General features: G+C 27.0%; 1 protein-coding gene across 2 annotated transcripts; it reads right to left on the bottom strand.

Moving 5' to 3' along the window:
• Positions 1-32735: 32735 nt before the first annotated feature.
• Positions 32736-136077, bottom strand: LOC136976539 (uncharacterized). Of its 2 annotated transcripts, XM_067271848.1 has the most exons (15): positions 135974-136077; positions 132456-132834; positions 112425-112572; positions 67248-67315; positions 64863-64943; positions 53263-53433; positions 52356-52474; positions 50667-50781; positions 50381-50597; positions 41371-41435; positions 37689-37766; positions 36947-37132; positions 36779-36864; positions 34654-34765; positions 32736-33434 (listed from the first exon to the last, which is right to left on the bottom strand). In XM_067271848.1, the coding sequence occupies exons 2-15, from the start codon at positions 132538-132540 to the stop codon at positions 33340-33342; spliced, it is 1626 nt and encodes a 541-aa protein (XP_067127949.1). In that variant the 5' UTR covers positions 132541-132834; positions 135974-136077; the 3' UTR covers positions 32736-33339. The 2 variants fall into 2 exon arrangements, with proteins under 2 accessions (XP_067127949.1, XP_067127950.1); XM_067271849.1 differs by lacking the exons at positions 132456-132834; positions 135974-136077 and adding an exon at positions 121441-121616.
• Between the last annotated feature and the right edge of the window lie 8102 nt (positions 136078-144179).

Raw genomic sequence — 144179 nt, 5'->3', positions numbered from 1 at the left:
AAAGAAAAATAAAATAAAATCAAAATAAAAGTAGTAACTCGATTTGTTTTGACCATTAAAGAAACTGATTTATTGAAGAAGATTATCAATTTTAATTATCTTTTACCAATAAATAAATTTTTCATACTTTTTTCCACTCGATTATCGATTATTCTCTTGGCGATAAATGATTCGGATTTTTAGAAAAGATAATGGAGTGGTCATTAATTTTATCATTTTCATTTACTTTCTTTCGTTAACCAATATCTTTTCCATTATCGTTTATACAGTTGGGTTGTTGTGGGTTTTTCCTTTGATGTTTTTCTCTCTTCTAACCGCATTTTTTTTTTAATTTTTATTTTTAGCTTTACTTTTAGCGTAACGAATTGACGTCGTTATGAAGTAAAGCAATCAACAAAATTACTGTTATTTATTTCCACATTTTTGTACTTTTCTTCTATATTTTTGAATCATTGTTAACAGGTGGAGTATGTTAGAAAATTCACACATTAACGGTGAAGTTTTTGATACGAATATGTTGAAAATTTTATTGTTAAATCCTAAAGTAGAAGCGAGAAAAAAAGAAAAAAAAACATAAGTATAATGAGCTATTAAATTTCATAAAATTATAATATAACTGCTATGTAAGTTCAATTAGAACAAATATTCATAAAATGGTAAAGTTAATATTTATTAAAAATATCAATTTATTCCTAAATTTCCATATCTTTTCATCTGCTTAAAAGCTCTTTACAAGACGTAAATCTGCATTTAAAAATACGTTTAATGCATCTATTCATCTAAGTAAATAGCACTATTCAAGTGGGAGCAGTTATGAAAAAGTACAAATAAAAGTCTTTTCACTAGTTTTAGGTCGGATATCCTTTTAAATTATAATAAAAAATTATATATTTTTCCTTAGTTACGAAATATAGAATGGTGGTTTGCTTTACTTTGAAAATGAATAACGTCTACTCCGCCTCTTGTTATATTTTTCTTTAATTTCTGCTTTGTTTAATGGTTAAATATAGCTACATTATTTAAATTATTCATTATTTAACGTTGTAAATTACTTTTATTTAATGTAATTTTAGTAATTATGTTATAAATTTTCGAATTTGTTTCCTTCTTCGGTACGTTTCCATGCTTTAAACATAAGAAAATTGTTAAATTTAATATATATATATATATATATATGTGTGTGTGTGTGTGTGTGTGTGTGTGTGTGAATTATTTAATTTTATTTCATGTCAATAATTAACTTAGAAGAATTCTTATTTAAAATATCCATAAAAGCGTTTCTAATTTAATTTCCTGGATTTATTTTTAAAGAAAATAACATTAAAAATATATTTTATTACGTTTAAAAATTTGAAACCCTTATTCATTTTAATAAATAAAAATGAATGAATTTATAAAAAATTTACATTGTTTAACAAACTAAATTCTTGTACTCTTGACTGAAAATCCGAAAAAAAATATTTAAAATTTATATAAATAAATAAATATTATAAATCAAATAAAAGTTGAGTGTGTCATAAAAATGCAAAAAAGTATATTTTTTATGTATAAATATATTTATAAAATCACTTGACAGATTTAAGAAATATCTTACATCATGCGTATGATAGGGCATCTTCAAACACTTTTTATCTCGTAAAAAGATAACCCCCATCCGACTTAAAGGACTCGCGTGCTTTTGGTCTCGGTTACTAAAGTAGAGTAAGAAGATGGAAGTAGATTTGCTTCTCTCTCACTCATGTCAGTAGTAGGCAGGTGTGTGTAGAAAATTGCATTCATTCGTCAAGTATGTCATGTGCATAATGGATAATCAGAAATTCGCCACTTGCAACCACCAAAGACAGGTGCCATTTTCCCGTCTTTTCCGCCACAACTTACGATGTGAGGGAGAGTAAAAGAGCAATCGTTCCGTTAAAAATAAAGAAAGAAAGAAAAAAAAGGATGTAAGACTTGGATATACAAGAGATCACTCTCCACCTGTTTCCTCACAGATAAAACTGCTACTATTTACCGATTCATCCCTCTTTTCCTCGTTATATTTCACAGTAATGGTCTTTCGTGCGTGGCTTCTGAAGCGAATCGTCGTTTGTGACTGAAAAATTGAACTAAAACTTCGCGATTTCAAACCTACTTCACGTTTCCTTATTGAAAGATCTCTTTTGATTTTTCCCCTTCTCTCTCTGCCATCCTTAATTTTTAAAATTGAAGGATACACGTTCGCGATAACTCTTCGTTGTAAGGAAAAGAAAGAAAGAAAGAAGAAAAAAAAAAGACTTCTGTGGCACGTATAATTTACTTGATGCTACATAAATGGACAGTTTAGCCCCATGACTAGCTTTTTTTCTTCATATATGGAGGAGTAAAATCAATAGTCAATTCAAAGTAGGTGAAAGGAGATGAAAAGAATAGTGTTCCTCTCACGTGCAATATTTTCCCATTGAGAGCGCATAAATGAGAAATTGGTACTCTGGGATCGGTAATTTTACGCATAGCAAATAAATAGTTGTTCCCAGTGTGCAATTTTTCCCAATTATCAAGGAAATGAATCAATGGATGAATCCCCAAGTGCACTTTTTCCTCACTACACAGGAGCAAAAAGTGAATATTATCCCCAACGTGCAACTTTTCCTCAATATAAACGATAAAATTCTCAAGTCGTACATTTAAGATGGCGTAACAACGATGAAAATATCTATTTAAAAAAAAAGCCAAAAAATTATCTTCAAATATATATATATTTTTTAAAATAGAAAATAAGCAAACATTATCAAAAGATTAATATTTAGAAATGTAATTAGAAACACAAAATAAAAGAGAAAATGTTCTTTATATTTTTCTATCTTGAGTGCTGCGGTGCGTAATTGATGCACTACCTTAAGGTTATTGCATTCGTTAGTTGATTCTTTTTCTCTAATCAATGGCTCGAAGGAGAAGTAGAAAAAAAAAGTTAAAATAAAGAAAAAAAATATATTATATATATATTTTTTTTAAAAAAAATTACCGAGACATGTTGTATAGTTTAATCTTTATGTAATAAGATTCAATATCGACATATGCATTAATATATCGATCAGATGAGAAAGAAAATATCGACATGCTGTTGGACAATACCGATCAATTTTTTTTCCTGTTTTTTTTATTTTTATGTTCTTTTTTTAGTGTGATGCTAAGATGCACGTGGCCTTCATCTTCATTGATGTTCATTTACCCCAAATGCCATTGTCGAGACTCGATTTGCTATTTGGATCATTTGGAACCTTACTTGAAGGAAGTTTCGATGTCTGAAGAGTTCAATTAACGAACTTTTTCCTCAAATAATTCTCTTGTTTATTATTATTATTATTATTTTGTTTTCTAAAGGAGGGAAAAAAAAGTAAATTTACAATTCTTTTCTTTTCCTAAATCAATTTTCGTATTTTTCTTGGTGTTTAGATGAAACTTTCATCTTCAATCAATTCATATTTTATTATTTATTTACATTAAAAATGTAGTAAATAATAAATAAATAATGCATAATTTAATCGTTATTTTATATAAAAAAGTAAATAAAATAATGGTTAAATTAACGGTAAAAATACTTAAATATTAATAAATAAATGATTAAATGAATTATATATTATTTTATTAACCGTTTATACGTGTTTTTAGGATTAATGTAATGATAAATTTTTTATTTTTCGATGATATTATATATATAAAAATTTGATAAAAATAACCCTTTTATTATTTAAAAATTTATTTCGTTTAAATTCACGTAATAAATAAAATATTTTAACATAATTTACAAAAATTATAATTCGATCAAAAATTGCACGCAAAATTATAAAGGAAAGTTGTAAATAAAAGCGAAGAAAGACTTTAAAATTTCGCTTTAATAACTAGTTTAAGCATGATTTTTTTTTTTTTGGAATTTAAAGCTTATTTGCAGATAAGAAAAGGTTTTATCAACAAACATTTCTTTAGCATCGACCTAGACAATTAAAAGTAATGTCAGGGTCTTCCTTTGACACGAAAGAGGGGAGATTTGATGAATGACTTGTCACGGATCGATTGTTAGAGGCCAACAAAACGGATCTTTCCTTCTGTCAATCAAACTACGAAACCTCTCTCTTACATTTGGGTCACGGTCGAAGGGATTCGGCAAAGCTCCGATCGTGACACGTGTCACGTTTATCGATAACATCCGACTTTATCTCGAATTAGAATTCATTTGAATGAAATACCGATCATAAACCGTGACTCCTCACGTGTCGACAGGTAAAATGAATACTAATTAACGATCTGTTTTCAAAAATCCGATATTTTTATATATAATTCAATTATTAAAATTACTCACGATTCTCTAAAATCCTTCCTGCAATCAGTCAAAATTTTCATTGTTTTCCGGTAGAAGCAATGCTTTAAACAAATTATAATTTACCAAATAAAATTATATATTTCAAAGCAAATTTTAATCGTTTTAAACCGAATTTATTGATATTTTCGTCCTTTTAAATTCGTAAATAAAACGATTAATATTGAAATTAATTTAATATATTTTTTAAATTAATTAATAAGTTATAAAGTTTTTATAAATTAGTTTAAAACTTTTTTTAATATAATTTTCAATATATATATATATTTTTTAATTAATTTAAGTTTACGAATTTAAATAATTAAACTTTTAAACAAATTCTTATTTTTATTTCAGAAAATTTAATCAGAAAGAATTTAAAATAATTAAAATTACGTTAAAAAAATGGAAACTGTTTTTAATTAAATTTAAATTTAATTCTAATAAAAGTTAAAGAATTATTCTTGAAATAAAACAGACTTTTATTATTGTTTTACTTTTTTATATAACCATTTTAATATTTTAAAGAATTTTATATTTTAAAGGGGCATCATATGCATATATATATATATAAACTTATATTTGATCCTATTTTACTATTCTGAAACATATAAAAGCGATATTATACTAGTTATTTGTATTTTATTCATAATTTTACTACTAAAATGCAGTAAAATAAATTCTAGAATACACTTAAAAGTTTTTTAAATACGATAAAATATTAATATAGAGGAATTCTTTCTAGTCTTATTTCCTATAAAATCAAATAGTTTTAAAATAAAAATATCGACACGAACAACTTTAAAACATAAAGTTACTGTTTGAATATGATAAGCTTCAGGTTTAGTTTCAATATAGTATCCTCTATATTCCCATACGATTCTCTTGAATGTCTCTCTATACCTCGGACATCTCCATCCACCTGATGCTCGGCCATGTATTGAACCGTATGATCTTATCTAACTATAACAAAACTTTACCCATTTTAGACAATTCAATTTCAATTTTAAACTAAACTAGCATTAAATATACTTTATTGGGCTGCAATTTGAAAAAATTGTAGACCTATAAATCAGTTATTAATGTGTTAAGCATGCGGCTGTTCGATATTATGTTAAAAAAACTTCTATTTTTATATATGGAAACGATTTTATATGCACACGAATTTCATGATTTCTAGAATCATATTAACGTTTATGGATAAAGAAATATTTTTAAAAAAGCAATTTATAGTTGTAATATATATCAGCAATCGATCAAAGAAATGCTTGATCGATTGCTGATATGCCTAGTATAAATTTCAAAAGAAAAAATATATATATATTGATGCCAATTACTGAATTATATGAATGATCCACTTTGTATAAATTAAATAAATAATTAATATAACTAATATATATATATATACGGTCTAAAAATTAATTTATGTAGTTTATATAAATATTGTTGTATTTTACTGGTTAAAGTATCAACAATTGGTATTTTTTTCTATATAAACTTCATTCATGGAATGCACATAAATCATCGCTAAATATATGTTATTCGCAGTAAATTACGTCAGATTATTTCGGAAAATAAATATATTGTATTTAGAGTTTTTCTTCGAGGAATCTCGTGTGTTTCTTTAAACGATTTCGTGTTATTTTCTACGTAAAAATATACATTCACACGCACACTTTCTCCTCTTTTCTTTGTATAGGTGTGGATATTTACTCATTAGTTGAATGTAATTTAGAGAATGCCCCAAAAATCATTGAACTGAAAATATTAGCAGATTCATAGACGTATTTTAGAAAATTTAAATTCTGTATTCTGCATTAGAACATTGTGATTTCTGTATTATTTTGTTGTTTATTGACAGACAAATACCAAGTAAATTGGTTTTTTAGTCACGTTCCTGAGTTTTAGTAAACTAAAACTATGCTTTTATCAAGGTATAGATGGAAAAATCTCATCTTGAACAATTTTTATAAGCTTTGCTAGAATAATAGAAATTATAATACTGTCTTCAAAACAGATTTTTGGGTCACCCTACATATAAACTGAATTTACAGGTAATGAGTAAGAATTTATTCATCAATAAATATAAATAATTGTTAAATACTAAATTTAAATAATGAATTATTTTATATAATTATATCTACTATTAAAATATTACCTTGTTAAAATAAAACCATTAATATTTAATGTAAAAATATTATAACACTAAGCTCTATTATTCTAAACCAAAACAATAATAAAGGTAAAAATAATTACACTTATAAATATAAATAGAATATATCAATTTTAGATTAGTCAATATATTATAATTTTATATGATTATTTAATAGCTAATATGCAAATCGAAGTTATTTTTACATCTAACGATTCTACTAAATTGCTTTTACTTTAACGAATTATTACACGAGTAGTAATGTAATTTAGCAAGGTAATTAATGCCTAGTTAGGTAAGTAAATAAAGAATTAGTTCGTTATGACTTATTACTCGAGCAATTTCTACTTGCAATTCTCAGGTTACTTTATTCATTTTAACAAAATTGCTTGGTCAAACTGATAATTGAAATGATAGTTTGTTTCCAGTGAATCAAATGAGTCACAGGGCATTATTGATATCTGACTCATGTATGATATACCTAAGATGATTGATATTATGTTATGACACGCAGAACCTCAATTATAACCTGTGTTATAAACCTTAACAACAGATGTGATTCTTATTATAAACATAATAACTCGATGAGTGATGATATAATGTTTGTATTTCTTCATTTTAATTTAATAAAATTCGTAATTTTAACACAAAAATTCAATTTTTTTTGTAACTATAGATAAAAATTAATATTTGCTTTAATAATCCAGTTAAGTATATTTTAATTATATACTGTTATAAAGTGTAATAATGAATGTGATTCTAATTATAGTCATGAAGATACGATAAATTACTATGTATTAATATAATTATTATTAAGTTTTAAGTAATAAATTTACACTTTTTATTTATAAAAATAATAAATTAATATTTATTTAACTGATTATTAATTTAATGTCATTTAAGTAAACAATAATTTAAAATTTTAATAAAAAAATTCAAGTATAATTATTTAATTTTTATTTCAAATATTATTGTTTATTTTAATGTCTGACCCAGTAAACACAAAATGTACACCTTTTAAATTGTATTTAACTTATAAATAAAATAATTTAAATATTTTTAAATCTTTACTTCTATTATTTACATTATTACATTATTAATTTAATATGAAAATATAAAGAATTCTTCGATAAAAATATTATTTTAAAAATTTTTTTATGATGATGTAGAACTATAGATATGATGCGGAGTAAAAAGAATCGATGTTTTTTCATTTCCCTTGAGAGTAAGAGGAGAAGTGACCCACAAAATCAGAAAAAAAGCCAAGCGCAAGCCTCAGAAAAAATAAAATCGTACACAAAAACAATTTTTTTTAAAGATTTTTATATTAAAATAAAATTATATAATATTTAAATTTATTCTTAAAAAAGTAACAGAAACAAATATATTTACATCTTCTTTCCACAAGTGTACAGAGGTAAGTGTTTCATTAATTCTAAAGGTTTTATCCAATTTAAAATGGAAAAGTCATCATCATCACTATCTTTAAGAGGATAGAAGAGGAGAGGAAAAAAATTTGCACAAATGAAAAGAAACAAAGTTCATTTAATTTAAATCTTTACCAATAATTGCGCAAAGAATTACTTCGCTACTTATTGTTGAAATTAAATTAGAAAAATTTTATAAAAAAAAAAAAGAAGAAAAAAAATTTTTTTTTCTCTTCTAAAATGTCATTTGTAGTAGAAGTCTTTGCACGTTTCTAGTAATTCCACCTTTACTCATTCAAAAGAAGGAAAAAGTCGACTTGACTTATCTGCTGGACAATAAATCGTCTTTCTCTAATTTCCTGTAGTCAACATTGAGAAGATTTCTTCAAAACTTCCTTCAGGAAAAAGTGAATTGCTTTGGAATGAAAAAGTGCTGATATAAACCGAATAAATTCTAAAATATCTCTATTATTTTATTTTCACAAATTAATACTAAGAGACTTTAAAACATGATTTTTTACGACCATTTTATAAATTTAAAAACGTCGTTTTTTTAAAGTTAAAACTATAATTTATTTAAATTAAAATTTAGATTAAAAGCGTAATAACGTAATTTACAAAATTATAATTTTATTTATTCTATAATTAAAAATATTTTCTTTGATGTTTTTAAATAAATAAATAATTTAAAATTATTTTAATTAACTTCTTAAAACTTTTTAAAGAAAAATCAATTATTTTTTTTTATTAAAATAATAAGTTTTATCGCATATTTTCTGAAAAATAAATTATTTAAAAATTATCCCAATATTTTATTACAAACGTTAATATTATAAAAATAAGATGTTTGTTTCAGTTCACAAAATAAATCTATAATTTAATAAATAAGGCGAAAACAAATATTTTTGAAGAATTTTGGAAATAAATTCAAATCAAAGCTTAAAATTCTTTTTAAAAATAAATTTTATAAAGTATTATTTTACAAAATAACAAGAAATGTTGTTAGTATTGTAAAAGAATTTCAACAGTTAGAAAATTAATTACTGTATCCTGAAATATATCGATTATTCTTAAACAATGATATATTTTAAAAATCTTTATAAATGTAATATCTAATATATCATTAAAAAAGAAACAAAGGAGGGGAGGAAAATCTCGTCTGAAAGTTGGACTCACAGAAAATGTAGAAAGTTCTGACGTAATGTGTATCAACAATACCACCTGGAGAGGAATTGGATTTTGAGATCAACCACTGCACTTTTCCATAATTCATGTGAAACAAAATGTTGTCTACTGGTTACTATATACTCGCAGCTACAGGAGCGTGAATAACATGAGGAATGGGTTAATCCTACAACAACGAAACTTGTCTTTTTCCTTTTTTTTATTTTACTGTTTACTAATTTATTCTTTCAATAAATTTTTTAAAAAATACTATAGAAAAACTACTTATAAATCCTTGCTGACTCTAGAGTCTATAAATTTGGGAAGTTTTGTCGTTTTTTTATTTTTATTTTAAATATAATATACAATATCTATTGTTTTTTTAAAGGGTGCCTTCTTTTTTTATACGCGATGCGCGTATTTCTTGAATTTTTTAGGTTCTATTTTTAAATTTTTTTTCAGAAAATATTAAAAAAACGGTATTTGTTTTTGTGTATACTCAATGAGATGAATAGCTTCTGATTTATTATATTGCACTTTGACGTGGCCATAAAGTTATTTTGGATAAATTAAGATTGGCAGAAAATACAATATAGAGTATCTACGACATATAAAAAGTCATATAAAAGCGAAGCAATCTGATTGCAGACATACTAATATCAAATGCTTCTGCAGCAATCTGTTGGGTTTCCCAATAATGGTGTTGAAATCCTTAGAGAAGAGCCAACATCCCCCGCAGACCTACCCTAATGGACTGTTCGTTTCTCATTCACTTACCTTCACCTATACACAATCCCTCCTCTGCTTCTCATATTCCAAATTCCTCTGTGTTTCGCTAAAATACGATTGGTATCTCCAAAAGTTTTCCGAAGGAGATATGAAAATAGTTTCTGATTTTGTCATTTTTTATTATATCCATTATACTGACTCTAAATGCATAAAGTCGAAAGCCTGACTACTATATATAGAATTATTTTAAACTCTTAATGATTATTTAACGATCATAAGAATGATAGAAAAATTCAGAATAGATATTATTTTAAAAGGTTTTTAAATCACTTATAAGCAATTTTATATAGTTTTTAAATGGTGAATGAATGGATTTAAATCAAAAAAGGAGAAATTTTACGATAAAACGTAACTTTTTCCAAAGTAATTTTGTCATATGATTGATTGTAATTTCATTTGCATTCATTTGCACTCGTGTATTTAACCATTTTAGAGCAATTTCTCAAAACTTCACAGACAGTTGGAGAGAATCCAGAGAAACTGAAGCATTTTCTATAGAGATCCACCCGTTGTTATTCATTTCGTCTTTTCATAACCCAAGACATCCATCATCTGCACAGAATAGCTATCCAGCCAAACCAATGTGCTTCAAATGGATCTTCAATTCCCAAACGGTTTCAAAAACATTATTCGCTTATTTTCACCTATTTTTTCCGCTTCTTTGTTTTCTTCGTAATTTTATTTATCTCCTAAACACATGTTACTTGATTCCTCTAGTTATAAACTCTGGAATATAAAATAATGTGTTTTTTTTAGGGATCAAAATAGTTATTTTAATAAATTGCAGGAAGAAAAATTATAATATATATATATTCTTCCTATATTACTCAAGAGAATATAAGCTTAAATATAGACAGATATATAGGTATACTGTATATATTTTTCCTATATATTTAGATTGTATTTTTTAAATAAATGAGAAAATAAGGCTTTAAACTATAAAAATTTGAGTTTAAACTTCATCTTTCTATCTATAAAAAATGCATATAATTATATTTAAAACAATCAGGAAGTTTGCAAATTTTGGGAAATTAATATCTACAAACTTAAACAAATTTCTAAGAAAAATGAATAAAATATTTGGTATAGAAATTTTTATTTTTTGAATAAAAATATTAGATATTTCGAGAAATTTTAAATTAGTTAAATTATATAAAATAATAAGTTCTTAATGTTCAAGTCTACATATAATAAACATTTATTAAATTTTTTCAATTCTTAAGGATAAAAATGTACGAAGTAAATGTTTACTTGTAATGCATGTAAAGCGTAAAAAATAAAGAGGTCCAAGCTAAACATAAGAAATAAAATATTGGTAATAAATAAAAAGTATTCAAGTAAATCAGTCTGTTAAGTCATAAAAGAAATCATTTACTTCTTAAATAAGCTTAGAAGAGACTTCTGAAGCCCTGAGAGAATTAAAGTGTTATGACGTAAAAGAGAAGCAAAAGATTTAGAGCAGGCTATGAAGAACAGAAATATTACAAGAAAAGGAGACAACAACTTATAAATCTTGTCGTCTCAACAATCTCTAGCCAATAAAACAACGAAAATAGCGTAAACAAAACACATTTCTTTGTTTTCATTCAACGTTATGGGATTTACGTTACTTTACTTTTCGCAAAAAATGCAAATGCTATCCATTAATTTCTTCCAAATTTATTTAAGGATTATTATTATACAAAAATTTGATATCTGAAGATTTAATTTCTTTTTTTTCCTTTTTCCTTTTTTTTAAATTGAATCTCATAAAATATTTTTCGGGTTTTTTTTCTTTAATTGAAATAGAATGTATGCTTAAAAGGTTTACACGGGTTTTAATGTATGTATATATTTATATATATATATTAAATTAGCTTAAAATAGAAGAAAATTTAATATAAATATTTTAAGTATTAAAAATTGTTTTAAAATTAAAAAATATTTATGATTTTCTCGATATTTATTTCGATTTGTATACTTTTTTCCTGGTTTATCTTTGATATAAAAACTCGCATCACACGAGCTTTCAAAGTACATTGATTTCCTTATATCCTTTCATCTTAACAAATAATCGATGAGAAGCAATCAATCAGGGGAATCATCAACGCATCTTCTATAGTCTTATGAATGGAAGGTAAAGAAAACTAATCTTCTCTTACAAACAGGGTCTTTGTCATAAGGAGGCTTTGGCCATCTTAATAACGTTGCTGCTATGCCATTCGATAGCCGCTTAGTCCTATCACTATCTATCATCATCATCATTCCTGCTGATGAATGGTAGATGCTCTTTCCTCGATACCACTACAAAATCATCAATGAAATGTCCTCGGAGAGAAGTAAGATACTGTGATCGAACCCAATTTAGTTATTAGCATGGAGTGCAACTATTACAGGCTGCCATAGAAGAAGGAAATGACACATCTAATGGAAACCTCGAACCGTGATCAACTTGTCAGCAACCAGTCGTTACCACAAAACTGATGGAAATAGTGGCTTTTGTGCACCACCCACAGTTTTCTTCTCCCTTAAGAGATAAAAAATAAGCTGAGATAAGATATGTTTCGGCCGTTTCCTTCTTTTGTGTGAATTTATATTTGTCATAAGTTTAACTTCCTCCTTTTCATAAGCTTCTTATACCTCTCCGGGGTAGTTGTGAGTCATAATTAAAATCATTATAAATTTTACCTCAGAATACATTTTTTATACAGGGGAAAAAAGACCGCAATGACTCATTCTTTAGTAAAAAGGGCTTTGATTAAAACACATAAGATTAATTTTATAAATTAAATTTTTATTAAATATTCAAATAAAATCTAGAGATGTATTTGATCTGAGTTTTTTTCCTCCTTAGGTTTAATTATAATAAGAGCAATTTGTGTGTACAGTTTGATGAATAAACGAAACAAGACCGTTCAAGAAACACTTAAGTTTTTATTTGAAATGTTTTTGAGACTGCGTGTTTGTTTTCCTGCAAAAAATATAGAAAAATACTAATTTGAAAAAAAAATATGTTTTTCAAGCCGTTAAAATTTTCTTATTTTAAATATTTGTTAAATTACTTTATTAATTAAAAAATATAAATAATATTTCATTAATTAAATATAAAAAATGCATAAACACCACAATTCTGTCAGGTTAAATTAGATTAAAATTCGTTAAAAACAATTGGAAAAGTAATCAATATACAAAAATAAATTCACATAAACTAATAATTACTTGAACCATAAAAGAATAAATTGATTAATTTATGTTTAGATGATTTTATCTGTGATGTTCCTCTCCTCTCTCTACTCTACTTTTAGAAGGGAGACGTTTCAATCAAAGAGGCAATTGAAGAACATTTTGCTTTTCGAAGATATTCGTTTGACTTTTAGCATGATACATATTCAGGAATTTTATCAGAAAAAGAAATGAAAGATAAAGAGGGAGAGTGGGAGGGAGCGAAAAAGAAGAGTCAATATAACAGTTGGTATGAGACGATGAAGTTTGGAAACAAGTCAATGCACTGTATTCTCCGTCTGCAGCACGCTCTACGAAGATATCCATCTGCAAACCTTTAAGGGAAGTGCCACTGTAGCTTATATCGGCTTATTGGTCGTCATTATGTGAATGGAATGTGCGATACGTGATTCAACTACTTTCGCTTCAACACTTTTCGTAAACACAAAGCTGGAGATAGCGCACAGATTGGAAGTTGCTTATCTTCCTGATATATACAAACAGTAAGTCGATAGAGGTATTTCTCAGAACTTTTCAGAATTGAATTTATTTTCTTATTGCTTATAAAAAGTATGTAAGTTTTGAAAATTTTCAAATACGTTATTTTCTTTCATATCTTTCTTTTTCTTCTTTTTTTATATTAATTTTATTTATTGAAGTTACGAATTTCCAAAGATTTTGTTGGAAAAATTCTCAAACTTCAAACCTGGTGAGTTTCAATTAAGAAAATTTGTTCCTGGAAAGTTTTATGTTCTTTCCTGAAAGATTTTTGTAAATATTTTTAAATACTTCATGCTCTTGAATAAATATTCACCCTCCTGAATCATCTAATTCACGAGAGTTGCCCATCGTCACAAGTGTAAGATTAGATTTCTTCGATACTGTTGAGGAAACATACGATTTATACAATCAGATAATTGTCTCAATCATCGCCAGCATCATCATTAACCTTGTTTCTCTTCCTTTCAAATACAATTTGGGTAAAGTAAGGACTATCTAAACTTCATTTCCAGCGGTTATGTCGGTATAGTACGTTCACTACGAATTTAAAGATGCATTTTTTCCTTTAAATCTCCATGGATGCGTGTTATACACGTAGCCTGTAGCCTATATATTCTACATTCTAAGATAAGAAGTATGAACAGAATTTTAGCCTTTCAAAGCTGAGAACAGTAAAATTTCTCCATAAAATTCAGAAAATTAAACATACTTTTACATGGAAATTTAACTAATTTTAACTCATAAAAGTAATTTATTCATTCACTTGACTCCTGAAAACAAGCAATAATTTTGCTGAAATTATAAAGGAAAATGAATTTCTCTTAAAAGTTATTTCTTATACAATTAGTTGCTTATATTTATTAATAACTTTAAAAAAAAAATTCAAAAGGAATTTCATGAGTATAAAGATTTCTAACATAGACATTAGAGTCTCTAATCGAAAATAAAACTTTTCACATACATGATTGTCTTCTTTATAAAAGAGGGGGAAAACCTGATAATGTTACTACACGAAAATACTATTCTACTTGATATAGATTTTATTTTAAAGAGTTTTTGGGAGGAGAATAACTCATCTTTCAAGTATAATAGGAATTTTACGTGTTCGAGTTGTAACGCTATAAAAATATTTCCTGGAAAAATTTATGCATTATAATATAATTTTAAAAATAAGAACGTTAGCGTGTCTGTACTTCATGTTTGCAAAAATGTGTAAAAGCTTATTTTTATAATGTAATTAGGATTATTTTATTATTATTATTATTGTTATTATTATTATATTTAAACTGTGACTTTTAAACGTATATGATGTATGAAAGTCGAAACTCTTTAAACGTATTTAAGTGTTAATTTAAAAATAATTTATTTAATTTTTAAAATAACATTTAGTTAATATTAAATAAGAGATAATTAAAATAAAGCATAATGTATTCCGTTATTAAATAAATTTTATATAAAATATTATATATAAATATATAATTTTTTAAAATCTTGAAACATTTTTAATATAATCTATACCATTTTATGCAAGTATTTTTATTATTTTATAAAGGAATTTTTAAGAGAAAAATCCATTAATAGTTGCAATAATGAGGAAAATCGATTATTTTCGTTTGTTTGCGGCACTTCAATCCAATCTATTCAATTTAATTGTTTGGGCATGTGAAAAATCATTACCAACATATTTATTAGATAAAAATCTATAATAATTACACAGAAATTATACGAAATTGTTTATCACGAAATTAGATAAAAGTTTATTTTGTTAAATAGTAAAATCAATTTCGTTTCGTTTTCTAGAAATCATTTGAAACAAAATACGATTTTGTCCTCTGTCTTGAAATTATTTTTCTTCTATAAAATAAAGTATTAAAGGACAAATCTTATAAATTTTAAAGAGATAATTGAAATAAGAAACTAATTAATGAAATGAATTATCTTAAAACTCAAATGTTGACTTTTAAATTCGGATTTTTCCTATTATTGTGCCTAGTTTTGGCATATTTACAGCTCAACTTTACAATAAATTGTTACACACTTATGTTATTATTTTCACAAATTAAATAATTAAGTTACAAAATCGTTTTTATTTTATTTATTTATACTTTATAAACTATTTATATAAATAAATAAATAAATATATAAGTAGAATATATTTATTTTAACAATTAAATCAATACTGTTAGAGAGAAAATAAATAAAAAACATTACACAAGAAAAATAAAATAAAATATAGATATAAAAAAATATAAAAAAATATTTTTAAGTAAAATTTAATATTAAAAGCGTTGTAAATTAATTATAAAGCTTGTAAATATCTAACTGCAGAAAAAATATATAAATATAAAAATTAAATTTAATATGAAAACTTTTTATTATCTTTAGAAAATAAAGATAATAATAAAAACATTTTTATATTAAATTGTCTATGGTCCATGGATCCTTTCAGCCTGTGGTTCGCAGGCTCTGAGAGTTCTCAATGTTATAAGAAAACTTTCAAGATTGGTTTCGACAATTACTCATATTTTAACTAATTTAATAAAATAAAATTTAAAAAATATATATCAATAATCGCTATGTATAACTGAGAATAAGATACAAGTAAAAATATATAAATAACAGTTTAATTATTCTACATTAGTTTATGGGATAAAATCACGTTCGTTATCTTAAGGAATTATTGAAAACGTTTATTAATTTCAAGATTAAAATATTATCGAATTATAAACGCGTGAAAAATACAGATTTAATTATCAAAAAAAACTCGAAAAATAAACGAAAGTAAGATTTATCTTTAATTATCCAACGTATATCTTTTCACTTACAAATTTTTCTACGTATAATAAACGTTTGCAGTTTTTATTCTTCTATAAAAGACGAAGAATTGAAAAAGTTTGCTTACTTACAAGCCTTTAAATCTGTATTTTCTTAAAGGAAACAATATAAAAACTTATATAATTCTTCTATCTCTTGCTATTAACTCTTATAGCTTTATTTATTATGTTTACTGGCTTTAGACTTTATTATTCTTTTTATCGTGTTCTTAATTCTCGATCTCTTATTTTCTTTTCTTCTCATTAATCCTTCTGTTGTTCGCTTTTTTTAACATTTAATTGATCTTACTTATTTACTCAACATTCACACTTAATTTTTCTTTTTTTTTATTCCGAATTAATTGTATTTTCTTACACTTTAATTTTTTCTGGTATCGATTTTTTTTCCTTTTTTTTCTGTATTAATTATCTTTATAAGGTTAAGAAGAAGAAATATATATATAAGTTTTCATTTCTAGACGATAAAAAATAAAATTTATATAAAAGGCCAATATGACCCATATACTAACTATAAGAAAAGTCTGTTCCTCCTTATCTGTCAAAAACAGAACTCAATCATAAATAACTAAAGAGAATTTAAACTTTTTCCAGTTACTTGACATTGACAGAAGGGGGAATTTATATATTTCGACCCCATTTAATAGAAACTTACGTTTTAATAACTAAAGACAAGCCATGTATTATTTAAAGACCTAAAAAAAAGAGAATTTTGAGTTAACCATTTGATTCGATCATTTAAAAACAAATAAGAAAAAAAAATGTAAAAAAATACTAACATTCAATTTCTGCGTCAGTAAATAATGGTTTATATATATTTTTTTCCTTATTTTTTGAGGAAGTTATGACGTATTTTTGACTAGTTCCGAAATAAAGTTTTGATGGCTAAGACAGCAGATATGGTGTATTTTTTAGTCGATATTTTCATATAAAGAAACAGGTCGTGCATGTTACAATACATAGAGTCTACTCGGTTCGATTTTACCTCAGTCTTGTAATAAAACAAGACTTTTTACGGTTATTGTTCTAGAGTTCTTGGCCGTCACTTGGATATAACGATCGATCGACTATTGATTACTGTTTAGTCAGCTGGCTTTGCTTCTCACTCTTAAATTATTCATTATATTAACTTATGAATGTGCAGTCCTCTTTGAAAATTATCTTAAATAGTGTCTGATTTTTTTTCCTACCCATTGGATTCATACTTTCGAGCATCGTACAGAATCTAGTTTCTGTAAAAATCTTTAGAAATACGTTTAAAAATGACGACAAGTGAGAAAATAAAATTCTCTCAGTGAACGGTAATGTTTTTTTATGAAGAAACTATTCATATCAAGACATTTTTAGTAAAAAATTAAAAAGGTTTTTAGAGATAAGAAGGATCAGTGATGATAGAGGATGATGCAAATATCAATAGGAAAAAATAAAAATTAAAACGAGCAAATATTTATTGTGACTTCGTCATAATGTCGGACTGAGATTTGAATTATATTTTTTAAATTTATTTAATTTAAAATATATGCTATCCGCCTTCAAATTAGTAATGTTTTGCCCCTGTACATCATACTTTTCCTTTCACAATCGAGTCGTGCTGGTCATCAGAGGAAATTTTTGAATCGTCTGTCCTTAAGCTGTTCATATCCGGTCTCAGATTTCATCTATCTAACTTTGTTTTTGAGATTAAAGAAGGACAGACATACGGACAGACGGTAACAGTGAGAATTTATTTTTTCAAATTGCAACCTAAGAAGGTAAGCAGAATGAATGATATATAATAAACACGTATGCAAACAACAAATAAGTGAGTCAGAATTTGCATTTATACATTAATAAATGATAAAAATAGCAAAAATATTTTATTAGAAAATAATTTCGTCCAGAAATTAATTAATAACAGTTGTAAATTTGACTTCACCGCTTCTTTAAACCCTAAGATTTCGATAAACTTGAAAAAAGTTCACATTTTTGACGAAATTAGTTCCACAAGTGACGAAATACACATATTCAGAGTGATGTTAAAATGCAGAATTTTGAATTCTTAAAATTAAAACCAATTTTATAATCTTTTATAATATGTAAATCACTTTACTATTATCTAAATATAGTTATATCGCAATAGTTTCGACGAAGTTTATCTATAGAGAATTAATATATTAACTGGCTATAGTTAACTCTGCTGTAAGCAAAGGTGCTGATCTCAATACCAAGGGTAATGATAATAATATTCTCTTGCACTCTACGTATACAGAGTTGGGAATTAATGATAATCAAAATTTAATTTATTACATCTAAATTCATATATTAAATTTAGCAACACAAATTTAATTAATTATTTTAAAAAATTATACGTATTAAATCGACTTTTAAAATAATATTTTAAACAATATACGATGTGTTTTAATGGTTCTGAATATTTAAAATTGCCATTTTTAACTTTATTTATACCAATTACATCAGCAATTTTTTCCTTATAATTAAAGAAAATTTAAAAATTTCCCAGCTACTTAATTAACTCGCTATTAAATAAAAACAACATTTTAAAAATACTTTATAAAAAAGTTTTCTCAATATTTTGATTAAAAATAATCAAAACTTAATTCTTTTTATCGAATATTTGATTATAAAAATCGATATTAACAAAATAAAATAACAACGAAACGATAAAAATCTATTAAAATAACATTATTCATCGATATTTTAATCTAACTTACAATCTTTCGATTCCTTATTAAGAACAGATTGCTCCCGAATAAAAAATTTAAAAAAAGAATTAAAAAAAATAGAATTTTGTAAAACATATCACACGAGATTAACTTTTACAAAAATCATAAATAATTATTCAAATAATAGTAAAAAAAAAAAAAAATTATATTTTCTAGCGAGAAATCTTTTGAAGAAAAATATATAAAGAATAAAGAAACGAATGATGAAAGCAGAAAGGCAATTTTTCCAAGAGAAATTGAGGAAGGGGAGGAAAAAAGAAAAGAAAAGCGATACCTGTAGTAATTAGCCTTGTATGAGTTTTAAAAATGAGTTTTTTGCCCCTTTCTTTCTAATAAAAAGAAAAGAAAAATCGGCTTTGGCTGATAAAGGGCTGGTTAATTTTCATCATCTTTTACTACAAGACCGATGGAATAGAAAAACCAATAAAAACAAGACCAAATCGAAGTTAATGGTTGCTAAATTAAGTATCAAACACAGTAGTTGGTCTTTACTCTTTAAACAAGATATTCTATGCTGTTTCTACCACTCTTCCAACTTCCTTACTCTTAAAAAAAAAAATAAATAAAAAAAATGTTAAAAATATTTTTAGACTAAAAATTCTTATTTATTTTATACGAAACATTAATCTTAAAGTAGCAAAACATGGCTCCTTTTCTTAAAGTAAATCGAAGAAAACTGTGCATTTAATAATAGAAAGTTCGAAATTATATTATAAAAATTTGAAATAGAAACATATAAAAAATTATATTTAGAGATTTCTAAAGTTATGTTTTATTTAAGAAATTCGCTTCTATGTTTCATGAATTTTGTCGTATATAATAAATTGCATTTAACGTAGTGAACTGTGAGTGAATAATTGAGAGAAACAAATGGTGGAAATGTAAAAATGAAATGAGTATTTTGTAAGGTCTTGTAGTGATTCATAGTCGAATACGGTGTCCGTACCAGATGGACAGAAATCATGCAAACACACTATTATAGAAAATTTGCGGTTTTCATACCGGTTTGGGGGTGGGGATTGAAAATTGGAGGAGTGAGTCATCTTTTTGTCTCTCTCTTCTCTCTCTCTTTCTCTCACTCGCTGCTGACGAAATTTATAAAGTAGAGCATTTATCCAACACTTTGCTGTGATTGGAGTGTAAATGCGTCACTTGTACTATACTTTTCTTTCCTCCTCATTACTAAAACATGTTAAAATGTATGCGTCAGAATTTGGGGTGTGTTCGATTTGTAACTATTTATGGGAGAATTCACGTGACCGATTAAAATGCTTTAGCATTGGGACGATGCAGGTGATCGTGCATTATTTTCTGCACAACTATTAACTGTTTAAAAGCATGCTGCTAGGGTAATAAAAACGTGTAAAGCGTCTAGCGTGATCGATGTTATCAGAGAAGCAAATCATGTAACTCGGCAGAAACATGCCGAAGCACTATTATAGCAAACATTATGACGTTATCAGAATAGTATAACAGCATGATTAACAAGTCTTTATTTTCATATACAGTAAAAATTGTATTTGATAATACCATATTTTTAAAAATATAACTTAAAATTGAAAGTAGAGATAATATATTCAACGTATTAAATTGATAAACAATTGTTAAAATTATATAAAAATAAATTGAAAATTTTAACTCAAAACATAAATATTCCAGTAAAATACATGTTTCTTTTCATTATTCTGAAAAATCAAGAAATTTTAAAATCTCAATCATGAAGAAAAGAGATTTAAGAATAAGACCACTAAGCAGGCATCCATCTTCCCCCAGTAATAGCAATACTAAAGGAATTTAGTGGAGAAGAAAGAAAAATGTTTGGAGGATATAACCTTTCCATGTGATTTAAGTGAGCGAACATCCAAAGAAAAAAAAAGAAAGGTCCTTAGATTCGGCCCATTTCTTCCATTTCACGTAGAATAGAAGGTTAAGTTTCATTATGATCAGCACAAGTCGTGTTCCACTTGGGAAATGAAGTGATGACACGTCTTGACAATGACGGGAACAATGACTGCGGGTCAGATAGACGTTACTTCTCTGATTGCGCCTTTTTCTGCCAAATATATCTCCCGAGATTAACGAACCATTTTGTATTTTGCCCTTTCCTACCTCCAATATTTCCTTCCGCTAGATTAATCGATGTAGTAAGCCTCTTTCTCCTTTGCTCTTCTCTCTTCTTTATCTTTTTCTTAAAGGATGCTGAATATTTCTAGGGATACATATATTTCTCATTCGTTTCTCTCTTACGTGATAAGAAGCTCTTAGTTATCTAACATTCATATGATGGTTTAGCATATCTATACGCCACCAAATGACTCAAAACATTGGATATCACGCAGCCACATGCAAAACTATCTGGTTACTACATATTCTCATAAATATACTTTTATATAGTATGACAGGATTAATAGTTAGGATCATTCGTCAAACTCGAAACTTACTTTGATAGTTTAATAGACCATTTAAAAGATTATACTAAATTTATTATGCATTCATAACAAAATTTACATAGTTTCTTATAAACATTTAATAATTCTTGTTTATGTAAAAGTTAAATTAAACATTAATTTATTATATAGAAAATATTTTTCAATTTCCTAAAATGACTTTCGGCCTATGATTAATGTCTTAATTTACTTTACCTTTTAACATTCGTTCTGTAGAAAATACTTTAGAATAAACATGAACATGGAAAAATACTTCTAAAAAAATGATAAAAATTTCTACTTGAAAAAATATTTTATAAATGTTTTATTGCGCTGTTGCTGCTTCAAAATCATTTCCTCTCAATTGATTAAAGCAATATTTTATAAAATATCGATTAAATAAGCTTTAAAAATTAAATTTTATATAAATTTATGAGTAAAATATCTCATTTCTATAATTATTTTTAAAAATTAGTTTAGTAATTAACCAATGGAAACTCATAAACAATGTGTTCTATGCTTGACTAATAGCATATGAAGGCGTATTCGCCCGCAACAATTAGCGAATCTTGTAAGAGTTTGACAAAAAAAGAAATGATGGTTATCTGTTTTCTCACCACATTATCTGGAGCAGTAAACATTTCACAGTAGACGAGTCACATTATTCTTTCTACCCTTTACTTGGACCATCCGATTTTTATTCATCCGTTGGATATGGTCGTTATACTTTTATGGCCTACTTAACCCCCTTTCTGTGAAATTTTACGGTGTTTGAAAAGCGCTCTACTTCTTCCTATGCAGGAATTAGTCGCTTCCGTGCTTGCAGATGAAGTGTAGTCTTCATTCGATACCGATTAGAGGAGCGAACTTCCTTCTTTCAGAAGAGAACAACATTAAAATATAGCTTATTTTGATTATTAAATGTATTGGTGTGTGTAATTTATAAATATCTTTACCGTAAGTAAAAATTCGATTGTTTAAAGTAATTTTTTATATAACTCCTCTTCAGTTTAACAGTTAAATTCAATAATTTCTCACTTATCAAGATTTATTTTTACAATTACACAAGTTTCCAATAGAACCGACTTTTTACTTAATCTTTCACTTACAACAGATGAATTTTTCACAAAGAAAAAGGTAAAGAAAATATAAATTTATAAATTAGACAATTTAAAAAATATATATGTAGATAAAATATCAAAAATAACAGCAGTTGATGATATTAAATGATTAATTTTACATAGATAATACCAATTCGATAATCGATGCTCTTCCTTTTTTGCCAACATCAGAATTGATTTTTGTTTTCCTTCGCTTCCAGTAAACAATGTGAACTTAAGAAGCAAAAGGAAAATCAGATTAGTATCACCTGCTAGATAAATTTTACACACCTGTCTGAGTCGTGTAAAGCTCTAATGCTTCAGACTTAAATTCATTTAACAATCTGCAGTACAAATATGATTTAAATGTTAAATATCAGACACAAAACTAAGCAATTTCAACTGTAACTTCGTAATCTTATATATAAAAAACTCCATTCGAAAAGTCGAAAAAAATCTTTTCTGTATTCATTAATTGCAAACGGATAAACTTGCAGACGTTTTTTTAAATATAAAAATCATTTCTTCTTTGGTATTCAACTCGTTTGCTAGCGACGGTGCACCAACTGAAGATTGCTTATTGTAGGTGTAATGAGGTTGTGCGTGAAGAGAACTTTTCCCAGTTCCCTCGGAAACAACGGACGTCTATTACTAAAAGCTACAACAAGAGGAGAGGAAACAGTTTCTTTCTTACAAGAATCACTTTTAGTTGGAAAGGAAATTCACAGCACGGGTGCAGCAACCTAGACGTTGGATCGATGAGTGAAGTGGGTGAAAGGTTAGAAAAATAGAAGCTCTAATGGGAGACTGGGAGATAGGACACTCCAACAACCTTGTCTGTCTTTGATGTGCAAATGAGGTCTTGACGGCCCTGATGCTGTCTAATTGCCTGTTCTATTATATGATTCCATTATTGGATGCACCAACAAACTCTTTTATTGGTGGTTCCATCAGGTTTCGATATGAAATAACTAAATGTGTTTTTACAAGATGAAAGTGGAGAGGTATCTTTTTGATTAACTTACCGTTATTTATATGATTTTATCGAATATTTTTACTCGATATTTTCTTTAGAAAGCCTTAAATAATCATTTTAGCTCGAGTTTTAAATATAAAAAAAAAACTTTTTGAGCATTATAAACATTTTTTAAATTCCGAAAAGAATATTTCTTTTTAAATTTTCAATTATTTTGCTTTTCGGCAATATTTGCAGATACATTATCTCTATAGTCGAAAAACATCATCTTTTCATAATTGTACAGAAGAGGAGGACATCAAATTTAGAGTTTCTCTTCCGAGAACAGATATGTGCTATTTGTTCAATAAACAATAACAGTAAGCTCTTCACTTATCGTTGATAGCAAAGTCGTAAAGACTATTTATGATTTTCGTTTCGAACTGTTTTAATACAAAAAACACCATCTCATTTCTGTTTACCTGCTTCATAAAATTGCTTCTATACGAAGGTAAAAAAAGAAGAAAAACAAATTTTTCAAAAGTCATTTATTAATATTGACTGGAAACATCTCAATTTAATACAAGCGAGATATTAAGTCTAAAAAAAATGAAAAAAGAAAATTTTCTATCGGGAGGATTTAATTTCTTTTCTCTTTCTTATCATTTAAAAATAAAACAATAAAATAATATATATATTTCGATCTGAACGTTTGTTAAATGAAATATTTTTAAAATAATTATCTACATTTTAATATTTCTTCGTTTTTAACAATGTAAAAGTAACAGGAACGGTATGACGGATTTAGGAATTTTATGAAGGAGCCATCCACATAACTGATAATTAATAAGGCCCAGATACATAAATTTAATAATAAAAACAATTATTTATTGTGACATCGTCACAATTCCAGGCTGCAATTTTAAATAATATTCTTAATTTATTTAATTCAAAATATATGCTCTCCATCTCAAATTAGTAGTGGCTTGCGCCTGTACATCATACTTTTCCTGTTAGCAACAGAGTCATGCCGGTCATCTATGTAACTCCATTGAGGGAAAAATGTTTGAATTCACGTGACTTCCGTTCTAGACCGGAAGTTCCTATATAGTTATTCGAGGCCTCCTACCCTTAAGCTTTCCACATCTGTTCTTGACTTTCATCTATCAAACTTCATTCTTAAGAGTACTGAAGGACAGACAGTGGGAATTTATAAGTCTATAATTTTTTCAAATTGCAGCCAAATAAGTATATCGGTCAGTATAAATGTTTATAAAATAATTTAAAACTGAAAAATGCGTATTAAAAACAAATTTATTTTCCTTTATTTTAATAGGATAGGAGCAATCCTCGTTTAGATTCATCATTGAAATAGAGCTACAAAGTTTTTTGAAGAGGAAAAGAAAGACATTTGCGATTTTGTTAATTTTAATGAAAAATACGATATAAATTTTTGAAATTTTATTGGATTTTATAATACAGTACTGAACATCGTAAATCATGTAGTGCAAAGTAAACTGACGAGGAGTTTATTTTACATTTTTACAGCATTACGACAATAGAAGTAATCGATAAATAAAGATCTTCTCACAGTTTTCCTTTTCATTTAGTAAGAACTTCTTTAAAAATTAGGAGATAAACTATTCCAAAGAATTATTTAATTTTAAAATAATAAATTAGTAAGTTAATTTACGTTTAAAAATCAATATATAATTTCATGTTAGATTTAATCAAAATTAGATTTATGTTACTTAAAGTTCGTATATAAAATTTAAAGAAAAATTTGATTTTGAATATTAATAAACTATTTTATTTTTTGAATCATTTGTAAATTTTTTAATAATAAACTTCATAAACTGGAGTATAAATTAATAAAATATTACTGCTGGAAAAAGCATTTGTAATTTTTTAATCAAGCAAAATCAACATTGTTTTTAATCAATTAGATGCGCTGAATTATTTTAATGAACTTTTTAATTCTTAATTTATCAAAATTAAATATTAGACGTATCATATCAAATATCTTATGTAATATTTAATAAATTTCCTATGAATCCATAAGAAATTTCTTTCTAATGGACTCATTATTCGGGTCAGTATCCTGCTTCTTGCTTGTTCTCTTCGTGGAGCTGAAGTATATTTAGACATGGTTTCGTTTAGGTGATGGAAAACTTCCTTTAAGCAAAAACTAATGAAAACACTTTCAATATTTAAAAAAGGCGTACCAATCTTTAAGCACTTAAATAAAGCAATTGGCTAATTACTCGGTTGCTAAGTAAATTTTGATTTCCTTTGAGAATTGCACTTTCAATTGAACTATTTTTACACTCCACTTGAACGAAATTGTAATCAGCAATTGTTTTATTTGAATTTACGATTCTACGAAGTTCAGTATAAAGTTAATAGTCGTAGAAAAGAGGAATTTAAAGAAGGAATTAAATAAAAATAATCCATCTGCATCTATTCAATTGTTTTCTCTTTTCAATTAATATTTTATTTTCGTGAGGTGAAGTTTGAAGAATGATGCAAAAGTACGTCAATCACGTTATATTCTCAATAATTCCATTTCTGTCCGCGGTAGAGGAGTAACTATCAATCATCATCACTCAGCCACATGGTGAGTAAGACTAGCCTTAGTTTACATATCAATTCTTCATATATGACAAGCAGGAAATCGAATCTATCAACATAACTTTTTTTAATAACCCCCCTTCAATTTTGGCAACTTCTTACAGGGTATAAATAACCGTTTTTTTATTATTATTTTTTCAATTTTCCACTGATAATTTCGCTGGAAATTTTACATTAATATTTCATTATAAGGATCCAAAGTTACGCTGTAAAAATTCATTTTTTAACTTACATTTCAAAAATATTACATCATATCTCAATTATTTTAATTTCAATATAATTCGTGGACTAAAATTCATAAGTTCTTTTTTCAAATGCTTAAAAATCAGATTATGAGAAGTTGAACATTTAGGGGTTTTTCTTAATTCTTTCTCAAGTCTTACAATAAAAATATAATTTAAAAAAGAATTGCGCTTCATTATCAGTTGATCATTCGGTTACGATGACACAAGTAATGATTGCTTTCACTTTATCACTTAGTTGTAAATTTATTTCCAGTCTAGGAAGCATTGAAACGAAATTTCGTTAGGTGATGCACACGTAAGAGTGTCTCTTATCCCTGGATGTCACCCCTTCTACAGGGATGAAAGGAGTCTGTCACATTTAATATCGTGCTGTCACTTTGTTGAATACTTGTGATTGGTCCATTTACTTCAATTGTCTTCGGTAATGTCTCTACATGAAAAGCCTTTTCTGTTAGTTGTAAGCTAAGCCAATCTAACAAACGTACTCTTTGTCGCCTTGTAATTATGTAAAGCACAAGAGACATTGGAAAACCTCTCCCTTGACAAAACCAGATTTATCAAAAGAAAAATTTATCTATCATCTTTAAATCAACTAAATTCAATAAAATTCTTAAGAATTTTTGCATTAATTATTAATTAATTCTATAAAAATAAATATGGAAAAACTTGAGAATAAATTTCCAATTAGATAATTTGAAATTTGAATTCATTTTAAATATAATTTTTTGTTTATTTGTTTTAATTTATTGTAACATTATTTATGTATTATTAATTAAGTTCAAAACTTTAATTCGTGTTTGATAGTTATATTTAATATCAAACTTTGCAACATATAATGGAATACGTAATAAAAATATTATAAATATTTTAAGAAAATTAAATTAAAATTAAAATATAAGCGAATAAAACTTTATATTGTAGACAATGCCCTAAGAAAGAATAAGTACTTAAACCCTACAGTTACAAACTTTGAATAGCTATAGGAAAATACATTCCCTAACGAAAAAATAATAGGAACTTTTAGCATTGTAAAATAATCCTTCTTTTACCAAAAAGGAAATTTATGTGGTATATTATGCATAAAAGCAGCAAAGATACTTATCTTTATCCTACCTGTTACCTTAGTAGAAGTTTTAGCTTCTGACGGCGGGGACCAGTCGTGCTTTTGTAACATAAAGTAATAGGTAGACTTTAATGCGAAATTTTGAAGAACTACTGTATTCTGATATCCACTAAGATCATGTAAATTTACCACATTTCAAGTGTAGGAATTTCAAGTGCAAGATGAGCTACATATCCAAAGCTGTGCCTAAAGCATTATTGCCATAATAAAATAACGAAAAGATGGAAAATTATGATATTCTACGTTTCCCAAGTGTCCAATTATAACATGTGTGCGAGGGTCAGATAAAAGGACCGAGACTGAAGAAAGCACACTTGAGACTCATAAGAACCCTTCTTCTTCCTGACTTCGCAATGAAGGCTAAATTCTAAACCCCTAATGTTTTTTTTTTCCTTTAGAGTATACACATAAATAAGCAGAAAAAGTATATATATATAAGAATAATACCTAGCCACAGAGAGAAAAAAAGAGAAAATGTTTAAAAAGCATTTATTCCCTTCCGAAACATCTCAAACTGTTCTTTATTTTCTTTACCAGATGCTACACTTTTTCTTTCTTTTTCTCTTCAAATTTTCCTGTAATTTTTTTCTTTTCTAACTATTTTAGTATTAGTTCTAACACGGAGTTGGATAACGTGAGATTATAAAGATATTAAGATAATTATTGTATATTAGATCAAAAATTACCCAAAAAATGCAAAAATTTTACCTTCGTTTTACTTTTTAATTGAAGTTTTTAATACGAGATATTACGTTTATTTTTTAAAAATATATTTCAAAAATTTTATAATATTAATTAATTTTTAAAAAGAATAAAACTCTTCAAAATAACACGAAAAAATACTTTTAAATTAAAGAAAACTTTATGCATAAATTAAGGAAAGTAATCCTTAAAAAGTAATTTTCAAAAATTATATATATATATATATTTAAATTAAGATATATTTTAAAAGATTAAAATGTTTAATAAATATTTATTTTAAAATTTTAAAATGACTAATTTAGTAATGAAATGGCAATTTATAGCGACACTATTGAAATTTTTCGTAAAAAAAAAATTACTTAAAAAATTTAAAGAAATAAAATAAATATGTGAGAATATTTTTAATAAAATTCACTAATTTCTTCTTCAATAACGTTAACAATATAAAAAAAATATAATTGTGTAATTCATAAAAGTTTCAGTAGATGCTATTTTAAATCAACGATTCTGATAAAATATAAAGATTAAAAAATTTTGAATATTTATATAAATAATGTTTAAAACTGTAAATTATTAATATTTAACTTTATACGTGTCAATTTTTTTTATTATTTTTAATGATATTAACTATTTCCTGATTGAGGTAATTTAAGTAACTGAAAAAAAAATATTTTTTCACAGTTGAAATCTTAATTATAGAAGAAAATTTTAATAAATGAAATGAAATAATTTAAAAAAAGAATGAATTTTTAATTTTAATGTTTATAAATAAAAGAATCCGAATTTTGTTGGTATATATTCGTTCTATTATCTTGATGTCTTCCTGTTAAGTAGGAAATTTAAAATTTTGGAAACATTAATTGATCTATAAACAAATCTGTTATGCTATTTTGGTATTTTGACCTTTGACATTTAAAGGTCAAGACTGTTGTGACTACTCTAAAAGAATTTTTCTCGATCTGGTAGAGAAGGTTATTCCGGTATAACTTCTAAATGATTCATTTTATCTTAAATCTAATTACACCGTTGGATTTAATATTAAAAATGGAATTAAACGACGTATCACTAAATATACGTTCCTATTTAAATTCTTAAAATTACGATGGCTTTGACCTTTAAAGATCAAAGGTTAAAATATCAAAATGTTCTGAAAGATTGAAATTTTTTTAATTGCTAGAATTAGAGATGTAAGTCCGAAACTGTCTTAATTATTATTATTATTATTATTATACAATAGTTGCAGTATTTAGTTTATTCGAATATTTATAATTGTACAAATACTTATATTTAGAAAAGTCAAAGGAAGAAGTAATAGATTCATCTAAAAAAGCAAATTAAAAATGTACATATTTGTCTTTTATTTATAAATATAATGTATAGTATCTCAGAAAATTTAAAACTTTATGAAAAAACATCAAGTATGCTTCTAAAATTACGAAGATAGACGAGGAAAATATTGATGAAGACAAATTTTTACAGCTAAAAGATGGTTGTTTATCCTTTATTTTACGTATATAATATGTAAAATAAAAGATGAGGATGAAAAATTCTGTTGTTCACACTGAAGTAGATATACAAATAATATTGTTTATTTACTTTTTATCATGTTCCTGTGTTGTGTTCGATTAAAATTTATGATTTTTTTTATTTTAAGGAACCGAAAAGTTCCTTAAAATGTCATTTATTTATCTATTTACAAGTAAGGAAGGATATATAATGACAAAGCTCATTAATGGGCTGTTTATGTTCATCCCATAAACAAACAAACGTAAGAGACACCCCTAAAATGATACACGAAATACACGAGGGATATACGTAATTATTAATATTTCATTAAGTATTCATTGATTTTAGTTGAAACATAAAATGTAAGCTGAAAAAATCAATTATTTTGCACATTCTGTATTGAACACGTTTCTAAATTGACCTTAAAGTGTATCCGGGCTGTATAATTATATCAGAACCAGATTTCGTCTGTAATTATATATAAAAAATATCAATTTTTACCAATTCACAATGCTGTTATTTTCAGAAGCATGAGAAATATTTAGTTTTTTAAAACATTATTACGCTATTCTTATTTATTCATATTAAGAAGATGCACATACAAGTAATATTTCCTTTCAAATACATTATTAACTTCTAGCATAAAGATAATTCTGATATTACAAGAGCATAACATAGGATTATTGTTTAAGCTATTATCAATTTAAGCGAATTGCTATTATTAAGCAGCAATTTAACTAATAAGCGAATAATATGCAAAGCGTTAGCCTAATATAGCCATATATCTACCCAATAGTACACACTGATTACAATTGGGTAGTAGTGTGGTTAACCATAATATAAACGGTAAACAGATTTCTGACAATGGAATGGAATCCAAGTACAAATTCTTCAGCAAAACACCGAGCCCACGAGCACGTCAATGATTATACGATCTTCAACGTCACAATTAACTATATCTTTGAAATTTAATGGTTAAAATATTCATAATTTTATCGTAGAATACATTTTTTTAATATCAAAATCTTGGTATTTTCTTGAATACACAAGCAGTTTATATCCTGTTTACACGTTGAGTGTTGTTTGCTTATTAAAGAAATTATTTAAAATGTTCACGAGCAATTCACCAATGTCTTACACGAATTAATTAAATATCAGGAATTTTTACAAGTTATTTGTCATTTAAATTTTTACATCATAATAGGTAATGTACGAAATTAATTAATTTCCTAATAGGAATTTTTGTGTAATTCTCAAGGCAATTGCGTAAGAAATAAAGATTCTAATCATCACTTCATAAAAATAAATGAGGAAAAAAAAATTATTTCATTGAAGAAATATTATTATAATTCTCTCAAAAATTCATCTTTAATTAACTACTATCTCATGTACTGTACTAGTTAATTATCTAACGCATACTAATATAACGTGATATATAAACAATATACAAGGCGTTAAATGAAGCAGTGTTATTAACAATGAGATTATACACACGCATAGAGAGTGGATCAAAATGAGATCTTTTTAAAAGTTTGAAAACGGTTTGGCCTAACTTATTATTCGTGATACGGTTGCTTCAGTGGAAGCCACCGAATCACAAATTACTGAATCACGATAACAAGGAGCTATTCCAAATTGATACCTCGTTTAAGTGACCTTTGCGCCACTTTGTATACTGACAAATTGCAAATTAAAGTACTTGTCAATGCCTACTTATATTAAAAACAGTACAATGTAGGTGCACGCGACTTTTGGTCACCCTGCAAAAAAAAAAAAATCATACGTAAATATCCCTAATTAGATTTACATATTATTTACAAACTTTATTAATTGTGTAAATATTTTCTAAATTTTAAAAAAATTATTAAAATTACCAAGAAAATAATTCACGAATAAACAGCAAATTTTCATCTCATTTCAGAGTTTTTTTTAAATTTAATTTAATTTTCAAGTTAATCGTAATCGTTTCGATTTTCAATTGAATATTTCGTAACTTCAATAAGATCAGAAAGTATTAAAAGCGTTACAAGTAAATCCAGATTTTCCATTTTAAGCAAAATTAATAATAACAATAATCAAATTTCTAAATCAAAGATTAAATTTTGTGAACATTTATTATTAAAATGAATTTTAAATCGTTTAAATATATATATATATATATATATAAAGTGAAAAGTTTAGAAAAGTTTTATTTCTTTATCAAAAGCAGCCTTAGGATATAATGTTAAAGTTTACTAAGTACAAAAGACTAAATTAATCAAGAGTCGGTTTCTTTCTTTTGTTGATGAAAATCTCTTTTTTTTTCTTCTTTGTTCGCAGGAAATTAACAAAATTCAAAGTCAACAAAAATTTTCCTTCATATAAACTTTCATTTTGTATCTTTTAAAATATAAATCTTTTATGTATTTATTTATTAAAAATCTCATTTAACAACACAACAAAACTTCACATTATAGAACATATTCGGGTATTAAAACATGTTAAATTGTCTTCATGTATTTGGCTTTGATTTTTTTTTAAATTATATAATTCTTTAAGAAATATAATTAAAATATTTAAAAATTAATTTAAATTATATTTATATTAATAATTAAATATTTAAAGTTTTCATTTAAAGATTTATCACTTGATTAATGATATTTTCCAATCAAGTGATATTTCTCAATCGAATGGAAATTGATAAATGTTTATATTTAATATTTAATTTAAAATAAAATTTAATTTTCACGTTCTGTTAATTTAATTTATATTTTAATTAATTTAATATCGTAACCTTTGTTATAATTCTCATAATGAAATATACAAATTATATAATTTTATAAGCATCGCTCTCTTTACACGTTCGGGAAACAATAATAATAATAATTATTATTTTATATAAGAATTTTTTAAAATGGTGTTTATAATTCATTTATAAAAGACAAAATAAACACAAAATCTCTTTATTAGTATCATTAATAAGTACCATTTATCTGTTTTTTTTTTCTTGAGTATTCTTTACATGAACAACGAACAGGCTGCGGACAGACCAAGGACGAAGAAATAATGGAATAATTCTGTTGATAGTCTGATCCAATGTTTTCTAAAATACAATTGCGTAACTCGCTGGCCGAGTTACTCTATATCTGGAATTAATCTTTTTTTTTTTATTTTAATTTTTTCGGCATTGTCTTTCCTACAGGAGTACTCACATATCATTCAATCGGTCCAATCACAGTGGTTCTTCACGCACATCACAAGAATTTTATTTATCATTTACTTTTTATTTTTATTTATTTATTTATTTTCTTATTTTAGTCACTTGTCCCGATCACACGCACACACACGCACATTTAAAGTATTGCCCACTTCACCGCAGATATCGTTGTTAAGCGGCTTTTTCTCTTTGACTTTAGGGAAACAGTCCATCTTGAAGATCCGATATCTTTTATTATTATGTGTTTTTTTTTTATTAGGCACTGGGTTTTTCCCGTCTCTTTTCTCGTGTAGGACGAGGAATTTTAAGATTCGGGGAGTGTGATAGATTCCTGTCACCGGACGAAATATAGTAATAGGGCGAGGAACATGACGTCAAGGGAGAGCCACCTCACTTGTGCCCCACCTTTTAACAGGTAGTCGCAGTCACCTTTAAGAGAAAAAGAAAAAAAAACAAGCAAAAAGATCGTTATAAAAATTTCATTATATATACATATTCCGCATATTATTCCCTAAAGTATCGTGTTTAACAATGTCTGAAGGCCATAATCTACTATCTTATTCTCTACAGACTCAATTATTTATGGTTTAAAATATGTCCGTTCTTTAATAAGAAATTATTATTTTGTAAAAATCTGATTTGTATTCTGCTCAGATTACTACGAAATATAAAAATTTATGTTTGTTATTCTATATTTTACGAAATTACACGCTAAAGTTATTAAACTGAAAAGGTAGTAAAGAGGTTTTTTTTTGTTTTTTTTTTGAATAAAACGACAAAATTCTTAGAGAAATAAAGAAAATTAATTTCTAAAAAGTTATAAAATCAAAGTTGCATTTGTAAATGAGAAATCTGCACGAGTCAGTGAAGCGAAAATTGCGATAGTAAAGCAGTTTCACACCTAGTGATCACGTGGTTTCGGGAATGCAAGATTAAGCATGCGAAACACAACCTATGTGTCACCAGATCGTGTTATGGTCATCCATCAAAGTAAAGCAGTGATCTTCCGAGTAGAGTGATAGCTAACATAAACTAACACAACCAACTAATTAATAGCTGAAAGCCGAAAGCAACCGAACATCAGCATCAATTAATCCTCCAGATAATCTGCTACATCATCTTTAAATTGTTTCTACTAAATCTCAATCTCAAATCTTGTTCATTTAAATATTTATTCTTTAAAAATAATATTATTATTTAATAGATATTTTAAACAGAATATTTGAATTTCTTTTTAATTTTTTTAAAAATTAATATGAATTTATTTTCTTCATCAAATCCTCGCACTTAAACTTATGATATAAATAATTCAACATTTTCATTCTAAAGTAAGTTCTTGTATTTTACTTTTTAACAATTGAGTTGTCAAATGTTTAAAAGTAAGAAGTTGTCTCGTTGTTTAGAAAATGTCAACTTATTTTTCTTTGAACAATAAAAAAAAGGCAACAAAGTCTTAATTGTCTCACTTGAAAATTGTAGAAGTAATCAAGTATCCAGCTGCACTTGACAATGTCAAGAAACTCTTTACGATTTGTGTCATTGTAATAAATCGGAACATTAATTTTATTAGTTTTAAAAGTATAAAATCTGATTTATAAAAATCACATAACAATAAAAATTTACTTGAAAAGAAAAATTTCCAATTTACCTGCGGCTGATATATTAAAGGTTAAATTCCCCGTGACACCGGGTGACACTGTTCTGTGGCATGTGTCATGAAGGCCGGATAAATGTGTCACCTTGTCGTTTGTCGAGTATACCTGAAACGATAGTGACCAAAAATTCGCATTATAAGAAACTCTAACTGACAGTCTTATTCTTACTATTTCAATTGTGTTAAATTGTACTGTCAATACCATCTGACTTCTTACTTGACAAAGAGAAAGAATTGGTTGTGGGAATTTCTTCTTAGTTCAGTAATATCAGCTGTTATATTGAGATCAATATCTTTTTTTTTTCCTGCCCCCCTCGTCCCTTTTATCTTACTGAAAACCATTCCTTTTCCGAACTCAATTAATAACTGTTTGAGATCTCTTTCGTTATTGATAGTTGATTGATAAATGTTAAGAGACTTATTTTTCTTTTTCTCTTGATAATTTTTACTTATATAGCATCTATATTAAGTTTATAAAAGTTTTTTTTTACTTAAAAACTATACAAATTTCAATAAAGTGGCCAAAAGTTTAATATATAAGAAGCCAAACGGTAAATTTTTTAAAAAATATTTACGGTATTAAATCTATTACTGTCCATTCAAAAACATCGTTTTATAAATCTATATAAATTCCATTAAAAATATTTAAATATTAAAATTAAATTTAAATATTTATGTAAAAATATATACTTTAATTATAATTAAAAACATAATTTTTATACATTTTCCTTTATTAAAATTATTTTAAAAAATAATGAAAAAATTAAAATAAAAAAAACAAAAATTTTATTTTTATATTAAAAAAAATATATATATATTTTAAAATTTAATATTTTAGTACTTAATATAACTATAAAAATTTTAAAATAAAATTTCACACATGTTACTTTTCTCACATCAAATTAAATAAACAAATTATTAAAATTTTCGTAATAAAAATTATCATTAATTAATCTTTAATATCGAAAAGTAATTTATTTTTATGAAAATTAATATTTTAAGGTAAACTATAACCTCATTAAATAAGAAAAAAAAGTAATAAAGATAAAGAGAAAATTAAACAACTAATTGGCATTTTAATTAGAAGTAAATTTAAGCTTAGAGTAACACAAAAAAAATTTATGTTTAATTGTATAAATCTATACTTATTAAAAATTTTAAACATTTTCTAAACGTTCTAAAAAAAATCAAATAAAATTTAAAAAAAAAATAAGATTCGTCCAAGACAATTTACATAGATATAAAGAAAAGAATATGGATTATTGCACTATTAAAAAGTAAATCTAAAAATAGATTTTGTTCCATTCGATAGATTTCTCTCTCCTGTTTAATTAGAAGTAGATTTTCGACAAATTAGTATTGAACGGAGTCAAAAGAAAAAGAATTGTTGTTCGGCAATAGCTTCATTTGCTTCAATTCCCATAAGTCTCAATGGGGTCACATTGGGAACACTAAACTCAACTTCTAACTAACTGGTCTTTAGAGAATGTTGAAACTAATTGCTACTCGATTACAAACGAGAATAATAGTCAAGAACATTTTAAATTATTATTGGCTTATCTTTATAAATAAATATAATTAAAAAAAGAAGTCATTGGTCAATATCAATTACCTTAAAATATCCATTATTTTAATATTTTAAAAATACTTTAATAATAAAAATATTCTTTTATATTTCGATTAAATTAAGGAATTTTAACAATTTTTAATGTATATTATATAGAAATAACTAATACTGTATATATATATATATATTTATTTATATTTAATTAATTTTTAAAATTTAAAGTTACTAATTAAAATTATTTTTTAATTCAGTTTTTGTTATTTTAAGGTGTTTTTATACGTTAAAATATGTTATACAATGTAATTAGCTGCCATATATTTCATGTTTGCACAGTTTAAAAAATTAAAACTGGATTCGAAAAATAGTATTTAAGTCTATATAATTGTATATTGTTATATATAATATAGTAGAATGTATATAAATAATTAAAATTGAAGCATCTGAAGCATCTTATAATTAAAAATAATAGTAAAAAACGATTCGTATTATATTTAAGGCATAAATTTAAATATTTAATCGTAAAATAATTAGATAAATGATAAATTTACTCACAAAGCAATATTTCGCCCTGGAATTTTTCAATCCAGTAATCAAGTAACTTCTTCCATTTTCTTCCCAATTACCATGGCAATGAAATGCTAAATGAAAGATTTGCAAATAATTTTAAATATGTAAAGAATATTTTTCTTAAATTAGAAATAAAAAACTCATATTTCTTACTTTGAACATCTTTAAAAGAAGCGCACATGGTTAGAAATTCGAGTGTGTCGTGTGCCCGACATCCGACAACAACTGCAGTTGTTTCACGACACAAATCAGCCTTGACAATACTTGTTCGACCAGCTTGGACCCTCAGTCCGTTTGTCTCTACAATTCTTGGACATTTGCGGGCTGTCGGAGATCTCGCTGAAGAAAGAAAACAAAAATATACGTAAATAATCCTGTAACTTATATGTAAGAAGCACCATGTTTGATAACTTTTCTTTATACACGTATCCTATAAATTGTAAAGCAAAATGATAAATTAAGTAAAAATTTCTATTGTAAATAAATAAAAAAATATGAGTAAAATTTTATAAAATTCTATTTTTTTTTGTATTCTTTTAGAAGTATGACATTTCAATGCAATTTTCCGAGCACAAATGCAAAAATCGCAATTTCTTTAAATCTTATCAAGGAAAGAAATTTTTTTTTATTCTTTTCCCATCTCTCCCTGAACTTATTTCCTCCTTTTATGCACGTCTATTATGCTTTCTATAGCCTAGAGATTTTTTTCCATTATTTGAAGAATTTTGAAGTTTTGAAAAATTTAATTTTGGAATGTATTAGTTTTTTCCCCCTTCTTCTTCTTAAGTAATAGCATTTTGCTTATAATGTTTGCATTTTTGAATTTATAAAATGCAAAATTATTCTTTTAACACTATATATTTAATAATTTCCTTAGAAGTATAATGCTACTTACTGATTAATGTGACGAATTCTGTGGACATGTCAGGGAGAGTTGGAGCACAAGCATCTTGCGGACGTCTTGAGAATCCTCCTAACAGAAAATTCACAAAAAGATGGAAATTATTGAATGATACTTAAATTAGTTGATATAACTTATGAATAAAGTGTCTTCAAATGCAGTAATAATGTTTTATTCTCTCTTTCTCTCTTTCTTTTTTTAATGCCTCATTTTGTCGCTTCCAACCTTTTAAGCCCAAACTTCTTTCGTGATGATGGTTCTGATGATGAAGACAAGTCCTTAATTGGCTTGCCAAGTCAAGAACACAAAGAATTTCTCTCTAACAAGGGAATCAAATAGCTTTTGGTAGTACCAAACGGCCAACATCCTCGTCTCTTAACTTCACCATTAAAGGGGAAGCGTAATTTATAGAGAATGCAGTTTTTTTATTAATTGTTTATAGTTTTTTTCTTTTATTTTTTAATTCTATTACTTTTAAGAATTTATTCTTATACTTATCTTAAGAATTACTTGTATTAAAAATATACAATTTTATAGGAAGACCATACTCTTAGGTTTTATGTTGTCCAAACTTTAAAGGTATTGAATAAGGGAATATAAACAAAAATTAAGTGAGTTGTATAGAAGAAAAAATAAAGAAAATTTGAAAATAATTCACGAAATCAAGTTACAGAAACAAGGAAAAAAAATTATGTGGTATGGAATAGGTTAAAGTTAGCGCAATATGAAAAGAACATGAGGCATACCTAATATAATATGCAGGGAAATAGACTTTGTCTCGAGACAATATGAAAAGAGAACATGACATGCACTTAGACGAAATGAAAGAAAATGTAAATCGAAGCCAAGATGAACCGAAACATGAAATGGAGTTAGCGCGGTATGAATAGAAATAGGATATGCAGATAACACAATAGTAAAGTATAACTTATATATGAAAGTAACAAGAAAGGAAATGTAAAGTGAACTAAAGCATCACGAAAGTAAACAAGACGAAACATAAATAAAATGACAACACTTCCAAACAAAATCAATTAATTTTTAATAAAAAAAAATAATTATATTAATTCGATATGCTTTGTAACCGAGGAAAGATTATGGTGGCACCTCTGCAAACAATCCTTTCATTTTAACTTCACAGATCGAAGGAGGCCCCCAAAACGATTCGTCGTTACCAAGTTCTGGCGACTTGGCTGTATCAATCCTGCTATCACTCCTGGCAGTAATGACTGGAAGCGTGCTAGGAAACGTCGATGGACAGTATTGACCAGGGAAACTTATCGATCTGTCCTTACTGTGCAGTTTTAAGATGGCATTAGACAGACGAGCAGAAAAAGGAAAACTTTGGTTTCTACTGTAACCTGACTTTAATTGGAGATGTTACATTACTTGCATCGTTACATCTTTTACATTTCTAAACATCTTCTTTCTATAGTTTTATTTAATTTCAAGTCATTTTTTATGATTTTGTTTTATGGTTTTCTAAAGGGTAATAATATATTTATTATTATATAAAAGTTTAATTTATATTTTACATAAAATTCCTCATTTAAAAGGAAAAGCAACCGCAGATATCTAACTAAGATGATTACCTTTAAAATGGCAGTAAAAATGGCATTTTATTATGGAAAATTAGCTTAAAAACTTTGCAAAACTACAAAATACTCTTCAACTAAACTTGATTTTTAGTGCTTTAACCTATATATATATAGACATTTTAAAACAGTTTTCGATATTTATGTTCAATGTATAATAAAAAAATATTTAATATAATTTACATATTAATACTCAAAAAATATAAAGTTAAGGAAAAGTTTTAAAAAAAAAATTTCTGTTACAAAGTAAGCTGATAGAAAAAGCATTAATTTTTGTTGCTCAATATATATTGAGCAACAAAAAGGCTAAACTTTATTATTATAATTTATTAAAGTATAAAGATATTACACTATAATTTAATTCAATTAGAGAATAGAAATTAAAAATTTTTCGAAAGACTAAAGCTGAAATCACCTTTGCTCTACTAGATAATTAACAATGTCCGAATATGTATTAAAAGAGAAATTAAAGCAATAAGATAAGTAAAAGGTAGATTACAGTTTCATAAAGTATGTTCAGGGACATGAAAATCGAACTGATAAAGACCTAGAATCGCAGCAGGGAGCAGATTCTTTTGAAGTAGAATGATTAAATCACCTTCTATTGGCACGTTAATTACGAGATAGGACCAGATAAAATTTCAGAATGTCGTAAAGTTGATTTATAAGTCTCGAGACAATTATGTCATTAATTATCAATTTAACATAATTAACTGGAAATATTTATTATAAATTCTTCTTAATTTTTTATTATTATTATTATAATTATCAACCACAGATAATTTAATGATCAATTGCATTTCTGTTGTATCGAAGATCAAATATTTTCGAGATATAAAATTTAAAGGAAATTTTATATTGGAAATATATTTTCAAAGAGTTGACACGAGAATTTAGTGATTTAGATAAAGATAAGTTCAGTTTATCGAACGGTAAACATGGTCGTAAGCTCATTTAAACTGACTTCATATACAAATTTGACAGATCCACAGCTTAGTTTTTCATAAATTGATAGAATATAATTATATTAGTTAAAAATTATCCTCGAATTATATGAATATTATTACAAAAAGAAAGTTTGTTATAAAAAAATACAGTTAGGTGACATTTGGGCAATCCTATATATATATATATATATATTTTTTTTTTATTTTACAAAAATAAATGAATAATAATTTAACTTGTAATTGCTGTAATAAGAATGATGCTTAAATATTAAGTTGTCACATTAAAGAATTACTAGAACTATTCGAGGATTATTAATAGACCAATACTACTAAAAAATTTTGGAATAGTCCTGGCATTTCTTTAATACGACAGCAGTTCAACACAATAATTAAATTTTGGAAAAATATTTTTATCGTGTTTTATTCAGAGTTTCCTTTGCAATGCACTGAAAGATAGAGACATTACTCAGGAAATGGAAGAGAGAGAGAGAGAGAGAGAGAGACCCATTGGTTAGGAAACGTTACTTAATATATAAATTGAGCGTTCAAACAAAGAAAGAAACCAAAAATCAGACCAAAAAAAAACATAATCTAACTGGCTTGATAAGAATCCCCGTCTATAAGGTTCGATTATACATGTTGTTTAGGGGTTCTGTTCTCTCCCATGTTTGCAGTCGATTTGTTAATTAACTGGTCGATAATTTCATGAAATTTGGGAGGTGGATAACAAGATCTATACTATTTCTTTTAACTCAAAAATAATAAACCATAAGCTCATATTTAAGAATTTAGTAAAATAAACTATTAAATAAAGTAAATAATCCTTGAAATAAATTGAAAAAATCTTTATTTTTATAAAACACTTTTGTAATAGAACTGTAAACTTAATTTTTAAAAATAAAATAAAAAATAATTAAACTTTTATGTGAAAAATAGAAAAATTCAATTAAATTTATTTGATATATGAAAGAATTCTATTAATAATAAACACAGATCTATCCATGTTTATAATAAACTTATAGTTTTTACATAAGATTATTTTTAAATATTAAAAATTGTTAACAGAAAATATGATCATTAAATTTAATTTTTGTATTACTTTTAATAAATAAACGAAAGGAAAATTTTTCTTACCAATCTGTATTTCTATTACATGTTTACTTCGACGATGAAAGGTAATACACACATATCCATTATTACTGAAGGAAAAAGAAAAATTAATTTTATTTATATTTATTAAAGTTCTGAATAAATTAATATATTATAAATTTTAAAAATATTCCATTTATAATTGCAGCAATAACTTGAATCAATCTTTACTTTCTTTTGCAAGCATTAACTTATACTGTGTGTGTGTGCTATACAAAGAGAACATCTTCCTTAACCACTCATCCCTACCCCAAAATTTCTGGTGCAAGAGCTCTTGCACCAGAATTTCTGTGATTTCTTCGTACTTTTTACAGAGTTATAAGAATGTTCTTGGTACTCAAGAGTACCAAGAACCAAGTAATATCACCAAGTACCAAAAAATATCACCAAACTACCCAACCAAATATATCCTCATATCTATTGTTATGATTCGAATATATGAAAGAATCAATATTGTTTCGCTTTATTATTGTCTTTTTTAAATTTATCTATTTATTATTTTGTAATCTTTGACCGTTATTTAGAATTATTCGAAGAAGAAAATTTGCTATTTAGAAAAATATATAAAAGGCATAATTATTAATTATAGATTACCTGTAATATTTATTCTAATTAATGGAAGAGTTAAAATTACTAATTACAAGCCCAGTTTTAAAAGTTTATTCGTATTTTTACTATTAAATACATTGTAATAGAAACAATCATGGCACTATGTAGTTACATTAATTAATCATGTAATTAATGTAACTATCCAAAGCATCGTTATAGAATATGCTTTGCATATTTATCATCATTTAATGATGATGAACATCTAAAACATTTTATAATCTTTCTATAAACTTTCTGTGTATAACAATAATAATCAATGCCCTGGTTTAATCTAATACTTTGTAAAATTTTTTTTTCAAAATTAATGCATTAAAAACTCACTGTAATCCTTTAAAAGCTCATTGTTCTTTTAATTTTAAAATAATATCGAGTAAATTCTTTAAACTAATATTTTTTTTCAATTATTTTTTTAATTTTTAACGTGTCATTTTACGGAAATTTCCACATTAGGTACAGAACGTTCTCGTTCTTCTCGTATTTATTCGGGTTCTAATCTAATATTTAAATTTAAATCTTTCACTTTTGATTCATTTGAAATACGATTCATTTCTGAAATACGATATAAAATTGTAAACTTTTTTATTTCCTCTAACAAAATTTCCTTTTTTTCATCTTTATTCATCCGATTTCTAAAAATATCTTTTACATCATTCCATTTTTATATTATGATGAAAAGATTCTTCCTCAAATTTAATATTTTCAGATCTTTCCTACAATATTACATACGTTTTAAAAACCAATTTATAGAGTAATATAACTGGATAATTGATTATTTTATTAAAAATTCCACAATACTGCCTTATAAACTTGATTTGCTTAAGATGTCTTACTTAATTCGAAGAAGTCCACGACTTTGACTTCGCTTAATACTGAAATTAAACTTATTGCATCCGAAAAGTAGCTTAAAAATGGATCCTTCTGTAATATAATTTTTCATAAGAACGTGTTTATGAGAAATAAATAAATAAAAATAAACGTTAAAACCTGAAAGAATATTCAGCAATATATTTAGTGTTCAGAGCCTTTCATAGTTTATCAAACTTGTTGGATAACTCGTACATAAAGAAAAATACCATAAAAAGAAGCTGTAGACGTACCAACATTCCGATTTCAATCTAAACACCCCCTATTTTGCCCGCAAAATCTTGTCCATCTGTATGAGAGGACAGCCTTGCTTTTCTCCTGTTTGATATTCCATCCTTCCAACAAAGGCTGCTTTCTTATGTCAAATAAACTACCCTCCATGCAAAATTCAACGGATCATCACAGATATGAAGTCTATGGCCATCTTCCAACACGAAGGTATAGCGAGAATCGTACCGGTTTTACAAACATCAGAGTTTTTATTTTCGGAAGGACCGTAGAAGCGCAACTAGAAAATTTGAACCGTGCAATCGATCACGTGTTAAACTTTTCTCCACCCTATAGTGGTTCGGAAAGAAGCCTGGTGGGCAAAGATGAGCCTTTGCTTTACCGCAGGCGGAATATAATATAAGTCTTTGCACTAACTGATCAATAGGATGACGTTACTCATCTGTTTTTTGCTTCTGGCGCATTGGAAGTAAAGTAAAAGCAACTTTTTGTAAAAGATTCTCTACTCCACCTTAGGATATATTTGTATGTGGACAGTGGGAAATTAAAATCAAGAAACAAATAATTTAATGTAATGATACAATTTCCTATCTGTCACTGCGCTTCCTTCGCTTCATCAACTCTGGAGATTGCTCTTTGTTTGTAGGATCATTTACTTCCTTTCTCCTCTTTCTTTCTATTTATTCTCATTTACAAACATTAATTAAATATAATTAGTTTAGGAAATAAATATCAATCGAATGAAAAGTTTTAATTTTAAACATTTTAACCAAACCATCATAAACAGGCATTTTTTCTTAAATAGCGTAAATTAAAATCTAATCATCCCCAATTAAGAAAATTAAATTTTCTAAAATATTTAAATAAGTTTTTAAAATATATACGTATAATTTAAGTGATTTATTAACTTTTTTTCTACCGAGGAAAAAAGTTCGAGAAGATAATGTTAATGGCTATAATCTGGCTAAATTGTGGTCTCAATTAATTCCAGATAGAATATTATCAAGCTGAATAATGCAAGATTGTATATTCAATTTAAATTTATGTATTCATCCGAAATCACGTTCGCAAGGCGAAAACGCAATCATGAGAATGGATAAGTAAATTTCAATTCTCCACTTAACACATAATCGCTGCTTCACTTACACGATTTTCAGATAAACAGAGTAATAAAGTTTCAAAAATAGCTTAGGATAAACGAAAGTATGTTTTCTTTAGATTTTAATTAACTTTGCTATATTTTCATAAGAAGATGTTTTACTTTAAAATTCCTGCCATTACTAAAAACGATATCAATCTTTCATATTTCTTTTCTTTTTAATTTTATTTTTCTTGTATAAAAACAGATTAAAAACTTCCATTTATTAAAATATGACGCAAATCTATCAAAAATGCAATGTAAAATTTTCCATTCATATAATACGATCCATTATTTATTAAACCAAATCCATCATTTATTAAAATAAATTATAAATTTATTATATATTTTTTAATAAAAAGTTTTATTTTTTAAAATAAAGGAAATCGTATCAAGTTTTTTTTAAAAAAAAAACATTTAGAAAAATATTTTTTTATTAATATTATGGGAAAATTCTGTAATGAAGCATGCACGGAATCTCGAGCATCTTTGTATTTAACTCGAGATAATTAATATAAATTTTACAAATAAAAATTCATTTATTATCTTTAACTGATATTTACCAAAATAGAGAAAAGTATTAAAACAATTTTCTACTTATTAAATTAAAATATGCTCGTTTAACTAACTAAAAACCAGTATTTGTATGAAGACAAGTTGTAAATAATGCAACATCAAAGTTATCTCTTCCTATTTTTTTTTGTGTGTTACTTCACTTTTTTAAGGAACATTTGCTTCATTTTAGATCATTTCAACACCCTTCTTCTTCTCCTCACCATTTATTAACATTTATTATTAACTAAAATATTTAATTCTTAATAAAAGGTTTCATTTAAAAAATACTAAAATTTCCTCTACGAAAGGCTTCCACTCTGTATTGAGATTTACACGAGATAATAATAAGAAAATTTAATTTTATATTTTCAAGAACTGGTAATCAAGAAAACGGAGAAAAATATTGAAAAATCTTCCGCTTATTAAACCAAAAATACTGTTTATTACTAACTCAAAACCAATATTTGTATTAACACAAACAACTTCTTTTTTTTATGTTACTTCAACTATTTTTTGTAAAGAACATTTACTTCATTTTTAGATTATTCCAATAACCTATTCTCCTTCTCTCATTATGTCCTCACTTTGTCATTATGTTCCCTTCCGAAAATATATATATATATATATATTTTTTTTCTTACAACTTCATCCTTCGTTAAGATTTAGCGATGCTTCTCAATCGTTACCTCATGATGTAGTTCCAGTATTTTTTTTTTCCTTTCTTTCTTAGTAACTCTGTGGCGTTTTCCCTGCAGATTTACACTAATGATTTGGTAGCACAGAGTTCGTTATATTTCGACAAGAAATGGCAATTTTCGAAAGAAATATTTTCTTTCATTTTAATGAGTTTTAACTGTTTTCTTTTGTATAATGTGTCTCGATCTATTATACTTTTCTTTACCTTTAAAAAATATACATGTATTATTTCTTTGACGTATATAAATTAAACGAATTAGATTTAATAAATTCAATCTTATACTCTTGAAAATTTCAAATATAATATTAATATTAAGGACAAAAAGGGAGGTTTCTCGGGGGTTTTGTCAAGATGATTTTGTCGTGTTTATATTGTTAACTCCTTATGAACGATTAATGAGGTGAAATTATTATTATAAAGTCTGTTTTGTTTGTCTATCTGCCATCAATTAATGATGTTCTGATTGGGATATGTTTGTTAAAGTAATTGTAAGATATTTCTAGACACTGCTTTTAATAAATAATTCTGTTAATATATATATATATAAATCTATATCTTTCTGTTTTAAAAATTTATATTGTTGCAACAATAAGTTAATTAAAGTACTTTACTTTCGAGAAAACAAATGAAAAGAATATCACTTGGAGCAAAAGAGCAAGGGAATATCACTGTCTAAACAAGAAAAATATATATATAATTTAAGTTTTATGAGGTTTTAAATAATTGAGTTTATTTTATTTTATTTACAAGTTATATATTTTATCAAATTTTATTTAAAATTATTAACTTAATGTAAGATTGTAGATTAAATCGAAACCTGTGTAAAGCGGAATCGCAAGGTACAGAATTATTTTTCCGTTTAGACAGGTCTCTGTTTCATTCAGGTTCCGTTTTACGCAGGTTTTACCGTCTCTAAAAATTAATATTAGGGTAGTAATTTCAAAAATAAATAAATAAAAATTTAATTTACGCTATTTTCTGCGCTAATATATTTAAATTAAATTAAGAAAAATTTATATAAAATCAGATAATTTTATACATTTGTAACGTATCCTTCTATTTATAACAGGAAATCGTCAATTATTCTACATACAACTCCATAAGTTAGCATAAAACTCCAGGACCAAATTGATTATTCATAGGAGTAACATGAGCTGTAGAAGTATACTTGACAATTCTTGAAACTTTTATTCAGAATGAAAATACGAAAGGTTTTATTTTGTATAATTAATCATTATTTTACGATACTTCTTCAAGGAATATTGGAAAATCACGACGTTATTCAAGAATGTTTGACGATTCTTATGTAAGTCGCGATCTACTGGTTGCGAAATTAATTATTAAATAGCTTACTACGTCTTCAATGCCGTTAAATAAGTGACATTTCTAGTTAAATTGCACACAGTTTTCTGTGAAAAACGTTGTAAAGGTTATTAGGAAATAAATTCTTTCGTAAATTTTGTATAAAATGTTAATCTTTTAAAATAAAGTTTCTCGAGAATTATTTAAAAAAATTGACTTATTTATTATTAAAATTATTATAATTAAACTATTTACAAATAATTAAGTTTCTTATTACATTAAATTTTCTATTATTTTTAGCTGAATTTAAAAAAAAAATTAGTTTATAAATAGAAAATTTTATTGTAAATCATTAAAACTGCTATCAAATATCATATAAAAATAATTACAGTTAAATATTAATTTATGTAAGGTTTATTTTTGTGTTAAATATTCTAAAATTTATTATTATCGATTTCTTCCCCTTTATAATCAATGTAAAGTTCGTTATAAAGTAAGAAAGATTTAAACAGAATTAATAATATTTGAAAAATTATTTAAAGAAAAATAAAATAAACAAAAGATAACGAATGGAGAAAGAAAGAAAAGTCGAAAAATTTAAGGTTTTAATCCATAAAAGGGGCTTAAATTACATAAACAACGGAATTAATTCCGATTATCATACAAAGTTGCAAAGAATAAACAAATCATGTAATATGAATGGATCGTTGGTTGCAAGTTTTAAATCTAGGAATTATCGAATTCTAAAATGATTGATATAATTTTAAAGTTTAAGTACTTTATCTGAAATTTTAATACGTTGTTACCCCAAGAAATCAATATTAACTTGGATTATGTATGAGTAGCCCCGTTAACGTTCTCTAACTGGGATTAAACTTGATAATTGTTCATTAATTTCATTATGCTTCGAGACGACTAATCATCTGTTTTATTTTTCCTATAACCATTTTAAAACATTAAAAATAAATAAGGAAATAATTCGAGATAAAACATCTTACACAAATCTTTACACAAGAATGGCTTTTTTCGAGATTCCAGAGATTCTTCTCAAAGAAACTCAAAATTCTAAGAAGATTTTAGGGAAAATCATTGCGGTATAAGCGAGTATCATCCGCGTAATGCATATGCAAAGCGTTGTAGCGCATAAAAGAAATCAATAATGATATCCGGATCGTATTCCAGCACCATTGATGCAGCGTTGAAGCGCTCATCATGGTATATCATAATGAAGCCAATGGGAGCGAAAATCTTTAACCGCTAAAAGAAAAGTGATAATTATAGGTGAGGAAATGCACCTTTTTGAGAAGAATTGTTTAAATGTTTCGGAAGACAAGCATTTACGCTACAAAGAATCCGATTTTTACGCCCCGTCGACTATCAAGCTCAAATCACCAGTTTTACGCGGGATCAAACATCGGGAATGTTTTCCCAGATCTTATTTCCTCTACTGTGTATATTGGAGATAACCCCCTTTTCTCGCAACTCTCTAAAGAACTAATTGGTGAAAAGTTTCTATTAAGTTTCCGTTTGCAATCACTTTAATTGGTTTTTCTCGGATTGCTTTTTCTTCCCCCCTCCCTCTCTCCTTTGCCGTGCACTTTCTTTTAAAATTCGTAATCTTTTGCGCTCAGATAAATTTTGTTTACTTGATTATTTATGATTATTTTCCTGTCTACAAAAGAATTTTTTGTGCTTTATATGTTAATGGTTCGCTTCAAGCGTACAAAATTGCTATAAAACTTTTAGTCGTTCGCTACCGAATCTTAGAAAGATTTCTCTCATAAAATCATTTATAAGATCCGCTAAAACTGTGTTTTTTTTGGGGAGAATTGCTTGAATTTTTACCCAAAAAACAAAACAGTTTATACAAATAAAGGGTGGCCCCAAGTCAGTTGACCGTGTAGAGAGTAAATTGCTGTCTTGTTCAAATACTATATCAATGGAACCTTTCTTGTTTAATACACAAATTACAACGCTTTGACACATTTTTATAAATTGCACGGCACGATTAACTGACTTCTGAGCTAACCTTTATGTATCGTATTTTAACGACAATTAGCCTATTTAAACTAATTTTTTCCACTTTATCAATATTAAAGCACAGACATTTTAAGATTATTTTGATCTTCATCTCGTTTTAGACTTAAAAACACTCAAAATATTTAAATACGTTCAATTTATAGCAGATTAAACTTTTTAAATCAAATTGATTTAATAGATAATTTCATAATAAGCGATACGCGATTTACAACTTAAAAAAGTATTATTTTTTCGCGTGTCTCACAAGAAATCCATTATAAAGAATATAAAAATTAAAAAAATGAATAGAAACGAAATGATTAAAGATAAAAAATATATATATTTAAAAAAGAACATGAAGTTATTACAATTATCAAACAAATTTTCACTTTGAGAGAAGAGAGAGAGAGAGAGAGGATGAAGGAGAAAAATCTCATAATTCAAATAGTGTCAAAAGACATTCAAATATTCAAGCTATTAAAAGGCATACCAAAGAAATATTCAAAGGAAACTATAACTCTCGAAAGAAAAGGTATTAAATTACACATTTTGTCAAAGTTTTTCATTAATGTCAGCATTGAGCTGATGAGTCCAACGCTCCACTCCCATTAACCGATGCTGTGCTTGATTGTTACCATAGAAACGGGAAGTAGAGCGGAGTCGTTTTGTCTCGGATCTGTTTTAATGGAACCACACCATCTAAATTGCCAGTCAGACAGCGTCTTTCCTTTACTTACTTATTTGAGGTCCATATGAAGGTGATAACCTTAATGAATAGATAACGTCTTTGCAGCGAGTCTCGATAATCATTTTCTTCTCTTTTCTTATACTTAGAAACCAGAGAAAAAAATCCCTCTAACCGAATTTATACTTTAATGATTATCTCGTACGACATATATTATCTCCATTCTTAAAAACGATCCCCGAAAATTGCAAGCTTTTCCTTTGATTTATGCACCTCGTGATCAGGATCTAATCAGAATTATTTACTTCAAAACTCGTGAATAAATTTTTAAATAAGTTTCCTAGAATATTAATAATACAAAAATGAAGAATTTCATGGAGGGAAACTATCGTATAACGGGTTATTAATTCTTTTCTTATATTAATTTGATCCCGTATTTAGCGTTTTTATAATGATATATTAAAACTTTAATGTCTAAAAATATAATTTAATTAGAATATTTTAAGAAATTTTTTTACATTTTTCTAACTGGAAAACTTACAAAAATGGCGTTACATCCAGTCGAAGCTTAAGATATTTATTGTTTAATAATATTTTTATATTACTTTAACTAATGAAGCATGGTTATTGATAAAATTTCTAAGTTAAATTGTAAAAATTACATTAACATATTACATATTAATTTAACACACTTAACATGAAAATCTTGCCTTGCTCAATTATTAAATTCAACAAACGTTTAATACTTGTTCCTTGATTATAAACTTTTAAAATAATTAAATCTTAACATCTTTTAACTTAAAACTTTCACCGTGTTTGAAATTTACGAATAAAGATACTTTAATAATAATAATAATTATTATTTTTTAAAATTAAAAGTATATCGATCGATTCTTACCAACCAGACATGCTGTACGCTACTACACTAGTATAATTATTAGATATCGACGATTCTTCGGTACATGTAACTTTAGTATCGGGTTGGTCCGCTTGCCTGATGAGAAAAGTGGTATTCTTATGATTGAAAATGTAAGATTTTTTGCCATCCAGAGTGTGCCAGTGATGAGGTAACGTTACCCATGAAGGAAACTGGCATCCAGCAGTGGGATGTTTACCTATCGGTACATATATTCATTAGGATGCAGATAGGGGGATATAAATTGAAGGTAATTCTTAATACTCACTCCTGGTGAGCCTCATGATGCGGGATCCTTCCCTTGGCGATACCAATCCATCACAAGTAGCATCAGCCGACTGTGATACTTGATATCCTGCACGATCTATCAGATGATCGAATACCTGACACGGGAAATTCTTCATTAAAATGCGAAATATTTTTACATATTTATTTATATACTTAAATATTCTAATGAACAGAAAATTATTTTCTTTATAATAAACAAATTTAAATATATTTTAACTTAATTTACATTAAAAATTTCCACCTTTAAGGCAAGAAGTAATGTGTAAATTGCTGCATTTAAACACTCATTTTTTTGTTATATTATCTAAGAAAATATATAAAATACATTGTAAAATATACATAAATTAATAATATTATAATTAATTATCTTTAGCTATATTATTGATGGGAAAAAGTATAATATTACTTAATTTGAAGCGAATTTATTGTTATATTAATTTAAAAATTATAAGTTATTTATAATAAAAACATGTATTTAAGAAAATTTAACATAATTATTAAAAATATAAAATTATTTGGTAAATTTAACGAAGAAATTGCTTTAATGTTAGAAAAAATTTACGGTATTATTCGTAATCTTTGATATAATTAAAGAGAAAATTACAGAACGTGATAAAAGGGGAAAAAAATAATTATTGAAGAAATTTATGAAGAAAAATTGTATTTTTATTTCTCCGGCGAAGATTTTAAAAATTGAGTTAATAAAAATAACTGTAATATTTAAGTAAGTTGATTAAAATATATCAAAAAATAAAAATGGCGACAATCATTAACGATAAGAACGAAGAGAAGTAATGAAAAATCATAATTTTAATAGAAATAAAAATAGATAAAAATGTGATAATAACCATAAAAGTATTTAAGAAGATAAATTTAATGAAAATGATCCGTTTTATACATTTACATCTCATTTTTACTTAATACGAAACTTTTAATTAAATTTTCAAATATAGATATTTCAATCCATAAAGAAGTGTGTAACAGTGCCAGGTTTTTTTCTCCCCTATAAGAATAATACTTATATAAGATGGCTTTACGTGTTCAAGCACCGAGATTGTAGCTTTTGTTATCGCACATCAGGTAGAAATTATGGAGTGCTTTACTGAGTTTAATAGCATTCTTATCAGATGCAATACCCACTGTAACAGGACACACACACACACTTCAACCCATCAGAGTTCAAAGACGTAGGACTAGTTTACCGAATTCAAAGCATATTCTATTAATTATACAGACAATATGAAATTACATTAATTAGTATGCATAATTAAAGATAGGTCTTCGTATGACCTCCCGAATTCGATTAAAGCAAAATGAGAGAGAGAGAGCAAATGGAACAAAGAGCAATTTTCCATTGTTACTTTTCTTATTTTAATGTTATTTCTCGTACGGTTTACGATGATAAACATCATTAAAGTTTGGTAGACGAAGATGCAATTTACTTATTCCCATCTTTGACGAAATTCGTTTTATCTCCAGTAAAATGCATATTAAAATTTATATTTGAAAATTTTAAAATTCTATGAATATTTATCGTGTGTTCATTATCAGTTTGAAAATTTAATTTGCGTATTTTAGATATGAATCCTATCCTAGGAAAGTTTATAATTCAAGGATTAGTCTTATAAAGTGCCGTATATATATATAAATGGAAGAAATCTGTACTTACGAAACATCTGTAATTGTTATGGTCGCTGTATAATCCGTATGGTAACCTCTGCTTCATTTTTCCTACCAAGTAGTGATAAGAGCCTTCTTTCCAAGAGGCTAGACACGTCAATTCCTCCACTGAGAACAGAAAAGAGCACATGAGAAAAGCTGTAGATAGGAGAAGAAAGAAGAAACAAGACGTTTTCGAAGTTAACAGATAGAGGTGATCAGTCAACCGCACGCGTTCTTCTCTTCTTAAAACTTCATCCGTTTGTCATCATTAGGACCGAGATGTCCCTAAGAGTGTCCAATGACAGTTCGCTGTCATCATTCAGTATTACTCGAGAAGAAAGAAGGCAAAAAACTGGCTATTTTATTAAATAACTGTCCACTCTTTGGATAACACGCGACTAATTATTCGATTAATAAAGCAGAACGTAAAGCCATTCTCACTCTTAAAAATTGTAAATATTTTTATTTAAAATATTCAGTTTTAAATTTAAATTTCTCTCTACCTTTTAAAATTTTAAATTCGAGTATTAAATTTCTAAAATATGCTCTTCATCTTCCTGATTCCGTGTCAATAATATTTATAAAAATTTCGTAAATTTCCAACGTCGAAAGATAAATTTGATCATTTTATTTAATAAAATAATAGAAGAATAAATATATTTTTTTTAACTTTTAAATATTTTATAATGCTTTCAATGAAGCAAAAACATTATAAATTTACATTTACGCGCTTATGAATCACTCGTAAATATTTATTTATAATTGAGATCAATAAACTCTAAAAACGTTGCTGCACAAATTTAAAATGCAATTTCAAGGAAACTCTCGATAAATATTTGTTAACGGACTTCAAATAAGCAAAGTTTGAAGAGGGAAAGAGAAGAAGAAGACGGAAAAAAAAAATAGATTCGTACCACTACTTTCGGTCCCTTTGACATCAGCACATGCTTGGAAACGGAAGAGGATATGGGTATCATCAGTACACGTATCTATAGTAGAAATAGGATGTTTACATTCTCCATGACCTCTACTGTAAGTAAAGATGAAGGGTCCATGAAGAGGACAAGGAACCGCAGATGCATTCACTGAAAAGAAAAAAAAACTTCATTAGATACAAGAATAATGAATGCTTTTTCAGATAATTTATAAAGTTCTGTAATGAGTTATGTAAAAGGTGGGAAGCAGAATAATCAAAAACATGAATTTTTTCTCTTCATACAATGATATTTCAATCGATCAAACATCTTTCTTCTCCCCCATTTTTTATACAGATAAGGATCATTATTGTTGATGGATTTTAAATATGTTCTTCTTTAACCATAAATTCTGATAGAAGTGATACTTTATAAGGAAGAATAGGAAGATATTTTATTTTAAAATCGGATCAAATTAATTTAAAAAAATATATTTTAATAATTATTTTTCAAGTTATCGAACGAGGAGACTTTATGTAGTTTAATATTGGCAATTTTTCTACTTAAAAGTTCAATAATTTTCAATGAATCTATTTTGGAATGAAGATGAAGTTAACTTCTTTATTACATTTTATCAGTTTTGAGTGTTTATAAGAGGTAAAGTAATTAAAAATAACTTTCTAAATGGGATTAATAATTGTAATTTATATAGTAATTTTAAAGAATCGAATGAAAACTTTAGTATTGAATCGAGATGAGAGAGAGAGAGAGAGAGAAGAGAATACATCAAATAGATACTTTTTCCTTCCACTTTAAAAGCACAAAGAGCCATTATCTTCTCTTGTATAGTAGCACGAGAGGATGGACAATTACTTGGAATTTCTCGTCTTGTACATCACTTCAGCAGGTGTCTCTTCTCCTCTCAAAACAGAAATGGAACGAGTTAATGCATTTCTTCATCCCCTAACTTTATATAATTGAGTTGGATCCGCTTTTCTTCTACTCGGTTGAACTCTAGGATAGAAATGCCAAATACAAAGGAGACAAGAGCGGGATGGAAAATTTGGTAAAATCGGAATTTTCGGGGAAGTCATAGTTATGAAATACCAACAACGAGATGGGTCGGGAGAAGAAATGTTGACACTAGTCATGTGAGCGAACAGTTGTCCTGGCAACGAAACCCGGTCGATTGAAATTCGGTAAGTATTATTCTTTTGGCATAATTTTGTTACTATAACACATAGAAAGGATACTTTATAAGCAAACAGATAAATCAACACGCCCTTCTATCATTACCTGATATCTATAAAGTTAACAGATTTATACATAAGCTACGTAGCATTATGACGAAGTATTTGTGAGTGTGGTCGGTACACGAAATGGGAATTTCCTCATCCGATACTATTTACAAATTAATGCCCGGAGAATAACTCAGCCGTATTTACATTTAAAACAGGATGCATGAACAAAAGTTACAGTTTAATTACCAAATTAATACATTAGAATGGTTATAGGTAATCCATACTTTGCCTAATCGAATTGGATGCTTCATCGAGTTAGTGCAGCGTATCTTCGATCCTGCACTTCGCATTTCATAAGCATATTGGAAGTAATCGTCTTAAGATTGTCTCTCGGATGCGAACAGCTGTGTAATGACTCACCATCTGATATCATTTCTATTTGCTTTCGTTCTCTTTGTTGCTAGGAATAAGTAATGGGGTTTACTACCACAGCAACACTACTATAGTAGATCGGAATGAGAAATGTAGTCGAGTGCTTTCTCTCGTCGCTTCTCTCCCTCCTCCTCTCTCTCTTTGCACAAATCTCTTAACTGAAATGTGTAAATCGCTCAAATATTCCATTTTCTAAAAGATAAAAGACAACTTTAAACAATTAAATTAAAATTTTCGACGTTATTTGCCTACCTAATACCTTTCTAATATCTCGTATTTATGCTATAAGTTCGTATCTCTTATGTTATTAAGTTAATAGGTAAGAATGTAAATTTTTTTACTAATTATCTTCATCGTATTAACGAATTACATATTAAATTTTATGATAATGACTTCGCAGTTTTAACTATTAGGGTCAACAATTTCCATAAGTTGTCGAATAATTGATGTTGGAAATCTATAAATTATGCACGAATCTTCACCTTTATGGACGAAACTCGATTACTTTACCATTGATTCTTTTTTTAATCATCTGCTTAGTGAGATGCTGTCAAATTATTAAGCATTTTCGGTTTAATTGTAATTTTAATACATAATACATCACTTTGTAGCCAACTTTACGGCTTTAGTGAAACCAACTGTTATGCGACTTCTCCTAATTACGTAATCATGTCCAGTAACAAACACCCCAAAATGAAGAGGATAAGTTTCAAATTTAATTATGAAACTAGAAGTTGTTTAAGGGAAAATTTTCAGTGATTCATTTTACCTTCGCTTCTGTGTTTAAACGTCATTAAAATTTACTTGATCGAGTTTACACTTGAATTTTCTGTAACTCCCAAAATAAATTTAGTAAATTTATCAGGAAAAAAAATAATGCTAAATTATTAAGAAAATAAGTTCTTGTAATTGAGCTGCAATTTGAAAAAAATTGTAGACCTATAAATTCCCATTGTGGTCCGTTTATTTTGTCTGTCTCTCCTTCCTTAATTTCGAGAACAGTGTTAGATAGATAAAAGTAGAGACCAGATTTGGAAAGCTTAGGGGCAGGAAGTCCCGATTAACTGTATACGAACTTCCGGTTTGAACTGGAAGTCAAGTTATTTCAATTCAAAAATTTTTCCCAGAATGGAGTTACATAGATGACCAGCATTATTCTGTTGTTATCAGGAAAAGTATGATGTACAGGGGCAAGACACTACCGATTTGAGATGGAGAGCATATATTTTAAATTAAATAAATTAAAAATATGATTAAAAATTGCATTGTGACGATGGAATAATAATTTTTGCTCGTATAAAAGAACAGTCAAAAAGATTTACAGCGAAAACGTATGTTGGAATTTACAAGCTACTTAATTTAAATTTAAATTAAATAGTTTTATTTATGAAATTTTAATATTTATATCAAATTTTTGATGTTTTGTATATTCAAAGTTTGATCAAAAAATATTGATTGCGAGGAACATAAACCATTTAAAGAGATTTCTCCGTATAGTGGAAAAGCTTTTGTAGCCACAGGGTGAGAAGTTATGTCAAAACTGCATCGAATATTCGTAAGGCAGTAAGAGGACCTTTGGGAAATATAGATCCAGTAATAAATTCAAACCATGCACGAGTTGGAAGATATTCTTATAAGTAAGATCGTACCGAATTGTAAAACTTCCTCCTTCTGTACAGTTTGGTTTAGTTTAAACTGATTAAAAGAAGAAGGGGTAAAAAAAAGGCGGAAGTATGTGAAGAAGAAAACCATATACCTTATTCATGCACGAGAAAGATTAAAAATAATGCATAATTCAGTTTCTACTGTTCGATTTTGCATAATTTTGAATTGCAATTTATAAAGAATCTGGTATTTTTTTTTTCGTGAGTTTTAAAAAGAAAAAATGTTGAAGCGAATGTATAGCAGAGAGTAGATGAAACCTGTACATCTAGCTTATAGCTTATGTAGGCATTGCTAATGTCGAAATTCTCTTGTATTATTCTATACTTTTCTTTACAAGAAAGATTTTTAAAGTTTAAATTTATATTTTTAACATATTTGAATTTTTTCGAATTATGAGAAGGTATCATTAAGAATTAAAATTATTTTTGATTAATCTTTGAGGGTTTTTTGTGAAATTAACATCGAAAATCGATTCTATAAAGTAAAAAAATTGTTTAAAATTTTTTATAAGCTTTTTAAACGTTAGAGAAGCGCAAGATGAAGATGCTTGAAATAGCAATTTTATTAAAAAATAAAGCTTTGTATAAACTTATTAACGATACGAATTAATTAAATTAAATTGAAATCAGATACACAAATTAATTAAAAGATGAAATATTAGAAACATTATTTAATTTATTTGTACTTTTTATATTTATAAATCTACTTCTCTAGTTACAATTGCTCAAAGCCATTCTTTAAAAAAATGTGAAATTTTGAATCGAAGTCTTGTTATATATTATAGGAAATTTCCGATAAAAAGGAATTTTATAAAAATAATTCAACAACAAATTTTAGGAAAACAATACTTATTTTTAATTTTTAAATGCTTTAAAATATATAAAGGTGAATAACTTAAACATTTATTCAGAAAATTCAGAAAATTTATGTAAAACTTAAAAGAATTAAGCCTTTAGCAATTATGCAAAGTAATTGTTATAATTAATCAAAAATTATAAATTTAAAAATCACTTCTTGTACTTCGAAAACTTTTATACAAGTCTGTGTATAGATATATACTTTAATAAGGAAATTTAACTTTAATAAGTTTACATTGGACCTTTGATGCCAAAAGTGTAATGATTTTCAAATTAAATTAGTAATTCTGGTCGAACGAGAGATTTTGACATTTACATAAGCATTTTCAATAATTAAAATGCTTTCTTGCTGGAAGATAGTGGTCATCAAGCGTCTTACTTTGCAGATTCCAAAGTGATGAAAAGCTCCAACAAAACTCAAGCGATGAATAGCTGCAGGCGGATGTCTGTGACCTGTTTACTAAAAGGCTTGACTGTGCACAGCCTAAGGGATAAAAAGAAATTGGTTTTCAACATTTTCCTATTTGTCTTTTGCTTATTTCATATTTCGAAATTGCATATTCTACTTTTATGTTATTGCTTGTTTCTTAACAGGGGATGAGATCGCTGTTTATTGTTTTTGATCTTTTTTTCCTTCCTCTTTTATTTCTTCTCTCTTCTTCCCCCCTCTCTCTGTGTATATGTGTGTATATATGATTGAGTTGAAAGACCATCGTGTATAGAAGAGAGAGATACAACTTTATTCTGATGCTTTCAGGTGTCCTGCGATCATCTTTCGCTTTTACTTAAATATAAATTTGATAGATCTTTTCGTTTAAAGTCTGTAGTTAAATATCTCGGGAGACGATTGATTTTTTTATCCCTTTTTTTTATGTTTTTCTCCTCGCATTTGGTGGTTTGGCGGATGAAAACAATCCTCTACTAAGCACGCGATAATGCTTTTGTTATGCAATATAAATTGTAGCAATTCAATTTGTGCAGTGATCAAAAGTTACTAATCACCTAACTCGGCTTTAAAATCAATTAGTAGAGCAATAATGACGTACTAATGACGGGTATTTTTTGTTTTTTTCGTTTTTAAAAAAAGATCTCTTTCGTATCCCTTTGTAGACGAGTGGGCATTTATGTATAGGAGACCATAGCCATGGGTGTCGCCCGGGGAAATTATACAGGAAAGTAATGTCAGTATGCGGATTCTAATATTAATGATACTCCCGCACGTAACCTCCACATTAGAGAGAGTGGGAAAAAATACCCAACGAGGAACAAAGGTACTGCCTACGAATCACGTGATTCGTCCCCACCTATGATGTTTGTGCACGCATGTGGTCAAAATAATCATTCTATCCCAAACGGGATTATTTAGCTCTCTTAATATGGCATAAATGCTCTCCAATCGAATGCACAATGCGCAACAAATGCGTTTTATTGCTATATTTAAAATAAATTAATCCTCGCGAGATTAATTTGTTTTAGAAAATTAATCAATTTTATTTTTATTATAAAACAACGCTCTTTTTTTATATCTAATTGTTATTTAACGTCGTATCAATCGTATAATTAATTTTATACTCCTCTATCGTTAAGACAATACACAGTTATAACATTTATAACTGTTGATTGTACGTGGTTTCAGACAGTAAATTTTTTATAATTAACGTCACCGTAATTTAAGTCAATGTCCTAAATGTTGTAACCGTTTCATGACACTAACATCTACATTTCTCTTCTCACCTATCCATCGATCATTGATCTATAATGCATACACGTATGTATCCATTCTCTATATTGCATAACCTAACTTATATGACCAGAATACATGCAATAGGAATATATATATATGTAAATATATAAACGTACTTATCTACTTATCTAAGTTTTCTATTGCATAAAAAACATAGATGCATTAGCATACACTGTTCATGAGTATAGATACGAAAAATCGGTATAAAAATGTGTTATATTCCTGTATAAAATTTAAGATAACTTAATTATTATTTTAAAAATTTCAACAAAAAGTTGGCTAATTAATAAGTTTATTTATCAAAAGGACTGTAAAAACCGGGATTAAAGTCTAATGTGAAATGAATACATTCTGTATTCAAGTTTCGTATATCAAATTTATCTAATTTCAAAATATAATTTTAATTAAGTTTATTTCAATTTATAGCTAATTTCTCTCTTATATGATACATTGATCCGTAAATCTAACAGGAAGGAGGAAGAGAAAGGTAAATTGATCTTCCCCCTGACATTGACCATCGCTGAGTAATCTCGGAGGTAATATCAATCGATTCCAACTATATGTAAGGTAAAACTTTACAATATCAAATTAGATATAATTTAAAAATTACTGATTGCATCATCAATCAATTCTTCGCTCGCTTACACCTTTGAAGATTTTAATAACTTTTATGAAGTTTTAAGTTAAAATGTTTTAGGTACAGTACATTATTTTAAATTATGTGGAATAATTGATAAAATAATAGAATAAATAATATTTTAAATATGAATTTAAGATAAGAAAAATGTAAGTAAGTAAAGTATAAATGGGTTTTCATACTGAAAAAAAATGCGAATAAAATTCAAGTAAAGTGGTTTTTAATAAGAAAAACCGAAAAGAAAAATTCAAATAAAATGGTTTTCAACCAAGAAAAATGTAAAGTTGCTTTAAATAAAATGGTTTTCCGTGAAAAAATATATATGGAAAGGTCAAGTAAAATGGTTTATATAAAGCAAAATTCATATAAAATGGCTTTCAGTGGCTAAAAATGCAAAGTACAAATAAAATGGCTTTACAACGAAAACAAAATATTTAAATAAAATACATATAAAATTATTTTGCAATAAAAAACAAAATATTTTGTTTTAATTTCGTTGCAAAAAAGACAAAAAAGAAATAGCTTAATATATATTATTTTTTTCTGTGGAGAGAAAGAAAATGAAGCAATATTTCAGTTTCATAAAACTCGAAAGCAATCGAAAGAAACGAAGGGGGGGGAGAAAGGAAAACTGCACGTTACCATCCTCATTATCTAAAGATTTAAATAAAGGAACATTAACTAGAATGATACTCGTTTCGAATTGAATTCAAATAAGGGAAAAATTGTCACGAAATAAAATCGTGACGATAATAATGATGCGTGAGCATCACGAATACAATAGATATGAAATATGGAGCCAATAACAAAGAGATTACCGTATTGACGTAGATAATGATAATCATTTTTATTCTTCTACCACGTGTCATTTTTTAGTTAAATATTTCAACCGCATAAGAACAATCCTCCATCTTTTTTTTTAACTTTCAAAATATTTTAAATTTTATTAATGGTTATTACATTAATTAATGCTAATTTTCTATAAAATCGTCATTATTTATCATTACTTTTATTATGGTGTGTAGCCCAAATTCGGTAAACCCGGATATTCTCATATAAGAAGGTTGAAATGTGTGATTTTGTCGGATTTTTCAGATCGATTTTTTAATTAAAGGTGCAAATAAAATAATTTTTTATTGAGAGAAATAATAAAGAAATCTCAAATAGATCTCGTGATAAGAAAAAGAAATTTTAATAAGGAGGAAAAAAAAAGGTTAATTTCGAGAAGTTATAGAAATAACAAAAGAAAAAATTTCTCGAGCCAATATCGTTTGTTCCTAAGAGATTAAAACCATAAGAAGTTTTTATTAAATCGAACTTTAAAGCAATAAAACGTTGCTCTAAATCCACCATAGATTTTGGGCGGAGCTGTAGACCGATAAAAATCCAGAAAAAAACAGCATTAATCCTTTATTTCCAGCTTAGGGAACCGACACAAATCTTGACAATCCCCAAGAGAAAGAAGTGAAAAATGGCTAAACTTACGCAAGAAGAAGAAAAGAGTAAAAGCAGAAAAAGATATCACCTTCTGAAATATCGTATCCAGAGATCTATCATTCCTAAACTTCAACGACAGCTTTCACTATTACTTTCCTTATATTTTAAAGAGTAAAAAAATACCTTTTACCTACCAAACACTTTAGAAAGAAGCTATTGATAAGTCCTTTCTTTTCTCACTACCAATCTGGATATGTTTCTAAATAAGATGATATATTCTAATAGATATATCCTTTCTCCCTCTTCTCTCTTATTTATTACTTCGTTTCTTTTATATGCGAATCTCCGAGAAGTCATTCATAATCTTACTTTAAAATTCCGAAGATTATTATTCATATAAATGGAATTTTCGTGTTATATGTTATGTAAGTTAATTTCCTGATGTTGTTTTTATCTTTATTTCTATTTTTATCTGATTTTTTTTTCAGTTTTTATTGAATGTTGTTGTCATTTTTTATTACTTTAATTCCGTGTCGAGAATGTGATTTTTTTATATAAAATTTCCTGCTTTTTTTATATATTTTGGGAGGGTTTAAAATTTTCTCTAGGAATATTTATAAAGTATTATCCAAACAGTACTATTGTTGAATTTATCTAGTAATATTTAAATTAATTTTCTAAACAATTCACAGAATTTTTTAAATTTCTCCATTCTCGGCGATTTATTTTAAAATTTATTTTTATGAAATTTCTCGTTTTATTGTGGTAATATTTAAATTAATTTTATAAACAATTTAAGCAATTTCCCACTTCTACACAGGCTAAGATATTGTTGTATTGCTTTGAAAAGTTATCGCTTCGTACCTTTATTCATTTCTCATTTAATGAAACTTTAATAATTTTTTTTTAAATATTTTCTGAGCTTCTTTTCTTACAATTTTTTTTAATCATCTTTAAGTCTTCTGCATCTATCTTGACTTAATTTACCTTACTCTTTAATTGTATTATAATTCACAATGCTTCTTTAAGTTTTCTTTTCTGTTAAATACAACATCTGTCTTAACACTTGAATATTCTTTGAGTATAAAAATAAATTTAGTAACTTATTTTCCTTTCTTTAAAACTCTCCCTCCCCCTTTTTTTTCCTTTCCTTCATCAAATTTCTGACCTTCTATTACTCACGTCTAATTATTTATGCTAGCCTCATATATTACAGTCCTCTTCTTTAATATGAAAAATTCTCTTCCATTTTTTAATATTCTTTGCTTAATTATTAAAAATAATGTCTTATTAAAAACATAAAATACATTCTCAACTCTTAAAAAATTTAAATTAAAAACGAAAGATGTAACATAAATAAACTTCCCTTTTTTTTTCATTAAATTGTTTCATTATCACATCATAGAGTGAAGATAAGTAATATGCTAAAATCTCAGCTTATTTATTACATTATATCTTATGAAAGAAAACTCATTGTTTGAAATTTATAATAAATTTAAAAATTCATTAAGAAGGAAAAAATATGAATTAAAAATAATTTATGATTATGAAATTTTTAGAAAAATCTTTACAAAAATATAAGAAAATTAATTAATTAATTAATTCGTATATTTTATATGATAAAATATTTTCTAAAAATGTTTTTTTCACATATAAATTGTAACGTAACTTTTCAACTAGTCGATCGCATCCCCCGGAAATAGTTAATGAGTATTTAAGAAATTAAGACAGATTTTTTTAAGTTAGAAAGATTGGGAATTGTTAATTCAGATGAATTTATAGAAATTTAACTTGTTTTGATGATAAAAATCTACGTTATGTAAAGACTTCATCAATTTTTCCTTATAAAAAAACATATATAAGAGTAGTTCATAATACTTTAAAAACTTATGTAAGATGGCCGCTATTTAGAGGTATCCGTTATTGAAGATTTGACTGTATACGCAGTGTATATATATATATATATATATATTTTTTCATATAAAAAAACACGTGTACAAAATATTTATATTCACTTTTACATAAGGAACTATTTGAATTATTTATTTATTTTTTATTAATATATATACAGCGGTCTATTTATAAAGCGTAGTATCTGACTTATTTAAATATTTATGACTTAGTTTTTTCTTCGATAAAATATGGAAGAATAAACGTATATATTATAATATTTACCATTATAGCGAGCAAATAACGTAAGCTGCTTCAATATCCTATAGTTTGATACTGTATATGATGGGTCAAATTGCTTTATTTAGCTAATTATTGGTCATGTTTCATTAGTGATGCGGAAAATTACTAAAGCCTGCCGTTAGATATTATTCTCTTCCAATAAAAGATTGATTTAATTGCCTTAATAAATAGTTTATATTTAAAAAAAAATAAATTTTTAATTATTAATTTGTCGCTGGCAAGAGAGAATGATGTAAAGATGTGAAATATAAGTTGACAATTAGATGATTTATAAGTTATGTTATAGATTCTCAACCGAAGGACCGCGATCCCCGAGGATTTATTAAATTTAAAATTAACTGATTTATAAGCTATGATAGCAACCTCGTAAGATTTATTAAGTTAAAATTAGCTAATTTATAACGTACTGTACATGTTACCTTCCTAACCGGTGAATCGCGAGGTCTGAATTTTATGTTGAAAATTAACTGGTTTATAAATTATTTCATAATTTTCAACCAGTAGATCGCGATCTCCAAACTTGTCTAATTAATGTTTAGGTTTTCACAGCAAATTAAAAGAAATTATTTAACGTGTAAAGTTTGAAAATTATTAATCTAGGCGAGTTTAACGCACTTTTAAGGATAAAAATCGTTAGATTTTTTTAAAAAAGTATAATAAAAACTTTATTAGTATTGGTCTTAATTCAATAGAAAACGTGTCTTGTGGCTACTCGATTAATGCATTAAATTTATTCCAACGAAATAATAAAAATACATGCTAATTTATGGAAGATTTAAATATATTTTTAAAAGATTTATTTGTATGTTAAAAAGAATAAGACAAGTTTAGTGAAAAAGTAGTAGCTACATTGTACCCATTACGTCATATCAAATATATAACAATGTATATCCAAGAAAAGATCATCGAACAGAAGAAATTGAAAATTCGTCTTGGACAAATTCCAAGCAAGACGTGTTCCAACTGGAATCAATCCAAATTCTAAAACATGTAATTGAATATGTTGAAGTAAAGGACCGGATTATGATAGAAAATGGGGATGGAGACAAGTTAATGGAGATTCAAGACGCCGTTGTAAATAACTTAATCCATGGAGGATTGGGTGAGTTACAAGATCCTCTGGCGTCTCTAATAGTTTTTCTATTGAGTTAATATAGTGACAGGAAGGTGAGCTTCTCACTGGGAAAAGGGAAGAATGTGTGCTTCTTATTCACTCTTCCTCGCATTAATAATACCTTATTTCTCTTTCACAATCGAATTCGAGTTAATCCTTATCTCTTGTGAGATGGAGGATGAAGGCCAAGAAATGGGTTTATAAAGATCTTCGCGTATTGTAAAAGATAGAATCAATTATAACACGATATTATTATTAAAATTTAAAAAGAAACTCTTACCTCTGAACATGGAGTAGAGATGGGCATCGACGTTTAACCGCGAACACGCTTGCTTCAGTGTTCGATATTCATCGCAGTAAGCTAAAAAAATAAATAAAAAAAAGGAAAGTCATTCTCTTATTCATCTTTTTTTGTCGTTGGGGTAGAACGACAGCTATCATGTTTCGTTATCCTCAAAATGGCTAACATTTTTACGAGGTTATAAAGCTAGTACCAACAAGTAGAGTACGACACCGTCGTGTAAACTACTCAACATCACTTGCCCGAAGGAAGAGGGAGAGAAGTAGAAGAAAACTTTCACGAGTCAAGTATCGTTTTCCACATCACATCAATGACTTTATAAGACAATTTCTAAAACTCTGATGTTGCTCAAAGCCGGTTAGTTTTTCTTTCAAACAGTCTCATTTCTTCTTTCTTTAAAACTTTCACTTGATATCTCTCATTTTTTTACGCTTTCTTTCTTACCCGGAGTCAATTGTTACATTGATGATATCTTTTTGGATGTTTGGTCGGAAGACCCGTCTATACAAGATTGTACGACAATCGTTGTTGTGTTAAGATACAATCATCGAAAGGAATCTTTTTTTCTTCTTTTTTAGAGAAATGAGAACACTTTTCGAGTGCTATTCTGGAAAATGGTCTTCTTCGATTCGATAAAAGATCACCTTTTGTTATATGTGCAGCCGTTTCGTGTGCAATTGGACGCGAATGTGCCATAGTGTAATATTTTTACCCTTTGTCTTTCTGTTGTTTTCTTTTTTGAATTAAGATTCTGAGTTCAGATTTTCAAGCTTACACATGATACTCCCTGACTTTATGCATAGGAAAAAAATCTTAATTTTCCTTTTTATTTATGAAATTTCTGAAATATTTAAGTTTAAAGCTATAGAAAGTCGAGAAAATTTAACAATTATTTCAGTACATTTACAATTTCAAGAAATGATTTATCCATATTATAATTAAAATTCCTACTAAAAGTCGAAACGTATACTTTAATTTTTCTCAGAATATAGTAAACTATTATATATTTTTAATACATTTGTACAAGATGTACTAATGACTTCAATTTAACAATTGACGTCATTAGTACACTTTCTCGTAATAAAAAGCAGTGTAAAAACGTACACCAATCTAACAAAACGGGTGCGGGTGTAACACAGAGAAATAATTTTTCTTAAGCAAACTTTACATTAAAAAATTCTTAAAAATATATAAATTACATTTAAAATTAAAGGCAATGAATATATTTAACACTTAAATGCTTAATAATCCTATTATTTGCGATTTAGAAGCAAAGCTAAATCCGTTGAATTAAATCAGGACGATTTACTTTTATTGGAACTTCCTCTTAAGCGTTTATTAAAAATAATCGTTCCAGAGAAGTTAAAAAAAGTGTGAACAAGTAGTGAAGCTAATTATCGATGGGAGTAATCGTTAGAAACAACTCTGATTAACGTTTCGCCAGCTGTGACCATTGTTTTAGTTTAAACTCTAAATTAACCACAATTAGTCAAGAGCATTAATCAAGTTAAAAATCTTCAATCTTCAACGTTTCTAAATGATCCTAATCAATTTTAAAGGATTAATATTTAAGAAAAAATTATATAAATTTTTTAAAAATAATTACCGAAACACAAATCTAACAACGACTCTCTTTTTATTATTATTTAATCCATAAAAAAACTAGAAGATTATAAATTTATCAACCTTTTCCTTACTCTACGGGCGAGAAAAAAAATAATGGATAAATTTTTAATAAATTCTTTAAAGAATAATGATTTTTTTCTTATAGTTGATCACTTTTTCAAAGAATGGACGTTTCTTAACACAAAAACTCTGAAGTTTCATTGATATTGTCAGAATTACCAGCTTCTTCAGATTTGTTGCTTTGGTGGTACATTGTTGATGAGTATCCTGGTACACAGCAGTTTTTCCTTTTTCCATCTCTATTCTGACAGAGTCAATTATTAAAGAATCAGAAGCAAAAACTGTTTTCTTTTGTACGGATGTGTGTTGTCAATAGTAAAAGTGAAATGTCTTGGCCATGAGAGAATTCTTATATGATTTTTTCCATCTTCTCTGCACTTATACGGATCTTTCTTCCTCTTTTTCTTTTGATGTCTTTGTTATGAAAGGTGCTTTTACAAGATGAGAAGCTGTCATGTGTGATTCGTTTCTCGCTATGACTAAATATAAGTTGAAGCGGCTCTTCTGAAGAGAGACAACCTCTTACGTGTCATATTCGTGTACAAACTGCTGCTTCAAGTCATTTCCACATGATTTTGTGCGAGTAAAACTTTTCTCGATTATTTCTTTTTATAGATTTCTTAAATAAACATTTTAAAATCGGTAAACTTAACTTTAGTATAATAAAAATGTACTTACTTTCTCTGTATTGAAGGACATTGTGGTGCTTTTCGTATATTCCAACACAACGATAACATCGTTCCCGGCTAGAAAATAGAAATTTGATATTATAATTAGGAAAATATTCTTTAATTTAATGATTTTGTTTGTTTAAAACATTAAATCACGCTATTGTTTCATTGAAAAATCAGATTTATATTAATTAAGAATAGGCAACTAGTTATACAAATTTTACACTCTTGAAATAATTAATTTAACTGGAATATTATTTAAATTTACTTATAAAATTTAATTAAATTTTTAATTTATATATTTATAAATTGATTTTTATACTTAAAAGTTAAAATTTTATTTAAAATAAACAAAAATGTAATGCGAAGAGATAAAGAAAAGTGTACAGAAGTAATTCACAATTTCACATTTTGTTATTCATTTAATGCTTATTTTTTCTCTTCTGGTTTATAAATTTATCTTCTCATTATAAAAAGTAAACATATAAACGTCTCAATAAATCCTTTTTCTTTAAAATAAATGTAAATAAATTTTATTTACCAGAAATGTATTTAATCCGCAAACAGGAAGCTAGAACACGACATTTGAGGAAGTTAGAAAGGGGAAAAAACCTTTCAGTTTTTAGGTAATTTTCACGTAAACGATAAAAGTAACATCATCATCATCAGTTGTTTTAATTTAATCAGCAAGATTTAAGGAAACAAAGTGAGCCGACATCACGGATAAATCATTCCATCCTTTCACAATACAAATGGATACAATAAACAATCAACACAATCAAAATTTCGGTATAGTACACACATCATCAAATTTCCTTCATTATCGCGTGCGATATGTTGAAAATATCGATATGATGTACAATGCATCCCAAACTTTCCTAATTGCTAGCCATTATAGAAAAGGTCATTTAAAAGGCGGATAAAATCCGAATGTTCGCTCTAACGACTTGAGGTCAATAGAGACTGGTGAGAAATTGCGCTGTTCGCTAGATTAAACGGGGGTTCAAGCTACACTTGAGGTAAGAGCAGCACTCCACATTGCTATTTACAATACCTGTCATTTATTGGACTTTTAGAGGAAAGTTCATTAAGATAATTAATGTCGTAACTCATGCGGTAAAGCCAGTTTAGTTCTTTTTCTTCGGGATGTGCAGCATCCACTTTTCTAATCCTAGTCGATTCTAACATGCACGCTGCTGCACGCTTCATTAAAGAGTATCCCATGTCTACTTTATATAACGTATACTGTTTGTACTTAAAGTTTATTTAAATGCTTTCGAGGTATTTAAAGTAAGAGTTGGAGCTTTTAGAGAAAAAGTATCGCTCGATCCGTTTTCTTGATTGGTTTGCCTCTTTTGCATCATTTTTCTTAGGCCGGGATTAAAATGATGCACATTCGTCTCTTAATGCTGCTATTTTTATTTTTTGAAAGCAGTTGCCGCATTGTTTTAAGTAGTAAAATCCGTTAAAATTAAACAGCGGGTTTATGAAGGAAACAACACAATTTTATTTTCTAAAACTTCAATATTTAAACAAACGTCATTTTGATTTATGACTTCCTTTACAAATCTCTCGCTTTTATACTTCAGATAAATGCTTTATTATATACAAAACAATTCATAAAGTCTTCCGAAATGATTTTTACCCGGAAAATTAATTGTATTACATAAATTAATCGTTTAAATTCCTAAATATTAAGAAGAAAATCTGTAAATAGTAATTGATCCTTTAAATATCACTTGCCGAATAAACCATATATTTCTGTAAAAAAGTATGGTTATCATTAAAAAGTATTTTAACAGTTATTTTATTGCTTTGAACTACATAATAAATTTTTATCGCGTTGTGGCAGAAAATCCAGATAAATAGAAAGAAGCAAGGAGAATGATGATAAACCGCATCTTTGGAGTGGCACGATGTAGCAATTCTCTGGTCAACAAATATGAGAGATCAATCATTTATGAAATGGTCATTCTATCAAAAATGAATAGAAACGAATACCTTAATAAATAGTTTGTTTGCTTTCTTCGATAACTAATGTTGTTGATCAACTCTTTACTAAATGCTTATTTTTTACGTTAAAGTTTATTTTTATTTTTATTTAATATAATGTAAAACTACTCACGCAAATTACTCTGTTCAATTTCGCAGAATTTATACCTTTAACTTCATTTTTTTTCCATTTAATTTTGCGAATATTTTAAAATAACTTTCAAATAAATTAACAACTTGATACGTGTCACATTTATTAAATCAGAAACAGTAAAATTTTTAAAATTAATAAGAAAATTAAATTGTTTATGATCTATTTTCTGATAATATTTCGCTTAATTAATTTGCTTTAAGATGAAAATATTTGATTAATCTTATTATTTTCTAACGAAATTGGCTAAGAGAATCAATTCTTTCTGATCTCTTATACAAGGTTGGATTTGAATTTGTTAAGGTTTCAAGATAAACTAAGAGGACCTTTCTTCCGAATAATAATAAATTTAAAATATCTAAACTGCTGCTTACTCATCTTACATATAAATTTAGACTTGCTCTTATATAATCGTAAGATAAAATAAAATAAAAATGATCTATTAATCACTATTTCCTAAACGAATTTCGGCTAAAAATTTAATTCTTCTTGATCTCTTGTGAAAGATCAGATTTAAACCTTTTGAACTCTTAAGCTGTAATATACGAGGCCCTTTCCTCTATTAAATAATAATAAATTTAAAGCCTTAAGCTGTAGCTAAAAACATCCATATTGTTATTACTCATAAGATAAAAAAAATGTTTTAATTATTTTATTTTTTTCATAAAATTAAGTAAAAGATTTAATTCTTCCTGACTCTTTCTATATAAGTCTATACACACCTATACATTTCTGGATGAGAAAATAAATTGTAACCTTTATTTAATAAAATAAATTCTAAAAATAAAAATATTTTACTTAAAAAAAAACAACATTTTAAATAAATAAATATTAAAGTAAATATATTTTTATATAAAGTTTGATTTATTTTTGTTTTCTTAATTAAAGATTCTGTTTGATTCATAATAAATAAATACATTGAATTATTTACCATTTTTTTTTTAAATAGAATTAAATAACAATTTTTTATGCAAATTATTAATCGTTTTATTCTAAACATTAAAGTAAAATTATTCAAATTATCTGAATAATTATTTTAATAAAGTATTACAAAATATATAAAACAGATAGTAGATGTATTATACTTTATATATATATATATAATTTTCTTAAGAAAATAATATAAAATTTTTTATTAAAAATAATATATCTTTTGAATATAAAATTGTTTCATAACTCAGTTTTAAATTTTATTTTATTTTTTAAGAAAAAAATTATTTGTAAAAACTTCATAAAATTGTAAAAGGAAAGAAAAAAACTTTATATCAAAAATAAAATATTAAAAAAAATACAGAAATTTAATAAGAAAGAATAAAATACATTTTTCTATAAAGTACACGCAAGAAAATAAAAATAAGAAAAATATTGAGTTTTTTTTATTATTTTTATTTTTATTTTTTTATATTCTTAAATCTCGAATTTTAAAAATAATCATTTTTTTTTTCTTTCTTTCTTTCTTTTTATTTTTACAATATCCGGAATAAATAAAGATTGGTTTATTTGTAAACATAATTTATTAAAAATTAATTATTCAGCATTCTTTCTTTATTATTTTTCTCTATTTCTAAAGAAAATAATTGGATAGAAAATTCTATTCTACATCGTTAAAATTCATAAACAATTCCTACAAGTTTAGAACTTCTCCTTTTTATGTGTGTGTATGCATATGTATAAAATTTCTAATAATAAATCAATCTTTTCAATTTAAAAAAATGTGTGTTTACGTTTAATAATTTTTTCGTATAAGAAATGTAAATTTTTTTATTAATAAAAAAAATTGATTTATTATTAAATTAAAAAAGAAATTATAAAATTAATTTTTTTTAAATTTTAAATAATTATAAGTATTTCTCGAATTTTGTCTACAGGGTGGCCAAAAAATTCGATTAACTGAGCTCCGTTTTAGGCGTGTTTTTCGAGTAAAGTTGTGAATATAAGTCGTAAATTTAATTTAGAAAAATGTATTTTTCTATTTAAAAATTGATAAAAACAAGAAAATATGTTTAAGTATTCAAGCAACATCAATTATCAATTTAATCTTTCGAATGATTAACTGATTTTTAAACCACCCTATATAATGTATATATATACACATAAACACAATAAACTCGTAAATTAAATTTAGAACTACGTGCCTTTTAACAAAATACAGCAAGAAAAACTAAATTTTGTAAAGTTTGCAAGCATAAGAAACAATTTACAATTGTTTAAGTGACTTTTTGGCTGTCAAAGGTTTAAATTAAAATGTCTGTTATTTATCTTTGAATAATTTAGCGTAAGGAAATAAAACGATAAATAACTATAATAATTAACAATATTATTTAAAAATTGTTTATTTTGTTGAGTTGCATATAAAATATCAACTAATTAGTTAATGTAAGTTCATATTTTGTATTTTTATCTCATGAAAAATGATCGAAAAAAGCTCTTGTTAAGGGTGTTCTGTTACTTTTCCTTTAAACAAGGAAAGTAAATACTGTAATAATAAACTGAATATTAGAAAAATTGTCAATCTCTCATTTTCTTGAGTATTCTATATAAAAACTCAATTTTACATAAAATATTTTTTAAAAAATTAGATGAAATTTTTATTAATTTATAAAATATTCTTTCGTTAATTAATTAATTAATTATTATCATTATTATTTAGTATAAAATACACATCCTCTATATAAAGTACAGCAAAAATAATTAACATTTTAAAATGACTAAAAACTTATTTTAAAATTTAATAATTAAAATAATTAATTTATTAACTGAATTATCAGTTTTTTTAAAAAAATTTTTATATTTAAATGATTTTTTTTAAATAAGTCTTTATTATAATAAAATAATTTAAAGAACTATTAAATATTATTAAAAGTTATTTAAATTTTCTTTAAAATATATAAATTATATGCTCATATTTATCTAATTATTAGAAAATCATTTATTTTATGCTCAATTTTCATTAGAAAATGATTATTATTATATAAACTAATGCTTAAATTTAATTAATAAATAAAAGAATTGAATAATCTATAATACAATTAATTGAAATTTAAAAAAATAAAAATAAAAGGATAATTTAACATTTATCGTTTTATTTTCCGCTACTTTAAAAAATAAAATTAATTCTTGAGTTATAAAATAGAATAAAATAAAGGATAAACGTAAGAGATTTATTTCGATTAATAATAAATATAAATTAAAAAATTGTTTAATGAAAAACCGATTAATCTTAATACTTTAATATTCTGTCGTAAATTTTTACGAATAAATTTTAATTTCCTATCAACAACAACTATATTAAAATGAATGTTGCTAAGTATGAGAAAATAATTAAATATAAGTTTAAGGAGGTTTAAGTTATCGATGGAAGGGGGAAAAAACAGAAGTTACAACAAATTATTAATTACAAATCCGATTAATTGCATTTAATTAAGATTTGAGAAACGAAGAATTAAAAATGTGTAAACGAAAGAAAGAAAGAAGAAAGCAATTTCTAATCAGAGTGAAGCGAAACAAAGGATCATCATATCTCAACTAATCAATATGATTGTAAGACTAAACATAATCCGTTTAATCTGGGAATTATCTCTAGATCCTACTATACATCTACACACATGCCATGTCACACTCGACTAATTAATTTCTAACCTTATTCTCCACCCATTTTCCCTCACGATTATTAGAAAGGTAGTTGACTTTTATAAAGAGAAATATAGGACAGAGGACACTCAATAGATTCTTTCTCTCTTTTCTACCCTTCGTTTTTTTTTCTTCTATTCATTCATGTTCCGTTTTATGTCACGGAGAGATCATAGAAGCAAAAAAAGGGGGAAAAAAGATTGAAAACAGCTGGTGTGTATCACGCACGATAACTTACGATCGACTGTTTCCTTCTGACCTGATTATTGATAGCAGGCTTTATCACCATTGTAGAATAGTTTTAAATTTGATAGATGGATCTTTTTAAAATTATTAGCTTTATTTTTTTTTTATTTTTATTTTTTATTTTCTAAAGGTTAACGCATGAGGCAACTACTCCTGCTCCTGTAAATGACACTTCATCCAGTAGTTTTCTGTCGAGAGGAAAAACACCCGCGCAGGGGTAAATGTATTTTTTTCCCGACTACCATATTTCCCTCCCTCAAAATATTTTCCGAGCGAAGTGATAGAAAAAATACAAAGCCTCTTCTCCTCTTTTTGCGGTTGTAACAGGAAACTATCTGCAGCTTTTTTTCTTAAGAGGGAGGGAGAAAGAGGGAAAAAGCATTAAAGAAAATATCATATATCTAATAATATATAAATGGTGAATGAATGAATAATAAAAATTATAAGGGGAGAGTTGAGAAAGCAATGAAAAGTCTTTTTTGCTTATAATAAATGTTGCTGTGTAGAAGATAATTCAAGAAATTTAAGATCTTTAGAAACGTTTTCCACTGTTCTAAGCTTCAATAAGACAATTAACACATTTATATATATATATATATATTCAATTCTTAATGATTTGTTATCTCTGACTCATTTTTACCATAAAATTAAATTAATTTTCTATTGTAATTTATACATGAATTAAACATGAATATAATTAAGCGTGAAAATATTTCAAAATTTATTATTTAGAATTAATTTTGAATGGAAGAGACGGAATTTTATATTGAATAATTTCGCAAGTTAAATCACTTTCGTTCTGCCTGAAACTATTTTCTTTGACTGTTTTCTCGAAAGAAAATATAGAAGTTGGATAGACAAAGTAAAGACATTTATTTACTACACGTAGTCTCTTGGGATTTTTTTTTCTTATGTACCAAGGGTTTAAATGTCAAAAGGTGTCAAGTGGAATTAACATCATTGTAAAGAAAAATAAACGATCGAATTCGAACCCGTTGTTTATTATTCTCTAAAGATTTTTTTTTACTCCAAACGCAAAATTAAGCAATAAAATGTTACTTTTAATTATAAAGTGCCAGAGTGCACTTAAATAATCACTGGAAGCTAAAATTGTAGAGTGATTTTTGTTAGTAGAAGAAGGACTAGAGTCTACAGTTAAAGACAAATATGCCCAGAGCAATAACAAAGTGCAGCATTTCTCTCTCTGGCTCTCTTGTGATTCGACTCTAACGCCTTCAATTAGGTACAAACCTCTCATGACACATCATTCAATATTACAACAGCATTTATTGGCCATGGTGTAGTAGCATTTTATAAATAACTTGCCAAATTCCCTTTGGCGCAGAGATCATTGACTTTTGAATTTTATTAAAAATAATATTTTTAACTTAAAATATGACCTTAACAATTATATTTAAACTATTTATATATAAATAAAGTTGTTAAACTTAACATTTCGGAATGGAAACGATAGAATTCTTTCTTCTACAGTTACAATATCATTAAAAGAGAGGAACGATCTATCTAGAGATGCGATGAGAAAGATAAGTCATTCGTATATAACGATGCGTATGTACAGTACATAATACATGATAAATTATTAAATATATTATGAAAATTAAAGAAAAATATTGATCAAAGAGGCAACTCCCAATTTGCCTCATTAGAGAACGTGTTTCCACACCACGTGACCATAACTAAACCTTATTAGTATTCAATTCTGAAGGAAGTAAATTCAATAGACGTCTAGACAGTCTCTTCGGAAGCATAAACTTATTCTATTTACTTTTCCCGATATGATTTTTTAGCGAAGAAAATAATAATATATTTTCCTCGTAATAAACTTCGTTTGACATTGCATAATTTATATCTGTTTTGAAAACCAAGTTCCTTTTTTTTCGATTCTCTTTAACAAATTATATTTTATGATTTTGTAGAGATGAAATAAAGATAAGGGAAACATAGTCGTAAAATTTCTCCGAGTTAATTTACGTAAAAAATATGAAAAATGTATTTGTTTAAAGCGTAGAAAGTGCCTAATTTATAAATTAAAATGTTTATAGTCCAAAGATATGAAGAAAAATTATAATATATAGTCAAGAACAGGGTTTGATTTACATATAATTTAGTGCCTTAAGCTACAATGATCTAGTTTAAGACTTCGAATTTAAATTTATTATTATCTAGTAGAGAGAGGGCCTCTTATATACAGTAGAGCGTCGGTAAGTGGAATGGCCGGAAAGTGGAACGATTTTCAGTCGGACTGTGTCGTGCTGAATCGAATGTTTTTGATACTAAATTTACTTCTAAAGTATAATTTTCATGTTTTTTATATTCTTTAATATATTTATTTTGTTTGTACAAAATGCAGAAATAATTTTTAACGATACGATAGCCTCGATGATTATTATAAAAATTTTCGTTAGGCTTAAAATCGACGAAAATTCAACACGAAAGCGACACCGCAACGGAGAAAAATTTGAACATCGGACGAGGTTAATGTATTTTTTCGTACAAAGTCGGAAACTGGAACAAATCATTAACTGGAAGGACCCCAGTCTCCAATTGGTTCCACTTATCGACGCTCTACTGTATTACAACTTAAGGCCTCAACCAGTATAAATCCAGCTCTAACCAAATTAATGAAGTAATTTATGTGTTGCAGAGAAGTGAATGTAATTAACTGATATCAATATCGTATATTAGTTATAAAGTATCACAGTGTTAAAGACAATAGTTACGTGATAGAAAATATGGTTTATCACTAGAATGATCGTTTTTAATGTTATAGAAATAGATAAAAATCTGGAAAAAAGTCTAAATTTCTGACAAACGCCCATTATAGTTTATTTATCTACAAAATTCGGATGCTAATTAATCATGAATCATTACAACATTTATTATAAATGAAGCCGTCCTATAATTCTGTTTCCTGATTGTAAATCAATACAATACAAGAGGGTTGGTGACATGCACAATGGACATCGTCCATAAGGCCTTTTACAGTTAGTGCTGTTGTGTAAGCATAATAAATCCAACATTGTCCTATTAGAGGAACACAAACAATGGAAAACTTTCATCAAAAGCATATAGTTTGCCATTACAACTTATTATGTCATCGGTTCTGCAAGTCGCATGCATTTTATCTATGATATATTGTGCGTAATATCCTTGATATATCATATAAATTGTATCATGCTTACTATCTTTTAATAATTAATAAACGAAAATCAAATAAAGAGATAACTGAGATTTAGTAAACATTTGCATGTCAAAATCTGATTTTAATATAATATTAAAAGAAAATGAAGAATTTAAAATAATTTTACTTATTTAAAACAACAAACTAGTCTCTATAATTGCTAAAAATGACCCAAATATGGCAAAAAATTACCCCAAAATTCCCCCCCAAAAAAGAAACAAAATAAAATTACTCCAGAAACTGTAAGAAAGAAAGTATTTTTCTATAAACTAATTTGTAAATTTTCATATAAATTAGCAATTCTGTGGACTACTTAAACTTTTATTATCAAAAATACAACTTTAAGTAATAAAATTTTAGTACATCCATTTAAGTTTACACTTAATTTAAAAAAAAAAAAAAATTCGGATAATAATAACTATTATTATCATCTAAAATAAGACTATTTATTATAGAAGAATTTATATACTTTTTTCTTTTTTTTCTCTGGAAATTGTTAAACAAAAGTGTGGCAATTAAATTTTCGGTTATGATCCCATTGAGTCTCTTCATTATAATGCAAGAAAATTGACTCTTTTAGTTAAAAAAAAAGAAAAGAAAAGAAAGAGCATGCAAATTAGCATCCCCTTTTCTCTCATAAACCTTGTTTGCAATATGTTTTTAGCGATGCTACAAAGAATTGGTTATATTTTTCAGAGAAAAGGGCGTTTCCTCTCTCTCTTTCTCTGGGTTACAAGGAATAAAGGAAATTGTTATGTAAATGTTATACGGATGACAAAACTGATATAAACAGTCACTTCTATACTTTTTCTTCACTTCTTTCTTTCTTTTTTTTAAACTTAGGAGTCATTAGCAGTTTCTCTTTTAGTTTTAATGTTGTCGTAATCGCTTGCAGCATCAAAGAAGAGAGTAAACGGGATTTGCTTTTGTATTATCTTCTTTAGAATATTTTTAAATTGTTGTAGGATATTAATTAGCATAATACTTTCTTTATTCTAAAGTTCTTCGAGTAATTGCAATTCTCTTCAATATTCATAATTGCTCACTTGAAGAAGTGTAAAAATGTCATTCGCTTTGACGCCAAATTTTACGCTCTTAAAGTCTCAATAGAGATTGAAACAGACTTACGTCTTGTATATTTTTGAAAAAAAACATGCTTTTGTTTCTATTAAAAATTATTTGAAACCACTTTAAATTGGTTTTTTTCAAAAAATAAATTGTCCGCGTGGGTAGAGGATATAAATCAACTTGTTTTTTTTAAATATTTACATTACTTAAGCACTTGGAAGCTTTTATGGAGACTTCTCCATTAATAAGATTATCCTTTAATCTTTCTATATGCCTTACATAATAGGCAACTGTCAATATCTGTATCTAGATATAATATTCTTCTTTATTCCATTAGTTTCTCTTTTGCTTATTTCTTTCTTAATGCAACAATCAAAATTATTCGTGTTTTTTTTTTGTTTTTAATAGATTTAATATTGTCTCTATTGTAACACATATAAATAATTAATTTTTTAATATAATGAAAAATTAATTTATTATAAGACAAATAAACATTGGCGTTTTCACAATTGTTCTTTTCATACCAAAAAAAAATGCAAGATTATACAGCGAAGTTGACCTTTTTCTTCAGGGTTTTCCTCCTAAACGTGTAAAAAATATTATATATATATATATATAAGTGTATACATAAACATATATTTTATATATTTAGGTGAAAGAGAAGATCGACTTCAATGAGTAATCTTGTATTTATATGGTGTGAGGAGGACAATTGTGATTTGTGTCGTCTAATTATTTGAATATTTTTGTCAATCTTTATCCCGAATTTTATTTTATACAAATAAATAATCAACTTTAAAACTTTTTATATAATTTTATGTTTCAATTAGCAATTTAAAACGAAACTATCCTGCTAAATTCGTCGATTGTCGGTCCGTAAAATACTTCAGAAACTAAGAGTGTTGTCTGTAGTATTCATTTTTTTTCGTTTGTATATCTATTCAATAACCTTTCTTCAAGATTTCTTCAAAATTAGTGTGTTATAAATGTTATAATAGCAAAAAAATAATTCGTATTATTAAGTCTTACATACATTAAACGGAAAACATATGTGATAATTGATTTACTTATTATTCATGTAACATAGAGACCTTATATATATATATATTTGTTTAAGAGTCATATATACTTAATAATCCTTAATAAAATATTAATATTCTTAAATAACTAAAGCTCAATTTTGTTAATTGCTTCAATGCTTTGTTAACTACTAAGATATATAAGTATCTAATTACTCTTCAATTAATAATTTTTTTTGCATAAATAACGTAAATATAATCTACAAATATTCGTATTATGATAATTGAACTGATCAGTATTTCAATATATCTAACTCAAACTATATTAATTATTAATTCACGCGATAATAAACTGACTAAATTTAAGCCAATTAGTAACTAAAACACGTCAGTTAGAGTCATTACTATAAATATATATAACATAGTTATATATAGTAGATTTGCTATTTAGATAAATTATCTTTTCTATCGACCAAAGCAAACAACAGCATCAGATAAATGGAGTTACTTACTCTTCAAAATTAATCTCTAAGGAAAGGAAAAAAACAACATTACTCATTTATTTTTTTCCCTAAAGAGATATTTCTTATTAAATTATGACTTTAAATTATGTATTTTTTAAAGGAAAAAAATGTTTATAAAGTAATATAAAACTGAAAATTTGAAGATTCCATTCATACGACGACGCTTCTGGAAAGGAAGAAGAAGAAGGAGAAGAAAGAGAATCGAACTTTACTTCTACTTCACAAAAGCTGACGATGTCGATTTTGAAAGAAATATATGACAGCAATAAAAATTCGCTTCTGGACCTGGATACGAATTCATATCTTCCAAAAGTTGTATAATCTTTTTGCCATGTGATTCGCTTATAAAATCATTGGTGATGAGAGAAGAGTGATGCGGATGCTGTGGAAAAACTACGTTCCTACGACGTTACGAATTAATTTAAATACTGATAAAGGAAAGAAAAACTTATAAATATAACACAGATTTAAATATAAAAATATTTACTGAACGGGTATAAATAGCAAATTATTTACAGATGCTTCTATGGGAGGAACATTTAAGTAAATTTATTCGCTAATTTAGAAGTGTGAGAGACGATTTCAATATGTTCCTTCCATCTTAAGTAATCAAGGAAAGGTCGCCTAATTGACTATATAAACCTAATCAACTTTATTACTTCATTAAAATTCATAACTTCTATCGTTCTTTAGTATTACTCTAAGGCAAAAACTTAACTAAGTTGAAGTGATCAGGTGCAATTTCTTAAACTTGGGTGGAGTTTTTATAAACGTAAAAGTAATAAAAATAATGATTTAAATTTTGAAAAATCTTTCTTTATATATATATAATTTTTTAAAAAAATGTATTCAGTCATTTCAAATGGTGAAAACTTCTTCAATAATGAATGAGAAATGTGTTGGTCAGAGTTTTGCTCTTTTCTTCTTCTTCTTCTTTCTTGACTGAATTGCGATGAAGGACTAATAGAGGAATGTAAGGTGGAAGGACGTGTTTGGAATCGAAATTGCTTTACGTTTGTATAGTAGCAAAAGTATTTTTGCTTCCTTACTTTATTTACTAAACGAAAATTGTATGTTTATACTTTCTTAAACGACCCATGATTGAACGTTACTTCGGTTATTATATATAAAAGAAACTGTTTCCATTCTCTTTTTTTATAATAAAATTATTTTATTTTAAAATCTTTAAGCTTTTTTCATAAATTTTTATTCTATTTTTTAAATATATTTAATAACTGTTTATATATTATATTTTTATGATATTTAAGCTCTAAAATTACTATTTAAACTTTTAAAGACTGGCTCATTGAATTCCCCCAAGTAGTAAGCCTATTAATAATGCAAGCCTATTCTCTAAGCTGTTCTATAGAGTAAAAGACAGTAAATATCAATAATTAAATATATAAAATTAATAATTAGGAGTACTTTTTTATTATTTGTAAAGATTTATTTAAAGATATTTTACGCAACAGTATGATTATTTAAACTTTAAATATTGAATAGATTGATTAATGGACATAAAGAAATAGTATAAAGTTGATTAAACACGATAAATATTTGATTGTGTTGTGTAGCATTATTATGATTCATTTAAAATTTATCATAAAGAGAGAATGTAAGACAGAAAATGCACGGTAGAAGCAATATAAAATGCAGAAAAAAATTGTTTTTTAAACATGAAAAACGTTATTCATTAACGGTTATTTACTTTCTAGAACAGTTGCTTTTCTTTTTTTTTGTTTTTTAGTTTCCATTACAAAATTTACGAACCTTTTCCCCATTTGAAAACTAAAACTTTGAGTAACGTCACTCAAGCGATGATCATTAAAAGTATTTTTTCTTAGTCTTTTTGATAAAAATTCCTATACTTTTTCCTTCTACCGCAACAATTTCTTTCTCTCATAGTAATTACTTTTTTGGTTTGTGCTACTGTAGTAATAGCCGAATGGTGGGCTTAAGACTATTAATGACAGTCATTAGAATTCTCCCCAAAGGATTTGCTTCTACTGGGTGATGTAATGAAGATGTGACGCCGAATCGTAGAGCGCGTGCTCGTCGACCTCCCCCGGGGATGGACACAGAGTTTTAATTTACTTGTCAAGGTTGACGCGACCAAATCCCCCCACTAGAAACGTGGCTCGTGTGTAATCTGTTGCACACGGACCCAGACACACAGTCAACCTTACGTATTGTTCTACCTTATAACTGTAAAAAAGTTCGATCGGGTCGAATCCGGAGAGGCTTCTTTGCTTACTCTTCTTTTGAGTGTTTATCTAGAATGTATTTTCAATTTCAACGCGCCACTGACCGAAATGGGTTCGAGAGCTTCTCTCTTTCTTCCTGACAGTTGCCTGAATGGTGTCCACTGTTTTTCTACCTGTTTTTTAGGCGAAAATCCGACAAATCTGAATTTTTTCAACTCATTTTCCGGTGCCAGTTCCTTGGCAGAAGAAAAGGAAAAAAAAATGCACAAGTTTCTTTCTCCTCTTTTCTTTTTTACTTTTTTTGCCGATGCTGTAATAAACCGGTTTCTTGTTTCTTTCTTCTTCTAAAGAAATTCGTTTTTTAAATTCCGCGAGAAAAAAGAAAAATCGGATTTTTGAAATAATATAAACGTGGTTAAACACGAGAAATATTCGATTTTATGTACCGTACGACTCGTTTAAAATTTATCGTTAACAAAGATTATAAAACAAACGAGCAATTATTTATTGTGACATCGTCACAATGCCGCGCTGCAATTTTTAATTATATTTTTAATTTATTTAATTTAAAATATATGCTCTCTACTTCAAATTAGTAGTCTTGCCTCCTATACAACATACTTTTCCTGATAGAAACAGAGTCGTGGGGATCATCTATGTAATTCCATTATAGGAGAAATTTTTGAATTAAAATTATGTGACTTTCAATCTAGACCAGAAGTTCGTATATGATTAATCGGAGTCCCCTGCCCCTAATCTTTCCATATATGGTCTCCACTTTTATCTATCTAATATCATTCTCGAGATTAAGGAAGGACAGACCCTAGACGGACGACAGCGGGAATTTATAATCTACAATTTTTTCAAAAAATGCCTTGCAGAAACAATAGAAAATGACGAAAAAACGTATTTTAAATATCAAAAACGTTACAAATTAACTGCAATTTAATCCTAGAACTTTTTTTTTTCATTTTTACTACAATCCGTTTCCCTATTTGAGAAGATAATTTTACTCGGAATATTTCAATATTCTTCTAGAAAATTTGTTTTCTGGAAGAATACGTAAACATCTCGTTTTAATTTCGAACATTTAATTTATTTTCTAAAATCATTTACAATGATTTATTGCATAGACTTTATATTATGTTCTAAACTGGAGTTATCTCCTTCCTTAATATTTATCGCTTCCTTAAACATTTTTTATTATTATTTTTTTTACTTGGAAAGCATAAACTATTTTGAAAAACGTTATTTTCTACTTTCTATTTCCTTAGTAGTATCAGTCAATTTCCTGAATTATGTCCTCAAGCTGCCGAGTTACTTTTATAATATTTATCATACTTACAACCTCTGACATTATTATTTTAAAAGTTTTCTCGAGCTCAACTTTCATTTATTTATTTAAAAAATATATTTAATTTTTCATTAATTAATTATTACATAAACTTATATTTAATCTTGTCTATAATTAATTATAAATTTTTATTAATTATTTGAATGCTTAATAATGATTGTTTATACAGTTTTTTATAAAAACACTGTAATTATTAGCTTAATAATAGATCTTAATACTGTTTGATCGCATTTATTATATCACTAACTTCGATTTATTGAACTAATTTCGTTCCTTACATCTAAATATAGCTCTTGTCTGCTAGAGTACATATAGATTATCTTATAACTCTAATATCATTGTAGGCAGGTTATTTTATTGTTATACGTAGCAAATTGTGTGATTATTTAAATACAGACAAAAGTATTCTATTAATCCGTCTCTTTAATTTTGTATAGATGAAGTTGTGCCAAATATAGAATAATAATAATAGAGAAATTTTGTATTTGTAACCTAAAGCAAACTTATAAATTGAGAGAATAAATTCTTCTCATAATTCGAAGTTAAAGAATGAAAGAATTAATTAAACTAGATACAATTAATGAAAGAAGAGTGCCGATGATGATAAATGCTAATAATAAAGAATGGCTACCAAAAATTTGTCAAAGTTTTAAAAATTTGAGGTGTGTCCGAAGAGTAGAGGCAATTTGCTTTGCAGACGAAATATTAAAGACAAGTTAGCAATGAATGAAGGTAATTTGAGATAACGACTGTAATTTCCGTAGGGTGGTGCTTGCGATTTGTGTGTTCTAATGATAAATTAACAAATAAAAAAAAGTGTTAATGTTGCCCAAATGAGAATTTTTCGCATCATCGGTTTACCCACCTGATTAATTTGACAATTGAAATATGTTGTAGCTTTACTTATTTAATTCCTCCTCTTACGTATCTTTGCCTTTTCATCCGTCTTGCTTTATATTATCGAATAGAAAAATACGAATATCTTTTAAACAGAAGATAAACGAGAACGAGATGCGTATAAATATTCATTTATAATGCATAATTTTATTATTATTTTCGGTATCTGACATTAAAAATTGAACAAAAATGAATGTCAGTGCTTTATCTCTGCCTAAGAAGAGTCATTTTAGTTTTAAACTATCTTTCTTCTACGTTTTCTAAGAAGAAAAAAGCGGAGTAAATCGAATTTCGGGAGTATACGCTATCTCCACGAAGCACAATTGCAAAGATCTTAAACCACTTGTGGAAGATAAATTAAAAGATGGTTTGTAAACCCCCTTGTATTCTGCTATATCATCATTCATGAAAGATGCTAGTAACCGTATAAGCTTATGTATTTAAGTACAAAGCAGAGGAAACGCTCTTTATCATTCATCGGACTTAGCCCAACCGATTGATTGGGCCACTTTAATCCTAGAATGCGAGTGAATAGATAGAGAGAAGCCAGGATGGATGTCGAGACGTTGTAGACAAATGCGCACACCTGCCATTGCTGATCTTCTTCTTTTTTGAAGGTAAGAAAAGCAGGCAGAAGAGCCTCATCAATGTATAATAACAACGAGAGACAGCAGTGTCGAGAGAGAATGGTGTTGTCGCGGCAAATGAGTGTGTGGAATGTGACGGGATCAGAGACTGTCATGGGATGTCCCCATCTGCCAAAATGGATCAATACCCTACATTCACTCAAAGGCATCGGGAGCCTGTGCTTCCTTAAAGAGTAGAGTAATTCTGCGTGACGTCACGAGATAGATTACAAGGTAATGAAGTTGGGCAGCAACGAATTTTGGCAATATGACGTCAGAGGGTGGCGAAATAACGAGCGGTGTAAGCGGAGTTGACACGAGCCAAGGCTCGAGAAGAGGTGATTATCTTAAACGTGATAGAGTAGCTAAGTTACATTCCTAAATATGATGCGAGGGGAACGAATGCGGTGACGTCACAATGCCATGTAGGAGGAAGCGTTAATGAGTAACGGGAAGACAATGAATAAAATATTAATTATCGCAGGTTAAACAGAGGAAAAAAGCTAGAAATGTGAAGCTATGCGTTACACTACTTCTTTATAATAAATTTTATGTACAATCACTAGAAGAACATCATAGAAAAAGGAATTACATACATTTTGCCATGAACTAATTAACATTGTCATAAGCGCTACAGTAATTATTTCAATCAGCGTTAGAAAATTCCAACTTATTTATAAAGAAATATATTATAAAAGTCATTTTTTTAAGTTAAACATCATCAGATTTTCGAAATTAATTTTATAATCAGTTATAATCTTAGATGATGCACGGCAGTCGTAAATATCCGACTCTATTCAAAGCATTATCCTCATAGATAAAAAAGTTATACAATTCAATGACAGCTACTATATTTTACTGCGTGAATGGTATAAAAAGAGCTGGTTATCACTTGAATTTTATGTAAATGAGATTCTATTTCAGAATTTATAGAACGTTCTTTGATAGTTATGATACTTAAAGAAGAAGGAAGAGTCGAAAATTGAACAGAGGAAAGAAAATATCCATTTCGATCTATAATAAATATTCAAGAGTTAATCTTAAAATTGAATTATCGTTTCTAAAGTGTTCATTCTTACTTAAAACACGCTACGATTCCTAGATTTTGCAAATATATCTTTAAGTTTGCAATATATTTTAAGTTATAGCGTGTAAATCATGTGATTATACTTAAATAAAATCAATTAAATTGCCTATATTTTTAAATGGAAAGGTTTTATGAATGTCACTTGGTTTATTTAAGAGATTAGAATGGGTAAGTTGTTTAATGGATAAAGGGATTACGAAGAAGAATCCTTGATTCCCTTCCATTTACAGGGAGCGGGAAGAGGAGGAGCAGAAAGAAATGAAGGATCAATTTAAAAGTGGAGAAGGGTCTTTGTAGAACGAAGGATCACATTTAAAGAGAAGGATAGGAAGAATTCGTTGTTGTGAAGATTCTTTTAAAAAAGAGATAAGGATCTCTGAAAAATAAGTTTAAAAGTGGAAGAGAAATTCTTGAGAAAGAGGGGAAAGAGAGTGGATTCATTAAAAGAAAAGAAAATTACTCCAAAAGAGAGAGGTAGATCTATTTAAAGAAAAGAGAATAGAACATGGACCTTCACCATTTATAAAGAACTTCAGAGAACCCAAAAGAGGTAATTTCCAGGAGCCTTTTACGTTAATTTACTCTACGATTGAAGGACTTCATCTACTTGCTAGTGCTGTGCTGTTCTGTACTGCCCCATTCTTAATTTGAAGTGAGAGAATTAAGTTTAAGGTTGTGTTGATTCATGTCACTTAAGAAACTTTTATAACTAGTTATGTAAATACATAGAAATTTAATCTCGAGGATATATTAGCCACCACGTGGAAAGTTTAAAATCTAATAATTTTGTTGAATAAAAAGAATAAAAATAAATATTTGTTTCATTTTCGATGTTAATATATTGTTTTTCTTGTAAATAATTATAACAGAAAATGTACAGTAAGTAAAATATAGAAGATTTTTGATAGAAAGTAAAGATTTTAGAGATAAATTACCGGAAGAATTGAAATTTTGCATTGAGGATTTATGGAAGGAAATGGCAATAAAGGGGTTACTGCTATGGAAAGATATGATAGTGAAGAGGATAAAGCTAGAAAGATTTGTGAAAAGAAATGGTAGAGAAGGAAATGATACTATAGGGATATGGTCAGAGGAATGGTAGTGAATGCGATTGTTAGGTAGGGATTTGTGGAAATGATAGCACCGTAGGGACTTCAGAAAATGCAAAAGAAAAGTAGTTCTCTGCTATGATGTAAGTAACGTTAAATTAATGATGATAAGGTAGATCAATGAATCAAAACTATACATGAAAAAAACACTCGAAAGCATTTTAACTACTGAAACAAAATCAAAAACGTGAAACACTTACTTATTTGCTTATTAATTGTTTTTTTTTAATTTATATAATATTGGACTTTATAAAAAAAATCAGGAGTATACTTCATAATCCTTCCTATTTTTTTCTTTTATTCCTTCTTTTATAAATTAAAAACAAAGCATTATTCATGTTAACAGCGAAAAAAATAATATAAATTCATATTACATAGTTATAAATCTTCTGTAAATACATTGATTTACCATTTGTAAAGAAGTTTCGATTCAATTATTTACAAACTCGGATCTTTTTTAGTTACGTTGACACGATCCGAGTTATAGAATACACGCAAACTTCCTACCATCGGTCTAATTATATTTATGAAGAGTCAAAACAATAAATAATATAATTTTATCTGTAATAAAATATCTCGTGAAAGATAACGAATAAGGTTTTTACTACTGAAATAATATGATATTTCCTTAGGTGAATATTTGAAAATATCAGCAAATTTCTTCCTCTTAAAAACCCATTTCTAGACATTTTTTTGCGGTGGTTTTTTGTTTCTGCAGATTGGTGCGAAATTTCTTTGTAGTTTTTATTTAATTTTTAAAGAAACTTTGATTTCAAAAATTGCAAAAATTATTTAATTTTAATTTTTTTTAATAAACTAAAATTTGCATTATATCACTATAAAACTGTCTCTCTACTTATATAATAAGATTAAATTTATAGGATTAATTGAATTAATCACTCGTAAAATGAATTTAAAATGTTATTTTAGATATTAAAAAGGATTTTTAGCAATAATTCATTTTTATTTTAGTAAAACAAAAATACTTTTTAAAGATTTTCAAACAGTTTTATATTTATATCATCTTAAATATCTCCATGTGCAGTACTGTAAAGACCATATTTAACATTAATATTTAAGGTAAACTGAATAATTCATTAATAAAATTGAATGAAAATATTCATTTTACAGTTTTAAAGTACTTTTTTTATCAGAAATTTTACTTAATTTTAAGAAAATAACCTTTATTTAAAGTTTATAAATGGCTTTATAACTTATCATTTTAAACGTATCTACGTGTATATTTAACATTAAGGAAAATCCAATGTTTCCTTAGTAATATTGAATAAAAAAAAAATTACAAATTTTAAATTTTAAAAAGCTTTTATTTATCATAAATAATTCTATTTAATTTCTAAAAACAGAGTTAAATATTATGATTAACTATAATTAAGGTATTAAACTTGTCAAAATATCAAGAGGTTCTCGCGTGTTATAACTATTCATATAAAAAGAATGAAAAAAAATCAATAATATCTCAATTGAGAAATGTAATATACCACTTTATAATCATTTTTAAAGTGGAAAATCTTGTAAATTATAAATTTAAAATCGACATTTTACTGGAATAAAAACAAAAATCATTCCCTTTATATTTATTTTATCATTGATCATACTTGAAACAATTAAAAAATAATAGAGTAGATATCGAGAAACATAGAAATTACATTGTTTAAAAAATAAACTAAAATAACATCATCTACTCTTTCAATACTTTATTCGTGGATAGAGAAGAAACGAAATTATTGTACAATCCTACTCAATTTAAGTAAATATCATGTAAGAATGTGATTCCTATCAATTCTTTCCTTTCTCATTTACTAAAATATATATTTTTCTTCTTTAATAATAACAAAACTCAATGATTTATAAAGAAAAAAAATAAAGGAATGTGTAATTTTTCTGCAGCAAATAAATGATCCACATTTATCTGATATATTTTTTTTCACTTTATAAATATAGAATTTAATTTATGAGGCTTTACGATTTAATATATGATTCATAAATGATCTTTTTGTTAACATGTTAATGAGAAATTAGATAATATTCGATTTTAATGAGTGGAAAAATAAAGAATTATGTAAATCATCAGTAATCCTGACAGGAAAGTATCATTAGATCACGACTAGAAGTAAATCATTTCTTTCTTATGTTAATTATATAAAAATTACTTTATTAAATTTATCAAATTCTTTCATTCTTTTCTAAATTAAAAATTGTAAAAATTTTTAATTTAAAATGTTAATATTTTGTCAAAAATGAGGAAGAAAATTACTTTGAAAGTAGGGAACATGATTGATCTTATCATTTGAAAAATGTTAATTATTAATAATTTTATATTAAAATCTTTATGAAGAAACGATAAAATACGCTTTTTAAAATGTATTTTTAAAAGTAAATTGTAAATTTTTATGGAGAAGAATTTTTCCTCTCTTCATCCTTTCGAAACTCTTCCCGCATCTTCATCTTCTTTTTAAGATTAGATTTTGAAAAGATGCGAAAATATAAATAATGAAAAAGTAAATATATATAATTTCTCGAGATGATTAATAGTAATAGCTTAAATTATTTGTATTATTAATGAATTATTAGTTAATAAATATTTTATTCAATTAATTAACTGATTCAAAACTGCGATGTTATTGAAATCGTTAAAATTCTTCTGTATTATTCGAGTAAAATTTATAAATAACTTCGTTGATTTATATGGAAATTTATATAAATATCTCGAATTCAAAGTAGTATAGTGTTATTATTATTTTAGAATAGTTATATCAAGAATATAAAGAAGCATTTTTGAAAAATAAATTGTCATATTAGTTAAATACTTCGAAAATTTGATCAAAAATACTCGCAAACTTTACGATTTAAATCACAAATATTAGTTTAATACTGTTAAGTGAAACGTTTTTAGGATTGAAAACAACTTTATAAAGTGGAGAACGACATTTATTAATTGAAAATTATCAAACGAAGCGAAGAGAAATTCTCATATATTCGTACGATGATACTAAGATATCGAACTATTATCTAGATACACGTAGCGGAAGTGACGTCCCAGTCACGTATATCGAAACCGGAAGTACAACAACAAAGTCCCGGATGAAAAGCAGTTACCACAAACGACAGGATGTCATCAATCTTGTCAGAACGATAACTAATGTGCCCTCCTTTCGTCTCCCCCCTCTTCATTGATGGTGTCGGCGAATTAAGTAAATAACTTTGGTTTCCGAAGTCGCGGCTTCACTCAATTACTGGACCTCATCAGCGATGCTGGACTTCTAAACGGTTCTGGTCATCTCTTTGCATCTCTCGCTCTCCTGGATACACTTATCTGTAACTGCTTAATTACTCTAAGCCCGCCACATTAGTTTACCTGTGTAATGTCGTACCATTACCATAACAATGGTTGGTGTACACTACTTGGATTTATGTATGATTTAATTTGCTAACTATACCAGGTTTTATTTTAATTTTAACCACAGCAGTAGCCACTAAGAATGTAGGAATTTATTTACAGATTTGTTACATTTCCTCTTCTCTATTAAGAGAAATGGCATCGAGTTGTTCAGTTGTAAATTACAACCCGTGATGCTAACAAAGTAATCTTGTTCTTAAGCATAGAATTCAAGTTGTAAAGAATACACAAAGAAAAAAAAGGAAACGTCAGAAAGAAGAGAGCTTTGTATTCCTTTGTGTTTTTGGATTTGCTTTATATAGAAAAGTAGAGACAGAGTAGAAGAGTTTCCACAAATTCTAAAGCAAATATATACAGCACATGGCGATAAGTAAAAGTAAAAAAAAGAAGAAAGGCTCTTTTCGTATCGAAGAAAAGAATCAATTTGAAAGCAAATCTGTGATTGGTGAAAATAAGTAAAAATCTCGATTTAACTACGCTTTTTTGGGCAAAATCCCGAGATTTTTTTAAAGAAAAAAATATATCTACGACTTAGAATAGATTATCGATGAAATTTAATGCGGTTCTATAGAATGTATAGAAGGATAATGATTTTGGGATAAAATAGAAATCCATTTTTGTGAAAAGCTATTTAAAATGGATCGATATTTTTTATTTTTGGACGTAAAATATGATCCATATTACTTTTCCAGAAGTATATATATATATAATTCCTAATACGGATAATATAACTCAGTTCTTGAGAAATATTTCGTAGGTTTCGTGTATATATTTCATCAATCTATTATAAGAAATAAGTGTAATGACACGTTACAGTATGGGATAAATCTAGCAAGAGTTAATGTCCTTAATAACAATTAATATAAAGTAAACAATATTAAAGTAGAAAACTTTCTTTCAATCAGTCTACGTCTTTGGCAAACGTTTCTATTCAAGAAATATAGATTTATATATATGTTGTGATTACTTTTTACATTGGCGACCATTTTTCTAGAATTGGAAATAGAAGGAACAGTTGGAGATAGACGGTTGATGTATTGAACTGTAACTTATATTACCTGCATGCAATAGTATAGGTTCACATCGCTCAATTGCTAGGAAAATAGCGAATTTAAGTAGAAACTACCATTATATATATCATTTTTCATCAGATCTATTTGAGGAATGGTATTTTTAAAGAAGGGAAAGGAAAAAAAAATAAAAAATAAAAATGAAAGTAAAATTTGTGTTAGATGCAAACTTCTCTCTCCCTTCTTTTTTACAGGTGATAAGGTTTAATTCTGTTTTCTAGACGATACTTTACTCGTCGTGTTATCGTTAACATCCATACTGATCCATCAAGTCCCGGAGGTGTAGGTAAAGCGGGCCATTTGGTGTCCGACATCTGTCACAGAAGCAACTGACTCATGCCAACCACGTGATATATCCGGCCATGTATCATGTCGTCTACAAATGTGCCACTAAATTGGACATGGTGATTTAGACACGGTAGTCGATTTCTATGCCTCTTATCTACTCTACATGTCCACTTTACTCACTCTTCATGAAGATCGAAGTTTGTTTGGCAATGGCTTTTGCTCTATTAAATGTAGCACGGATGATTTACTCGAGCTTACTTTAATTTAATTTCATACTTTATGGAATTTTTTCTTCGAATTTTGTTATTCAAAATGACTTATAAATTATTCTTTTTCTCTTCCTTTATATCTATAAAGCATAATTTAGAAGTTACCTCGTTTCAAATTCCACTAGAAACCATTGAGATGATCCCTAAAATTCTTAGAAAATTATATTTAAAAACTTAAAATATTTTCTACTTTCTAACATAATTTTTAAGACACAGAAATTTTTAGAGACTAGTTGAAAAATTATGAAATTTTTCATTAGAAAATAATACTTAAATAGAAATCATGAAATTTTCAAAGATTCCTTAGAAAAACTTTGGAAAATTTTTTCATTATGTGTTGAATTTGCCATATCCTGTGATAGCTGACTGAACTAAAGGTATTCGTTCTGCTTGTCATCGAAGGGAGTCTGGAATCTTCACACTTTTCCACGTCACTAGGCCTTCTGGTGTTAGGCCTGACCAGCCGATGCTTGTCCATAAATTCAAAGAGGGAAAGCAATGAAGCAACCCATTAACCAGAACATTCCTACAATTCAAAAAGGGGTGGGTGGTAAGAATATTTCTAATGAAGTTTTATAATTGCCATTTACAGTTTACGATTGAAACTTTTTTCTAAAAAAATGTCTTTGTCCTTTCTAGTCAGATAACGTTGTAAATTTACCCAAAACAAAAGTGGCCAAATGCCAATTCTGTGGCATCGTTCATACAAATCACTACGAGGATCCACGATCGATTCCCCTCGAGTCCAATTCTTCTACTCAACGTTCGACTCCATGACGATTCGGTCATCCGATAGTGTTCCTTTTTTTCCCTTTATTTTCTTAGAATATCCCGAAACCAATTTAAAATTTCAAATCAGTGTAAAGTTTTTAAACTATTCGAAAGTTTAGTATAGAAACAATAAGTTTCTACCACTCAAAACCACGTTTATTGTTGTTTTTACCCTCAAAATCGTGTTTTAAAATCAAAATTTATGTTTCCGAGAATTGATCAAACTTTCAAAATTCATTTTACAACAAAATCTTACGCAAAAATTTGCTTATTTTTTTACTAGAAAGCCGTTAATGTAAGCATTTATAACATAAAACTCTCCTCATCTTATCGCGTATATGTGCATAAAAAATACAAAATATATATACCGCGGCTTATAATACATAAAAAATGAATGAATAATTTGATAAAATAGTAATGCATTCTATATAATTAAAATTTATTTCAAAATATTTTCATAATTTAATTTAATTAACAAAAGAGTTGAAAAAAATTTCGATATGTTATTAAAGTATAACACATTTAACTAAATCATCCCAGGACAATCGACGAATTTTATTCGATTAAAAATTCAAAAGAGAAACCCATCTAATTTTACTGGGATCCTATCTCATACAAGAACATCAAATATTTATTCTGCTGTGAATTCTTTCTCCCAAAAATGCTGTAAAGTACAAATAGATAATTAGGATTAGTACAAACCTTAATAATCTATCTCTACTGTATTGCTAAAGAGATAATGCATTTTCTGCATTTCATTTTGTTCCTTTTTACATGAATAAACCATGAGTTTACTCTTTAAGAAAAGTTCTCACGAATTACTAATGGATTGAAAACCAAAAACATGCACAATTGTTGCTGTCATAAATGGCAATTTTATGTTTTCATCTAATAACATATTTATTTCTTATACCGAAAAATAAAAAATAAAAAAATTCTGAAAATTTTAATAAGAATAAAACACAGCTTTCATCTTCTTTCTCTCTGTTTTCTTCTTATTATTTCTATTTTTAGTAGAACTAACTTAAAATAAAAATGAAAAAAAAAACATCAAAATCTTTAAATAAATCTTGGAAAAAATATGTTGTTGAAGCGTGAATGTGTTTTGCATTGAAAAAAATAATTTAAAAAAAAAATTACTTATAATAAAAATTTAATTAATTTATTACTATATTTTTATAATTAGAGTAATTAAAAATAAGGAAAAAAACAATAATTATAATAATAATAAATCATGGAAAAATATATTGTTGTAACCTGAATATATTTTGCTTTATTAGAAAAATAATTGTTTATAACTGTTTATAATGAAAATTTATTATATTTTCATAATTAAGCAATTAAAAATAACGGTAACTTTTAAAGAAACGTTAAATTTTGCTTTAGGAAAAAAAATAATAATCGTTTATAATAAAAAATTTGATCCTATTTTTAATTAATCTAATTAATTTTTATACGTATTTTTCATTTAAAAATGATAATTAAAGTAAAAAATAATAATTATTATTATAAAATTCTTTTTATTTTCGTTATAATTTTTCTCTGATTTAAACATTTTTTAAATATATAATATTTATTAAAATTACTGTTTTTAAAATAAAATTAATCTTTTTAAAAACTGAATTTTAAACATTAAAAATTCATAATGTATTCAAGAAGATTTTTATATTTAAAGATAAATAAATTTTTAAACAATATTAAATAAATATATATATATATTTATATAACAAAGAAATATTTTGCAAAAATATAGAATAAAATGTAATAGTAACAAAATAATTCGACATTTTTAACGACAGAAAGAGTAAAAGCATCTTTCAGTAGGCAAACTTTAAGAAAAAGAAGAAGGGGAAAAAAAAGAAGAAGAAAAAAAAATTCAAATTCAGAATAAAATCTGGACGTGATACACGACAGAAACATGAAAATAAGCTTCTTATAAAGATCTGAGTATAATCTTCTTAAAATAAACCGGAAGGTTCTAAGTTTTTTAAACATCAAAACATAACATTATTTATCTATATCTTTATTTGAAATCCAAAGAGAAGAGAGAAATAATCATGGGTTTTGCTAGTGCAAAATTTCACGAAATCGTTTCAAATTTAATAACGCTTCCGATCACGTGATATCCCCAGGGTGAAAAGATGAACGAGATTAGAATCTGCTGACAATATTACCCGAGAGACGAGATGATATTAAGACACAAACTGCTCTATAACGCCGATCACGTTCTTCCATGTCAAGCGTTACGGATAACAACAAATTCTGTTACGTAGCGCGCGAGTATAACGTTACCACGAAGAGATTTATGAATTGTAATTTTATCTTTACTAAAATGAATAATTAATTTATACCGCTCTTCATTTAATTCTTGAGAGTTTTTTTTTTTTTAATTTATATTTTTACTCTCTTCACTAATTGATTTCTTCAACTTTAAATGTAATTACAAGGCGTATACAGTTCAAATGTTATGTATAAATCTATGGATTTTGTGAAGTTAACTCGGCATATTATTAATGCAAGAATTGTGAATTAACACTACGAATTAAGTGCATTCGCATAAATTGAAGAGTTAACACCGTGATACAATATCTATCTTCAATTATGGACACTAATTCCTGTTATGGTTATCGATATTCAAATATCGAGGTATATAACTCCTGTTATACTAAAATACATAATTATAAATATTGGGAGATGGACCTTAATTGTTTGTAAGCGTGGAAATGTATTTTATAATAAAATAAATTACACAAATATCTGAAACACGTTCTGAGAATTACATACTTAAGCAAGCGTGTTTCATATAATTACATCAATTTGCTTCGTATAGTAAATATATGAAACATGTTCGTAAATGCTAAATTACATTTAAAACATTAAATAAAATATCGTGAAGATTTTAATGTAATCAATTCACTTTATTCTATATAAATATGCGAGTTTATATAGATATGTGTAGTTTCTGTGTATAGCTATTTGAAAGATTTTTAAGCTTACAGAGATATTCTTGTATACAAGAATATATAGATTTATAAATACATTTATTCATATTATTATTAAAGCTTACTATGGGTCTAGACTGAAGAAAAGGAAAGAGTAAGAGGATGAGAAAGAAGATAAGGAAGAGAAGATCCCAATAAGATACTAAAGAGATATGGTGAATGAGAAAGTATGGAAAAATATATATATATTAGGAGTTTATAAATATAAAAACATACATAGTTATACAAATTATATAAATAAATATATATAAATTAAATAAAAATGGCTGCAGATAAATTACATAAATATGTAGACTTACTCAGTTTATCTGTATTATGTAACTTAATAAAAGTACATTTAAAAGTGTATAAAATTCTCAGCATATGAAATTTTTGTATACAACTTATAAGCTTGCATACGTACTATAATATACTTATAAATGTTATAAGTATATTTACATTCTAAAGTACTGTACAGTACATACTGTAATAGATTATGGAAGTAAATCATAACTTATGCAAGCACGTCATATACACGAAATTTACGTGTATTAAACTCACATTGATAAATGTACGATTCACATATATTATATACAAGGTTACATAATTATATATTAATTTTTATATATAGAATATTTTACAGAACATAGATGCAATTAGGTAGCATAAAATTTAAGCATAGTTTAGCCCTACTAAATATAAAATATAATTGAAAATATAGTATTTTTCACGTTATTATCTTTATTTACGTAACAAGTTTAATATAAACTTGGAAATTATCAAAAGTTTCTTTAATAAAAACACTTTAATAAAGGAATATCTTTTAGTTTTCAAGTCATTTCCAACAATCACAAATAAGTACGTCGGTATAAAGATTTTACATTCATGTAATGAGCTAGAAATAATTAAAAAACAGAACATGGAAAACATAACAGAAATTAATTTCAACAGAACAAAACTAAAAAAAATGAACTAAATTTAAATTTTCTTTCTTTAATTATATAAAATCTTAGTGAATTAAAGAATGAAAAGACGATTTTTCTCTTTAGAATATTTATTAAATTTGTTACAGATTTTCAGGATTAAATAACAATAATAACAAATGAATAAAACTGGAAAAAGTTCGATATTTAATTGGATATAAAAGAAAATAATGCAATTTAATTATTAATAAACTTTTTATAAAATTGCTTATAGATATTTATTTAAAATATGAAGAAAAATTGCTTTATAAATTGATATTAATGAATAAAAAATAATTGGAAATTTCTTGAAAATCTCTCAAAAATGACCACAATTACATAAAAATAACAAGGACAATTCTGTTGTTATTTAATCAATCAAGATTTATTTTTTTCTTTAAAAGTAAGTTAAAACAAAATGATAAGGAAAATCCTACAGGATAAGAGAAGAAAATCCTATTTATACAAAAGAAATAAGGATAAAAATATTTTTTAAAATAGGAAAAGAGATCGTCCAGTCTCTAGAGATCATCTCGTAATTATAAATAACGAAGATATAAAAAAAATCCTTATACAAACATCAAAACATAATGAGAATAAACCTATTGAATATTACAAAGTTTCTTTAAGATATAAATAATTGAATAAAAGTTAAGAAAGAAGAATAAAAAAAAATATGATTTAAATTATTAATAAATTTAAATATATTCAGAAGTTTTTAAAAAAATTAATAAATAAAAATATAATAAAATTACAAAGTAATTCCTTAGTTTTACATTCTTAGATACAACGAGATAATGAGGAAATTATTAAAATATTAGTAGTAGTTAATTAATATTTATGAATGCCAAACAATTATTACATCCTTTTTAAAATGTTCCTGCTATTCATTTCTCTTAAAATATACGCTTAAATTATATAAAAGGCATCGAACTTCACTAAGGTTATTGTTCTTTTTGGAACTGCTAACGTTCGATCGATAGTATTGATTATCTAAGGTAGTTTTCGCGGACTAAGTTTTAACAAATCGATCTATATTCTTGTTTTCTGTTTCAATTGATAATGTTTAGCGTGCTTACAAACGTTTCTTTACTTTGACTTTTTGGAGAACCATAAACGCCTCCAGGGTTTATAAAACATTTTTACTCCTACTTAAACAGAAAAGTGAAGTTTATATTAGTGTGAACTGCTGATAGCTATCTCTACGACTCAAATTTAGAAAAAAGAAATTAAGATACAAGAGTTTCTCTTCGACACAATTTCTATTTTCCCATTTATCTTTGTTAATGTCCAGTTTGAAAACTCATTAAGGAAAAGTATCTTAAGATTTATAGAGATCTTATGATATCGAATCTTATAGCTTACTTTTTATTAATTGTATATGTTGAAAATTGATGTATTCTTTTAAAAATATTGAATGTTTAACATAGAAAGTTTTGCTTTTGTTGATAAATCTTAATGAAGAAATGTTACAAGGGTCATAGGTTATTCAAGAGGGATAACGTGGACACGTGTCGTGATCTGGGGAGACCTCGATGGAGACCTCTAATGGTGCCTCTATTTAACAATATTTTGATCCCATAGTGCACCTATGGGATTCAAAATTTGTCAAGAGGCACATAATTCTTACGGGTGGTCCTAACAGGGATTTATATTAGAGATAAACTAATTTATATATTAAAATTAACGCATTATAATTGTACAATATTATAAAGTAGCATCGTTTTTGAATAAAGAATTTTTAAAATTTACTATATTTAGTTCTGTCTAAATTAGAATAAAGATAAATTGATAAAATATAAAATTTATATTAGAAAATAATAATTCTAATTATATTAATAATAAATTTTATTACATTTTACAATAAAATTTGTATTTTTAGAGTTTTTTTTTTGTATACCATTAAGACAGTAAGTAACATTATATTGATTTTATGCATTATAATAATTTATAAATAATAAAATTTAACTTTAAATTAGAAAATTCAATTTAATGTAAACATTTTCAATTTAATCAAAGATAAAATAAAAATCGATTTAATCAAAAAAATGAATATTTAAAAATCGATGTTCATTTGAACATAGTGTAAATAGCTTTACGATGTTAAAATAAACGCTCTTTTATTAGAAATTAAATATATAATATAATTAAATTAAAGTCGAGAGGGCAAAGAATGAAAGTTGATGCACCTCACTTGAGAAATGAAACATCTTTGGTATTGAGAATGATTGGGAATGAGATATTCCACTCATTCCCAATTAGGTACGAGAGGCAGATCATTATACCTTCCAGCAACGGGACTTAAATAATGTGGTAAAGGTTTATAAATTATCGTGTACCCGTTATAAATATTCATCCCTATTAGTATTATTCACTATAATTAAGTTGTGTGATATGATAATCATTCAGAGCTACCTAGATATCATCGGGATCTTATTCAACAGATAATTACATGAGGAATCTGTACATATCGCGTGTTACAAGCTTTATCCTATTTGCTTGAGATAACAAGTATTTGTACACGCACACAGAATGATGTTAACTATTCAATCACAAATGCCAATTTCCTTCTTTGTAAGCTTAACAAAGCAGACAGACTCGGATAACAAGGTAAACCATTCACTTTCCTTCCAAATAGTATGATCCTCTCGATAATAGTCTTGATTGGTTTCTATAGTAACATTTATACACTTTCTTTCTGGTACTATTACATATAATTATATATAAATTTATAAGGTATAAAATAAAATATAATTAAGTAAAACTGATTGTATCTTCCATGTTTACACTTACAAAAAGTGATGAGATTACGTTCAAGCACAGTAAACGTAGAACAAATTGAAGCATTACTACTTGAATTTACGGTAATTTAGTTAAATTTTCTCTCTAAAAATCAGAAAATAACTCCTTCCTGTGCTTATATTTAATTATTCTTACAATTTATAAAAGGTGTAAGCCTATCATTAAAAATGGAAAGAATCAATTGTAAGTTATACAGTCATAAAATGTGTCGTTTCTCACGTAAAGGCATTTTAGATCACTTCTTTTAAAGTGAAGGATATATCAAAATTCGTGTAGCATCTGTGTAAAATTATTATAAAAATAATCAATGGGCAATTGGGGAGGCGTTTATCTGAAAATGAAATGTGATCTGTACGGCCAAACAACATTTATAACGAGTGAATAATAGTCCTGTGACTAAAGTAGAACCCCGGAGCGGAGGATAGAAAAGCCAAATAACACAACATAAATATTATCACTTTAATTAAAGTTTCAACTCCTGCAGGCTACTAAACTTAATACACTGATTACTGAGCTTTAACTCTATTCTTTAGAACTCAAAGATGCTAATTTAGTACATTTTGGATGTCGTTTTAATTAGGACTTCTGTCATTTTCATTTTTACTGAATATTACTAAATATTAAAATTATAGAATCTGCTATTAATTAACGATTCTTAAATTTATTAAGATTATTATTATTATTATTTGCGAAGAGACGACAAATGAATTATGTTTAGAAAAGCGTAATGACCTTTCGCTTTTCTACCAATTTTTATTGATTTTTTTAAAATTAAAAACAATTATAGAATTTATTTCAATCTTTTAACAATTACTCTTAGATTTTCTTTAAATATTTAAAGAATTAAATTAATTTTTAAACTCAACTTTAGCATCTTTTGCTCTCTACAAGTTCTACCCGAAGGATGCGAGAGAGTTGCTTAAAAATTAAAAATATATATATATATAAATTAGAAATTACGATTAAATAATAAATTTATGTTAAGAATAACCTTCAGTCGTAGTAAAATTACTCGTTTAAAAATTTAAAAACGTAATTTTTCGATGGGTAACAACTTGGTAGATCTCATTTAAATCACTAAATTTCTTAAACGGCTTTATACGATGTATAAAAAACAGATTATGTGGAAATATAGCAGATGTTTTTTTAAAAAATATATATAAAATGATAGCTGTATTTTCTTGTACGATCATCTATTTTACATTTTATGCAATCGTCGTAAGATTTTATGTTTTACGGTGTCGTAAACGCCAATTAAGAAAGGTAGACCAAGTGAAGGAATGTGCTGTAAAATGTTAACCGTTGTAGTAAATGTTCAAAGTTGTTGGAGTATAACGGTAAAAGATACGATAGAATGAGTTTTTATACTACTACTTAATTTTATTTAGCTGTCTGCTTTGAACGACAATAAAACAACTCCCGCTTCTAAACGGTGTGAGTAAGACTTGACTGGATGAGTGCGATAAGGGAGAATTTAATGCACCATTATCTGTACTTACATGACGTATCTTTTTCACCCCTTTAAAGAATGAATTATGTCAACAAGTTTAAGACTGTTTCTGGTCAAAAGTATATCCAGTTAATTTCAAGAAGAACTAAGAAGATTGAATAAGACAAAGAAGATGTAAAGTTTATTTTCTGTGAAGTTTAGGGAACAAAAAAGTATGAAAATTATTTACATAAATACTTTAAAATGCAGGGAAAAGTAGTGTATTTTGTAGATAATTTTATAAAAAGAGACAGTGTTTTGTTCGAGGATGAATGCTCAAGGATGAATGATGCTAAAAATGTACTCATAGATGCAAGAGAATTTCGTGAAAATTTATTTACAACAAATAAATAATAGTAATGTAATAAAAATTATATTATAGATATACAATTTATTATGTATTATTATAAAATAAACTTATGTAAGGTATATTTAATAAACCATAACCTATTTTAAAGCGTATAAAATAAATTATAGTATTTTACAGAAAATTATATTAAGTTTGTAAGAGTTTAATACAGTTTCTCTTAAGTAGCTTTAACCCGAACTCCTTTTTTCATACGTTCTTTTAGTGTGACATTATCCATAAATACGGTTTACTATCCCTTAGGGGTTACGACCTACTGGTTGGAAGAATTTGATTTATTACGTTTCTTTACAATTTCTTTTATGAGTTGGAGTTCCACTTCTTAACTTTAATTCATAATCCGATTATTTGTAAAAATAAATTTCAAGTTTTGTCGAAGTAAACAGTATCGTCTTCTTACAACATAAACATTTCGGTAACGTTCCACTTTATAGTAAAATAACTATTCTTATGATAAATAATTATAATGAATGTATAGAAATTTAATTTAGAAACATTTAAAATGTATTTTTTAAAATATAATTTAATATCACTGCGTATAGAAAGCGTTTTATAACGCTATAAAGTTCATTTGGAACAAATTCGATTTTACAAAATTAAAATGGTCTACGAGCTCTTTAATTACATTATAACAATCGATATTAAAATAAGAAATTCGTTGTTAAAATCGAAATTAATTTATCTACATTTCCACGACTTGGAGAAAAGTAAAGTGGACTTGAGAATTCCAGAGACGGTCGATGAACGTCTTAGTCCTCTATTCGTTTTGGTCGTGCATCATGGAGTAAGGACGTTTAGTGTGCTATAAAGACAGACATTTTCGACTAGAGCAATGCGCAACATGGAAGGAGAAGGCTCAGTCGATTTTTTTTTACTGTAATGATGACTGCAAGAGCGACAGTGAAGTGCCAATCGTGGCATTAGCAATGCAGACAGTCCACTCGGTCCCACTCCAAAGAGGTCTTTATCCAAGGGAAGTTCTTTATTCCAACTACCAGTTAGAAAGGGAATTGTGAAAAGTCACGTTCTGCTTTGCGTGTTCACGAATGCTTGATTTTTTTTCTTCTCTACTGACTTTTATTCGACATCCGGGTTACCTCTTTTTTTATATGGTAACAAGGTGCATGAGAAAAATAACTTATCTTCCAATCATAACATCTATGCATGTAAAATAAAGTTACATATGTTTACAAAATGTTACTGATGCCGTTTTATTATTGTATGTCATTTCATCTTTCTTATTTAACGTAAATATTCATTCATAGAGAGTCCTCGATACGTAGAGATTTATACATAATTAAGTCGCTTGTATGCTTTATCAATCCAGTTTTTCGGCTTCGAATACTCCATTTTTCTTTAAAAACTTATCAAAAAAACTCCTTCCTATATTATATAATTTAAATTTAATAAAAATAATCTCTAAGTTTTTAACTCAAATTTCCTACAATTCTTGTAAACATTTCCAAATTTACTTTCTTAAAGACAACGTTTACTTTAATATAAATGTTTAAATACACAGAACAAACGGAATTTTTTTCTAATTTTAAACACGTTAAGAATTTATAGAACAAATTTTTTTTATTAGTTCGTCTGAATAGCCTTTGATAGTACCGAACTAATGGACATGCAAATGATGCATCAACAGCAAAGCCTCTTCATGACAAAGACTTTATTTCTCAATCTGTAATGTCAGAAGACTTCAGCACTTTAACAATTTTTAGCATATGTAAATCAAAGTTTTCATTCTTACTGCGTACAGTTTGATAGATATAATTTACTTTAAGTAAGGATAATATATCATTCTTTGTTGCAGTTCACTATTTACTCATTAAATAACTTACAAGAGAGTGAAGGTATTTAGCTTGTCATGTGAATGGCAGTTATTTGATAAAAATATCCGCAGATGATTGATCGCGAGCGATATAAATAGAAATAATGTGCAAAAAAATTGAAGCAAATGATGCACAATTAATGTTCATAAATTGGATTAATAGAGTGGAAACGTTATATCAAAATGCAGAAATTAGAAAAAAAATTTCTATGAAATACATTACGAATTTATATAAAGGGAAATTTGATATAAAGAAATGTTTAAAAATAATAAAATTAAATGGTTTTTATTACAACATAAGTAAAGAAAATGGATCTATATTTCTTTCATGGCATGTAAGTAAATAGGAGAAACTTACACAAAATTAGTTTTAAAAATAGTAAATTCAGTATAAATAAAATATTTAAGATTTAAAAGAATAAAACTTAAATATTTTTCTAAATAAATCCAATGTTAAAAGTATGAAAAGTAATTTATAACTTCTAAAAATATCGTAATGAAATTTGATATATGAATATACATAAATGACATACAGATACATCAAATATAATATATTAATGTAAATGATAAGTAACTATATATGTCGTATAAAGTAATCTAACGTTTCCATAAAGCATTCTAAGTTTATGCAGCGATTATTGAAACGTAGATTTGGCAAAGATATCGAGCAAGTTGGATCTGGTCCAGATCTCTAACTCTCTTTATCCGAAGAGAAATGACAATTCTCTACAAAATTCTGTAGATTTGTCTGGCTCTAATTATTATAGATAGTTAAATAGGTCATCACAATTTGTCACCGATATTTGGAAGTAGTACAGGTCAACTCGGTTCGTTTAGAGTTATTCGTCCAAGTTCGCCAACGGGGCGCCTTCCAGACATAAAAACGAAAGCGCACGACGAATATCTTAGTAAAGAATGCCATTTCTTAATATAAAACTAAGAGAAATCTGTAGAAACTTTTGGCATTCGACACAATCTCTGACGTATTAATATTTTCCACTGTTTTTTTTTCTTTTTATTTTTTGCTCGTCTTCTAAATTAACACACTTTACTGAACGAGTGACTAGAAATACTTCAGAAAAATTTTTCGAATTAAAAATTCATTTTAAATATTTACTTTATATACATTTCCTCATTTTAAATTAAAATTCTATTAAATTCGTCGATATATATACGTTAAAAATCCTTCGTTTTCTAATTCTCATCCATGTTCATAACCTTCACTGCTGGCCAGTCCATTTATAAAAGATGTAATGAAAATTTGATATGTGAGTCATAAATGCCAAAAAATTTCATAAATAAACTCGACTGACCTTTTAAATCAAGCGAAATTTAAGTGGAATCAAAAATAAATTGAATCCTATTGAATATATATTAGCTTTATATCAATTAAGAAAATGATAGAATGAATTTCAAAATATACTTAAAATTAATACTTTTCAGTATTTAAATACAATTTAATATGATTTTTGAATCAAAATATCTGTTTTAATTTAATTAATACACATCAAAAACTAACCAGAAAAAAGTTTTTAAAATACTGTACTCTTTGAAATTATCCAAAGTTCATTCAACTTGAAGAAGCGACATATATTTGAATTAAACTGTAGAAAGTGACAGACTTATGCTTTAGTAAGCGAATAAAACGATATTTTCTAGTATAACCATTCGTATAAATTCTTTAAAAGTAAATGACTATTTATAAGCTTTAGAAGAATCTCTTCTAACTTCAAAAATATTTCAATTAAACAAAGAATTATTCATAGGAAAAAAAAAATCCTTTATATCTATCAGTAGTCGGAAAAGTCCAGAATCGATTCCCGTTCATACTCATTCTTTTCCTCCCCAAACGAATCCTGTGCGATGGATTTGGCCAGTCGATATAGAAGTTCCATCAGGGCCTTCGCAATATAGGCCATTGTGTTGCTCAAGAGCAGTGTGAAACGTTAAGACAACCATCAAAAAGCTTGAAAAAATAAGCTAATAAAAACAGAATGATTCACGGAATTAGAATAACAATGGTAATTTCGAAATTAGAAAGAAATTCTCAAAACTTTTTAATAAAAATTACTCGCATTTATGAAAAATTCGAAGGGGAGTTTTAGGAAATTTAACTTAAAAATCATATTATACAATGAGTTATCTTTAATAGAATGAATAAGGATACATGATACTTTTACAATAAAAATAACAAGTTTTGATTATAAATTTGAATAAAATTAATAAATAACTTCAAAAATATTTTATTGATGGACGGATGGGAGAGGTGATTAAGGAGTCAGCTTAACGCTTTGATCGAATCCGGGGAGCAACCCCAAACATTTTCATGGGCGATAAGTCTCGGATATGTAAGAGTCTGTCCCTTACCAGCCGCTCGTACCCATTGTATTGTGTATGTCTGGTCGAAACCACGATGTCTACGCAAGAAAAGACCGTCTTAGTTCCCACATTAAGAGACAAAAAGAGCATTAAAAAATGTATTATTTTAAATCAAATTTATACAAAATTTCAAGATAAAATCATCACATTTGTAATTTTCATGTAACTTTAATAAAATAAAATTTAATTTGCATATTATAATAATGAGAAAGATTACAAATTCACTTTAAAAAAAAAAAACTTTAAATATTCATAATATTTGACAAACATATTTGATCTCATTACTTGATAAATCATTAATTTTAAGCATATTTCTTAATTACAATTTAATTACTAAGTTAACAAGTAAAAATTCTTTATTCGGTTTTTTAAATAATAATAATAATAATAATTATTATTATTATTTTAGAATTCTAAAGCTAATGCATTTAATGAAAACGTTAATTAATTTCATTCAAACAAATAGATCAAAGTAAAATACATTAAAAACTATTATTTGTAAATCTCTCTCGCTTCAAAGAATTACTAAGAGTTTGCTTTTTACTTCTTTTTCTTATTATTCTATTTTATTTCTTGCTTTCTAGAAAATCAGTTAAGTTCATTAGCTTCGCAACATTACCTATAACTTATTACCACGAAAAATACTATTTAATGGGGTTAAAACGAACTTTTTTTTTAAAGAGTTTAATTACTATTCTGTCTCTTTTTTTCCTTTCTTAATAAATTATAAGCTTAAATTTTATGTTTTTTAAAAGTAATTCGCTTATTAAAATTGTTTGTTTCATGTTGCGAAAAAGTATTTTTATAAAAATCATTATGGGAAAACTATAGTCGACATTATAGATGATAACGAAAACAGTTCAGAAAATAAGTTAGATATAAAAAAACATGAAAAAACTTGAAAAAACAGTAGAGAAATGAAGCGAAAAAATGTGAGGTTATGGAGAAGCTGAATGAATAAGGAGGAAAAAAAAATGGAAGATAGAGAGAGACAGAGAGAAAAATCAAAGAAAAATTATATTTTAAAATGAAGTGCACGACGTGGCAAAAGAGGAAAAAAAATTATATATATATAATAAATTTTTTTCCTTTCTTAATTAATGGAAAATGTAAAAGTAATCGTTATTTTAAGAAATGGACTGTACGAATTTAATTAAAGATTTGTAAAAGACTAGAAACGGTTTATTAATATTCTTTAGCAAATTTGATAAAGTGCGGCTCTGTACTGATTCATCAGAGTAAGTTAATTCAATCGTATGATTCGATTCTTTTCATCCAATAACTACGTTATTCCGATAACATGCAGACTAATTTCATATATCTTGTCATCGATACGTCAGCATGAATGCTTAACTTATTTCAAATTATTCATTTATCCAAATGTTATTAAAATACAGAATATGATCCAATAATCCGTCTGAATTATTTATTATGGAGTTTGAGTGTTGTAAAGTTGTTTTCGAGATACGTCCACGTAGTATAATAAATGGAATTATTTCTAGAACGTACTCCACATCACCGTATACCTTCCATTATATATTTTATCTTCAAATTTATTATATTTGCTTATAATACATTTTTATATAATCGCAACTAATCAGTCAATCAATTAAGCGTTAATTTAAGTACTGAAAAGTTATTTTTACCTCGATTTTTATCATTAATAACCGAGTTATTTTTGTAATTTTCCCGTTAGAATTGGGTAAATTGTCATTGATTTTTTTAAATAAAGAAAAATAGATAATATATATTAATCTAACTCTGTTATTTTATCAGAAAAAATAATAGACATTACAGTGAAAAAAAGCATTTATAACTGGAAACGAATCTTCAGAGTTTCACCTAGAAAAGTTCATCCATAAAATTTTCGATAGTTTTGTTGTATGTACATAAAAAAACACCCATTTGTACACTAAGAAAAGTCAACCAGGATATTTTCGGTAGTTTATTTGTCGTGAAGAAAATAAACGAAAAAGTCGTTATAAGAAGAAAGATAGTAGACTACCTGCAGCATTCTACTATTTCAGAAAAGAACCCAAGAAAATCTAGACATCTTTGGGAAACAGAATCAAATATTTACACAGTATGGCATGTGGATTCTACGAAGTACCAATCTATCCTCGGAAAATGGAACAATCGTTAGGACAGCTGAATGTAAGATAACCATGTTAAAGTGGCTATTGAATCAGTAAACAGCAACGGAAGAAGGACAGGAGGATGGAAAAAAAACAATGATTGGAGGATATAGAATAAATTTTTTAGTTAAAATATTATACAAGTGCCTTATCTACCTACAGCCATAATCAACACCGTGATGTAGCGTGAAATTGCTGCAACTACGACTACTGTTATCGCCAATAATGCTCTTAAGCCGATAACTGTATTATGGGATTGTTCTATGGAACAATGACATAAACTAGACAATTGCAATATATATATATAATCCTTTATGAAAGTTAAAATTGTTTAAGTGCATTGCTATAATTATAAAAATGAAATTTTATAATCCGTTAAACAATACAATAATAAAATCATTAATATTTCTCTGGAAAAGTTTGTAGGAAGAATAAGTTTTAATTTACTTAAAGACATTTATTTACTTGACGATAATTTCAGTTCTCGATGTCAAATTTAAATATTAAAATCAAAGTAAAATCGGATTACTTTGAAATTTCCTACAAATGAGCTCTTCTTAATGAGCTTCGATGACACTTCCTTCTTTATAAGTATATTAAATATTAAATAGAAATAATAGTTAACGATAATAATGATTAATAAAAAGAATTTTATTCGTAAAGCAGAAGGGATTAGGGAGTAGAAATTATCGACATCCACTTACTTGCGCCTTATACGTTTAGTAATGAGATGAGCGAAACATCTAAACATTGGATAGTTAAGTCGATAGAGGATAAGAAAAGTGCGATTAGGTGTGTCGACTCACTCTGCACAAAATGGAATTGGAACGTCAAGATTGCTCAAGTGGTAGCATCAATTTTTTTCCTTTTTCATCCTCTCGCTTCTCCTTAATTCTTCAGAAAGACACCTTTAGCTGATAGGTATGAAAACGACTGCACTTTATTTACACTCGTGTAATTCTGTTGTTGTGTAAAGCTGAATTAAGCCGTCTTATCTCCACCCAAGCAGTTTTAGTTCAGCCTCTTATACTCGACCATTATGTTTCCAGTTAGCTAATCTATCATTACGCTTGGTCAAATTTAATAACTAAAATTTCTCTCCTCTCATTTAACAAATTCTTTAAAATATTCAAAATTCATTTATATAATATAAATATATTTGAAAACGTCAAATTCTATTTATTACATTTATTTCTTTAACGGAAAACGGAAAATAAAAAGAAAGAAAAATGTTACAAGAGAAGGAAAATCTGATTACAATAATTTGTTCAGTTTTTCTTATTCTTTATATGAATTCTTTCCAAAATACTTAATGAATAGCTAGAAGCTAATGAGTCTATTGAATGTTACCGCATCTAATTAAATCTTGGTAAGAAAATAATAAAAAATTTCACTAAAAATTATTAAAATTTTCCAACGTCTAAAATAAATAATTAAGATTCTCTTTTGCGTGAAAAAACATTATTATTATTTTTTTAATTCTTTATTTTATTGAAACATATTGTAACATGTTTTTATCTAATAAAATATTTTTATTAGGTGTTATTAAAGTGAGTATAATAATTTAATGAGGAAAGAATGCCGAATGAATAAAAATTACAAGATAAATGCATTTTTCGTTGCACTATGATCATTTATATTTGACATGCTCCTAATTGTTTTTGTTGTCGCTCGGGCTACACTTTTATTAGCGATATTAACTCTAGTAAATCGCTAATTTTTATACATTTTGATATTAAAATTATGATTTATTCGGTCGCATTCTTTAATTAAAATCGAATTAATTTTTTAAAACTAATTTTAATGTTTTAGCAGTTAATTAAAATCATTTTATTGGTTTAGATTTTAATATAAATTAGTACAAAATATATTTTTAAAGTTTATACTATTTTATATTATATACAAGAGAATAAATAGCATAAATTTAGTATTTTTACTCTTTAAAATAGCTATTTTATTACTAAATTTCAAATAGCCTACATGAGCTCATTATATATTTGTATATCTTCTAGTTTTGTTTATAAAAATAATAAAATAATTTTATCTAATCAATAATTGAGTACTAAAAATTAAGTAAAATTGCTCAATTAAGTACTCGATTATCAGAAAGAAATGGAAACAGTAATCATTAGGCACTTGAAAAATCCAAATTATTTCGAAAAAACGGCTAGATGATAAAAGGTTCTTAACTGGAACCTGAGAGAGATGAAGTGAACCGAACAACTCACAAATATGGGTCTTCACTCCTCTCCGAAAGCCATAAAAATATATGAATAAAATCAATAAAAGCAAAAATTTTATTGCTTATCAACAGGAAATTTAATTTATATCTTTTTCATATTATATTTTTTATATAAAAGATTAAATTTTAGGGACTCTTTGTGTTCTAGAGCCCCCTACAATCCCCCTACAATCAGGAATACGTATAAAATTTTCAGGGGTCGTGTGTTTGGAAGGGTAAAAATCAATTTATTAACGAATTTATTCGTTAATAAGAAATAAATACTTTTAAAAAAACGGGAAAATTATATAACAAGAGAAAGAAAATAAAATCCAAATAGAAAAAATATGTTTAGCTCCTTCGATAACACGCTTCGATTTTCTTTATTAACAAAATCAATCATTCGGTTATTACAGGGACACAAGTTTCATTATAAGAAACAAATGGTTAATATTATGCTGTAGCCAGTAACCGTTAAGCTACAACGTATAAAAGGTCTTTCCTCTCCATCGAATAATAATAAATTTAAAAGTTTGAGTCCCTGGGCTATAGCTTCATAGCGTGAGGCCTGTTTAACTTATGTGGCTGCAACACTAACAAATGATAGCGTAACGTATGGCAAGAAATGTTACGCTACAGTGCTAAACGATATAAAACATTATTAAGAAATTAATTTAATTATCTTTTATTTAATTTTTACACGAAATATTTTAGAGCATTTCTCTCAAATGTGCGTAATATTTTTTAAAATATTTTATTTAAAGATAAACTATTTTTTTAAATGGTATATAACGGTAGTAACTTAGCAAAAAAATATCCGTTTTTTGTGTATATTAAAGTAATTTGTAGCTTATCAGCCACACCCTTTCCATTATGAGAATTTAAAAAATGTTATAACTCTTTAGAGATTGTAGAATGTCCTGTATAATGTACTGTACAATACAGTACGTTATAATTTGGACAAAACTGTTTATGACTTATTCAATAACATAACACTTATGCATTATTAAGTTTATGAAAATATCATAAATTGTAAATATTCTTTTTTTTATCACATAGACATACATCAATGTAACTTTTATGCGATATTATATATGCACATAATAAATTATTAAGGGAAAAGACTAAGTTGGAATTTTTTTTAACAATATTTATAATAATTCAGTTTCAGTTTTAAAATAATCGCATGTAAATTTTATAAATTAAGATAAAATAAGATTTAATTTTATAAAAGAAAAGTAAAATGATTTTATGTATTTACAAGACGAACAAAGTTCTTGTATACCTGTTATAAAGAGTACAACTAGAGACACAGTGACTTTTAATTAACCTATATGTACACACAGACAGTATATAGTGTATGTATGGATCATATATATATACGCATTATTGTATAAAATAAACTTAAAATTTATAAAATACATATACACGCACGCACACAAACACCACACACACACGTATGACAAACACATATATACACACAAAACTTTTGAATTGAATTTGACAGAAAATAAGGATAAGACATTTATATAAAGTAAATTTACCGGTAGTTATTCTTTCTTATCATTACAACAATCCGAAAGTAAATCATTTATATATATATATGTATATATATATATTCCCTAGAGTTGTCTACTTATACAAGTTCATCAATGAAATCCTTTTGTGCCAAGGTGTATTTTAATTTCCGTTTTAGTAGAAAGAAGAATATGCTAGTATCAAGCTCGTCAAGAGAACGTAGAGAGAGATCAAAGGGTACCTTTTACACCATCTTCTACAACAAAAGAAAAAGAACAAGCACGAGAAAAATAAAAAATTTTTCTTGTTTTTTTTTTAAAGGAAAACCCGGCATTTCTATTTCTCGTTTTCTTTTCTTTTTCCTTTTTTTTAAAAAAAAAGAGGAGAAGAGAAAGAAGAACCACTGATTTCATTTCTGCTCATCAAAACATGTTATCCTGTTAAAATACATGTTATCTGTCTTGTTTAGTAAACGGATAAAAACAACGTTTAACTTTTATTTCATGTTGGAAATTTATGAGATAACTTATATATTTAATTTTATTTCATGCTTTTCTTGTGTTAATTAGAATTTTTAATGATCAAACATCGAAAAAATAAATGAATAAATAAATATTTATTTATTTATTTATTTATTTTTCCAATGTTTGATCATAAGTAAATAAGTAAATAAATAAATAAATAATTATTTATTTACTTATATTTTAATTAAAATATTAGTTTTAAACACTGTTTTTAAAAGAAAAATATCAGAAATTTGAATAATTTAATTTTTTAAAATTAAATTCACAGAAGAAACTTCAGAAATTCTAGTATTTATTTATTTTTAAGCTTAATAAAAATTGTAATTTTAAGAAAATAAGCCTTTATATTTACTATTTATAAGTAGAAGTCAAAGAAATTTAATTATATTTTTACAGTTGGAAAGTTATAATAATTATTTCTATGTATAAAAGTAACAGGAAAACTCTCATACGATCTGGATACACGAGATACAACGCTACAACATTACATTATTAACAACGTAAATAATTTCTTCGTATAGAAAACTAATCAAATATGATTATTGAAGTGAAGGGAAGAAATTTAAAGGAAGGTAAAGCTTTAGAGAAACTCCTAAAAATTAATTAATCGTTAAGCATTTGTGATTCTCCTATTATAGAAGATGATGACGTCAGATTGGCTGTAAAACACCAGGAGGCTTTTCTGTCGGTGCCAAGAGGATTAGGATAAGGCCTTGCCAGTATCCATGGATTAAGAGGATTTTGTTCTCCGAACAGAAAGTAGTTGAGCTGATTCAGTACATTTTTCTCCTAAATCCTGTTTGTCTTATGTTAGAAACGAATTTCTCTAACAACTTATTTTATCGAAACTGGAATAGTTTTCGTATGTAAAAAGGGAGATTTTTTTGTTTAATTTACAATATTTTAAATTGTAATTTATTGTTATAATAAATAATAATAATAATAAGTATATTTTTAATAAATAAATGATTAAAAATGAGATTTATCCAAAAGAGTTTTAAAGGTTTTCTTTTATAAATGTTATCAAGTGATGATAAATATAGAGTTTACCTGTCTTCTATAAGAAACATGTCGTTTTCAGAATCAATACATTTTCCTTTAAATGTAAAAACGTCACCTTCTATTCGTATCGGAGGTTGAACTCCTTTCTGAAACCACATTCCAGCCCACCTTGGTGGAAAATGGCAACCAAGACCATCTGTAAATACACAAAAATAAATACAATTTATGTATTGAAAACGATCTCACCTTATTCAGTTTAAAAAATTATAAAAAATTTTCAAGATATAATTCATTTACTCTACGAAAAAAAATCATTTTAATTATGGATAAATATTTTATTTTTCTTTATAAAATTATGTTTTATATAAATTAAATATATTTTTTAAAAATTTAATTGTATTATTAAAGAGAATTCGTATAAAATCGAGCTTCTTAATTATTATAATTTTGTATTCTTTTAAATTTTTTTCGAGAATTTAAAAAAATTAATTTGAAATTAAATTTTGTAAAATTGTTTTTAGGAAGTCTTCCTTTAATTAAGTTTTAGAATTTTGAAAATTTTCAATGTTCTAAATGTTCTGTTTTTGTATTTTCTAAAGGGAACGTGAACTGAAGAGGAATTTTAAATAGAAAGATCGAGGAACTTTAAAGGAAAAATATATATATATATATATACAGTAGTTAGGATTTAAAAAAAATTGCCCTATGTAAGGTAAATATATAATATTTTAAGCATAAATTAGTATATTATATGAATGAAAAAAAGTTTTTAGAGAAGCAGAGTAAAAGTAAGCAAGTTACATATCACTAAACAAGATAACTTTATTAATTAACAACGTTATTACCAATTTGGGGAATGGTTGATACAAAAAGAAGAAAGATAAAAAAAATTTTTACATGAATGAAAAACCGTAAAAGTCTTTAAATTATCTTATTGTTTAAAATCGCCATTATCTTGATTATCCAAACCTTATTGTCAGGAGAAGTCAAGCTAACACCCTAATCCATTTTGCTCCTTAGAAAATGACAAAAAATGCATTTCCCAAAGGAAGTAAACCTTTTTATACAATTGTTTTTTCACCTTGATTAATTAAGTTTTTACGGTAATACTTCTAAAGAGACAAGAAAAAAGTATTCACATCGAAGTGTTGGAAAAAGGAGACACTAATGTCTTAACATCCTCTTGATACAATTATTATGATTATGCCTTCATAGAATCGAAGAAGCAACTATTAGAAATCTCGTAACATTTCCAAAGCCTTTATAACAACATAAAAGAGAATTCATAAGAAGAAAACAATGGTAAGTATTAGGAGATTCTTCAAAAGAAAAATTAGCATAAAATCCTTCTAAACCGAAGAGCAGCTGTATTCTAAGATTAACATTAGAAAACTCACAATTGCATTACCAAATAGAATAAATTAAAGGCATACAAAACAATATTACATTTCTTTATATATATATATATAATTCCATTTCTGAATTAAAGTTAAAGAAACTTTAAAAAAGTATTTAAAAAAAGCTGACAGAAACTTCTGCTTTAAAATTTATATTACATTTTAAAAAAGCAAACGAAGTTATCAGAAAATAGTAATGAATAAGTTATAAATATATAGTATTATTTCAAAAAATACAATAGATTGAAGTCTGCAAGTCCCCTTTTACCTGGAGGGTGATGACAAAAGGACCTAATCTATGTACCGATCAGAAGAAGATCTGTGTTTTCACATTGTCCTTGCAGTAAAGATACGGATGCAGACTGACAATATTGGCAAGAGGATAGAATGCGGTTTATGTACAGTGGAAAGAATAAACACGGAAAAGTTAAAGCATCGCATCGATAATAATAATCTTCTCGTCAACTTGACAGATGTTTCTCTAACAAAATAAAAAATTTTTTTTCTATATATTTATATATAATGGAGTCAGTTTTTTACTAGATTATAATTTTCGGAAAAGAAATTATATTTTGATAATAATTTTCCATCTATTATTATAGATAATTTCGATGTTTTTTTACTCCGAAAAAGCTAATAATAAAGTTCCTTTTTTTAACTTACATTTTCAATGTATTTTAAGATAAATGTTAAGTTTTTTTTACGTTGTTATTATTCGTTTTCGGTTCTTTTTTTATTATTTTTGCGAGAAAAAAGAAGGAAATGAAGTTTCGATTAAATTAGCAAAATCAAGAAGATAGAAAGAACGGAACTGGTAGAAGTGGACGAAAGAGAAAAAAAAAGAGGGAGAAAAAGGAAAGAGAGTAAAGGAAGAAAACAGAAAATGAAGAATATGAAACGATAAGAAAAATAAAAAAGAAATTAGAAGTTTGGAAATAAGAATTAAAAATGTTTACAGGAAGAAAAAAAATTATATAAGAAGCCAGCAAAAATTTTAAAGAAAATGCTTGATAAAATAATATTTGAAAAAGGAAATCCTACTTGAACCGGGAGGAACAGTGAATTTAAAAAAAAGCGAGAAAATTTACTAAAGAAGAAAAAAAAGGTTTGCCAAAGCCCCAATAGAAAAATAAAGAAAGGAAGGAAAAATTCTAAATTTTCCATCAATATAAATCATATTTTTAAAAGAACCAAAACAGTTTTATGGACATTATAAGCCGAGAAAGGGATAAATAATTAATTTGATTAGGGCAAGAGGAACAATTCTTAATGCGTCGTACAAACGTGAGCTTTATGTAGAGCCAAAATGGCAGAATTCGAGTAGCCACACGGGTGTCTGTTAGCATTGTTGACACACAGCTAAAGTCCACAGAGAAGAGGACAAATAGAGAATGCCATGGTGATGAGATTTGTCTACCTTTGTTTGACTCCTGTACCTCAGCAAAATGGGTGAGAACGTCAGGGTGAAGAAGAGAGAGAGACTCCTAAGGGAAATACAGGCCTTTTGTTTCCCTCCGTCTCAGACGAACTCCGAATGATAAATGCGATCAAGCCAAATTCCACTGAGCGTATGTGCTAAATTAATGGTCACTCAGAATATTGAAATTTTATTTCCTCGGTATTCTATACTTGTTTTTTCCCGTAGGGAAGGCATCTCGGGAATTGTTAATCAGATTTTAACGTGTAGAACTGTGATTACTACAGCTGTACGGGATTTTTTCCCAGGTTTTTACTGCCTCTGGCAGCATCGACTTTACGAATAGTTTAACGAGTTGGGTGAAGTATCGATTGGGATAATATTGACAGTTACAGACATTCTCTATAAACATAAGAAAAGATCAAATAAATTTTCATTTTCCATTGAATTAGCCAAACGAATTTGAGTTTTTCGACTGGATCAATTGCTTTACTAATAACTTGTTTTCCGCTCCATTTCTGTAAACATTGGAACGTAAAAAATGAAGAAATTATTTAATTTTAATCAAAAAATAACAACAATAAAAGTTAAGAATCGAATAAACAAAAATAAAGAAAACCGAGATGTAAAGAGAATGAAGAAAATGATGCGGAGGAAATCATTCTTTTTTCGAATCAACCCATGAGGAATATTTAGAATGAATAAAATCAAAAAGTGATAAGAAAGCAAAGGAGAGTCCCCACAGGCACACAGAAATGAAAAAAAGAGGAAAAAGAAACAGAATTAGAATATAAAGGAAGCAGCAAAGGAAGGACGATAATAGAGTTTAGTCCACGAAACGTTGAAGGAAAACCATTCCGCTCTTTGGTTTTCTAGATAATGTTTAAAATAAATAAAATTAAGAGAAGTAGCAAACAAAGAATAATTAGTAAATGTATAAAACTAACGAGGAGAAGTATAATATAATAATTACATTAAAATCTATAAATTTTAACAAAGTTTAAAGACATCCTTTAACTACTAAACATGAATTGAAACAATAATCAATTTAGTAAGAATGAAAAAAATATTAAGTGTGTTAGAAGTGTAGCAGCAGCTATCTCAATAAGAAAGTGCATACATCAAAAGTATTGTTTCAATGGCATCTGTAATGTCTTTTTTGAATATTTGACAGATCCAACAACCCGTATGTAATTTCGATTTAAAGGAAACGACATTCACATTTCAAAACGCGAAGCATCAAAAAAACTTGCTTACTCTGCTATCACATTGTATTTTTTTAATGCTTTTCTTTTCTTTATTCTTGATTCTTTCAACGGAAAATACAAGCGACAATCTGTAACAGCAAACACTTGTTTTTTTCAATCAAAATCATTTTTTATTTGTCTCCCTCCCTTTCTTTCATTTATTAGATTCAACCTCAGATGTGAATCTTATACAAGCCATTGAAGATGTTTTAAAGAATTCTTTTAAATTGAATCAGATCTTTGTTTTAAAACAGTGATAAGGGGGATTGCTTTTTCAATACATCTTCCTCCCCTCCGGTTCTTTCTTCTTCCAATTCTGTTTGAAAGTAATATCCATTTAAAGTTTAATTAAAACATTCCATTCCATTGAATCTCATATTCTGTACCATTGAATATTGAAAATTTATGCGGCTCTGTTCTATGCTTATTCACAGTTGTTAATTGAATTTTCTCGTGTTGTTTCAATTGATTATTTTTTAACCTTCTGCCAGAATATGTTTTTTTTATTCCTTAATTTAAAAAATTCGTCTTTTTCATGCTTCTAACGATACGTTAGAGGTCATCAAAACTGTAAAAATTCTGTCATCTTCATTATCTTTTCAGATGCTTTATACAGAAAAGCAAACCGATACAAAAATTCTAAATCAAAAATTCTTTGTAACTTAATTATTATTAACATTCTGCTAATTACATTAAAAAGTTTTTTAAATGTTATTAAATTTATCAAACTAAATTAGTCTATTTTAAAACTTAAAAAAAACCCTGGTTATTTCTCATTAAATAAATCCAAAAATAGAGTTTTCTTTAGAAAATAAACAAGATAATACGCTATAAAGACATATTTTATAGCCTAAAGATGAGATAGAACATAAAATAATATCATTAAATAGTTATAAAACGCTATCAAAATAGTAGATTTAATTTTTGTTTTTTTTTTTAAAGTGGCATTTACTAAAATAAAATTTTATAATAATAATTTATATTTTATCTTCCAGACATTTTATTAATAAAAATAAAGATTAACATGGAAAGTAATGACCTGTAAAATTTGTTTATAAAATTAATTCTTACGCTAATCAGCAGTCTGACATTTGAAAACATCACGTTCTTTATTATACATCAAAGCCATCTGTCATTCCCAATAACATGGTCGAGACTCAATTACCTAAAGTTGTAAAACTAATCCTGGAAACAGGAACTAATTTCATTTTCCAAAAATTCCAAAAAGTATTTGGTAAACGCCATTTATTGGAACTAATCTGAAGCCATGTCTAAGCTGTCAATTATAGTTACAACCAAGTTGTTTTGAGTAGCAGTTCTACCTCACAAAAGTACAGTATAAAAGAAGGGGAGGTAATACACAACTTCCATTTTTTATTATATTTTTTTACTACTGCTGTACGATTTTTTTTTGAATGTAGATATATATTATATATCATTTAATTTATCGATCGAAGAACGTCTCTTTCTAAATTATTATTTTTTCTTCCCCTAGTTTTTGTTGGAAAATTTTCATTTCTATTCGTTAAATGATGCGAAAAGAGGAAAATGCATCTTTTACTTGAGTACGAGTTGAAAAGTAATCATTTTATCTTCTGTAAAGTGCTTTAGAAATGCTGGAAGCGTTGTCTAATACTGTCATTATCTGTTAATTCACAATTTACTAAATGACTCTCTTCTCTCGAAGATTAAAATGTTGGTGATTGATTTGTTGTTGTCAGCTTTTACAGTTTTGTAGACCGTCCAAGGCATTAATCAGATGTTTCACTTATAAAAGAACAAGTAGGGGAGGAAGAGTGTTGGATGTGTAACGGTCGGTTAGGTTTTGGAAAACACCATCTGTCCCCTTTTGTGGGAAATTTTGTTTAAGGAATAACGAAAGTCAAATGAGAGAAGAGTGTTTTCCACTTCTAACTGTTTTATTTTCGCTTTGCCAAAAAGCAGAAAAATATTCTTAAACTTGTCTACTAATTATATTCAAGCATTAAATTATAACTCGAGTGGCTTTTGTTGATAAAATTTCCGAATAAATTCATTCATTACTAAACTGATTATAATAACAAATTAATATTAAATCTTATACTGTTTACTTTATCCCCACCAATGATTCGATTTAATTTATGTTTGAAAATAGAAAAAAAACTTGTAATTAACAAGGTTATCTTATAAATAAACTGTTTAAATTCTTAAATATAGAAAGTTCAAAAGTAGCCTCCGAGGAATATCCTCCTTAGCATACCGAAACGAGTAGAACACCATTAAAGTCAGAATGCAACTTTAGAGTAGAAACTCCTATTCTGAACATTACCCCTGCTTAGTGATTTAGTTATACAAGATGCCTCGTTTCATATTGAATTTACAAACGGCCAGATGCACATGAACGGGGAGGGGAAAGATCCCAGCACTCAACATAGAAGGGAGACTAAAAATCTTCTTCTTCTATCAAGTCACATTTCTAGGTCTCCGTAAGAGGATGTAAATTTAGATGCTGAAGTGAATCCATTATCATAGGAACCCTCTATATTCTTCAGATTGGATGTCAGTGAAACTATGTAGCAATGAATTCGACATGTTCAGCACATTTCTGCATCAATATTGCTTTCATTTCACTCTCCAGTGAATCAACGACATACTACGATGACTACTAGCTCGTCTTGTGCATGAAGGTGATGTATTATTTATCTATACAGACATTTTTCTGTTGCTACTTGATACAGAAGATAAAAAGTCATTCATCTGACTGATTGCTACGCTTCAAATGCATGAAAAATTTATTGATCTTGTTCAGATTTCCCTTTTGATAATTTAATAATGGAAGAGTAAGTTCGCTTATTTCTCGGAGAAATAATGAGATTTTTCTTAGTGTTTCTATTCCTTTAATTGCAATTTTTGATATTTTTTTCCCTTCTCCTACCGTCGGAGAAGCTCTATACTCGATATAAGTAAATAATAGGAGGATAATAATGTATAACTTAGGTCGATACTTAGGTGAACGAAGCATCTGTCTTCACATCTTTCATCCTTTCTTTATCGTTGTCATGTATTGGCCATCTTATCATTCATTTGTAATGGAATAAATCAATATATAGGTAAAAGTGTGTTGATAACACCAAAATTCGGATTTCAATTCAAGATTTAAACCAACAAAATGGATATCAATTTTCAACGTGATGAGTACTTTAAAAGAAACTTCGTCCAACGAATTAAATGCGATCATAGTAATTATATAGAAATATTCTTCAAAAAAAACGATAACGTTATATTAGATATAAAAAGCTAAGAAAATACACTTTTAAAAGTAATTAAAGTTATTAAAAACAAGGAAAAAAGCCTCGGAACGTTCAGAGAATTGATAAAAGACTTCTTTTGGTTAATTAATTTTTTTAGAACAAAATAAATTAAATTTAAATAATTCCATTCGGGGTTAAACAAATATATGATGAAAAATTGAAGTTAAAGTTTCAAAGATAAAACCTTCCGTCATTCGTCGGCCTGAGAGATAGAAAAGAAGCAAAAACGTACTTAAACAATGCAGCCGTTAAGCCATTAATCTCTATGACTCAGTTTTCTAGATCCATTTATCAAGTATCGTAGTTGAGTGAAAGTTTGACAAATGGAAAACTGACCAGATTAGTAAAAGCAACGGAAAGCTCACACGCACGTCACAAACAGTCTATCAATGACAGACCTTTTAAAAATTAATGTATTCCACTCTAGAAAAAGAAATATATATATATTTATATATAATATAACATTCAACCGGAAAGAGATACGGAAAATGCAAATAATGTTATAAAACATTCAAGATGTGCTTATTATAAAAGACGTAATTAAATTTAGGAATGCGGCTACCAAGAGAGAATATATAAAGTCGACACACACACACAATCTACATTCGCATCACTTTTATTCCCTAGTAATGCGAGAAGAAACAAGAAGCTTCGATGAATGTGAAAACTGGAAAATGTAAACAGTGGAGTAACGAGGGATACGAATGCTTTCACAGTTATAAAAGCTTAGAAAATTCGAAAGACACACAACAACATTTCAATTAAATAAAAGAGGAGGAGACAAGCTAATAACATTATCCGGAAGCTAATCTAGAGAGCTGGCAGCCACAGAAACTGTATCGAGTTTATATTGCACTCTTAAGAGCTAAACGATGTGCTTTATATGTTCTATTTAAGTCCAGATTGATTGGCAGCTAATAGCAGGCGTGTAATAGCAACTAACTACTAGAACAGTACTGAGAGGGGAAGGACCCGACAGGTATGAAACGCTATGAAGATTTATGATTTTTCTCTTTTGCTCACAATTGCGCCGAAGGCAGTAGAGTGGAGTGTGATCACGTGATTCTCTGATATATATCTTTCCGTTACCAAGGAAACATAGTCCCTAAGCTCCAGTTCCCGATCCCCCACTGCACATTCCCAGACCTACCATCGACTAATTAGAGGTTAGTGAGATTTATTCTTCTCTGTATGGACTTCCTCCTCGCTGCTTCTTATCCTGATAGATTGGAAAAGAACAGTCTGTGCTACGTTACGAGGTTTACATGTAAGTGTACCAGAAATGTTTCTTTTATCGGATAAATATTTTAACAATTTTCTACTCTACTCAAATAAATGCAATGTATATATATATATATATATATATATATAATGGATACTGTATATCTCACTATAGAAAAAAATACATTTCTTTTATAAAAAAAATAAGCATAAAAAGTTAAAAAATTCAAACTAAAAACAATTAGTTTGGACTATTAAAATAATTTACTTTCCTCAATTACTCTTAATGGAATGTTTTATCGTTTATAAGCAACTAAATACATTACATCGTTAAGTTTAATTTTTCGTACAATAAAACAAAAAATAACATAAAATCATCATTCATTTTATGAAAAACATAAATGAAAAAGACTAACGAAAAGAGAAAGAGAAAGAGAGAGAGAAAGAAACATTACAACAATTAACATTAAAGAAAAAAATTTATACTGTTACAATTATTAACTGCGTGTGTGTAGAGACAAGAACTTCCATCTGTTTTAAGGCAGTACATTTCCTGGGAAGTGCAAAGAATAAACCAGTGATGTATTGTGTACAGGCTATGCAGAGGCGTGTTCTGGACTGCGAACTCGGTCACTTAATGGTGTGTAGCACGCACATTCGATCACGCAGAGGTACTGACGTAAGGATATCAGTATGAAACTCATATTCACTCTTTCACTCTCTTTCTCTCTCTCTCACCATCAAGAAAATCTAATGTCTAAGTTTTTCTATTTGTTAAAAGTTACTTTCTAACTAGCATAATTATTATCGAACGTAATATCTGCAAAATTTTAATGATGTATCAACAGAGTTTACATTGAAATATTTTCAAAAATATTACAATTTTTTGGCTTTATTATTCATAAATTGAAAAGTTTTTAAATGAGAGCAAATGTATTAATATACGAAAAAATGAACTTGTTCTTTAACGAAAGAAACAGAATCTTATTCAACTAACAAAGAAATTTTTTTAAAAAAAATTTTATTCTTTCGAGAGTTCATTAAAAATTTTGCTTTCATCTTCAGCTCCGACTAGAAAAAAAATTCTAGAAATTGTTGATAAAATCTTTTATATTTTCCTACGTAATGATTTAATCTAATAAAAACTGGAAAATGTTTTTTAAATCTTTAAAAAACGATGCAAATTCTAAACCATAAAGTTTGAAATTGCAAATTAACTAAACTTTAAAAGATAGGAAACGAAGAAGAAAAGACGAGATCTTTCCCCCTCTTCCTAAATGTACCAGTGATAAGTGTTTAAAGTTGCAGCTTATAAATATAACTAAAATGTCACTTTTCCTTTGTGCAACATAGATAACGCGACGTGTTTCCAATTGTGATACGTTTTAAATTTTACAAAGTACTTCCAAGCGTAAGTACAAGCAGGATGAGCGAAAATATGAGTGGTAATAATTCTGAGACTGACACACGACTCTATACGTGACTAGCACTTTATAGGTGATGTGGCAACAGACACGTGGTGACCTATCACTCCAGTCAGTAAAACAGCCGTTAGGTGGATGCAGAGGCAGTAAAACAATGCAGCTAATATAAGAGCAAAAATGGCAGGGAAACAGCTGCTCTTTACTGTCACTCGCGCTTTCACTCATCACCAACAACACAAAGCGAGTTAACTATGATTCTGCATTTTTATAACCTAAAGCTATTCTGTCCTAGAATGATAAATAGTTTTGAATGTCTGATGTACAGAAAAATTTTGTTACTAATATAAGCTTACTATATATCTTCTCCATCTTCCTTTTATAACATTTTCAAAGTGAATTTTCTAGGGGAACAGCAAACAATCTAAAAAATTACTAATATATATATAAGGTCATACAGTGAATTGAAAAGGTTCTTATTTACTTTTATAAATTGGATTTTCTGTTGAAATTTTCGGTTCTTTTATCAAAAGTATAATTTGACAGTAACTTGCTAGGAAATCATTACGCGAAACATTACACAGACAACTGAAAGTATTCGGAGGAAAAAAATAAGAATTGCTAACTGTAAAAGAGAGAAATGCAAATTATATAGTTCCGTTTAGAATGATGTGTCGATAAATTATATCTGTAATTTGTGAATATTGCTTCTATATATTCAACGAAATGTTTTTCAATATCGCTTTCCTCTCCATTTTATGTTTTAAAAAAATCCTTTCAGCTTTAATTTCTCATTATAATTATAGATCTAACTTTTAAGAATTAATTTCTGCTTGTCGTAATTCTGCTTTTCATGCTGTATATAAAATTAATAATAATTATTATTATAATGATTTATTCAACTGAACAGATTACATATTCTCTACTTGTCTACAGGTTTCATAAATTAACGTTAATTAATAGAAGTGAAAAGGAATTATTCTGCCTAAGGATATTCTAGTGTATCCTATAAGCATGTCTAACCTTATTTAATTTATTAAACTTTAAAAATTTAATTTATTCTCTTAGCATTTTTGTATATATAATTACTTAAACGAAAAAAGCTACATAAGTTATTTGTTAAATATTTTATAGAGTTTTAATTTAATATGTTTATATTTCTCTGTATTTTACTGTAAGAAAGAAAATATTGTTTGTCAAGCTATATTAAATTGTTTCGTGCGAACAGACATACAGACAACTTGTCATCCATTAGGCTATAGATAGATTTCTCAGTAGACCTAATATGCTTCTATATATTAGGTAAAATACGAAGTTTCTTATCGTTTTCGGTGAGGGATTAATATCTTTCTATAAATTTTTTAAAAGAGATCCTTGGAAAAATTTATTATAGTTAATAGTTTTCGCATCTATCCATTCATCACTTTGTTTGGACGTGTTGTAGGAAGTTCAACTCACGTAACCGAGACAAATTCGAATGAATATTTATGAACAGTACTTATATTCATGAATATTACTGTCTAGAAAACATTTGTGAACAAATGGACCGTTGAAGATATTAGTCAATCTGACTATAATAGAATTTTTAATCTACATTCCATAACATGTAGAATGTTAAAAGATAAGGTAGCCAAAATGTTTTATATATGATGAATATCTCTAATTTACGAACTATTTGTCCCAGATGATACTTAAAAAAATGGAAAAAATTTTTTTTCTTTTTTTTTACACTCATATATTGCGATTAGCTATATGCATCACATACATAAATAATAAAATGCTATCCTTTATTAAAATTCTGTTTTATTGACAAGAAAAATGTATGGTGCTTTCGTTTCCAACATATCATTAATAGAAAAAAGGGTGGAGTCACGTGATTATGAGTAGCGAATGCCCACATCTGTGTGATACGGGTGCGAGACATCAATCGATGACAGAATTTAATTTTTACATCAACTAGTAACATCATTAGAAAAATGACTAATCTTTATCGACGTATCGTAATGAGAAAAGATGATGTTTTAAAACGAATTTTTTTTTAATTTAATTTTTTTTCTTGTAAACTTACCAATTTTTTGGTAATTAACAATTTCTACGGTTGTTGATCGCGAAACCGATTTATTTATTGAAGCGAAGCTCAATAATGAAAATGGATAATTGTAAGCGTGCCACGTGTTTTGAAATCGATATTATAATTGGCTGTTTAGATTTTTTATCAATTTCAAAAATCATCGGAAAATTTGTTAATACTCAATTTTTTTATCGTTTTTCCGGTTATTCGATAAATGCGCATTTTTAAAAATATATTCTTAACTACATTTTTATGTAGTTTGAAATATTAATGAAACATGAATATTTTATTTTGTTTATCTACATATTTGTCATTTATCATTAAAAACTAAACATAATTTAAATTTAAATGTAAAAATTTTTCTGATAGAAAAACAGTAGTTAAAAACTTTAAAAAGTTGCATGTTTCGAAAGTATTCAGTAGCAATGTTACTTTGTTTTTTTTTTAAATAACTAATAATTTTACAAATATTTGAATAACATTTTTATAAAATTTGTTTTAAAAATAAATTTATTTCACTGCATTTTTTTAAAAAATTAAAGTATAATAAAATTTCTAATTTATTTTTATTAAATAAACTCCATTATATATGAAAAAAATTAATACTTTATTAAAGATAACGAAGCATAATTTATTCATTTATATATTTAGTTTTATTTTTAAAAATTAAGTAAATGATGATAATTTTTATAACTTTATCGCTTAGAGATTAAAAAAAAGTCTCCGCAAGATCATTTTTATATAAAAAAAATTCCAAATACATTTTCAAAAATAAAAAAAGAGGAAAACGAAATAAAAAATAAATAAATTCCACATGAAAGTCGAACTTAAAAAAATATTTTTTAATAAATCTTTCAATAAATATAGTTCATAAAATTTTCAACACTTATAGAAATCAAATAGATAAATTTATGACAATAAATTATATAATTTTTTTAATTAAAAATATTAAAAAATATATATATTTGATATTTTAAGTACAAAAAAATTAAAACATAAACTATATTTATATAAGTGTATCGAAGGTGGAATTATAAATTTTATTCTTTAAATATTAAAATTAATATCCAGAACAGTATTAATATATTTTTCATAAAAGAATTCCCTATTTATTGCATTGATTATTATTATTTTTATCGTTTAAATATACAATATCACTTATATTGTTTCGCTTGAAGATATGGAAGACGTGATGATTAATTTAGTAAATTTTTAGATTTTGCTGAGAGATAATGAAGATACATTTATAAAAATTTAGAAGAAGAAAGTAAGTAAAGTTATAAAGATATACTAAAATAAAAAAAAATATATATATATATATATTTTTAGTAAGAAAAACGTTTTAGGAGAGGTTAAAAAAATAAAGTTTTCGTGCAGCTGTGACAAGAGGTCAGTATGAAAAATCCAAATAGATCATCAGTCCTCTAATGGCCACGTTAAATCGAAATCCATCAGTAAATGAGAAGATTGGATGTAACGTCATTTATGCATTTGACAATGTCTATTAGTCACTCCTGCGTGATTCTTCTCAATATAGATGTGCGTTCAGCCCTTTAAAATTATCACAATATATATGGATATTAATAACTCAAATGTGCCATTATTGTTATTATAATTATTATTATTATTATTATTTTTCTCGATCGCTTACAAAAAATATGTCAATTTATCAATTTACATTCCACAAAATTGTCACATTTTATTTAATGAAACGTTATATAGAACACACCTGATAATATTATTCTAATAATAATTACGTTAAACGAGTATCGATAGAATAGCAAACAATTTCGTTACTCGGATCGTTACTTATTATTTTTTTTTTTTAATGTAACTCGATCGAAAGATGAATTATTACGAATGTTAACATTATAAATTATCCTGTCCCCGTTTTTTTTTTTTTTTTTTTTTGTAAAATTTTAATAACTTTAACACCATTAGGTTTTTATTTATTGCTTCTTCATTTTTATGAAAATTTAGAAATGTAAAAGTAAAACGAAATGATGCCAATTACTCTCGAGATATTGAAGCTACATTTTTCCCCCCTCTTTAATTGATCTTTTTTTCTTTTTTACTTAAATCACACGCTCTGTGACCTTTGTTTTTTTAAAGGAAATATTCTTACTACTCTTTGATGGCTTTACATTCCAAGAACGTTCTCGATCTTGTTTGTCTGGTTTCAAAATGTCACCCTATACTGTCGACACAGTCACATTTTTACTCTTTTCTCTTTCTTCCCCTTTCTAAAACTTTACCTTTTCGACTTAATGATAATACGAAAGAAATAGTTGGAAGGCTCTTTTTTTAAAAATAAATAACAGATTGTTATCTATAGAAAAAATCTCATCTTCAGATTTTCTGTAGTCTCCTTTAAATTGCTATTGTATGGCCTTATAAATTATTAGATACTCATAGAGAAAAATTAGCTTCAGTTATCTATTTCTTTGCTTCTAAATTTACTTTTTTACATGAAAAAATTGTTTTCTAAGAACGTTAAATACGATCTAGTGACATATGGATAGTATAGGATATCACTTTAAACTTTTCTTTACAGTTCGAATCGCTAAGTGACATTCATTTAAGTAGGACAAGTTTTTCTTAATCCCTCACTTAAAGAATTTAAAACATCTCAATATATTGAACCCATCCTCTTAAATTATGTTCAACTATTCAATTAGGAAATAACATATTAAAATTTTAAATTTGGTCAAGGCATTCTTTTATTATTCATTAACTGAGATCGGGTTTCGTGAGAAAACTGTCACTGGTTTTCAATATAGAAACTTAACACTAGGTAATTTCTATAGATTTATTTTTCTTCGAGAAATGTTATCAAACAAACAAGCTATTTTGAATCAAATTCGCTAATACTCGGTTAATCGTTGAGTGTAGAGGCAATTACTTTGCCTCTTGACATCCAATATTGATCGGAAACCTTGAAACTGACAAGGCGAAACCTCACCAAACATCCAAATGCTTTTTTCAACTCTCCACTAGTAAATGTTGGTAATGCCATTAGGCATGTCTATCTCATACAAAGTCTGATAAGTCTGCTTTTCCCTTCGGGAGAAGCGCTTGACATGTGAAAACTTTCGCTTGTCAGGAAAAATAACTGCATGTTAGATTTGAAAAATAAAACGCGACGGTTAATTTGATTTGTTCAAATATCCTCCACGCTTTTTTTTTCCTTTTTCGATATTATCCCGGTTGAAACGTCTTTCCTAGGTACTGCGCTACAAAGATAACGGAATGTTGTTCGCTTGTCAAGTCTGTCAATATTGTCATTATAATGCGATTGTTTTGCTATTATTATTGTTGTAACAGCAAGATGGTTTTGCTATGATCACAGATTTAAACATAGAAACGTAGTAAAATGATATTTTCATAAAAATATAAAATATAAATTTGTATTTTTCAACCAGTGAGTCGAGAACTCTAAAGAGTTTAACAGCTTTTTCAAGAATTCTAAGAAAGATCTCCAGCAAAAATGATTAAAAAACTGACTTAAATGAACAATAAAAAACTTTATTAATAAATTTCCTAGACAATTGATTGATTTTCTAGTAATATTCCGTTAAAATATATTTAAGCAATGACATCACACGAATTACTTGTAAGTTAACTAAGCACTCTCTTTGCCCCCTCCAGTACTAATAGGTCCGAATTCGTCATGTAAATTTATAACTATTCGTTTATTATTGTGTTATAATATTAATGAACATGTCTTCGCCGATCAAACCTTTATTGTCTCAAGATTCAGGCTTTAAGTTTTAACAAAACCCGAATCTGGAATACGGATCTATCCAAGATAAGGATTTTTTTGAATAAAAGCATAAACATTATTCAAGAATAGTAAATGATAATTCGTAAATAGAAAATACATAAATATTCACTTTACATTAATTTAAAGATTGTTTTAATTATGCTATAAAGACTTTAATTCTGTTTATAACCCTAGGATATTTGAATCCGTAAGTGCATTATTATAATTAAAACATATTTCAAATATTATTTTACATATTCCCATTACATTCGAAAAGAAAAACGATATGATAAATATATTATATACTGATTTACTCTACAATTTACATAGCGTTTATTTGTAGAATTCGATAACATTTATAAAATTAATTTTAAAAATGAATAAGTCATAGAATATTTTCATACCATTTCTATATCAATATCGAGAGATTTCCCTTTACGCAGCCAGAAAATATTCCAACTTCTACATTCGAACAGTTTATATTAACTTATCCACACTTCTCACTTTGCACTTTATCCTCTACTTCATTTCTACCTGGATAATCTTATAATATTTCCATACATATATCAAATGCGACTAGACTCAAAGTAACGTATCTGAAATCATCTCTATTTTATCGCTAATTTATTGTAATAAAGGAAACTATGATCTCAATTTAATTCTTATTACTGTATACCTAACTATTAAACTTAGAAAATTCTATTAATCATTTAAATCAATGTAATCCCGAATCATAATAATTCCAGCATTTATTATCAAATTAATCGTCAGAATTGTACGAATTCGGCGAATGGTTCCGACCATTTCTAATGCACTTTATCTTAAAATGTTTAAGTAGTTTATTATAGTAACGTCGAACTGTGTTACTAAAGTAACACGTTAGTTATTATTGTAGTAACTTTTCGAATTTTCATGATTACATTAATCCAAATTGCGTTACTGTTATGTTATCTTAATCAGGTTATGTTTCCCTTACTATAACTTAGACTGACTTAAGTAATTAAATTGAATTAATGGTTTACAGTGCAAAATTAAATATTTGTTTCTACAATTCATTTAAAATAAAGATCAGATAGAACAGTTAACTTTATTTACTCGCATTTAAATGGCCTGCTTTAATTAAAGCCAAAACAAATAGCTGAAGATAATGTTTAAGCAGATAATTTATAGAAAATCACGAATTTAGGTAAAAGATAAAAGTAAAATTATTATTCCTCTGATCAATTTTAGAATTACGACTTTGTTGCCGAAACAATAAACATCAATTAAATTAACTAAATGTATAAAGAAGAGAACGGCGAATGAAATCTGAAAATTCAAATTGTGAATCTTTGATACGTGAATCGAATTTATAGAAATAACATCAACTAAAGCAATCTAACAGTTTGCTTTTCTACTTCATTACTCCAAACAAACCAACTTGTTCGTAATCTCTATCAACTTGTGCAAAATCCTTTTCTAATTTTTTTTTCTTTTTACAGTCTCCCATTTTTAAATATTTAAGTAAAATATTAAAGTATGTTGTTATCAGTTCATTTCTTCATTGTTTAATTGAATTTGGCTTTAAATAATTCAACTTTTAAAAAGAAAGAGAAGAAAAGATAGGATAAGGAAGAGAGAAACGTCTCTTTCATTATTGATACTAAATGGTTTCCAATTATACAGTTAATATTTTTGATTAAACGTAAAATATATATATATATATATATCGGTTTTATAAAAACAGGAATTTTTTAAAACTTTCCTGTCATTCGTTTTTCTGTTTTCTTTAATAAAAATTCAATTTTACACATACGAAAGAATGATATATTGTCTGCTTTTTCTTCTTTGAAATATTTCCTAACTTATTTTTTTCCTTCCTATCACATCCAATTCTTTTTGTATTATGCGTAGACTCCAGCCGCAAAATTCTTAAACACGCATTTTTATATCTCTTCTCCATCCTTACATAAATTTCATTTTTAATAATTTTTTTCCAAGATTACAAGGAATATTATTACGGTAGCGCATATTCTCTTAATTTGATAAGAAATTTAAGCATGGTTACGGATTATAAGATACAATTTATAAACCATCAGCTTGCAACGTACAATTTTGTCCCTTCTCCTAGGGAGATATAACTGCTGAAGGAGATTGAAGCTGTCAACAGTTGTATTAGCAAAAGAGATTTGTCATTCCTCCCGTTTTCCGACTGAGAAATTGGTTTGAATGACTTTAAAGAAAACATTAACCGTAAATAAATGATTCTTCTTCTAAATTGACGTTGATCATTGCTAGAATTAAGTAGATAATTTAAATTTGAAAACTGTTCTTTCCGAGCCATCCTTCATCACTCGCAACAATAATGTTTAACTGGAAATGAAATGTTACAGATTACTTCTGAAATGCGATACTCTATCTAATATTTTTCCTACTATTATAGAGTAGTATGCAATGACTTATTTATATCCAAGGAGTCATTATCTGCTCTAACTTTGGATATTCTAACGTCTGTATACTTGCGACTATTATTCTCTACTTTTGAAAGGAGAAAGTTTCCGGATGAAGATTTATAAGGAATATAAATTATCCATGAAGACCATTGCTTCAAAACTTATTATTATCTTCTAGCTATTCGTCTCGATGGAAAGGCTGAATTTGTACTCTTAACTGGCAATTTTGTTCTGAGAAATTGTTCCTGATGTTTCCGTCTTTAAAATTTACTGCATCTATCGGAATTCTTTTGAAAAAGTTTTGTTTAATAAATGATAGAGTTTAACTTATTTCAAACCCATTTAAATTTTAAATAGCTGCATACTTTAATCCTTTATTGAATCTTAAAATTATTATTATACTAATTATTTAACGGGAAAATATATCTTTATTTTTATATTTAAATTCTACTATAAATTGAGATTTACTTTAGTTCCGTTAAGTTGTAGCACGCTATAGATTTAAATCCTAAGCATTTACATTAATTTATTTACATTATATACATTTTTTTCTCTCCTTTTGCTCACAAATATCCTTTAATTTTGTTCTTAGTTCAATTCTTTTAGTTTTAACGCTTTCAACGTATAGAACTCAATTCAATTTGTAGTATAAAGGATTATACCAGAATTGAATTTAAGTAAAATTGCAGTGCAAGAACTATATTTTTATTAAAAGATGCGAATAAATTATATTTTAACCTATAAATATATCGTAAAATAACCGGAATTTTGACAGGAAATATCTGAAAGAAATTAGGAACATTTTTAAATGGGTGTAAAATAATCAGCTGTCGTTGGCACATTTTTCAATCGAGTTTACATCACACTTTTGTCGATAGAAGGAGAAATACCATGATAGATTAAACATTCGATTCTGAATTCTGGAATTCGTCCAATGAAGCCGCAAGAATTGCAATTCCTCTACTGCTTTAAGTCACATGGTAGACGGAATATGGATATTCGCTATCCAATGGCAGAAGGTCACTTCGATTAAAGTGTGGATATTTTTAATCTCGATTTCTTTCTATGGTCAAAAATTTGAAGAAAAATCAAGAATTTATCTATAGACTTTTCGACAAAACTTCGTCTATTTAAACAATTTACGCTCTCGCATATAAGCATTTAACGAAGTAGATATATACCGTTCAACAAATGCATTGTTGTATAGAATATATTAACGATTTTTTAAAACGAATTTTTAATAAAATGAATTGAGTTGTAACGAGCTTTAACTATTTTACATAGTTTTCAATTTTTTACTTTTTTTTTTCCTTGTAAAACTTTTAAATTTATTGCGTGTACATTTTAAATTAAATTTTTATCTAAAGTATAGCAAAACAGTAAATTATATGTATACACCGAGACGTAAACCTTATCAAATTAAAGAGGAGGAAAAAAATTCAAATTTGAAACTCGTTAGCGTAAATCACTGGAAGGGATTTGTCTAAGTGGATTGTTAGTCCTTCAATCGTTAGGGATATCAAGAAGTGAAAGCAAAGTAATGTAGACTAAAGCTAAGGACAAATATATCCCCAGGCATAAAGAGGGAAGATTCACGTTTTAAACAGATGTAGATGTATTCGTTCATTAGTCAGTTTCGAGTCTGTCATTCCAGACGGAGAAGCGAAGGGGAAATTTCACGGCCCACTGCAACTCACACAATCTCTACGTTTTGCAGAAATCACCTCCAGTAATCACGTAACCAGCTGTTAGGGATTTTATGCACGAATTAGCTATGCGATCCTCCAACGTGGGTCTAGACCACTATAATAGCGACTTACCTGATCTAGTGAAGAACAAAACAGCCGTCACCATATAAGCAACACGAAAATCGTGCCAAGCAAACCAACTTGATGTCCCAAACATCAGCGTAATGTCTATATTCAGATAGCGATTATATTATCTATCTGGGTTTCTCCGTAGTCATGAGCTTTCTCAGAATTGACAAGACCACACTAACACAACAGTAGGTAACGCTTTGACCATAATGTACCGACACTGTGGCTGTGTTCCTTCACGTGTACTGCTCTTATATAGTGGAGCTGCTGCCAGCTCCCTCTGCTCGGTCGATACTTCTCCACACACACACACGTGATCTGTACCATTGTAACCGTATCATGACAGGGCTTCACAGCATAACGGCGCAGTACACGGAAAAGACTAAAAAGCGAAGAAGAACGACGAAGAATACGGGATTAGGTGCAACTCTCTATTCTTTACAACTACTTTTAAAAATCAGAACTGTAAAAAGGAAGAAGAAAAAAGGGTAGAAGAAAAAAATTTATATATATATATATATATAACTTTAAAGGTCTGCCGTTCTGGGACTGAAATCACCGCAACTCCGGCAAATGGATGTTGATGTATATTTAATGTGGCGATTCACTCCACTTTACTTCTTCGCTGCCGAGAATAGTAAAAAGTGGCAAATTCTTGCGAACAAAGGTGGTCAACAGATGGCAGTATTGATCAATACTTTACTCAGTTTTGTATTTTTGAAATGATTTTTGTCGGAGGTTAAACATTTTTTTTTCTTTCTTTTCTTCTTTTTTCCTTTTCCCTTTCTTTCTTATTTATAAAAGTAAGGATTGAAGATATTTATAAATGGTAATTGAAACATGTTTAACTCTTCTCTTTTATAAAGAACTTGCCAGATGAATTCTTTTTTCTTCCTTCTTTTCTCTCTCTTTTTTTTATTTTTTTGAAATTTTACTCTCTGCACTTAAACACTTTTATTGTTAAAAATGGCATAACTTAAATTCTATTAAAGGTAATAGGAAGAAAAGTAAGAGGAAAAAAACTATTTTATCATGATAAAAATCTTTCATTGTCAAATCCTGAACTCAATTTTTAAACGTTATTATATATTTAATTTTAATTTTTTTTTCTATAAAATAATATTACTTATTAAATTTAAATTTAATTATAACTTCGCTGATTTTCTATATTAAATAAATTATCTTCAACACTTTAAATTAATCTTTTTTCTCTTGTAAATTAAAGTAAAAAACTTAAGAAAATATTATTGTTATTTTATTTATTTTATATGTATCATTGAAATGCAGATTTATCAATTGTAGAAGTGATATGTTACTTATGAAATTTTTGAATTATATTAAATTTTTATTTATTTACTTATTTTAAAAATAAAAAATCGTCTTAAAATTGTAATTTAAATATTTAATTATAACTACAATAATTAGTTTTCTTTAATTAAAGCTAAGAAAATATATATATATATATTATATATATTTTCTTACTTAGTTTCGTAGCAAATATATATATATATATAATATATATAATGAAACTACAGTACTATACCTAAACGTTTATAGATCGTGTTATATTTTATTTTAATTAAAAAAATATATATTTTTAAAATAAATTTAATAAATATTAAAATATACAAAAATTCTATATTTTTATTTTTCTAAAATCGAATAAAATTATATTTTAGAAAAGAAAACAACGTTGATAACATTTTGATAAACGTCAATAAAACTTTTAAATAATTCCAATACAGTCTCTTCAACCTTAAAATTCCCGGTACATAAGACGACAGTTAACACATAAACTAACGTTTATGTGTTAATCGAAAACGTTAGTTTATGTGTTAACTGTCGTCTTATGTACCGGGAATTTTAAGGTTGAAGAGACTGTATTGGAATTTATTTGTACCGGTAATCACGGGTGAAGATTGTCTTTCTACTTTTAAATAAGTTGAGAAAATGAAAATTTCAATGGATTTCCTTGTTAAATGTTTGAACAAAATGACAAAAATTGATTTTTCAAATATTTTCATTGAATTTTTAATATCCTATTTGTAATTACATTCGAGTAAAGGAACTCTTCTTACGTTAAAGTAAAATAGGTTCCATTTGGAAATAATCGGATATTCATAGTTTAAGGGGGGTTTCCTTTCGGCTTCATTAATCAGAAATTGTAATACAGATAACATAAAGATACATAAAGATCACAGAATGCATGATTGCGAGTCATTCGACTTCCATTAATGTTCTTAAAATCCGAATGGAAGAGGAGAAAAACGATCTCTTTCCCTCGCCTTCTCTACGTTATCATTGATGAAACAAAGCATTTGGACATAAGCCTCTTAGTCTACGTTCTTAATAAACTTATAATAATTTACAAAACAAATTTTCTGAGATTGGATTATATTTAAAAATTTATAATTTCTGCTTTTAGTTGAACAACTTTTAATTAGTTGTGATGTGAATAGAAAAAAAGCTAAAAGAAATTTAAAAAAAACTGAAGAAACTACGCTGAAATCTAACTTTTCTAGTATAAAAATATATAAAAATAAATTATTTATATTTAAAAGTTTATAAGACGAAAAGTAAAATTAAATATAAAAATTATAAAGTGGTTTTAAAGGGGGGAAATGTATTTATAAAATAAAATAAATTGAAAATCCCGAAAAATTATACTAAAATATTGCTTAAAATATTTATAAATTTAATAATTTTTCTATAAACAGTCATATAAAACTTAAATAAAATAAAATTTTTTTTTTAAAATAATAAATTTAAAAATACTTAATTGAATTAAAAAGAACACGAATAAAGAAACAAAAATGTTTCTTGAAAATATTTAAATATTTAAGAAATACGAAGATATGGAAAGATATTTAAGCTAAATTGAAGAATAAAAATTAAATATTAAATATTTGTTAAATTAGTTACACATAAAAACACTTATAATTTCCTTGAAGCGAAGTTCGCATATAAAGAAAAATTTCAAAATAATTTTATTACTTTTAACTGCTACTAAAAATATCATCAGTGTGTTACATTATTGCAAAACTACAGTTACATCGATAATTAAGATAATCAAGTGCTTTATTAATAATGCAACTGAGTTCGGATATCATTACAGGAGATAATTGTAACCAGGCATCTAGAAATTAATTATAAGAATAAGAAAAATACTTCCGGTAATTTCTGCAATAATGACATTTCATGCCACTCCTTAGAATCATAAGAAAAAAAAATCAGAGAAATAAAAAAAAGAGGGAAATCAAAAGAGAAAAATACTAAAGAGGTCAGGCGACATAACCTTATCTGGTATTATTGTTATTATCCTGATTGTTTAACTGTTTCTCTATTAAACGAGGTGGTTCTTTAGGGAGCTTACCACTTATCGTTAACAATTTTTTAAACTAAATTTCATTACAGCAAGGTTAAAGTTTTCAACCGTGAAAAATAATAAGTCATTTTTTTTATTATCTATCTCCCGAATCCAAAAACAATAAAACTTCTTGAAAAAAATATAATTAAATTACCTTAAATTTAACTTTGAATTTATCAATCACTAATTTTTTGAAGCGTAAATTTAATTTAGTTTTTTCTACTATTTTTAAATTCTTCTTCTTCTTCTTCTTTCTTTCTTTGATTATCTTTTAATCTTAGATGATTCGATTGTTCTTAAGATAGGATGATCTCTTCTAACGATGATCTTTATATTTTCAAGATAATTTAAATCGTTGTAGAAATGGGAAAGAATCTTATGAATAATTAATAGGATAAAGGCGAGATTATCATTTAATTTATCTTTCAATCAATAAAAGAGAACCTCTGAAATTGAAATATTGTTTAATTTTAAAGAATTAATTATTATTTTTTCTTATGCATTAATAAATTTTTTCTTTTTTTAAAAAATTATTTTAATTCAAAATCTTAAAATTTTAATCCTTTTCTTGCGAAAGCTATTAAGGATTAGTTGAAAATTCTCACGATGATCTTTACAATTATCGTCAAAGGATTATTCGAGGAAATTAATTCTTTAATCTTTTCTGATTTTTTAAAATACAGTATCGAAGTTGATATAATTATATATTTAATCGTAAAATAATATAAAAACTTGGTCTAAACTGTATTAATTCTGAATACTATATAAGTGCATATACAAATTATAAACAAATCAGAAACTTTTAAAAGTTATATTAATGTTTTTAAGTAAAATAGATCTTATTCTTTACTCGATAATGAAAAATATATATATATATATATATATGGAGTATTTATAATTTCCACTTATCTCTGTCCAAACTATTTTCTCTCTTTCTGTTTGCCTTTAAAGTTGTCTTTTCCTGCAAACACAAAATTCATAAGGGAATGCATCACTTTGAAATTCAAAATAGATTTCTTTATTTCTTTGTCAAGTTAAAACAATTGTAATTCCTTCAATTGACAAGATCAGTTTTTCTTATAATAAAAAGTTATATTATAAAACAACGCATTATAAAGCTTTTAGTAAAGAATGCAAAAGTGAGATAGAAGAAAATGTCATCCCAACAAGAAAAAAAATTCTTCCTTTAAATCAATCAGTATTAAATGGAGACGATGAAATCACAATCTAGATCTGAAATAAAGACAGAATCTGCTCTTCTGAACTGCTAATGACAAGAGCAGTCTCGGGAGACAGACTTGACTTCTTCACAAGGCAACGATAAGAAGAAGAAGAGAAACTGAAGGTATCTTGTCAAAAGTCTAGTTTTGTTTCGACTGACAGCAGATATCTTGTTGTATTGGAAATAAATGAAATTTCTTGTAGCCATCTCTCTAAATGACATCAGGCAACCCCAAAAAAAAATTTCTTCGGACACATTTCAAACCCTTAAAGCCTTACTTCTTTCTCTTGTTTGTTTCCCGAGAAACATTCCGACAAGTGAAAGGGCGAATTAATAAGAGAAAATAAAAAAAGTGGATCTTCTCTATGAGAAAAAAAGTGAAACCGAATTTGTTCTCGTTTAAATCCAGAGATTTATATTAATATTTATTAAAAAAATATACCATATATATGTGAAGGAGTAATGAAGTTGACGTCATCTATTTAAGTGAAGGTTATTGATTATTTCATATTTATTTTTATTAAATTTCTCTCCACTCTGTTGTATAATTAAAATAAATAGATGAAAAATGTGCAGTGGATAAAATTAATAGGACAATGAAGTGATTTGTCATCGAAACGAAGTTTAATAAAAATTTGTTTCCATTTTAAATAATTACCACTTGAAAGTTGATTAAAAAATATCATTAAAATAATTATATTTTTTCAAATTTATATAACTTACGATAAGATTTAAAAGATGCGGAGATTAGCGATGCTCACTCTTGTTTGTATTCTTTATAATTTATACAGTTTGTCAAGCGAATATACAAGTATTCTTCATCTAATTATAAAACTACAGCAGAATGCACTTTATTTGAGGCGTCACATAACTTTCAATGTTTCTTAAAGAGATGTGCTAGTGCATGAAGAGTGGCAACCGTGTTTTCTTAATGTGTTTGCATATGAGATAGTATCTAATCTAAATGCAGAATATGTTTGAGAGGTTACAACTGTAACACATTCATAATGCGATATGACGTGATTTATAATGTAACCGGTGTATTGAGATGTTAATATCTTACTTTAATGTACATAAATTGTATTTTTAATGAAATTACTACAATTATAACAATTCAAACAACATTTTGGAATGTTTATTGTATAAATTTGTTTAATCTAGCTAATATTTTTTTCGTTTAAAATAACATTTATCCCATAGAGTAATGGAACGAGGAAAGATAAGAACGAACTTGTTTAATTCTACACTCTATTTTCGTTAAAATTACCTAGATATAGATGTTAATTATGTTGCTGAATTATATAGGACCTATCTCACCGATGCGCTGATTGTGGATTTATCCTTCACAATCAGTAGTTGCCTGCAGGTGCGGCTCCTCTTTGCTCCAAGCCACATCTCAAAATGTTACAAGAATTTTAATCAATCCTATTCTACGCAGACATTTCAGAATCGTTACTGTCTAATGAGACAAAACTTCTTGAGATCTGTAGTTTCCTCGAGCAGACTAAATTAGAGAATTTTTCTTTAATTAAGACTTGACTACAATGAGATGTTTTAAATGATGCAGTTCTTTTTTTTAGCTTTCGGTCATTTGCAGCATTGCAGGAGATGATAATAATGTTGAAACAGTTATTTACTTTCTTTTCAGTTTTTAATTTCATTACTAAATGACTTGAAGATGTTTTTTTCCCTTCCTTCCATACTCGTCTCTGCCTCGTGTGATCTCCCTTTAACTACTGATTATTGTTCTTGTAACAGTTCTTAAACAGTTAGTTGTTAGAAAGGTAGTTTAAGGAAATGACTCCTTGTCGTTTTATTAAATAAAATTGCTTCTTTTGCTGTAACAGTTCGATAGAATAACTCGTTTTAATAAGCATGATATTAGCATGTAACGCAGCTGTTAGATGCTATATATCACGCATATTATACCTGTAAATAGTTGAACATTGCTCTGTACGCTTTATAATTTGCTTAACTGTTAATGTGCAAAGCAGAGTATACATTCTGTACTGTACCTATTTATATAACTTCCATTAGGCTTTCGCAAATCCAAATTACAAATTGGATATGGTGATGATAACTAATGTCAGAGGATAAGTAAAGGATAATGGATATTCGATATTAAAGGCGGAGATAATTATGACTCATAAAACGATTGTTTTAAGTTAAATGTGGGCTATTTTACTTTTTTTTACTAAGAATAAAGTCGGTGGCGGGAGGTGATGAATTGTTTCTGCCTTAAATTAAACGTTTTTTACAAAGGGAGAGTCGTTATATTAAAGAAATTCGCATAAAAAATTAATAGTTCCGAATGATTTATGTAAAAATGAAGTAGAAGAATTATAATATAAAAAAAGAACCATTTCGAAATATAAATATTTTAATATTAATTTATGCTTTGTTTTCTTATATTTTATTGTTAAGTTATAATAATCTCGTTGAAAAATACTCGGATATCCGAAAAATCGATTCTATAAAATAAAGATTAAATTCCTAAAAAATCTCCAAATCAATATCAGGTAAAGCTATTTTGATACCTTTAATCCAGGTCTCGATTGCTCTAAAAATAATAAAAAGAAAAAACTAAATAAAAACCGATAAATCAAAACAATAACTCATACAATTATTGTTAAGTCTTAAATGGAAACAATAGAAGATAATAGACATTCTTATATAAATTGTAATTTGTAAAAGACTCTTGTCTCCTGTCAATAACTTAACCGATCCGACTTTATCTCTAAAAACAAAAGAAGAACAGGAGGAGGAGGGGAAAAGGAAATGAAGGAGAGGAGAAAAAAATCCTCGGCGACTAAGTCCTCCCTGAGTAATAAAAACTATCTAAAAACATTCGTCTCCGTAAATGTTTCGTATCGAAAATAAAAAATGAAGAAAAAACTTCTTATCTGCAACAAACAATAAAGTTTTTTAAGCAGTAATTAGACAAGTATATATTGGGAATAGCGGGTGTTCTTCGAGAGAAACAATTCCTCTTTGGATCATTAGAGTAGTTTAGGGTCCTCCTTAAATCCTGTTCTTCATTCTACCTGACTCCTCCTCCATTTATTGTTCCCTTCTTAATACCTTATAAGGTATTATTGACGTTAATGAATACATCGGAATTACCGGATGATAAATTATACATACTTATATAATTTTTTTTCTCTCTTTAGTTTAATGGGTTAAGAAGTTTTTAAAGTCTATTGAATACATTCTAATCGTTAATACTGTATTATTTAATAATAAATTTGTATTGAGATTTTACTGTTTTTGATTACATAAAATTAATAAAACAAATCATAAAATAAGCTGGCTGTAATGATAATAATTAGTAGGAAAGTGTTTATATAATTTTCTTTAATTTATTAAAAGTTAAATTTAATAATTTTAATTGATATTTTTATTCAAAATTATATAAATTTTTATAGGTAAAATATGTAAGAAAAGAACAAGCAATAGGTAAAGAAAATTTTGCCCGCTCTTCTCCTTAATTTAAGCAAATTAGGAGAAAGAGCAAGTAAACTTTTTTCATATTTTATTTTTAAAAAACAGGCAATAAAGTTGTCATTAATTCGAGCTGATATTAAATGCGTTAAAAATACAGTTCGGGAGTGATAATATAGTTTAAATAAGCAATCTTTACGAGATAAAAATGGCTTTATCTATATAATAACACATGTTGGCATTCGACTAAGCTTATTATTTCTGTCAAAACAGCAGTTTTGTCTTTAACATGGAATCCTTATCTCAAATAGGATACGCCTACCGACATTATCTGATTTCGTAATAGAAAATGTCAAAGCAGTCACTGCATAAATATTTCATTACGGAGCTTGGACATGTGCAGTACTAACGCCTGTAGCACACGTATATAGGCTAAATCGATCATCAACAGACGTCATTCACGCAAAAATTCGTCAAGATTTCTCTAAGCTAACCTCAAATCATAAGTTCTTTCGATTTTCTTGGAAAATCGACCGACAGAAAGAACATTTAGTAAAAGATTCGAATGCATTTATTTAGATAATTGTTTCTAATTGCTTTGATTAACAACGAGTTTTAGATTATTAACCGATGTAAAGGTGGAAGAATGACTTACATCACGGAATAGGGCACTTAAAGGAAAGAAGGGCACACTTAGATGGGTTTGCCATTCGCTACAACACTGACTCATACCCATTTATACAGATATTGATTGTTAGTAATAGCGGGAACTCCCTATAAGTTTACCATTTCGGAAAAAAGTATAGTTATTCGGTAATATCCGATTCTTTCAAAGGTAAAGTCGTAAAAATTGTTGTAACTTGTGATTTATTGAGTTATGTCATTCAGAAAATTACCCAAATCCATCAACTTAAAGATAGAAAAAAAGAGGGAACAACAACTAGTCATCGAGGCAACAACACTCTTTTCACTTTTACATCAGATTCCAGTTGTTCTAAGCAAACGGATGCGACTGAAGAATGAACTCTAACCTGCATCCTCTCAATCTAATTTTGTATCTAAAACTTTCGGCCTGTAGCGTGTTAAGAAGAGATATTGTTGCTTTATCACAAATAAATTCAACTCGTTCACTAAATAACGTATTTCAGGTTTTAGAAGTTAATTTTCCTTCATCAATTTATAAAGTTCGGAAGATTCTTTTCATTTTCTATGTAGATTATTTTAAATAAAGTCTTCGTATATGAGAATATATTCAAACAAGTTCATCAATTCTAAAGTAGGAACCGTGTCATTTTTCAATGACATACAAAATTACCGGTCTTCCGTGCATCATCTCTTCTTGCTCCGGTTAGATTGTAGGGGGAATGAGTTTTGATTAATTATTGTCGACTGCCCACTGACATTACTTCCAAGAAAACGACAGAAGCTGGTTCAAATTTGGTAACAGTCGAATGGGAGATGGGAGGAGTCGAGAGACAGCAAAGAAAAACTGGTCGGTTCTTTCTAAAGAGAAATAAGTCTAGATTGGGAACGCCCGACACCATATTAATCCCTTTACTGATTTATAAATCGGGGTACATTTTTCTAACTAAAAATTAATTTGAATCCAGCATGTAACTATAAAAATAAATTATTATAGTTATCCATCTCGAGCTACTTGTGTAAATTTAGCATCCGTGTATATATATAATCGAGATATAAACGACATTACGTTAAGTTACCAATGAAACTATATGAATTTGTATAACGTTTTGCGTGATTGCCACTCTTCGATCACTACGGAGATTGTTACGTTTTGAAATTCGATGGTAACTCCCATCCTGTACATTAAGGTAGAATTGTGACAAGCGACAACCTGCGAATCACGAGAACGAGAGGTCGGCTGTCAACGAAGGCAAGTTACAAGGACAAAAGTGAAACCTCATCCATCATGGCAATTAGCTTCACCTGTCGTGTTTTGACACAAATTCCATACTCACACGTTCCAGAAAATATTAAATACCGATCGTAGCTTTGATTTTCAATCCGCTTCTGTATAAGAATCATACAAAATTCATAGAAAATCATCATACAAAATTGATGATTTTATTGCATTTTTTCCCTTCCTCCTCCCGCTTAAAAAAAATAGATTTCGATTGGAGAAAAATTAATGTTTTAAGATAGTTACACCCGTTTTGTGGACAAACAGAGAACATTAGGAAGGCCAGCAGGGATGGATTTAATGCAATTGCTATACAATCAATAGTCGATCCCGTCGGTCGTTACATTTTACCATTAAGACAGTCATAAAGAGATGATAGGCGACATACAGCAAATTACGTCTTATGCGTTCCTCCGAAATGATGGTTTCTACATTAAGTGACGTCATTGATCCATTATAGGTCCTTTCACCTTTTGTGTTGAACATGTGCTTGGCGTGCAATCAGCAGTCGCAAAAATGATGGCTGGTGGTCACATGCTGCTTAGGAAAAAAAAATGGATGTTCATTTGTATGAATTATCTTCATCAGGGAATAAAAATATATAAGCAGAAATAGAAGTAATTTCTACTTATATTGATACAGGATAAATTCGCTATAATCTTTCTATCTTAAAGGAAAAATTAAATATAAATTAACGTCCTGTCTAAGTCAAGGATGTTTTTCTAAGTCGAAAAAGTAGTAGTAAAGAACGTAGCAGATGGCAAACGAAGAGCAAAATTTCTCATTAGTTTGAAAGAATAGAGACAAAAGCATCATACAGTAACCATGTGGGGACAAGACAGACACTCTGACGACCACTACAATCATTGATCACGTGACAGGATGGGGAGAGGAAAGAACGCTATACATCCTGTTTGCTAAACGAAAATTGCATTAAGGAAAAGCACTATTAGTATCAAGAGAATGATTAGAATTGTAGTTTTATTCAGGAAAAGATATAGTACATCAGGTAATTTAGCAGCATCACAGCTTATAAATAAAAGCAGATAAAAATTTAATTATATATATATATATATACATAAAACAGGAGAAAATTTTATTTATATTTTAATATAAATCACGGAGATTTAGAAAAAAAATGTACCTAAAAAAAATGGTTTAACTTCTTTTCAATTTTTAGAAAAATTCTTAATAATTAAATCCTTCGGGCATTTATGTTTAAGAAGTGACATTAAAGAATTTAAATAGCAGAAAAAAAATTTATATAATATTTTACTCTAGGCAAAAAATAAATTAGTTACTTTCATGTAAATTTTAATGGCATTTATGAATATTTCATTATAAGGTTTCAAAACTTTAAGTGAAAGATAATGTTTAAACACTAAAGCAATTTCTAGATTAATTAATTTTTCATTAACGAATTTTTAAGACGTAGAATGAAAAAGAAAAAAAATTATTTCTATATTAGAAGATAACTAGATAATGGGTTTAGTATAGAGAAGAGCATCATAAACATATCGCGGAGGAATTTATGCAAAATTTTAGAGCATAAATTATTGATAATAGATAATTAAACAGTTAACACGTAAATTAATAATACATAATTAATGAATATAATTAATACTATAGAATAGATATAATTAATTAATAGATCTCTCTCGTTAAGAGATAATCCATTATATGACTATTAGAAAAATCATAAATTATTACATAGCGATAATATATGATAAATATAGATAAAATTAATTTATAAACAATATGAACTTGTTGTTATAT

Source organism: Centruroides vittatus, unplaced genomic scaffold (genome assembly GCF_030686945.1).
Source record: "Centruroides vittatus isolate TY-2023 unplaced genomic scaffold, ASM3068694v2 contig_401, whole genome shotgun sequence".
Classification (NCBI taxonomy): Eukaryota; Metazoa; Arthropoda; class Arachnida; order Scorpiones; family Buthidae; genus Centruroides; species Centruroides vittatus.
The sequence above is the reverse complement of the archived record's forward strand: the minus strand, read 5'-3'. Positions and strand labels throughout refer to the sequence as shown.

Bases quoted from the DNA above. Each gene is read 5' to 3' on its own strand.
- LOC136976539 (XM_067271848.1), bottom strand. From the start codon at position 132,540: ATGTTTGGGACATCAAGTTGGTTTGCTTGGCACGATTTTCGTGTTGCT. The intron at 53,434-64,862 runs GTAAGAGTTTCT...TTTTCTTTTCAG, and splicing joins TCTCTACTCCATGTTCAGAG to TGAATGCATCTGCGGTTCCT. The intron at 50,598-50,666 runs GTGAGTATTAAG...ATGTACCGATAG, and splicing joins CATCATGAGGCTCACCAGGA to GTAAACATCCCACTGCTGGA.